At 37.6% G+C, this 144,179-nt stretch overlaps 2 protein-coding genes and 1 long non-coding RNA gene across 4 annotated transcripts in view; all 3 read left to right on the top strand.

Annotated features, from left to right (window-relative positions):
* Positions 1–2,905, top strand: part of slc25a33 (solute carrier family 25 member 33) — a 19,368-nt gene extending 16,463 nt beyond the window's left edge. Inside the window, exon 7 of the mRNA XM_039755518.1 lies at positions 1,801–2,905. Within this exon, the coding sequence (XP_039611452.1) occupies positions 1,801–2,006 (206 nt within the window). The 3' untranslated portion in view covers positions 2,007–2,905. The remainder of the gene's footprint in view (positions 1–1,800) is intronic.
* Positions 2,906–27,282: 24,377 nt separating this feature from the next.
* Positions 27,283–116,793, top strand: tmem201 (transmembrane protein 201). 2 transcript variants are annotated; one of them, XM_039755515.1, is made up of 11 exons: positions 27,285–27,564; positions 37,002–37,122; positions 44,289–44,483; positions 48,739–48,918; positions 52,441–52,808; positions 56,179–56,382; positions 70,238–70,464; positions 92,062–92,130; positions 93,750–94,022; positions 106,110–106,247; positions 115,811–116,793. In XM_039755515.1, exons 1-11 carry the CDS (start codon positions 27,455–27,457, stop codon positions 115,906–115,908), a joined length of 1,983 nt encoding a protein of 660 aa, XP_039611449.1. In that variant the 5' UTR covers positions 27,285–27,454; the 3' UTR covers positions 115,909–116,793. The 2 variants fall into 2 exon arrangements, with proteins under 2 accessions (XP_039611450.1, XP_039611449.1); XM_039755516.1 differs by lacking the exon at positions 56,179–56,382 and having other exon boundaries at positions 27,283–27,564.
* An 11,821-nt stretch (positions 116,794–128,614) lies between these two features.
* LOC120530842 lies at positions 128,615–138,306 on the top strand. The gene is made up of 3 exons (XR_005634018.1): positions 128,615–130,075; positions 137,751–137,875; positions 138,221–138,306. It is a non-coding gene; the product is annotated as an uncharacterized LOC120530842 (long non-coding RNA).
* Positions 138,307–144,179: the final 5,873 nt, after the last annotated feature.

Below are 144,179 nucleotides of genomic sequence, written 5' to 3'. Positions count from 1 at the left end.
TTCATGTGTGTGTATGTCTCTTTCGGGAGCCTGGAGTGCCTGTGTGTGTGTGTGTGCCGCTGTCTCGTGCGCCTGTGTGTGCCTCACTCTCGTGCGCCTCTGTGTGAGTGTCTTTCGCATGCGCGCGCCTGTGTGTGTGTGTGTGTGTGTCACGCTCTCGCTCGCTCGCTGGCTGCACAGGAAAGGCACAAGGGAGAGACTGAACACGTACAAACCTAAAAGGAAACTGGCTCGTTTGTATACCGAGTGTGTGGTCGTGAACCGAGGCACAAGTTCGGCAAACTTTTTAGTCGTAAACCGAGTTGTACGTGTACCGAGATGTTCGTGAACTGAGGTTCCACTGTATCTGTGTGTCCGTGGGGTTGCCATGTCTTTCTCATTTCAACAGATGGGGCGTCACAAACATTAACACTGCTTTTACAAATCCCATAACAAATGGCATATAACAGACATATAAATTGCATTTGTCATTCCAACAGATGGAACATTGCAATCATTTGTAGTGATGCATTTTATTACATGTGCCATCTTTTGGAGTGACAATTGCAATGCGTTTTATTCGTACATGTCTGACAAAATACATTCCAATAGATGTTGCACTTTAATCATTTATACTGAGGTCTATGTTTATTACCTGGAGATAGATAGATATAGAGTGTGGAGTGTGCTATTGATGAAACCAATTGTCTAAAATTTTTTTTTTTTTTTTTACTACCGCATATTTTTATTACTATTGTATGTGTTTGTGATTTCCTTCTATTTGTCTGTCTGTCATCTAGACACATCCTTAGTTAATAGTGAATGTCTAGATGTTCAAGTTATCCTTCAGTGATTCATTCTTACCTAGTCAACATGTACCTGAACCAGCCCCCTTCATAAGCCACAGTCAAGGGATGGGGCCGCACAATTCTGTCATGGCAGGGCGTCTCTCGGAGGCAGGCCCGATCTTGGGTTATCGTTGACATCATTGGGAGAATGAAATGAAGAATCAATTAGCAATGGTATGTGAGATAGGAATCGCTATCATTTTACTTGTAGCCATTGAACTCTTTCTTCATTGAATATGGGCATATTGGGTGCACAGAACGTTGACTCTGGAAATGACGTGTCAATGAATTGAGTTCTCCACAGGGAGAACCTGGAGCTAATGATTTTGGACTGGTTGAAATTTTATCATAACTTTGGATAAAACTTGTATATGTCACTATGACCAGGAGCCTCCAAAAAAAACTATGAAACGAATAAAATTTGAAGTCCAGGTCAGTGCTGGAAAGATCAAGTGCACACTCTTTTTGATGTTGAGGGTGTCATGTATATTGAGTTAGTGCTTTAGAAATCTTGCATAGCAAGTCGGTTACAGTAATTTGCTGTCCTGTTTTTGGTGACCCATCATGCAAAACTGGCAAGAAAGGCTTTTGCTTATCCCCCTTCTGCATCATGACCATGCCCCCTCTCACACTTCATCAGTGGCAAAGGCTTCTGTGTAAAAGTGTAAATTCAAGACGACTCTCTGTTCTCCAGACCTGGCCTCCTCATCCTGAAGGGCTTGCCTGCCACCATGGAGACACAGTGTCCGTGATGAAGATGTCAAGTGAAGGACCGTAGAGGGTTTGCACACTTGGGACTGTACTTTTCATTAGGGTGACATTAGTATGTATGTGTTGGTGTCCACGAGGATTTTGTTGATTAATGAAACTTGTTTGGTTTTACACGAGTCTTCCTTAAGTTTTCTTTTTTTTTTATATATAACCACTTATCTCTATGTAATGTAAGTTTTCTCTTTTTATTTCTTTCCATCAGAGGTAATCCGGACCCGTCTTCGTGAAGAAGGAAGCAAGTACAAATATTTCTTCCAGACAGCTCGACTTGTGGCAGTGGAAGAAGGCTATTCGGCATTTTACAGAGGACTTTTGGCTCAACTAATTCGACAAATCCCAAACACGGCTATTGTGTTGTCCACATATGAGCTTATAGTATATCTTCTGGGAAGTAAATTCCAGAAATAAGGAAAAAGACTTGGAGCACTGAATTTTTTTTTTTTTTTTAATTATTTTTATTTAATTTTATTTTATTTTATAACTTAGCATCGCTGTAATTCATGTTTTACTTTAACAACATCAGGTTGTGGAGCAGTTGAGTTGGAAGAGGGTGCATATATATTTAATATATATGTAAATATTTATAAAACTGTAAAGTTCAACTAAACAATGTTAGATACATTTATTTCCTCTTAACTTTTTTCCCAAGGAGAAAAGGGAAGTATCAGCACTGTCTTGCTAAAACGAAATCCAAGTTAATTGACCTAACTAGACCTTGTACTGTAATTTACCTAAAATGTGTTTTAACATTGTTAGAGCATCAATGACACTCGCGCTCGCTCCGTCTCTGCTGTAACTTGCTGCTAGCAAGCAGTCTGGCTGTTAAGGTTTAGGCTCCCTTGCACGTTTGTGTTAGGAGGATGCGGAATTTGCTCAAAACACGCCTTGTGGATTTTTGTTTGAGTAACTGCATTGCGTATTGTCGGTTAATGTTTTAGATTTTGAGTTTTAGTGAATACGGCACTGTAGTATTCACCGGAATTGAAGAGGCATGTTGCATTGATTTGTCTGGAGAGATCTAACTGATGCATGATACATTAAAAAGAAGAAAAAATATTTAGGATAAAGGCATTTTTTTTGCTTGTTTCATAAACTAAGCGTTGAGCGCAACCAGAGTGTTCTGAAAATTGAGAACACCCCTGTTGATGAATGTCTGTATAAAACTTGTGGAAGGCCAAAGAAATTCAAGTTGAGTAATAATACTAGTCTGGCTGCTATCTAGGAAGTTCACCTTTTTTTCTTTCTTTTTTTTTTTAATCTTTTCAGTTTGGATAGTGGCTGAATAAACTCAAATTATTATTTCTTAATATCTGTCTGAGCTCATATTTTCTGTTATGGTGCATGTTGGGCAGTTTATGGTTTTTAGATTGTATGGCTCCTTCTCCAACCATCTTAATTTTTTTTTTTATTTATTTATTATGTAACCAACAGGTGAGTGATTTATAACAACACAATTTTAACACCTAAGAGTACAGATAAACTGCAACAGAATTATACTTCGATTAGAGGAAAGGTAAAAACTCAAAGCTAAAGCACCATCCACACTACAACATTTTTCTTTAAAAACACAGAAGTCGGTCTCCATTTCCGCCCTTTGTCTCCACTACTCTGGCGTCTTCAAGCAAACGTTTGAGAACTCTTCTCCCCTCAGCGTTGTGGTGTGGATGGGTGAAAATACAGACACTAACTGTGCTCTGATTAGTCTGTGCTGATTTATCTGGCGCTCCCCCAGTTGGACCCTGATCATCACAATGTCGGATCCTTTTTTTTTTTTTTTTTCTTGTTTGGATGAGTGTTTGGGAAAGTGGCTGTTAAAATGAAAAAGATCTTGCTTTTGTTCTGGGATAACATTGCTGTAGCTCTTCGTCTTCAGTTCATGTTATCTCATGTTGTTGTAAGAAGGGAGATGGCTATAAAACGGGGTTTTTTACCTGATTTATTTAATGGTGATTTGGCAATTTTAAAAATCATACATTCGATTTGCCTTTAATGGCTTCTGAACACTGTCTGGCAGTAGATAGTGTTGAGTCCACTATGACTCCTATATCCTTCTTATAAGGGGTACTTTCAATTTTCAGACCTCCCATTGTGTATTTAAACTTCGCATTTTTACTTCCTATGCGTAATACTTTACATTTTAATGACATTAAATTTCATCTGCAACAAATCTGCCCAAGCCTGTATGCTTTCCAAGTCCCTATGTAATGACTCCACTTATTCCAGATTATCTGCCATCTCACCTGTCTTGGAATCATCTGCAAATGTAACCATATAATTAATATATTATATGGATGGATAGATTATATAGATTATATCTCTATAGAATTTTTTTTTTATTTTCTCACTTAAGTCTCTGAGTCAATTCTGCACCCACCTACAAACATCACCATGAACTCCCACTTCTTTTAGTTTGATGCCCAACCTCTCACGTGACACCTTATCAAATGCTTTCTGAAAGACCAGATAAATAATATCAAACCCTGCTTTGATCATACAGTATTGTTTTGTTGCTTCCTCATAGAATTCCCACATGTTAGTAAAACATCTCCTCCCTCTTCTGAACCCATGCTGACGGACTGACTTACTGTTTTTCACCCGTGTTGCTCAATCATTTCCTGAATAATTCCTTCCATTAATTTAACTGTGAAAGCTAATGAGCTTTATAAGTGAAATTTCCTTTGATTTGGATGTGCTGCATAGAGCTAAATGGCCATTCTTTCTATGGGACTTTGTAAAGGAACCCAAGGACTCCAACTGGAATCCTCAATCCAAAAACTAACTAAATAAGAATATATTTTCAAGTAAGCTCATAAAATACAAAATAATTCAATAAAAAAAAATACGCAGAGTAGAAATAGAAGATAATTTAATACTTTACCCTGCACGGGGTTTATTTCCTGCGTTGCGCCCTGTGTTGGCTGGAATTGGCTCCAGCAGACCCCCGTGACCCTGTAGTTAGGATATAATAGCAGATTGGATAATGGATGAATGGTGGCGCTGCATTTAAGTATCTTTCCACAAGAGGGCAATGTTGACACAGCATTCTTGGTAATCCAGGAGTTAATCAGTTCTTTTAAATAGAACTTTATTGGTCCCAGGAGGAAATTTAGCTTTACCAAAGCAAACGAAATATATAATTGTTATAATAAATAACAATGTCCCCCCAAATATTACAAAAAGAAGAAAAATAAGAATGAGATGTTTGATACAGAAACTTTACTAAATCGGTTTGATGAAGCTCACTGCTTCGAAGCACTGAAGAATAACAACATTTCAATATGCATCTTTCTTAAAAGTGCACATTTGTAAGTAATTAAAAATATATAGAACTGGAATATATTAAAACACTAAAAAACACGATAAAATTGTAGTGAATTAAATTGTATTGCAACTCAAAGGCAACAAGTACTGCACCGCAAGATTCCCAACAGTTTGGAAATGACATCACACCTGAGTAGCCCGCGTTCCAGTAAACCAAACCAATACAGACGCGTCTGTGAAAGCCTTTGGTGCGCATGCTCCATGAGTATAAATTGCAGTTGATATCCGCATATCACACGGTATTTCACGTATCCATACACTATAGCAGGATGGCCACAGATAGATGTTGGGCAGTACTGAGTATACGACTGATTTAATGAGAGATGTTGGGAAGTACTGGGTGTACGGCTGATTTAATGAGACATCACAAATAGACTGAAGTGGTAATGTCATAATTGGTACAATATGATCTCTCATTAAAGTTTGCGATGTACGTCGCCATTATAGATTGACGTCATGATCTAAAGTCGGACAAACTCGGACTTGACAGACCAGCCCCGAGTTTCCGAGATGGAAATTATTAAGGGGACGTTCCAGTTGAAATGTCTCACTCGGTTGTGCAGCTAGTGTCTCCTCGGCACGTGGAGAAAATGTGTTCTTAAACCGTGGATTCCATTGTGCTATAGCGCCACCCAGAGGGCAGGAGGGTAAGTAAATGATAACCTGCGTGAGTTGGATCATACCTGGGTCTCGGGTGTAGACGGTGCGTACACACAAAAAATGAGTTGGGGTGGGGCCGCAGGCACCTGTACGAGCATTACTTTTCACACTGACCGGGATTTATGGAGCGGAAGAACCTGGAAGCTGGCGTACTTATGCATATGGATTTTGTTCATATGCCATGTTTTAGTGTGAATTCTACGCACGGCGCTATGCATGAGGCCCCTGATGTTCAAACAGCGCATGGATGTGATCTAGTGCATATTTTCCAGGGTGGGGAGCTGGGTACCAGTGGGTTTCTGGGCTGCTTTAATAATTCTCGACAGTGGCTTTGTGTCTTTTGCACATATGATGGTGCTGTAGGTGGTGACTGGCTAAATCCTCAGTGTTTCTTATGGCTTGTGCTTTTCATTGTATCAGCAATCGCGTCATTACTTCTGCCAGGTGATAGCGCCTTACCCGTTAAGATGTGGGCATTACAATATATGTCTTTCGCGGACCTCCAGCGTGCAGAAGAGAGGCACTGTAATTCCACACATGATCTCGCGCGCACAGTTATGAAACGCAGCCGGATGCTCTTGAACGCAGGTGGCGGGGTCTCCACGCGTCAGGTGAGCGTCTGCTCAATCAGCCAATTGTGAAATGTGGCGAAACAATAAAAACGCAATGACTTGCGAGTATAAATAATTTAATTTCTAATTTAATGGTTTTATTTAATTGCCATTGTCACCTGTCAAAGTTGAGAGTACGGCCTCTTTCGAATGTTGTGTTTTGATTTGCGAATCATCAATAAAGAGAACACAAGTCTTTGGCCGGCAGAGGTCACATTTACAGTGGACACTTCTGACGCAGACTCATGTTGATGAATTAGGAACTTCTCGAATTTAAGTAGCCGCTTTCTGCAGCAATTATGGGCAACCTTCATTTTGCACTTATTTGGCATGCATGTGCACATTTATAACGACGTTGGCGCGTCACCAAAGATTCACCAATCAAAACACAGTACAGTCACGTGCTGACCTGGGTTGCGCATAGACAAAGAATAACTAGACGCCTCATGACCAGCAGCATCGTACGTCAACGTCGCCGCCATATTGCGAGTGTCACGGCTGTGGAGTGAAGTCATGGATAAAGATGCATCACACATGCTCTGCTTGGGATTTTACAAACGGCTGTACGCTCCAAACCAGAACCCGAGGGATTACATTTCATAGGTAAGGCTGAGCAGTTGTTTTTGGTTATATTTAGCCATTTGAAAATCCCGTTTTATAATCTTCACTTTAGCTACGCCAGGCTAAGCTAGCAAAGCTATACATTCATGTGCTCAAGTGAGTCTCCAAACAACGTTTTGGCTAAACGTATTCAGTCACTAACATGTAGATTGTTGTTAGCTGTTAACATTTCTCAAACTTGATGATGTTTTTTCTCAAGGAACACATTGAGGAAACAGTTTGAAATTGACAACCATCATTTTATGCTCATGTCTTTAGTTGTGTCTGTCTTCCACAAACTAAGGCTGCACCATATTGCCAGATTGAATACTCTCAAATTAGAGGATCTGAGTGAGCGAGAGGGAGTGTAAGTCTGTAGGAGATCAGCGAGGTAGGTGGTGGAGAGCTTTAAACGTTCAGAGCGGTATTTAGTATTGTATTCTGTAGTCAACAGGGAGCCAGTGAAGTTGAGAGAGAATCGGTGTGATATGTTCAGTGGATTTAGAACAGCAGGTTATTATCCTGGCAGCAGAATTTTGTAGAAGTTGTAAGCGATGGATACGTTTTTGTGGGATGCCAGATAGAATAGCATTACAGTAATCGATAGGTGAGGTGACTCGGGCATTAACCGATACTTTAGTACTGTGTTGTGTAAGAACAGGACGAAGTCTTGAAATGTTTCGGAGATGGAAGAAGGCAGCCCGAGAAATGTTACTTATATGGGAGGAATTATTTAATAATAATAATTATTATAGTTATTATTTAATAAATGCCATTACTGTATTAGTGTATACATGGACATAAATAATTGCATTTAAACGATTCGCCAAAATCTGTTCTATGTAAGCGATACTGTTTTAAACGTTATTGTTTTTTCATCAGAAAACCCGGTTTCCACGTCTACCTGTATTAGTTTAAATGGCACTTTTACTGCTTGCATTAAGGCGGACGCGCTGACGTATCGTGTCGACTGGGCAACACACTGAATGCGGAGTCTATCTGTATATGTCTATGGAGTTGAGGCCATTCGTTCTTACTTCCGTGAGCCATAGGAAAAAATTCTAGAAATTGCCCAAACCTTCCGCAGTAATATAGCTTTAGTTTTCATTATTATTTCTGTGGGTGGTAAATAAGCGCCAAGTTTTAAGCGTATGGCATGAAAACAAAGGTGTGCGTAAACAACTCGTGCATAAATCGTGCATAACCAGCTGAGCTTGTGCGTTATAAATATGAAGATTCCAGCAGTGCATTTCAGGTAAGGATATATAACAAGATCAAAATGGTGTGAAGTGCATTCGGCAGCCAGTGGAATATTAGGACAACTGTGACCTGCGTCTGCATGTTGGGAGTTCTTAGAAGTTCCAGCTTCTAGCATAATATACCCAAACCCCCCTTGATTTTTCTTACAGCACCTTTCATAAATTACTATTAGTGAAGTCCCGTTTCTCTCCAAACACTCCTGCCTCTGGCAATTTTCACCATAAGTATTGTTACGAACGCCGAGATGGAAAGATCTAGACACACACTAAATGGAAGTTAAGTCCAATAACGGGCGCGTTTATTCCACAACAAATCATTTACAGCAGGTCTCTGGCTGAATCAAACTCGAAAACGCCCTGTAAAAATAACAGTCACTTCATTAGGCAGGTTATTCCACCCTCGCAGTGTCCCCAATCGTCGTCCAGCATCTCGTGTCGTGTCATTTTCCATGTTATTATCTGCAAGTGTGTAATTTTAACACCATGGGAGTCCCCACCTGCCTTCTCGGACTTCAAAGGTGTAACGAGAAAGTTTTAGGGGCTCTGCACACCTGTGAATACCCTTCTGTCAATCAGCTGGCTAGAGCCCACCCAATTCTACAGTGTCAATGCTGGCAATTACAGTATTATAAAATTACTAATTTACTAGCACTGTGGTTATCATAGCTGCCCTTGGGGTTCAAGTCCAGATCCCAGTTTTGCACATTTTCTGTACTTTTCGAGTACTCTGCTTTTCTTCTCACATCCCAGATCTACGTTAAAGTCACCATTATAAGACTGACTGTGAGTGACTAAGCTTTGAGATGAACTGGTGTCCAGCCTAGGGTTAGATCTTGCTGTGACTTTGCCCACAGTCCTGTTCTGAACCCACCAGTTTTGTTAAATGAATGAATGACTTACTGTATTGATGCACACATGTAATTTGTTGCTATAATGTTCAACATGGTGGTTTCTAATTCTACTCGTGGGGTTACCGTGGCTTCTGTTTCTTGAGCCCTTAATCGGAGCCTAATCCTGCCTTCTAGCTGAAATTCTTTTTTAATGAGGTGTCTTGATTCCCATTTTCCAAACTCCGTGGGTTTTGAATAGGATGTCTTTACACTTTTCATTTATTTTTCATGGTGCTCTTGCCTCATTTAAATAATCCTTAGTTTCCAAAACACCGGCAGTGCTGCACAGGTGATTATCTGCAGTTATATATGACGTAACGGGCCCATTATGAATTTCCTAACATTCCCAAAGAATTTAAGCCTCTTATAGGGAGTTATTTCTCATCACAGGATGCAGTTCTATCACAGACAGGCTTTGGGGCAGCAACTCCATTTATACAAATTAAAGTTCAGTTAGCAGAGCAATAGGAGATTTATCTATCATCTGCCTGGACACTGATGCATTAATGTGTGTGATCTTTATACCGTCGTTCAAGTGACTTCACAAACAAGCACCTTGCAAAGAATTCTGGGAATGGTTTTCAAGTCAACAAGTGTAACAACATATGTCGAAATGGCTGTGTGTCAAAAATGTAAACAAATTTAACTCTTGAAAGAAGCAAGATACATTAAAATAAAAAAAAAAAAACTTCAAATTCAGAATCCTTGGTATTCAAAACCCCAAGCTTGATATATGTTGATAATGTAATAATTATAGGTACAGGAAACTGATAGAAAATATAACACTGACCGTGCAGGGCAGAAGCCGTTCTTTAGAAAATTGGAATCAGAAGGTAGTGTGGTGGAGATTAAATCTCTCTAACGTAATAAAAAAACCTTGGGAGACCAGACTTTTTATCCCGCAACGAGACGTAATCTTTCTCAGAGAGACACTTTCACGTCCCGTGAGATGAGACTTTGTGCCAAGAGATTTAACTACGCCGGGGCCGGAAATAAAAGACAAAGAGTAGATGACAAAGTAGAACGTCATAACGAATTTAAAAACGTTGGCACGATACACATGCAGAACAGGTTAGAGATAATGGAAGTATGAAAATTCTCAAAAAAAATGATAGTGAAGATCTCATTAGTGCAAACAAACGGAAATTATTACTCTGTGAAATAACAGAATAGTGAATAGAGATTGAATATATTGCTCAGATGTAAACTTTAAGTTGGAGACTTGTAGATTGTCTTAATTCGTGTTGCCATCAGGGAAAAATAGTGTTTCTTCCGAATGAATAGGCATATCCGCGAGAATTAAAAGATTTGTTGTTTGGTGAAAGTGAAATCCACATATGCTGTCGCACTTGGGTCACACAGTTGCACAGATACTCGGGAGATTTTAGAGACAGAAACGTTATTCAAACACTTCAAACAAACATAAGTCTCTTTCAGGAGTGAATCGAGCCCTGTGTGTGGTCGGAGGGGACAGTTCCGTCTCTCAATTAAAAGAATAGAAAATCTTCCTCTTCATAGGGGCGTGCCTCAGGAGCGGGACCCCCAACAGGAGCAGAGGATATCTGGGGGAGAAGAGAGACAAGCAGTGAGACAAAAGGACAGCTGCTGTTCAGGTTTTTAAATGTTTCAAGTGCCACACGTGATGTAGATGACGCAGCATGGCAGCGGCTGCAGCAGCAGCAGCTGATCGAGCAAATAGGAGGTTAAAAAAAAAAAAACTATTTGTTTCCCATGGTAACCCCGTTTAAGGGGGGGTTTCGGAGGAGCGACCGCGTCTACTTGGGGTGCGTTCAGCCCCCCTCTTCACAATGCGAGCGGCAGAGATGCGAAGTGGCTGGCACGTAGAGTTGGGGAGCAAAGCAAGCAGGGAGCGAAGGCCCTTAGCTGGAAATATAATAAAGAATCTTTTCCTCAAACTAGTACCTATTTAACTCAGAAACCAGGCAGGAAGAAGATTGTTCAATGCGTCTTTTATTAAGAGGGAGCACCCTGTAAAAGTATCTACTAAGGGACCGTGCCCTGGTCAGAGGTAGGCAGCAAGTGCTCAAAGAATAAGAGCAGAGGTCTATTATTTATAAACAACTGAATTTACATAACAGTGCCGAGTTAATTGTGACATTTACTCTGATTGGTTCATGCTCAAGTAACTTATCCGAATAAAAGTCTCATTCTACTACACTCTTATTCTTCTCATGTCTCACAGGTTCGGCTCTTACCCTTAAAACTTCAGTAACATCTGACGTATATTCTGATTGGTTTGTCAGCTTAAATGCCCATCTGATTGGTTAAAAGACATGAGATGTTTTGGATAGAGAGCAGAGTTGGCTTAAATACCTCAGAATAAGTCTTGTTACTCTACATTCTTGTTTTACTAATACAGTATCTCTCAGGTTCACACACAATAACTATAATACCCCAAAGTCTCATTTTTCTTTGACGGTAGAGCAAAGTAGGAAAAAGTAAGTTCACATTTGTACTACTGTTAAATTTGTGAGACTTACCAGGTATGCTTACTAGGTTCATCTATTCCAGTGTCCCCCAACCTCGGTCCTGGGGACCCCCTGTGGCTGTGGGTTTTTGTTCCAACCAGATTCCTAATCAGTGACAACACCTGATAGCATTGATCTCATTTAATTAGCTAGTATATTTTTTATTCTACATTCAGAAAAGCACAGCAGAATGATTTTTACATTTATAAGACATTTAGAAATATTTCTGCTTTTGTTGTCGATTTAAATGCTTAACTCTCTTTTGTCGATTTCATTTTATTTTGCCCTTTCTCTGTGCAGTTTTCCCCTTCATTGTATCTTAATAATGACAATTACAAACGAGCAGAGCAGACACCTAGGCAAACAACAATGAATAATCAAAGGCCGCAAGTACTTTAGCGTTAGACCCAGTAATTAGTAAATAATGGATTAATTAAACAATTAGAACACCTAGAAAAGTAGAATGAAAATCAAGATGAAAATATTGTTAAAAAGAAAAAAATACATTATTCCCATATAACTGCTTGGTACATTAATATATATATATATATATATATATATATATATATATATATATATATATATATATATATATATATATATACTGCTCAAAAGAATTAAAGGAACCATTTTAATCAGAGTATAGCATAAAGTCAATGAAACTTATGGGATATTAATCTGGTCAGTTAAGTAGCAGAGGGGGATTGTTAATCAGTTTCAGCTGCTGTGGTGTTAATGAAATTAACAACAGATGCACTAGAGGGGCAACAATGAGATGACCCCAAAACAGGAATGGTTTAACAGGTGTAGGCCACTGACATTTTCCCTCCTCATCTTTTCTGACTGTTTCTTCACTAGTTTTGCATTTGGCTACAGTCAGTGTCACTACTGGTAGCATGAGGCGATACCTGGACCCTACAGAGGTTGCACAGGTAGTCCAACTTCTCCAGGATGGCACATCAATACGTGTCATTGCCAGAAGGTTTGCTGTGTCTCCTGCACGGTCTCAAGGGCATGGAGGAGATTCTAGGAGACAAGCAGTTACTCTAGGAGAGCTGGAGAGGGCCATAGAAGGACCATAACCCATCAGCAGGACCAGTATCTGCTCCTTTGGGCAAGGAGGAACAGGATGAGCACTGCCAGAGCCCTACAAAATGACCTCCAGCAGGCCACTGGTGTGAATGTCTCTGACCAAACAACCAGAAAGACTTCATGAGGGTGACCCAAGGGCCCCATGTCCTCTAATGGGCCCTGAGCTCACTGCCCAGCAGCATGCAGCTCGATTGGCATTTGCCATAGAATACCAGAATTGGCAGATGCACCACTGGTGCCCTGTGCTTTTTACAGATGAGAGCAGGTTCACCCTGAGCACGTGACAGAAGTGAAAGGGTCTGGAGAAGCCATGGAGAACATTATGCTGCCTGTAACATCATTCAGCATGAGCAGTTTGGTGGTGGGTTAATGATTGTCTGGGGAGGCATATCCATGGAGGGTCACACAGACCGCTACAGGCTTGACAAAGGCACCTTGGCTGCCATTAGGTATCAGGATGAAATCCTTGGACCCACTGTCAGACTCTATGCTGGTCCAGTGGCTCCTGGTGCACGACAATTCCTGGCCTCATGTGGTGAGAGTATGCAGGCAGTTCCTGGAGGATGAAGGAAGTGATACCATTGACTGGCCACCACACTTTCCTGACCTAAATCCAATAGAACACCTCTGGGACATTATGTTTTGGTCCATCCAATGCCACCAGGTTGCACCTCAGACTGTCCAGGAGCTCAGTGATGCCCTGGTCCAGATCTGGGAGGAGATCCCCCACAACACCATCTGTCATCTCATTAGAAGCATGCACCGATGTTGTCAGGCATGTATACAAGAACACAGGGGCCATACAAAGTGCTGCGTACAATTTTGAGTTGCTGCAATTAAATTTTGGCAAAATGGACTAGCCTGCCACATAATTTATTCACTCTGATTTTTGGGGCGTCTTTGAATTCAGGGCTCTGTAGGCTGATCATTTTCATTTCCATTAAACGATGTGGCATCCTTTCGTTCCTAACACATTACACATATATAATCTCCATCCATCATCCAACCCGCTATATCCGAACTACAGGGTCACGGGTGTCTGCTGGAGCCAATCCCAGCCAACACAGGGCGCAAGGCAGGGAAACAAACCCTGGGCAGAATGCCAGCCCACCACAGGGCGCGCGCGCACACACACACACCAAGCACACACTAGGGACAATTTAGAATGCACCAAACCTACATGTCTTTGGACTGTGGGAGGAAACCCATGCAGACACAGGGAGAACATGCAAACTCCACGCAAGGAGAACCCGGGAAGCGAACCCGGGTCTCCTAACTGTGAGGCAGCAGCGCTACCCACTGTGCCATATATATATTTTATTTTTATATTTTTTTTACAAAACTTAGTTTTCTAAGTTTTATATTGTTCTCAAAACACAGAACTTGGGAAATAACACATCACTTAATTAGTCTTGATGCAAACCTTAAATTACTTGATAACCAAAAAATAAGGTGTATAATTAGACCAAGGGATAAAACCAGACCCTCCACCAGGGGCACCTGTAATAGAAATTTACTTCAAATTAAAACAAAAAATATATCAGCAGTTCAGAAAGAACCATGCAGTTTTAAATGCTGTTTATTGAACATTCACTCTCTTGGCACTAAAGCTGTTTTGGTAAATGATATTATATTAAGTACAAAATCTGATCTGTGTCTTCTCACTGAAACCTGGCTTAGTAAATGTGACACTGTTTCCACCAGATGGATACTCGTTCCTTCGTAAGTCTAGAGATTCTGGTCAAGGAGGAGGCCTTGGAATAATTCATTGTAACAAAATGCAAATCACTTCTAAAAATTTAGACAACTTTACATCCTTTGAGGCATTCATTTTAAATATTAAAACAGATTCCAACACAATTATAGTGCTAGTCTACAGACCACCAGGGCCATATTCATTGTTCATGACTGAATTTAGCAACCTTCTGTCTGATTTGGCTATAAATTATGATCACGTAGTTCTGATGGGGATTTTAATGTACACATTGATGTGGAAACTGACACTTTTAGCAAATGTTTTACTTATTTGTTAAATTCAGTAGGATTTTGTCAGATTGTCAAAGGTCCAACTCATAATCATAACCACACATTAGATTTAATTATAACTTACAAAGTTGAAATTCAAAATTTAAATATTACTCCATTAAATGTAGTTATTTCCATCACTTCTTAATTACATTTGATTTAGTTCTGCCCTTGCCAACGCACTCACAGATTAAAACAAAGACAGTGCGACATCTAGATTGTAATTCTGCTTCAAAATTTATAGATACCTTGAGTAAGTCGAGTGTAATTGTGGAAAACCATTTAGATCAGTTAACATCAAATGTAAACGTGGAAAACAATTTAGATCAGCTAACATCACATTATAATGTGACCTTGAGAGATGCTCTGGACACAGTGCTCCCCTTAAAACAAAAGTGATCAAAGCACATAGAAACTCTCCCTGGTTTAATGAAAACACTCGAGCTCTTAAATTAGAGTGTCGAAAACTGGGCAGATGGAGAACAACAAAGCTACATGTCTTTCAAATTTCATGGACAGAGAGTGTTAAAAAATATAATACTATTCTACAATAATAGACAGCAATAATAAAAATCCTCGGGTACTGTTTAGAACAGTGGCTAAATTAACAAATGGAATTCAGATCAACAGTGCAAAATACCAACAGATATTAGCAGTACAGACTTTATGAACTTCTTCAATGAGAAAATTAAAAATATAAGATCCCAGATCTCAGCATCACAGTACAAACCAAATACTAGCTTAGCAGACCCTGTCTCACATTGCATTCAGCACTTTAGTAATTTTAATCCTGTAACTGAGCAGGAAGTCTTAACTTTAATTACTAAAATGAAGCCCACTACTTGTTCCCTAGATCCAGTGCCAACAAAACTAGTAAAAGTGCAATGGATGTTCTTGCAGAGCCTATTCTAAACATTATCAATAGTTCATTATTGCATGGCACAGTACCTGATGCACTAAAAGTGTCAGTCATTAAACCATTACTTAAAAAGTCAGACCTAGACCCACACATACTAAATAATTATAGGCCTATTTCAAATTTACCATTTCTCTCTAAAATACTAGAAAAAGTAGTCGCCAGTCAGCTTCAGTCACACCTTACGCATTACAATTTATTTGAGAAATTCCAGTCTGGCTTTCGCACTGGTCATAGTACAGAAACTGCACTAACACGGGTTGTAAATGACATTCTGATATCCTCTGATGAAGGAAACTCCACTGTAATTATGTTGTTGGACTTAAGTGCAGCATTTGACACCATTGACCATTCTATTTTACTGCACAGGCTAGAAAATGATGTTGGGCTTACAGGTCCCGTGCTCGCTTGGTTTAGTTCTTATTTATCAAATCAATTCACAGTACTCCATCATTATACACAGAACTGAAATATGGTGTCCTACAGGGCTCAGTACTGGGACCTTTACTGTTTTCACTTTACATGCTTCCACTGGGATCTCTCATTAGGAAACATAATGTTAATTTTCACTTGTATGCAGATGACACCCAGTTATACCTTTCATTTAAATCAAATGAAGTTTCTCCGATGTTGTCTTTAATTAGTTGTGTTAGTGAATTAAAGGAATGGATGAATGAGAACTACTTGTCTTTAAATACAGATAAAACAGAGATGTTAATTGTTGGAGGGAATGACGCTGATCACAGCAATATTTTGTCATCATTTAACTCAGTTGGAATCCCATTAATTTTACTGAATCAGCCCGCAATCTAGGAGTTATCTTTGACTCTAGCATGTCATTTAAAGCATATTACAAAGTTGTCCAAAACATGTTTTTCCATCTTAAAAATGTTAGGAAATTAAGGCGCTTTCTAAATAAACAGGATTTGGAGAAATTAATTCATGCATTTATCTCTAGTAGGATTGACTACTGCAATGCGGTGTTCACTGGCTGTTCAAACTGTTCTTTATACAGCCTCCAGTTAATCCAAAATGCGGCTGCAAGAATTATTACAAGAACAAGAAAATATGAACACATAACTCCAGTTCTTAAATCTTACACTGGCTCCCAGTTAAGTTTAGGGCAGATTTCAAAATGGCCAAGGTCCAGCTTACTTGTCTGAACTTATCATGACTTACAAACCTGAGCGCACATTAAGATCTCAAGATGCCGGTCTGCTTAGGATTCCAAGGATTAATAAAATAACAGTGGGAGGTCGAGCTTTTAGTTACAGGGCCCCTAAACTGTGGAATGGTCTTCCTGCTTCTATAAGAGATGCCCCTTCGGTCTCAGCCTTTAAATCCCGGCTGAAGACTCACTACTTCAGTTTAGCATATCCTGACTAGAGCTGCTGATTAACTGTACAGACTGCATCTCTGTTGTTAGTCATTAGCACTAAAACATAAGTAACATGATAGTTATAATTTGAATACTAACCCTCACCTATTCTGTTTCTCTTCTCGGTACTCAAATATGGCACTTGGTGCCACAGCCCACCTGCCAAGTTGTTTGCCTGCCTATGGTAAAGTCATCCCTGATGGAGGATCACAGGAATCATGGGAAAGAGGGGTCCTTTCATCGGATTGGCTGACTCAGCGTGGAATGGCCAAATGGGGAAGGCAGCTTGATGGATGAGATCTCCAGGAATCTAAAAAATCCAAATCATATTATGTGATATCATCTACTGTTAAATTCTGCTCGTACTTCTAAAATTTTTATTTTATACTGTATTGAGGATTTGTTCTGTTCTGTGTATTGTGTTATATTGACCCTCTTCTTTTGACACCCACTGCACGCCCAACCTACCTGGAAAGGGGTCTCTCTTTGAACTGCCTTTCCCAAGGTTTCTTCCATTTTTCCCTACAAGGTTTTTTGGGAGTTTTTCCTTGTCTTCTTAGAGAGTCAAGGCTGGGGGGTTGTCAAGAGGTAGGGCCAGTTAAAGTCCATTGCACACTTCTTGTGTGAATTTGGGCTATACAAAAATAAATTGTATTGTATTGTATTAATTAGCCCAGGAGTCCAATTAAAAACAGATGTTGGTTGGAACAAAAACCTGCAGCCACAGAGTGCCCCCAGGACCAAGGTTGGGAAACACTGTAGGCAAGGAAGTGGCAATCTTCCCACACCTAGATAAAAAGACAAAGTATAGAAAGGTAAAAGCAACGTGGTATTTACTAAAGCATAAGAAATAACAAATAGAAAAAGATATAATAGAAAATTAAATGGATGGCAGAGTCTGGATGTATATAGTCTTAGAAAAGTTTACTGAAGATCAGCATTACCAAGGGTGGATGTTGTCCTGGGTAGCGTTTTGATTTACCAATCTGCATTATGCATGTGTTGCATTCTCAGATGCTCAAATCAGATGATTTTATGTTTCAGTCTCTGAGATCGCTTCTTATGATGGTCCGCTTTCGTTGCTATCTCTGGTCCCTTGGACAAGCCATGTCTATGTTAAAGTTTCATGTGGAGCTTTGGGACATGTGACATTGCATACATTTGATTGTCTGGCTATCCTTACACTGGATGGCTCTACTCAAAGTCTTTCCACTTTCTCAGGCTATAAACTAATTGAAGCAGCTTCTGATCCTGTGGCATCTGTACCTATTTTCCTTTTCCAGGTTATAAACTAATTAAAACCACTGCATTATGGTTATAAATTACAGGTGCAATACAGGAAGAGTCAATGGCCCCTCTAGTTAAACTGAGTTCATACTTGCAATGTGAATCGCAATTTGTTTGTATTAGCAAAAATTAAAACTTAATACAGGCAGTTTGCAGTTTAAAAAAATTGAAGATTTTATTCTCCAGGACAAGTCTGAAATTGGGAAGAAAGGAATCTAGTAAATAAAACCTAAAACATGAGACAGGATACATAATGATTGGATAGAATGATAAGATCAGTAACAAGAATAGTACAAGTAACTGGGTCAAAATGAAAGATGTAAATAGTAGTCGGGAACAATAGAGAACTAAAAGCCAAAGGCTCTTTAAGAATAGCCAAACAAATAGGATGGCAAGTTTGTTAGATTTTGTTTTGTCGTGGTTGGGTCCTAGGGTTACACCATTCCCCTTTATACTCTTTATTATGTAGACCATCAGAGAATGACTCAAATGTTATACTCCATGACAGCTTCTGTACTTCAGTAACCCCCTTTTTACACTTGTAACCCCAGGCAATTAGACAGGAGAGAAAGGTACACATTTATTCATTAATTACAGATACTAAGTAGCCACATTAGCTGTTAAAGGAAGGTAAATAGAAAAATTTAAAAATTGCTATCTCTTACCCTTACATGCATCTTCAGCACCTTTCCTCTGTATTCGCTTGTATGTGAATGTCTCTTCACCAGCACTCCCTGACCTATGCCTTTTATGTAGGACTCGTATGTATGAGGTTGATTAGCCTGCTCCATATATGGATGTTTCAAGGATAGCGTTCTACGCACCGTCACATGTGCTTATTTACAAAGTGATTGTGATTTATAAATAGGAAATTGTGTAGAAATGTGTTGTATGGACCAAGCAAAGGTAATTCCATGCCAGACCAGGGGGTGGCGGGGTGCACTAAACCTTCTCCTTTTATCTCTACAGACCAGCCGCAGGAAAACCTATCTGATTCAGTGCTGATGATGCCAGTTCTGGCGCCCAGAAGAACGTCACTTTCCGGCGCACAGGCTGACGTCAGAAGGACATCACTTCCAGTTCCCCTACATCACTTCTGGTCTGATCCCTTAAAGCCGCCATCTGTTCCAACCCTCATCAGTTCAGCTCTGTGCTATTTAAAAAAACCATTTGAAGCCAGGAATATTATACGGGTGGCTGCCCCAAACTTTTTTATTTGTGTCGAGTCTGTTCCTCTTACAGTCTGTACACCAGATTTTATAAATTTATTTTTTTTTGAGTGTATGCATTTTCCTTTTGTTTTTTTTTTTTTTTGCTGTACACATTTTCAAGGTCAAATTCACATATGGTTCTATAAATGAGTCCATAGGACATTCACATTGTTGTTTTTAAGCCATTCCTGTGTATCTTTGGATTTATTCTTGGGTTTTTTGTCTTGCTGGGGAAAAAAATCTTCTTCCAAGGAGCAGGGTTCTTGCAGGCTGCATCAGGATTTCCCCGTATTTTGTTGCATTCATTTTGCCCTCACACGTCTTCTAGGACCTGCTGCTGAGAAGCCTTTCTACAGCATGATGTCGCCTTACTTTTTGGTCTCATCAGACCAACTGACTTCAGAGTCTCCCGTGTGCCTTCTGCTAAGATGTCATGTGTGTTTTATTTAACAGTGGTCTTCTCTTTGCCATTCTCCCATAAAAGCTGCAACTGGTGAAGCAGGTAACAGTTGTGGTCTGCAGGGTCTCCCCAATCTCATCACCGGTAACTTGTAACTTATTTACAGTTCTCGCAGGTCTATTGGTGGCCTGCCTCACTTGTCACCTTCTTCTTGCCTGTTCACTCAGTTTTTGTGCACAGCTGGCTCTAGGGAGATTTCCAGCTGAGTCTACTCTTTCCATTTCTTGATTCAATGATTTATTAAATCAGACTGCAGGGTTTTTCAGGTACTTTATTTTCTTGTCCACATCCTCTGACTTGTGCTTGTCAATCCCCATTTCCTTTGAGCTGCTTGGAGTGTTCTTTTGTCTTCATTGTGCATTGATAATACAATCAGTTAAAACCCCAGACAGGTGATCTCCATTGGACTAATTCTAGGACATCTAAAACCAGTTGGCTCCAGACGTAATGATTTAGTGGTGTCATTTTAAAGACAGTGACTACTGTGTGGTCAATATCTTGCATTTTATATTTGTAGTTCTTTTAAATCCCTTTACAGAGATTTTCACATTTAAGAGTCAATTTTGTGTGGTCATTGTCAAAAAAGTCAAATTAATAAAATGTGAAAACTTCAAGGGAGTGAATACTTAAAGGCAGCGAGTCCATCAGTAGGATTACCTCAAATTGTTTTTGGACACTTCTCTCCCTGTGTATTTTAGTGTAATGCTGTCTTGGTTATTACATTAAGAGCATTAGCTGCTTTTAAGCTTAAGTCATTTATCTGCAGGGCATCATTTTGCCCTCCTGAACAGTCCAGTTCTTCTTGATCTATGGATGGCTTATTATTCAGTGAACTGTCAACTCCAGTTGATGTCAGATTTGGCTTTTTTTCTCTGTTTTTTTGTGTTGTTCCAATGCACATAAAGGAAATAAACATGTGTATACCAAACCATTTGTAATTACAACAATTTTCTGGGAGAAATGGGGCATTTTCTGGGAAAATTCCAGGGGTGCCAATAATTTCAGTCATGACCGTATGAGAACTTTGAAGGTGTTACAAGCTCCAGTGACGGAGACTGCTGACAAAAAAACTGTTGCCAGGTGCTCAGCCAGTAGCAGCTTTAAGGAGAAAGACACTGTTGGAGAAAGTGAATAGAGAATTTCCCAGAGGCTCATGGGAGATGCAGAAGTCAGTTCAAAGTTGGGCCTATGGTCTAATGAGACCAAAATTGACCTGTTTGGCTATTGGACTAAAATGCCATGTTTAAACACTGCATATTATCAAAAATACTCTGTCCCTGTCATTAAGCATGGTGGTGGCAACATCACACTGTGGGATGCTTCTCTGCAGTAGGTTCTGGAAGGACTATGAGGGCAGTGGGTAACATGAATGCAGCAGAGTACAGGGAAATCCTTGTGGAAAACCTGATCTAGTCTGCAAGAAACATACCCCTTAGGAGAAGATTTGATGTTCAGCAAGGCAATAACCTCAAGCATAAAGCCAAAGCTACACAGAAACCGCTTCAAAACAACAATGTGAAAGTCTTGGACCGGCTGAGTCAGAGTCCAGATCTCAATCCAATTGAGGATTTGGGGCCGGGCTAAAAAAAAAAGGCTGTTCACTTACAATCATCACGATACATGACAGAGCTTGAGCAGTTCTACAAAGAAGAATGGGGAGAAATGGAAATGTACAAAGCTGACAGGATGAGAGACCTGTAGGATCATGGCTGCCATCTACTAAATACTGACTTGAAGGGGGTGAGCACTTACAGTGGTGTGAAAAACTATTTGCTCCCTTCCTGATTTCTTATTCTTTTGCATGTTTGTCACACAAAATGTTTCTTATCATCAAACACATTTAACCATTAGTCAAATATAACACAAGTAAACACAAAATGCAGTTTTTAAATGATGGTTTTATTATTTAGGGAGAAAAAATCCAAACCTACATGGCCCTGTGTGAAAAAGTAATTGCCCCTTGTTAAAAATAACCTAACTGTGGTGTATCACACCTGAGTTCAATTTCCGTAGCCACCCCCAGGCCTGATTACTTCCACACCTGTTTCAATCAAGAAATCACTTCAATAGGAGCTGCCTGACACAGAGAAGTAGACCAAAAGCACCTCAAAAGCTAGACATCATGCCAAGATCCAAAGAAATTCAGGAACAAAAGAGAACAGAAGTAATTGAGATCTATCAGTCTGGTAAAGGTTATAAAGCCATTTCTAAAGCTTTGGGACTCCAGCGAACCACAGTGAGAGCCATTATCCACAAATGGCAAAAACATGGAACAGTGGTGAACCTTCCCAGGAGTGGCTGGCCGACCAAAATTACCCCAAGAGTGCAGAAACGACTCATCCGAGAGGTCACAAAAGACCCCAGGACAACGTCTAAAGAACTGCAGGCCTCACTTGCCTCAATTAAGGTCAGTGTTCACGACTCCACCATAAGAAAGAGACTGGGCAAAAACGGCCTGCATGGCAGATTTCCAAGACGCAAACCACTGTTAAGCAAAAAGAACATTAGGGCTCGTCTCAATTTTGCTAAGAAACACCTCAATGATTGCCAAGACTTTTGGGAAAATACCTTGTGGACTGATGAGACAAAAGTTGAACTTTTTGGAAGGCAAATGTCCCGTTACATCTGGCGTAAAAGGAACACAGCATTTCAGAAAAAGAACATCATACCAACAGTAAAATATGGTGGTGGTAGTGTGATGGTCTGGGGTTGTTTTGCTGCTTCAGGACCTGGAAGGCTTGCTGTGATAGATGGAACCATGAATTCTACTGTCTACCAAAATATCCAGAAGGAGAATGTCCGGCCATCTGTTCGTCAACTTAAGCTGAAGCGATCTTGGGTGCTGCAACAGGACAATGACCCAAAACACACCAGCAAATCCACCTCTGAATGGCTGAAGAAAAACAAAATGAAGACTTTGGAGTGGCCTAGTCAAAGTCCTGACCTGAATCCAATTGAGATGCTATGGCATGACCTTAAAAAGGCGGTTCATGCTAGAAAACCCTCAAATAAAGCTGAATTACAACAATTCTGCAAATGGGCCAAAATTCCTCCAGAGCGCTGTAAAAGACTCATTGCAAGTTATCGCAAACGCTTGATTGCAGTTATTGCTGCTAAGGGTGGCCCAACCAGTTATTAGGTTCAGGGGGCAATTACTTTTTCACACAGGGCCATGTAGGTTTGGATTTTTTCTCCCTAAATAATAAAAACCATCATTTAAAAACTGCATTTTGTGTTTACTTGTGTTATATTTGACTAATGGTTAAATGTGTTTGATGATCAGAAACATTTTGTGTGACAAACATGCAAAAGAATAAGAAATCAGGAAGGGGGCAAATAGTTTTTCACACCACTGTATGTGATTAATTATTTTGTGTTTTATATCTGTAATAAATTTAGACCACTTGGCAGAGTACAGCTTTCATTTTTTTTTTTTTTTTTTGCTGACCAGAGTCAACAAAATCCACTTTAAATACCCTGTAATTCAATGTTATATAAGACCAGAATGTGAAAACTTCCTAGGGGGCAGTGTATAGATTGGGCAGTATAGAGAAAAGTGACCAGGCCATGTAGTTAATGGTCAGTCATGAGTAACGTGACATATTTTGAATCTCTCGGATTATGGGTTTGAATGGAAACCTCATACAGTGTGCACATTAAACTGATTTAGCTTAATTCAGTTAGATTAGACGTCTGTGTCTGACTGATGAGCAGGGGGACAGAGTCACAGATCAGTACATCATTTCAAGTGTCTATTTTTTATGCCACATGACTTGCACTGGCCACATAATATTTACAAAAGTGGTTACTGTATTAAAAGTAATGCTATTAAAAATGTCATGGAGCAAAGCCAAGTCCGTCAACTCTTATGCTGCAGTCAACTGCTGCCTTTTGTCTTCTTCATGCCAAATGGGCTGACTATTAAGGACATGCGTCATTGACACTCAGAGTCCACAGTGTGTCTCTAAGGATCTGTGAATAATTAAGAATGTAGGTCAGGCTGCCCTACAGCATCTAAAGAAAGAGCAGCAGTTTCAAAAATGCAGTATGTATGGTGAATAGCTGAGGTGACCTGATTCTCTGACTTCCATTATCAACTGACTAAGACTGTCAAGTATCTGGCAGTACATTTTTTCTATATTGCTCTCTTGCTGTGATGCTTGTCTACATGGTTTTGGTTTCTAAATTGTAAAAGTGCATTCTTCCTTTTAATCAAACTTTATTCACTCATTTACTAGGGTCTTGGAGAGCTAGCAACATTAGGGGCACAGCTGGAACTAAACCAGTATAGAGTGCCAGCCTCTCACAGAGCTCCCTCACTCACATAATGGGTGAAAGTAGATTCACCGAACAACCCAACCAGCACATCTTTGGGAACTCCAAGAAAACCACTGTAGACAATGGAAGAACTTCCAAGTTGGGATTTGTACCCTGGGATGTGGAAATGCAAGTCCAGTGCACCTCTCACTTTGCATTCATTTTGTTTATTTTATTTCCATTTGCTGCAAGAACAAGTCATAGTTTAAAGTCCCACACAATGGTTAAACATGACAAATGAAACATGAATTTGTGAGAATCCTTGAAACAGCATTTTACCCAGGAGCCACTTAAGCTTCTGAGCGCCAGCACTCTAGTGAGAGGCAGTAAGATTAAGTAAGATGTTATTTCTTGCCTTCGGTCGATCCAGCATTGCCTTCCACGTAGCAGGAGATGGCCCCTCATAGAGTTCTCCACATATGAAATGATATCCAGGCCAAAACTTAAAACGGGTTAATTATTTTAGTGGTTAAACAGTGAAAGAACACAATGCACCTAAACAACAGCAGACAAACTAGAAGAACAAAACCTCGATGTCTCCCCAGGAATCCTACACACACCTTGAACCCCAAAAACACAAAGCTCTCTTGTTTTTTTAATCTCACGTCACTCTCTTTCTGTCTTGATAGCCTTGGTCTCTTCATCCCACCAGAGAGTCTTTGCTGAACTCTTCTTTCAACTCCAGGCTCAAATACTCTTCATCCCCAGATGGATGTCAACCCCTGTGAGGTTCACTTTTGGCCAAGCTTCACAATCACTTTAAGGTTCAGAAACAGTCCTTCTTAAGCTAAAGGAAAACCAGAGCAGATCCCCAGTCACCAATATCCCAGGACATTCTGGCTTCTTCTGGGCTGCCTGCCTTGAAAGAGCAACCACTTCTTACATTCAAGGTCCAGTCTTTATGTTAATGACTGGCTTAATGACATTGAGGGTGTAATCCATATTGATTATATGCCACAAAGGGCCACCTAACCAGTTAATACTGCACAGATTTGCATTTATGTTTGTGGCCATCAGTCAGGAAAAAGTGTCAAGGAAACGTTTCAACCACCCCCCTTCTGCTTCACAAAAGTCCCCACACACAGGTTGCAAAGCCTGCCATGCAGAACTGTGGATGTAAAGAAATGTCACAGCTACGCAGTTCCCCAGACATGGCTGTGCGTGACTACCACCTGTTCCCCAAACTGAATGGTTGCCTTTCTGGGATGTGCTATGCCAGTGGTAAAGATATCAAGTCCTCTATAGAAGAGGGGATGCACACGTGTAACAAAAATGTTTCCATTGTCCTAGAAAAGCTTTGTGAACATTCTAGCCAGTGTACAAGTGTTCAAAAGGATTAAGTAAGTCAAAAGGTAAAACTCATATGGTTTTACTAATATTTCCCTTAGTAGTTCAGATTCAAACACAGGCATACACTGAAAAAGTTTCATTATTTTCATGTGATGTTTATTAATTTTTGGGCACTGAATTTGAAAATGAAACATTTTTCTCCATCATGTAACTTTTTTTGAAAAGCTGTAAAATATAGTTTATTTTTTCACACAATAATGAATTAAAATATCAATATTTTAATGATAATTTGTTTGAGTTTAATATTTTCTAAGGCTAAAATCTATGTTTAAAGCAAAACAGAGACTTTTTGTAATAGTAAAGTCAGAATATATCTGGAATTGAACACATATGATTCATAGGAGCAGATAGCAGCATATGGAACCCGTGTTTTCTCTTAGTGGGACAGCAAACCCAAGAATTTACACTGGGAATTGAAGAAATGGTCAGCTAGAAAAAAGCTGCAGCTTGGTGCCAACAACAGCATCAGACCTGGCTTGATGGATGCAGAAAAACTGTTGCTACCACTGTTTCATATTAAGCTTGGTTTAATGAAACAGTATGTCAAAGCCCTATGAGAAGATGGAGTCTGTTTTATGCATTTGTGCTGAAAGTTTCGGGGTACGTCTGGGGCTAAATTGAAACAGGTTTCCAATAGAAGTTGCAAAAAAAAAAAAGTCCTCATTTCTGATGTAGACTTATTGTTGCAAAGAATGAAATGGAACAAGAGGCTTGGGTGCCATTCGAAGAAATAATTTCAAAGTTTCTATGTAACAATAAAGATCCAAATTATAAAGAAATTGAGAAAAACGTATTAAGTGTATGGAATTGGGTTGCAACAGGATTCTCAAATTTCACTTCTTGGGTTTGTATTTGGAATTCTTCCCTGAAAATCTTGGGGCTGTGAGTGAAGAGCAGGGTGAAAGATTACACCAGGACATCAAAGACATGAAAAGAAGGTACTGGGGACATTAGGATGTCCCTATGATGACAGACTAATGCTGGATGATAAATGGAGATGCCCAAGACAAAGTGTAGATAACGGGCCACTAACTTCAATTCTGGATTAAAACCACTAAGAAGTGACAATAACTAGTGAAATTATATGTAAATCAATGAGAAATTAGTTATTTTCTTTACATATATGTTTAAAAATATTACATTGACTAAATATTTTAATGTTAAATTGATTTACAACAGTATTGAATGCAAGAATACATCATGTGATTTGTTAAATTTTAATTACATTTCTTTTCAATTTTGTACTTCAATGTAAGATGATAGAAACATTGTAACTATTTTGCTTTGTTCATGAATGCAAATAAAAATGACATATTAGATGGTGAGCTGCAGGATCCTTTGTTATATGCATCTCATTGTAAATTGGTAGCTGGTTAAGAAAACGAGGCAATTAAAAGCAGTGAATGTCGAGGGACCTCTGGTCTCGTCTTTTTAATTAGAACGTGTGGGGTTAATTAGTGACTCTAAACAGACGAGCTATTAAGACAGCGCAGGTCTGTGTGTATGCTCTAGCGTGTCCTGTTATGGACTGAAGTTCAGTGTTCTCCGTTTTTGAAATACAACACGTGGCCTATGCGGGATCAGAATTGCCCAAAATATATCAAATTAACACTGTATGACCAGAATTTGAGCAATTAAATTAAACCCGATGTACTCACAGACCATCAGCTGTCACTACATGGCATTTGTCAGACCACCGCCTCCTTTCAGCAGCGGGCAAAAAAAGAGAAAGAAAAAAAACACACCGCCCACTTCGGGTAGTCATTGGTACAAGACGAGAGGGGTGGGATACTGCGGGAAGATTCGTCAAGTGGTTGGTTATTTGGCTCGCCGTCATACTAGTGGGCGGGGTCTATTGTAACTTGCGGAGGTGGTCCTGGGTTTGCCGCCGCTTATCATTGCTTTATGGTTTTCGTAAAAATCGGATTCGGTATTAACATTTAAATACGTTTTTATAAGCCATTCAAAACAGATAACGACCCTGGAAAGTATGGAAGAATTTAAAAAACTACTACAAGAAAACCAGCAGCTCAGTGTGGTCGGGGGAGCAGTAGCCGCGGTCTGTACCACCGGAGTCATCGTGTATAAAATCGCGACGAGGTAAGTGCTGTGACAAAGGGGCCTGCTAGCCTGAAAGATTACAAAGAGGGGCTTAACCGTCGTAGCCACTCGATCGTTGCTCTTTGTTGTGCAATTTCGTGGTTCTGTCCAAATAGTAGCATGCGTGGTTGGCCGTTTTTCCTCCGTAGTTGAAGTCAGCTGTTTGGCCGCATGTTCTGAGGTAGGCCCCGCCTTTTCTTGCAGTGGCTTGACCCCTCTGGTTCAGACTGCGGGTGCGTCACGTTCACAAGGATTGGCGGTCTCTCGCGGGACTGAAATTGCGTTGAGCTGCAGCTTTGGGCTGCCTTGACCTTTGTTAATCACACCTAACCTACATTGTTAGACAGGCCCAGTGAAAAGCAGGGATGCTTATATTCAGCCGTGGATATTGCACCAGAATAGCGGCGCAAAGCCGTACTGGTTCCACCACGCGCATTGCTTTGATTGATCTCGTGAAGTATTAAAACAAGCGGCAAACGAGTGACCGTCCAGTTGGTGGAGGCAAACGTTTTCAAGAAGAGGCGCTCCCGCCAACAGCTGAGCATGGTGTTGAGAAAACTCGCGTGACGCGCCTTAACTTAGCCTTCTGACGCACGACGCTCGTCAGTTGCGTACGAACAAAAACTCCCATAAAATTTTAGCTGTCATTTTTTTTTTCCAGATTTAGGATTATAGTATAGAAGTGTTATATCCAGATAATAATCTGTACGATTGTCATAACCGCGTAATCCGGATTTAGTGTTGCGGAGGCAGCGTCGGATGCGAAATGGGGAAACCCCTGGTGCATCGCGGGGCTCGCTCTGGTACACCCCTACGCTGTCACATCGCAAGTGTGTAAGGCCAGTTATTCGAACACGTACACTAGCTTTCAAAAGTTTAGAATCTGCTAGAAATTGTCATGTTTTGAATATCTTTTTATCAGGAAACCATGAAGTACATTTTTAAAAACAGAGATAAGATATGAGTAGTGTTGCAAGTTGCAATTAAATACCAATAACTGCAAAGCCTCCCTTTCAACAAACGCATTCTTTCGGTGTTCCAATGATAATTTCCTTAGCTTATTATTAATTAGAACATTTAAATGTTAAATAGTTATTATAGGAACTTTGCTAATTACATTAGCACAGTTTAAACCCATTATTCTCCAATAAACCCAGTAAACTGCCTTTCATTGGATTGCAAGATACTACCATACCTAAAGTTTCGTTTTGGCAGATGTTTAGCTCAGAATGTAAGTCTCTTTGCAAAGTGATGGTTATTCCATGTGACAGACTGTTAAGATATGGACAATTTCATACAAAGGTGTCTATTACTGCCTCGAAAGGAGGGGAAGTTGGATCTAAACAGGGCAGAAACAAATGAACAAACTGCATTAAGATGATAAGAATATTAGAGTGTATAGTGTGAGAAACAAGCTTCTTCCATAAATATATGCTAAATAGCAGTGTCATTTGTAAGCGAGAAATGTCAGCTTGGGGATGCTAGTCTTATAATGGCTGAGCTTCAAAGAAAAGCCAAATCTGAAAGTGGCAAATAAAAAGAAAAGAATAAAATCGGCAAAAGAAAACATACATTGTGTGGAAGATGACTGGCAAAGCAAATTGTGTGCACCATGATGGAGTTCTGTTTTCTGAAATGAAAGGGAAATTTATTGTTAAAACAAAAAATATCTATCCTTTAAAACTGATTATGGATAGCTTCGACATTGCCAACTTGTTTAGTTTTTGCACTAGTAATCAAAATAACATGCAAACATAATACTCTACCCATTCCCTCATTGAAACACTAAGCAATAGACCTTAATATAAAACTGAAACGTGAGTTTTATACAAAATAAAACACATTAGCTTAAATAAATACTATAAATTATAGTACATTATATGAATTCTATTAATGAAACAATAATTGAATTGCACCCTTGTGATTCCTGTTGCTCAGAGTGTGTCTGGGTATTGTCTGGCTCCCTGTAGCCTTCCACCAAGATGTATGACGTGGACCCTAGAGACTGCCTTCTTTATTGCCGTCTTTCTGCATTGCTTACTTACAGGTGCATCTCAATAAATTAGAATATCATCGAAAAGTTAATTTATTTCAGTAATTCAAAAAGTGAAAATCCTATATTAGATAGACGCAGTGATATATTTCAAGAGTTTATTTCTTTTCATTTTGCGGATTATGGCCTACATGTAATGAAAACTCAAAATTCAGTATCTCAGAAAATTAGAATATATTACATAAGACCAATTTAAAGAAAAAAAAAAAAAGATGTTTAATAAAGAAATGTTGGCCTACTGAAAAGTATGTCCATATATGTACTCAGTACTTGGTCGGGGCTCCTTTTGCATGAATTACCTCATCAATGCAGCATGGCATGGAGACGGTCAGCCTGTGGCACTGCTGAGGTGTTATGGCAGCCCAGGATGCTTTGATAGCGGCCTTCTGCTCGTCTGCGTTTTTGGGTCTGGTGTGTCTCATCTTCCTCTTGACAATACCACATTGATTCTCTATGGGGTTTAGGTCAGGCTTGTTTGCTGGCCAGTCAAGCACAGTGATACCATGGTCATTAAACCAGGTATTGGTACGTTTGGCAGTGTGGGCAGGTGCCACGTCCCGCTAGAATAAAATCTGCATCTCCATAAAGCTTGTCAGCAGAGGGAAGCATGAAGTGCTCTAAAATGTCCAGGTAGACGGCTGCACTAATGTTGGACTTGATTAAACAAAGTGGATCAACACCAGCAGATGACATGGCTCCCCAAAATCATCACTGACTGTGGAAACATGACACTAGACCTCAAGCAACTTGGACTCTGTGCCTCTCCACTCTTCCTCCAGATTCTAGAACCTTGATTTCCAAAGGAAATGCAAAATTTACTTTAATCTGAAAAGAGGACTTTGGACCACTGAGCAACAATCCATCCAAAATCATGACAATGTGACCATGTTACAAATTAGCTGCTTCATATGGATTATAGTCAATATAAAATCCCATTAAGTTATTTAGCAAGTTTAAAGCAATTCAATTTTTTTTTTCTTCACAGCAATGATTTGGCTGATGCCTTTGTCCAAGTTGACTTACAAGTTTAGAATATGTGCAACTACTTAGAGATATTTGGAGCACAGGGAAGTGAAGTGACTTGTTTAGGGTCACACAGAGAGTCGTAGCATCCTTGTAGTTCTAAGTACATTGGAATCTTAGAACAGTTTTGACAAGAGCTGGGCATTCAGCACAACAAAGCTCAACACTCCTATTCACCTGATCTCTCCAGTCCAGAATGACATGAGATTCTGTCTTGAAGGTCCCTAAATCTTTTAATGTCTACTATACTATGTGGTGCTTTTATTCCATGTGCCTATTCTGCTTTGTGTAGGGGGGGGAAATAAAAATCTGTCCAAAGATCAGTTTATACTTCCTGAATGTCTACGTGCAGACCAACCAAAACACATTTCTACTTGTTGTCGCCCATTTAAGTGGCACATTGACAACTCCTTCATTCAGTCAATATCGCCTAGCTAGCATTGTCACAGCAGAGGATGAGAGACTGCTAATGGAAGAGTTGCGCTTGCTAATTACTGACTTTAAGAGGAGGAAAAGGAGAAGGGTTAGTTTCAGACTCCTTGACCAAAAGTGGTGGAGGATGAGCAGAATATTCTCATGAGTACGGGACCTACATGGTGAGCACACACTTTTGTGTGTCTTCCCTGTGTTTTGTTGACCTGTTACGATATGTTCAGCCCTTCATAACCAGCCTCTCCTGCAGATTCGCCATTTTGGATACACCGTGGTGCATAGTTTCTATTTAATCAGATTGAGCCAGTTACAGTTTGCCATTTAGCTTTTGGGATGTCGGAGGGAAAAACAAAGTACCTGCAGAAAGATCCACACAGATATAGCAAAAACATACAAGCTCCACACGAAAAGTGATGAAGTGTAGTATTTAAATCCAATTTTCTGAAACTGCAATGCAGGAGTGGTGTCCATTATGAAAAGTTATTTCAGTAACGTTTAATTTGTTTTGAAATTGGATGCTACTGTTTATTTCCACAGGCTGTCATAAACTTAAAAAGTAAACTGGAATTCAGTCTCTGCCTTTGGAAAGCTTGTTACTCAGCTCCTAGCTGGGTATTTTGTAGTTTATCACGATGCAGGTTAATGTTAAATTAATTTCCTCCAATTAATAAACATAAATGCCTTTTTAGAGGGAACCCCACCAGGCCATTAGTAAAACTTGGGAGTCAACACATTGATGCTTATCAACCTGGACATCAACCATTGTTTCTAGAGTTGGTAGATGGCCTCTCTGACCCTTAGAAAAGTTTGTGTAAGGAGCATTTTCATTTTGTTTGTGTATGTGATGCATTTATCCAATGTAACTTAAAATCACACCCCAAATGTCCATATTTTTATAGATGGAGCACAAGAAAATTAAATGATTTGCCTGTGGTTTTGCATCATTGTGCCAGTTGGGTAAAACATTAACATTGTGTTTTATACTTGCAGCACTTTAACCAATAGGCCACATTCTTGCCTTAATGTTAAAATATTACTGTATGTTCTTAGGGGGTGAGTTGTTACAAATGAAACAGTCTCTTGGTATACAGTGCTGCTGTTTCTAAATTAGATAGTCCTAAGGAATATAATTAGTTTAAAACCCTGGCTATCGCACCACTCTGTTGTAAACACAGTCCTTGTGTGATGTCCTTTTTTTCTCTGTAAACTGGGACAGTGGCACTCACTTTTGTTAGTAGTCTAAAATGGCATTGAGGGTACTGTACATAAAAGCACATTCATTGTTAGAAGACATTTGTGACAGCTGACTGGACAAGTGGCTAAACAACTGTGTTAATCTGTTTCTGATGTCAAAAGGATATCTTGTTTTGAAACTGACTGTGCTGTTGGATCACAATGGGTTATTCATAAACCTGCAGGAGGCTGCAGTCTTGCATGCCAGTTTGACCTTCTTAAGGCCAATGCCGATTTATTGTACTTAAAAGGAAATACAGAGTTGGAATCTGCTATCTGCTGTCATTTTTATTTGGTTAGTATTGTTTTCTGTCTTTTTAGCTTGTGTTTTTTGAAGTGGCAATGAACTTGGTTTTTCCTGGCCATCAACATAAATTCTCAGGGACGGCTTGGCGGTGGCATTTTATAACTGTAGTTTAAGCACTAAATTGTTAAGTTCAAGGAAATCAAAGAAAAATGGAATTGCTTCTATAAGCCATTTCACACTTGAGATTTACTATATAGAGTTTTCCAGTGGTTTTGGTTTGACCTAAATTTTACTTTGCTTTTTGATGCAGGACCAGGGTTAGAGAATAATTGAGTGAGGGGGGGATGTTTGGGGAATAGTACCTAGCATTAAGCTGATAAGAATGTAATCAAAATCTACTCTCAAAGACAAAATAAACCACGGTCATTCAAAAAAAAAAAAAAAAGTTCACTGGATCCATCCATCTTTCCATTATCCAACCCCGCTATATCCTAACTACAGGGTCACGGGTTGGTCTGCCGGAGTCAATCCCCGTTTATCCTAATATGTTTGGAAGTCCTTGTAAAGGTTGAGTAAACCTTTTTTTTTGTCTCGTCTTTAAAAATGTCATTTGCTTGTCTTGCAGCAGTTACATGGTAGACATGACTCTTGACAATACTGGAACGCAGCGACTAGTCAATTTTTCAAGATTTGATCTCGGCACCTTCCGGCCTAACCCACTCCTCTCATTTGTTGGAAGGTTTCATTGTTGTTGGAGTTTGTTTGTTTGTTTGTTTGCTACACACTGAACATTCCGGTGGTACCACATTGGCCTCTGCAGCCCCAGAACTGCTTGTGGTATTCAGTGCTCTCTAATGTTTGGGACAAAGACACATTATTTACCCCTCAGGTCTGTAGTTTAAAATTACAATTCAAACACTTCAGATGTGATTAAAGCACACATTGTGGACTTTCATTTAAGGAATTTGCATACTTTTCTGTCGCACCAGGTAGAAATGACAGCACCTTTTCTGTCTGATTCCCACCTTTCAGAGCACTCATTTTTTGGGACTGTCAGCATCACAGGTGTTTATGATTCCTCAGGTGTGTTTCATTGCTTCATAAGATATCTCTGCTTGCTTCTACCCTTTGAAATCTGCAGTGGCTGTTGGTTCAACACGAGGAGAAAATATGCACCAATGAAAGTCAAGGAAGCCATTGTGTGTCTAAAAAAACGGGAATAACAGTCTTGCTCCATACCTCATGGAGGGTTGCTTGTGGCTGTTGCTGAAGCTGGGAGTTTATAATCCCTTGAATGGCTTTTCGCATTTTAGGCACATTTCAATGAAACTGATGCTTCACTTGGTGCCATGAAGATATCTTTTGGGGATAGAAACTGGGATAGCTTTGTGTACTTTATAAACCTTTAAAAGGACAAGGAAAGTTTATAAAAAAAATCAACACACAGGGCAAAATGATGAAGTTTTAAACCTTTAAAAAAATTAAGAGCATCATCTGCCACAGTAAGATCTATGCATGATGGAATCCACAAGATATATTTTCATCAAGTGTGAATATAATAATAATGATCAGTGCCTGTGACGTGAAAGCTGCCACATTTCACACATCTGTCTTCAGTGACACATGAATGTGTAAAAGCACATTGGTGTTATTGCTGAGAAAAGCTAAAAAGTCTGCATCAGTTAGTTAGGGAGTATAGAGAATATATATGACTGTTGTATACTGATTGAATGTACAAGTTATAATTTCACTCTAAAAAACAAATGTAAAGTCTAATCAGGGCTGTGGAGTCGGTAGATAAATGCTCCGACTCCTTAGTTTCTAAATCTTCCGATTCCGACCCCGACTCCTCTGTATGTATATACTATGCTAATGTATTTTCTACATCCATTGAAGGAAAGGAAGGCAACATACATGTCATTTCACCACAGAACTACTGGCTAGGAAGCCAACACTCTACCATAATGCCAGATTAAAGACAAACACAATTGATTGGCGGCCGCAGATTGCGGGTGTCCACATGGACGGGCAGATCCAGCTTGCGAAAATCTCGACCACCGCCCCCATCCAAAGTAATGTGATGCCTCTGTCTGCTGCAGTGGCTGTCTCCTCTGTCAGCCAGCCGGAAGTTTAGTGCATCGTGTCACTCACCGGCCAGCTGATCAGCAGAATGAGCCTCTGCTGGAGACAGGTAGGGAGATCTGTGTTCTCGGCTCCTTCGGCCCCTTCACTGCGCGCGAAGGGGAGCCGGCGGAGCTGAGAACACACCAGATGATTTTTCAGGCGTTTGACGCGTGATGACTCGTTGAACGGCCGAAAAATCGGCAGTGCATCTGTAAATGTATGGGGAGCTTTAGGCTAGGTTCACAGTTCCCTGTAACAGTGGAACACGACACAATGGAAAGCGGTGCCGCACCTTACTTGTGCATTACATCCCATATAGTGACGCATACAGTCAATGAAAAGCATGCTTCATGGTTACTTGACATGTTCGTTTTGTGGTAACATTATGCACTGCATGCATTGGGCTTTATTCTTACAGCAGAGAAGTAGTTCATTATGACTGTTTGTGAATTGGGACATTTCAACTTACTTTTTAATTCCCATTTAAATTTAGTAGGAGTCGGAGTCGGTTAACTTTTTGCCGACTCTGACTCCAGGTACCCAAAATTGACTCCGACTCCGACTCCACAGCCCTGAGTCTAATGTCCACTTAGTAGAAATGTTGCATATTATTACATATTATTGCATATATATGTTGCATGTTAGCAAGACCAAGGAGCTGGTGGTGGATTTTAGGAGGCCCAGGCCCCTCATGGACCCTGTGATCATCAGAGGTGACTGTGTGCAGAGGGTGCAGACCTTTAAATATCTGGGAGTGCAGCTGGATGACAAATTGGACTGGACTGCCAATACTGATGCTCTATGTAAGAAAGCTCAGAGCAGAATATACTTTCTGAGAAGGTTGGCATCCTTCAACATCTGCAGTAAGATGCTGCAGATGTTCTACCAGACAGTTGTGGCGAGTGCCCTCTTCTACGCGGTGGTGTGCTGGGGTGGCAGCATAAAGATGAAAGACGCCTCACGCCTGGACAAACTTGTTAAGAAGGCAGGCTCCATTGTAGGATTAAAGTTGGACAGTTTAACATCTGTGGCAGAGCGACGGGCACTAAGCAAACTCCTGTCAATCATGAAGAATCCACTGCATCCACTTAACAGTGTCATCTCCAGACAGAGGAGTAGCTTCAGTGACAGACTTTTGTCACTGTCCTGCTCCACTGACAGACTAAAGAGATCGTTCCTCCCCCACACTATGCGACTCTTCAATTCCACCGGGAGTAAATCACGAACATTAATTTTATTTTAATTCTTTTCATTTTTATTACTATTTAATTTAATATTGTTTCTTTGTATCAGTATACTGCTGCTGGATTATGTGAATTTCCCCTTGGGATTAATAAAGTATCTATCTATCTATCTATCTATCTATCTATCTATCTATCATATGAGGCAGAGCCACCGTAGAGAAGGACCAAATATAGAATGCTTTTCCTATGTTAGCTCTTATTAAGTACTTTAGGAATGGGTAGACTTGTAAGGCAGCTTTGTAACATCTCAGTCATGAAATGGTTTTCTCCATATATTCCATATTCTAGGTGATTTGATTTGGCAATTAATGCTGACTTCAGGGTTGCTCCAAAATATTGCAACCTTCTACAGACATTAGCTGTACATTAAAATGTAGTAGAAACGCCATGTAGCATTGCTTCATAGGGGTGCTCTTCTAGATAATTTGGCATGGAATTTTCAGTCAGATTTTCCAGAACACAAAAAATCGTCCTCCCTTAATAAAATATGAAATGTCTAACTCGACTTAAAATTGTATATTGCATGCATCTTATTCAATTTAAAAGCAATTAATTTACACTTTCACTATGGCTTATGTATAATTTCTGTGAATGTGGTGATGCATTGCCTTTTAATTCTATTACTTTATTAGCGTTTCTCAGCGTAAGGTTTCGTGAAGTAAGAAAGATGGATGACTCTTTACATAGGGATTTGTTAGTCTCTTAAGTGTACGTATAAAGCTACATTGACATTTCTAAAAGTGAATGGTGTGTGTGAACGATATAAAGAACCAACTTTGACGTTACTCAAGGGTGGAGTTGTATGTGTGAATCAGGTGTTACACATTTAGCAGTATTTTCCATTTCTTGATTTTTTACAATGAATGTACCTTTTTTGGAAATGCTTGTCTTAACTATTCACTCTTTTTCCCCCCAGTAAAAAAGAAATCCCGCTACTTAATTTAAAATGTAAATCTTGCTAGCAGATGCATTTCTGTCTATTGGCAGAAGGACAAATGTAATGGTGTAGATGTGAGCTGAAAATGGTAAACTAATCTGTTGGGAAATCTCTAAAATCTTCTTTTTCTTATTTTTCCCACAGAAAGAAGCCCACTCATGTATCAGTAAACTGTTGGTTTTGCAACCAGGATACAGTGGTGCCCTATGGAAACAGAAACTGCTGGGACTGTCCCACCTGTGAACAGTATAATGGTTTCCAAGAGGTAATTCAATGCACAAAATTCAGAACCCTTGATATTCTACTTGGTGACCACTGAAATTTAAGTTACAGTATGTGGCAGAAAGTGGGTAGTGTAAGGTCACTTAAAATTTAATGTTTACTTATTTTTATTTGAAGGCAGTGTCTATCTTAATTCAGTGCATTTACTCGTCAGGCTTAATGCCAGATTGCTACAGCTGCTTGAATTTAAAAAATGTGGCAGCAGTTCATCATACAGTTGGCAATTATTACAAATCTAATTCCTTGTCATTCTTTCTATTTTTAACTTGCAGCATTTATTCACAAAGTTCTCTCACATTATTGACTTCCTTGTGGTTACCCGCTTTCATACTTGCAGTTGTTTAATCCTGCTAGTAGCTGCGAACACATTAAGTTGTTAATGACATGGATGATTCAATGTGTCTCTGCCTCCCTGGCTAAATTGACTTTAAGATATGTTTAAAGTCTTTTGGGCCTTTTGTATTCAGCCTAATAATTACTTTTAGTTTTGCAATGTGGACCCATGAACATAACACACAGGAAAATTGGTAAACCTGAATTTTCAATTAAAGCAAGAGAACCATGTCCAGTCATGTTTAAAGGACAGCATTTGACATATCACTGGTGCCTGCTGCATCAAAACATATGGATATTTTTGCTTTTGGATTATTTGGTGTACAAGACCTTTTATCGTGTACACTGTCTCAGATTTTGGTCATCCATACAATACGACTTTGCAACTTACAGTCTATGCATTGAGGCAGCTCATAGAATTAGAATTAGAAAGCCTTTATTGCCTTTGTACCAGTACAATGAAATTGCTAAATGAAGAAAAAAAAAATGGAAAACAAATGTCAAGAAAAACAATGGTTTGCATATGATATTTATTGATTTTAAAGAAGGCTTATGATAGAGGATCACATCAAGTGGTCTGGACGTGTATGAAAAAGGAGTACCGGAGAAATATGAGGGAATGAGGACTCGGGGTTAAAAGCAGTGTTGGGGTAACAGAAAAGATCCCAGTTAGTGTTGGTTTGCATCTGGGATCTTCTTGAAGTCCTTATCTCTTTGATCTGGTGTTGGATGTCTTGAGTCATGGGATAAAAGACCAGTCCCCCTGGTGCAGGCTTTTTGCTGACGACATTATGTTTTGTAGCACCAGAAAAGAAGTGGAGAGGAAGCTGGAAGCATGGAGAAAGGGATTTGGAAAATGGAAGATTGAAGATAAATAGGAAGAACATAGAATATATGAGGTTTATTGATCAGGATTCAAGCGTTAGCCTGCAGGGAGAGGTATTGTAAAAAATAGAATGTATGTAAATATCCTGAATCGGTGGTAGAGAGAGATGAAAAACTAGATTGAGAGATAACACAGAGTGTTGTGTGGATGGAGAAATTGGAAGAAGGCATCAGGAGTTTTCAAGGAATTAAGCCAAAGGTTAAAGGTCAGGTTTTTAAGACTGTGGCAAGACCAGTAATGATGTATGGAGCTGAGACATGGGCAGTAAAGGGAGCACAAGCAGAAGAAGTTAGATGTTGCAGAAATTAGAAAATACAGGAAAGTAAGTTGAAGTGGTATAGACCTGTGAGGAGGTGAGACAATGAAATTGTTAGAAGTACCGGGGAAGAGAATGCAAGGGAGGCCAAGGCAGAGGTGGATGGCTAAAGTAAAAAAAAGATGTGAAGGATAAGGGCTTGACTGGCAAGGAAATGTGGGACTGAGCTGTTTGGCGAAGGTTGACCAAGCACCTTAATCCCACATAAAAGTAGGAAAAGATGTCAAGGAGGAAGAAGAAGAAGAAGAATCCATACAGTGCAACTGTTTTAATATTTTGCAGCAATTGTTCCACATGTTTGTATCTTTTACTCAGTTGTTTTAATGTAGAGGCACACAGAGACTATGAATAGCCAAAAAAGGGATTCAGATTTCTTAGTAATACAGTTTGTCTTTAAAGTTGTGTTTTTTTCTTAACCCGGCTAATTGTTCTCAGTTAATGTAAGCTTATAGTTAGGCCAGGATTTTAGTTGTTGAACCAGGATATGGTGGAGTCAGAAAGTATAAAGATTTAAGTGGTTTCTTTTGAGATTAGCAGGTCAAGGTGCAATTGTGAGTAGAATGTTCATTAATGGGAATTAAACAGCAGTAATGTATTTGTATACAGCACATACATTCTTGATTGGGAAAAGAGTAAGGTGTACTGAGCAACAAGAAAATACAAAATCTTTAAAACAATAATTTAGTTAACACAAATTTCAGAAATCCCGTAAATATTCATACCAAACATTTAAACATTTTGAGCTTGAAATGGAAAAGTTTTATCATTGTGTCAGTTCTGGAGGAAAAAGGTATTGCACCAAGTTGACATTTTCCTTTTTTACTTTGGCACTGCAAAACAGAATTTAATTTCAGGCGAGGGTTTTCAGCTGACAGCTGTACTTAACAGCTGCCCAACAGCCAACATGAATTCCTTAAGAAACATAAGTCTGTCTGTAAAGGGCTGGTACTTTGGCTTTTGTTATATGAAGAACTGGCACATAGGCTGCTATGATAACACTTTCTGATTCAGGTGTCCAATTGACGATGCTTCCTTCCTGAATTTAAAGCAAGATGGGGGTAGATTTAAACAATTCACTTATCACCCTAAAGGGCCAAGGAAGTGGGCACTTAGTCTGTGCCTTCCTTTATAACTGATCTGCCCACTTTTTTGCTTAGGTTGCAGACCTCAACTGAAGTGTTAGCCAATCCACTTACTCTGGAAGGGAATCAAGCTAAACATATCACCTATCCGTTAGCAAACTGTTTTATTCTAACAAGTTTTTTCTAGAGGTATTCTTCAAATAAGAATTAAAGTTAAACAGACCTCTGTAAAATTAAGACATCTTTACAGAACTTTAAAAGATAGAGAACGATTTACTCCTTAATGTTTTGTGTTTTCATTATCTTTAAATATATTGCGTATCATTGTTATGCTTGTGCCATCAGATATACATATATTTTTTTTTTCCATAAAACTAGAATTTTGAAGAATATTCTTTTAGAGTGGAAAAAAATAAAATCTTCTACAAGTGTAGAACTTTAGGTACCTAAAGACCTGGCTTTAACAAAATCATTATTAGCTGTTAATGGGTTGGTATCTTAAGAACCTATGCCCTAGCCCTCTATTGTCATTCAAGACAGGCCTCATTTACATTTTTTTAAGACTAATATTATGTCTGTGGTCACACTTCATTTTCATTTAAAAAAGCAGACACTAGTCTCTGTTTTTTGCCTTTAGTCCACTGTACCACAGCGTTTTTAAACCCTGAAAGCTGCTAGCTTGGTGTTGAAGTGTGGGTGGGTGAAAATGTAGACTTTTGATTACTCAGACTTTAATCCCACTCTGTTCATGCTTATTACATAGCCCTTCCCTGAATAGATCCTGCTCTTTACAATGTCTCATTCCTTGACTGGTCACTTTACACAGAAGAAAACCGTATTCCAACATAGCAGACATTCTGTGACTATTTTTGTGTTGCTTACCTGTATTTATCTAAGTTGTGTTTTGTACAGTTTGAATGTTGAATATATGTGCAAATGGCAAATAATTTGCCTGTTGCTACAATTTTGCAATAAATCCTGTGGTCAGTGGCAGTACCACCCCTTCTAGGAATTCTCCACTTATGCGTGCATACCCAATGTAGACAACTGTCAGTGTCATAGTTGTTTTTGTTTATTTTAGTGTGGACAGAGCTCATTTGCTTTGTTTTAAAAGTACTGTTTTTAAATGAAAACATGGCAGTTTGTACATAGCCCCAGTAGATGTATTACTGCAAACACTGAAAAGCATCAGTATCTGCAAAATTTCATTGTGAAATAATTGTATAATTTCTGATGTAAGACTAAACTACTTTTAGAAAAAAATTGGACTCTTTGATGTGTGCTTGTTGTGCTATAAGTCTGAATTGTTAAAGTTCCCAAACCTGATAGAATATTTAATTATGTATTCAAGAGGTTGTCACTTACTGTATATGCCCTGTGCAAGAGGGAACAGAGCAGACTTTACTTCCTTAGAAGGCTGGCGTCCTTCAACATCTGCAGTAAGATGCTGCAGATGTTCTATCAGACTGTTGTGGCGAGTGCCCTCTTCTACGCGGTGGTGTGCTGGGGAGGCAGCATAAAGTAGAGAGACGCCTCACGCCTGGACAAACAGATAAGGAAGGCAGGCTCTATTGTAGGCATGACGCTGGACAGTTTGACATCTGTGGCGGAGCGACGGATGGTGAGCAGGCTCCTGTCAATCATGGAGAATCCACTGCATCCACTGAACAGGATCACCTCCAGACAGAGGAGCAGCTTCAGCAACAGACTGCTGTCACCGTTCTGCTCCACTGACAGACTGAGGAGATCATTCCTCCCCGACACTATGCGACTGTCACACATGCCTCACACTCACCACCTTGCATTTTTTTTAATTTGCACTGCATTTTTATCACTCTTTAATTAATATTGTTTTTATCAGTATGCGGCTGCTAGAGCATGTGAATTTCCCCCTGGGAATTAATAAAGTATCTCTCTCTCTATCTATCTGTCTGTCTGTCTTATTTTTTAAGACTTCATTTTGACAAAAAGTTACATGGTTAGATGAACGAATGTCTGTACTAAACATGTTAGTGTCTTTATTCCCAAAAGTCCTGATAATTTTTGGATAGTTTGCTAATCCTTTATGTTTGTGACAGGGCTGTGGAGTCGGTAGATAAATGCTCCGACTCCGACTCCTCAGTTTCTAAATCTTCCGACTCCTCTGTATGTATATACTATGCTAATGTATTTTCTACATCCATTGAAGGAAAGGAAGGCAACATACATGTCAACATTCCAACTTACTTTTTTAATTCCCATTTAAATTTAGTAGGAGTCGGAGTCGGTTAACTTTTTGCCGACTCCGACTCCAGGTACCCAAAATTGTCTCCGACTCCGAAGCCCTGGTTTGTGATGCATTGTTTCACATATGTTCTGAGGGTGTGTGTGTATTTGTTTATTCCACCCTTACTGTATTTTGCCCTCTCTCTCTCTCTCTCTCTCTCTTTCTCTCTCAACACTCGATTGTATACCTGTGGGTGAACTGCTGAAGTGGTGTCGATTCAGTGTAAATAATACGCCTAAGGTTAAGAATGTTATAATTAAAATCATGTTTAATTATGGTGCTAACATTGGGAGTCTTTATCAATAATTATTGATAAATTAATGAGGATTTATAAGAAGCTGTCTTTGTGTACAGTGGTGTGAAAAACTATTTGCCCCCTTCCTGATTTCTTATTCTTTTGCATGTTTGGCACACAAAATGTTTCTGATCATCAAACACATTTAACCATTAGTCAAATATAACACAAGTAAACACAAAATGCAGTTTTTAAATGATGGTTTTTATTATTTAGGGAGAAAAAAAAATTAAACCTACATGGCCCTGTGTGAAAAAGTAATTGCCCCCTTGTTAAAAATAACCTAACTGTGGTGTATCACACCTGAGTTCAATTTCCGTAGCCACCCCCAGGCCTGATTACTGCCACACCTGTTTCAATCAAGAAATCACTTAAATAGGAGCTGCCTGACACAGAGAAGTAGACCAAAAGCACCTCAAAAGCTAGACATCATGCCAAGATCCAAAGAAATTCAGGAACAAATGAGAACAGAAGTAATTGAGATCTATCAGTCTGGTAAAGGTTATAAAGCCATTTCTAAAGCTTTGGGACTCCAGCGAACCACAGTGAGAGCCATTATCCACAAATGGCAAAAACATGGAACAGTGGTGACCCTTCCCAGGAGTGGCCAGCCGACCAAAGTTACCCCAAGAGCACAGAGACGACTCATCAGAGAGGTCACAAAAGACCCCAGGACAACGTCTAAAGAACTGCAGGCCTCACTTGCCTCAATTAAGGTCAGTGTTCACGACTCCACCATAAGAAAGAGACTGGGCAAAAACGGCCTGCATGGCAGATTTCCAAGACGCAAACCACTGTTAAGCAAAAAGAACATTAGTGCTCGTCTCAATTTTGCTAAGAAACATCTCAATGATTGCCAAGACTTTTGGGAAAATACCTTGTGGACTGATGAGACAAAAGTTGAACTTTTTGGAAGGCAAATATGGTGGTGGTAGTGTGATGGTCTGGGGTTGTTTTGCTGCTTCAGGACCTGGAAGGCTTGCTGTGATAGATGGAACCATGAATTCTACTGTCTACCAAAAAATCCTGAAGGAGAATGTCCGGCCATCTGTTCGTCAACTCAAGCTGAAGCGATCTTGGGTGCTGCAACAGGACAATGACCCAAAACACACCAGCAAATCCACCTCTGAATGGCTGAAGAAAAACAAAATGAAGACTTTGGAGTGGCCTAGTCAAAGTCCTGACCTGAATCCAATTGAGATGCTATGGCATAACCTTAAAAAGGCGGTTCATGCTAGAAAACCCTCAAATAAAGCTGAATTACAACAATTCTGCAAAGATGAGTGGGCCAAAATTCCTCCAGAGCGCTGTAAAAGACTCCTTGCAAGTTATCGCAAACGCTTGATTGCAGTTATTGCTGCTAAGGGTGGCCCAACCAGTAATTAGGTTCAGGGGGCAATTACTTTTTCACACAGGGCCATGTAGGTTTGGATTTTTTTTTCTCCCTAAATAATAAAAACCATCACATCATTTAAAAACCGCATTTTGTGTTTACTTGTGTTATATATGACTAATGGTTAAATGTGTTTGATGATCAGAAACATTTTGTGTGCCAAACATGCAAAAGAATAAGAAATCAGGAAGGGGGCAAATAGTTTTTCACACCACTGTATATTGCATTTATACATTGAATTAGTAATATGCGCTGCATACACTTCTAAAAATGTTTACACTGTATTAGAGCTCTTTAACTAACTAGCACTACCTGACTTGGGAAATTGAACCTTGTGTTTCCTACTTTGGGGGTTTTTGCAGTATTTCTTTTTAAGTTGTTTTGATGAATAGTATGGCTAAAAGAGTGGATTATACTTAACATCTCAAATACTAGTTTAATTTGTACATGGGTAGTTTCTGGCAGTATGTATAATATTGTATTCTCTATAACTGTTCTCTCTTGTGTACATGATTTTTTTCTATTCTTTATTTCATTACATAATTTGTATTTCCTGAAATTTATATTTTCTCTTGCAGAATGGTGACTACAACAAGCCAATCCCTGCTCAGTTTATGGAGCATCTAAATCATGGGGTGTCTGGTGGGATTGTTATGCCTAGCACAGCTAAATCGCTGCAGTGGGTCAACTGTCAGATGCTTCTGTGCAAAAAGTGCAACAACAATCAGACATTAAAGATCAGACAGTTGGCCTCATTTGTTCCCCGTGAGGAGGTATGCATATAAGAATTGTAAATTTTAATACCAAGTGTGGTCTGTTGAATTTTTTGCTTGCATTGGGACAATTGAAGAAATATATTTTGCTGTTCTCTTTTGAGCACATAGAAAGTCATGAGAGATATTTCAGACTGAAATAGAATAAACTACAGAACATGCAAAATGAAGCACAAACCTAAAACAGAGTCTGAATTATTATTACCTGTAGGCCCCAAACTCAAAATGCCAAAATGAGTCCTTGCTCCTGAATTCAGCTTCTAGCTCTGCTAAAGCCTAGTACTCTAGATGTGTCTTTTCCCAAACCATAAGACAAAGCAATCCTTAATAATCTTCCACGAAATATTCAGAAAGGAGGGAACCCCTGGTTTGAAAAGTAAGTTTGAATATGTGTGTGTATGTACATACTAGGAGAGCCTGCTCGCTTCGCTTGCTAATTCCTACGCACTAGTCATTTCCCAGATCTGTCGATTACAACGAATCGTGCTGTGCTTTTGGATAAACACGAATATTATCTCTGTCTTTGCTATCTCCATCTCTCGAAACTATTATTGCTGACAATTTGTCACGTGTTGGTTTATATGCGAGCATGATCGTTTGGATTCATATAGAAATCCAAGAAAACATATTTGTCTGTATTTTTTTCAGATAAATTTTGTGTAAAGTAATATACTTTTAGATGTATGGATTTGTATCCATTTTTGGCTGTAGAATTTCTAATTTGTCCAATCGTTTAACTCTTTCGATCCTATGTTGCATCGCTGCTCTGTGATCATAAATATAAACCTGAACGAATTGTGGTTTCTTTGAAATTAAACTTGTAGTAGATCCATATCCCATCTCTTTTCGCTGTTCCATTATTTCGCCGAGTAATAATTTGTTTGTTAGTGCTAATGCAATCTTTGCTATCAGTTTTTTGCGACTTTTGAATTTTAGTACTTTCATAATCTCTAACCTGCTCTGCATGTGTATCGTGCCAACATTTTTGAACCTCTTTATGAGGTTCTACTTAGTCTTCTACTCTTTGTCTTCTACTGCTTGTCTTTTATTTTCACCCCTGCTTGGACCTGTTAGGTTTTCAATCCATCTCTTGGCACAAAGTCTCGTCTCACAGGATGTGAAATTATCTCTTTGAAAATGTCATCTCGTCTCTCTGAAAAAGTGTCATTTTTTTATGATATAATATATATATAATATATAATATAATATAATATATATATATATATATATATATATATATATATATATATATATATATATATATATAATGTGTGTGTGTCTGTATACCAAATTTGTGATTCATTAAGCTTGAGTTAAATGATGAAACAGAAAAATCCACTATTGACCAAAATGACAAAATACCAAACACATTTTGAAGAATATATTGACAAGACAGTGGTTCTCCAGCTGTTACATTATGGTGGTCCATCACTCACCCACCACACAGTCACCTCCACTACAGTATGCTGCCTGCAGCGTCGACCCACCGAGAACGAACACGGTGCAGCCAAAGGCGGGTAGTGAATCGCCCCCATTCAACAGGCAGCCATCTGAGGCGCACTACAATGCTACCCCGTGCCGCCCCATTCACCCTCAATGGCCTCTGTTCAGCCACAACCGGGTCACCGCTTGCAGCATTACCAGCGGCCCACTGAGAACGAACGGGGCAGCCATGTGTGCTGGGTGGGCTGTGAAACGCCCCCCTCCACTCCATCCAGCCTGCAACCAGTCAGGAGTAGTAGGTGTGGCGGTGTAGTGGGCGGGCAGTGTACCATCGTCCTGCACACGAGCGATAGCTGTGGCCCCAGTGACTATGGACCACGGGTCACCGCTTGCCGCAGGGAGCCACCCTAGGGTCGCTACACTGCGCGAGCAGCCCCCCTCCAGCCTCCGCTTGCAGCGTCCCCAGGCCAAAGATGACGGAGCGGCAGTTACTGAAGCACATGCGTTGCAGCTGCGGCCCCGTTCATAATTCGTATGTTGGATGTCCGTAACCTGGGGACTACCTATATATGAGGGGATACCCAAATTCCCGTAATCTGCCAATAGCACAGAAGCAGGGTGTAGTTATTTAAATATGCTGGTAGGTATCATGTGTCTACAAGTCTGGTTAACCAAGTGTGCATTTGAGGCATTTTCAAAAAGACACTGGTTTTTTTGACATTAACAGACAGACTTGTTCATAAAACGTTTCTTCCCCTTGGAACAGACCGTTTTCTCCATGACATTACATTGAATTACTGAGGCGTTTACAAGTAAGCATCAAGAAAAACATTCAGAGAAGTGTTGTATTGAAAACTGCATTTTGCCCCATAACAAAGCATTAAAGAGTTTTTGACCAGAAACAATATTGTTGTTGCTTCACACCACTCTTATTTATCAGATCAGATGCTTCCTGTGTCTTTTTGAAATAACAGAAATGAAAGAAGTGCTGGGTTAAGTGTATTGCATCTCAAGGAGAGTATTTTGTTGGTGACTAAAGAGTTTTTTATAAACAATTCTGGGAATTTTTGGGGTAATTCCTCAAGCACAATAAAATTTAATGAACAATAAAAATATCAAATTGAAAGAAAATATCCTTGAGCCAGAAATAAAACCCTAGCTAAGCCATAACACTCTCAGGCTAAAGAACAAATCTTCATTTCAGTAGTTTTTAATTGTTTTAAAGATGGGCTACCCCATTCTATATAAATCATCTCTCCAGTTGTGTGTGTGTGTGTGTGTGTGTGGCTTGATTTAAAAATCTAACCAAGTGGTCATGAATTAATGCTATTTGTTGTATTATTCTTCAGATTAGTAGGCAAGGATATAACCAAAAACAATGAAGTTTTCTGCTCATATCTCCAAAGATGTACACTACCATTCATCAATTTGAAATTGATGAAAAAAATTCATGTTTTGGATAGAAAAGGATTCCTTTTTGTTAGCACATTCCATTAAATTAAACAATACAACCAAGATATTTTTAGTGTTGCTAATGGCTATTACTGCTTGAAGTGACTTTTTTTAAATTTATTATTCACAGATGACTGCATAGTCCCATACTGTAGACTCACTAAAGTGATCTTGTACTGTGTTTTCGTTTGGGTCTATATTACGATGATTGCTGTGGACTATTATACCATTATTTTCTTTAGTAAAAATACAATATAGTATAAGCAGGCAAAGCAATTACATTTAATGTGCACTTTCTGTATTTTACTGGAAAGCAAATCCTGAGAGTGACGGATGGGTTTTGTTGTCTGTTTGCTCCCTCTTGTGGTTAACTCAAACAATGTTCATTATGCAATCCCCCAACCCCCAAGCCAAGCCCCCTCCCCCCCACTTGCCCTTGAGTTCTACAAATTAAGAAATGTTAGAACAATGGTTTGAGCCATGAAGTGGGTTCCCTTGTGTTAAGAACAGCCTGCTGTGAAATGAAAATGCTGAATACCCCACAGGTGTGTTGTGTGTGCTTTTTCTTTTCCGTAAATACTTCATTAATTATCATGTCCTTTTTTCGCAAAGACATAGGATAATGCATGTCAGTTATACTGTCAATTGTCTTCCAATTTAATTTGCAAGACTTTAATTGACTTCTGACTGAGAAAAAGTAAATATGTGCTTAAAAATCAACACCCTTTGTAGAATTAATGCCCTTCTACACACAATAAGGACCAATAAAAGTTACTATGCTTTTTTAATGTCTCTGAAATTAAACACACACTATTGCTGATTTTTTTTTTTTAACTGTAGATTGTGAACAGGGAAATGAATTTAAAAAGACAGTGACTTCTGGTATCGAAGGTGGTTTGAAAGAAAGACTGCTACCACTGAACTACGTTTGCCTTACCTGGTGTTCAGCATTTGATGCTGCTTTGAAATTTTGGGTGACCAGAGAACTACTGCTGAAGTATTCAAGAAATGATGTGCAGATTTTGAAGCATGCATAGTTTTGCTGTGATGATCTAGTACTCTGACTCGGAAAGAAAAGCTATTGTTTTGTTGGCTAAGCTGCTTGTAAACATCCCTTCCTTTGCTATTTCTAAAATCTTTGTCTTTCTTCACTCTCCATGCAACCTGTCGCAAATTCATAATGTGTGTGTATGTGTGTGTTTTTGTTAATTTTTTTTTCTCCTTTGTTACTTCTATTGGCCACATTCAGTACCAATGATTGACTAGTAACTAGCAATAAATCTATTAATCACTTGTCTTCTGATGCTGGTCTGGAGAATAAAGTTGCTATTTGTTTGACAATGCTTTATTTGATTTTCAGGACAAGTATGATGAAGAAATTGAAGTATACAAGCATCATCTTGAGCAGACCTACAAACTTTGCCGTCCTTGCCAAACAGCTGTGGAGTATTACATAAAGCACCAGAATCGTCAACTTCGAGCTGTACTCTTCAATTACCAATTGAAACGCAGCAGAGAATCAGATAAGGCCTACATGCAGGTGAGGCCACAGGCAGGATTCAGAAAACACCCAGTTTGAGGTTAGGTTTGATACCAGGGTTGTAGGGTTCATGTGTGATTATGATGTTTTTTGTATTAGTTGTCTTCACCCTCTTCAGATTGTGCACAATACATGTATAGGTAGTCTGTTCCAGAGGTTTTTGTCAAAAAAAACTAAGTGCTCTTTTCACATTTACAGGTTTATTCCTTGCATTCATCTTTAGACTCTGAATGCTGTTTAAATTATGATGTATCATTAAAGTAATTCTTAATTTTGGTTTAAAGGGTGCAGCACAGACTTACATAGAGCAGAAGATTTTACAGTGTGATAAAATATCAGGCAGCAGACTGAAAAAGGTTTGGGGATGGCCATCCCGTATACTGAAGATCATCAGAGCAAAAAAAAAAAACTGTTTACAAAGCAGAGTTCACAATTAAACTGGCTAACAAAGTGAGACTGATCTATAAATATGGTGGGTAGTAGGAAGAGGTGGAGTCATGACAACTAGAACTGGTGTGGCAGAAAAAGGAATTCTGGGTAGTAGAAATAGTGTCATCAGGGTTGGCCGGAAGTGATGTCATCACCGGGTCAATGCTGATGTCACTATGAATCTGGGACCTCGGTTGAGCTGCAGGGGAATAAGAGGAGAGAGGTTCACGTGAGTGTGCCAACCCCTGGTCTGGTTGACAGATATTTGAGCCTGTCAACTGTTCACCATGTGCATGTGTGTGACAACAGGAACATGTTTTGATGAAAACTAAACTTCCCTGAAATGATATTGCTTCTTTCTGAATTTCAGAGCTTTATGTACTTTCAAGTTTGTTTTTAAGTGTAGTAACAGTCAATCACTGTCTAAGTTGCTTTGTCCTGAACAGAGTCGTGGGGGCTTTCTGGAGTCTGTCCCAGCTAGCATAGGGGTGCAAGGCAGGGAAAAAACCCTGGACAGGGTGCCAGTCCAACACAGGGTGTACACACACTCACACACCAAGCATCCACTAGGGCAGGGGTGGCGAACTCCAGGCCTTGAGTACCGCAGTGGCTGCAGATTTTCATTCTTACCATCTTCTTAATTAGTGACCAGTTTTTGCTATTGATTACTTCTTTTAATTAACCTGACTCAGGCCCCATAGTTGTTTTGTTTTTCTTTAATTATCAGCCAATCAATAATGAGACACAAAACAAGCCACCACATGAACAGCTCCCCTGTGCCCATTACACAATATCTGAAATTAAAGAGAGGTGATGGTCTTGGTAAGGTTGATCTCTCAGGTCACCAAAACATTTTGACGGTGCTTTTAGAAAGAACAGAAAAACAACAGTTTTCGAAATGTGTACTGTGGCAGAATGAGCGCAGCAACAAGCCATGGAATTAAATAACGGATTTAATTAACAGCAAGAACTGGCTTCTCATTAAGAAAATGATTGGAGTGAAATTGGTTGGAGTTTGAAGCCCCAATTTAGTTGGTCATCTGTTGGCTCATTTCACATCTCATTTCTGCTTGGCTGTCATTTAATGAAGAAAAGAATTAATTCAGTTGGCTGAAATCTTCTAACAGGGCTATTAAAGTAATGGGGTAAAAAGTTAATTAGCAGTGAAAACTGGTCACTGATTAGCAAAAGGGTTAGAATGAAAACCTGTAGCCACTGTGGCACTCCAAGCCAGGAGTTTGCCACCCCTGCACTAGGGCCAATTTAGGATCGCCAATTCACCTAACCTGCCTCTCATATTACACTGGAAGAATGTTCTAAGATGGAGTAAGTTATTGCATCATTATTTAAGGTATAATTGAATGCAATAAAACGGGTTCATTTTTATAGTAAAACATTATTACACTTTTGACGAGAAAAGTCCATTCAACCCAATAATCTTTTAATGTATTTATTTAAAGACCTTTTATCTAAGACCTTTTAATCATGTCACCTCTTCATCACTTCAAGCCTAAACAGAAAAGGTTCAACTCCTTCCATCTTTCCTCATTGTTCAGAATTGGCTATGTGATTTTCTCTGGGCTTTCTTTAGGGTTGTTGTCTGTTTTAGTAATATGGAGACCAAAACTACACACAGTACTTCAGATGAGGCCCCATTAGTACAGTATATGACAAAAATGACCCTGTTAACCTATAGGTTAGGCATAATTTGCCCATAACCTGATTCTATACATCATGCTATATAACCTAATATCCTATTAGCCTTCTTAGACACTGTCTGGATATCCTTGGTCCTTCTCATAAGTTGTATTTTTAAGTTTCAGACTAAATTGTGTATTTGGGTGTAACATTTTAATTTCTATGCATAATACCATAAATGTACTTGCACAAAATTTCATCTACCACAAAATTGTCTGCTTCTTTCATAGATTTCTAGCATATTTGTAAAACTTGATCTCCCCTTTTTTTGTTTACCAGTATAACTGTCCTGGACATGTGATGGTCAATCTGTTTCTTAATTGCTTCCTTCAATTTACTCATCGTGTAGGTTGCATTTAGTAATCTATAGGTATTTAATTTAGCCCAATAACCCCCCCTTTTTTTTATATATAAAGAAAATGGGATAATGTTTGCCAGCTTCCAGCCGATAGGAGTTTCCCTGAGTAGGTGGTAATTGTTGAAAAATAAGTTTCAATGATTTACATGCACTTACTAATTTTCTTCACTACTCTCTGATACGTAATATCTATTCCTGGTAATTTGTTTTGACTTTTTTTTTTTTGACTCGTTTAATCAATGTAGCACTTATCTCGCTACAATTTCCAAATCCCTTAATACTGTACTTCTCTATTGCTGCTAGGAAGCAATTGACTTCTTCACATGTACAAATTGAACAAAATGAAAGGTCAGAGCATTTAGTATTTCACTGTATGTATATTTTAATTATTCCTTACTGTTTTGAAATATTTACATAATCCTTGAATGTTCTTTTACCATTAAAATACTGAAAGAATCTCTGGCTCATCCTTCACCTTTTTCACAATATTTCCCTAAATGTCTTTTAGCTACTTTGTAATCATTGCCGCCATGCTCTCATTAACCCCAAGGTTAGTGCTAGAATGGAAGGACTTTGTCACATCTGAGTAACTTTAACGGAAGAAATTTTGAAGTTTTTAATTTCTGAGTATGTGCTCTGTCAAAACACTGTTAAATGTATTCTTTTATTACTAGATTCTAATGCTTCAATTACATCACATATTTAGAAAATACTAAATCTAGACAGGCTTCCCCGCTCTTCATTCTCTGATAATCAGTGACTGTTTAACAGATTATGTTTATAAACTCCTCTTCTTGTGCTCTGTTATCTGTAAACTGTAAGACTGCCTAGAAAATATTTGGGTAATAGATGTCCCCCATGACTACAATACCTAAACATTTTTAAAATTAAAAAGATCTGCATTGACATTGTGTTAGTGAATTCAAGTCTGAGATACTGAATACGTTGGGTTGATGCTACAGTGTAACTGGGTAATTACTCTCTTTTTAACGTCTTTTCCTCGTTCTCTCTCTCCCTCTCCATCTCTTCCCACTTAGAATGTCCATTCCGCTGCCTTTTCCACTCCTGCTCGAGTGATATTCTTCCGATTCTGTGCTTTCTTGAGCTGTGCATTTCTGTTGGCATTGGCAATTTATGGCTCTGGGGATCCTTTTCCTGACGTCCACACACTTCATGCAGGCTCTAGTGCAACTGCAGTTAACAACATTACTACACCTGATTGGTCCGTTAGAAATGCCAGCAGTGAGACACTTGCCCTGTGGCCGGAGCTAATTGGTATTCTCCCTGAGGAGGCAGTGGAAAATATGAGAGTCTTGTGGAGCTATGGAAAAAACCATCAGATGGCTGTGGTTTCTCTTGGATTGTTCACTTGCCTGTTTGCTATTTTTCTGGCTGGCCGCATTAGGTGAGTGCCCTCTTTTTTTTTTAAGATTTCATTTTTATATATATATATATATATGTTTTTCTTTTTTTTCTGATTAGTTTGCTAATTTGAAGTTGTAGAAAAGTAATATTTTTAAAACTGTTTTATTACCTAATAAATTGTCATTATTTAAATAACAGGATGTGAGAGACAGCTAAACCAATAGGCTAGATAGACTGAGTGAGTGGTCTCATTTGTCAGATTTCTTATGTGAGGAGGAACTTGCACAGTAAAAGAAAAACCCTTTTACAATCAGATTTTTTTCAGAGTTGTCAATAAATGTGTATTTTCCTAATGAGTACAATGTAAACAGTGCTCGGGTCTGGTGAATTTTCTTCTATGTTGGGGTCATCTTTGACTTTCTGTAATGTTGGGTCTTTTGGTTGGCAATTTTGTTATGTTTAGTTGCAAACGGTAGTCTAGCACCACTAAACAAGTATGGGTGAATCTTTGTGCTATGAAACTTAGTTTTACATATTTTTTTATATATGTATAATATATATAAATGCAAAGTTGATCAAGTTGCTCATTAGCAAATTCTATTCCCCATGTAGTTGAAATGCTGAAATTTGGCAAGATGGTTTCTTGGTCAGTGGATGCACCATAAAATAGAAAAAATCCACAAAATTTCAAAAACGCTTTGACGGTTTTGATTAAAATTTAGCGAAGTTATTTAAAACAAATTATCCAATCTTTTTTTACTTGTTCATGTTTATTAATATTATGCAACTATACATGCACTGTGATGAGAACATACTTTATGCAAATGAAGGACGGCGCAGAAGTGATTGATGGGCCAAACAGCAGAACTTTCAAATGGGGTGGTTGGTGTCCTGGACAGAAAAAAAGAGACATGATAATGTTTGGCTTGTAAAGTATGGTTTGAAAGCAAAATAGAAAGCTTAACTAAGCTCAGGTAAGATGTTACGGTCAGTGGGTTTCGGTGTCTTCTGATCCAAGACTAGTTAGGAGCAATAGCGGGATCAATCTGCAGTAGCGGCTTCAGAGACTTAAGCCCCTAATATTATTTTTCTCTGTTATCTACATGACAATAGTGGTAAGCCCCTGATCCATTTACCCATCATTTACAATATAGCTCGACCTCCAGAATTGTTTACAATTACATGCTTATCTGTTTACTTTGAATGGCGATGCCACACTCCTCTGCTCTCCAAAATTCTTTGCATCAGTGTTTGAAATAGCCAGTACTTCTAAATTTTTTGCTTTTGATTATCTGGATTTCTTATATGCATGCTGGCTCTCATCATGGTTATCCATTCTGTCTACCTCCAGCCCCCCCACATAGTGGTAGTAACCCCGAAGGGGACTCTCCCTTACCCAAGGGCTCTTCAAGTGGAACGGTTAAATCACTCAATACCCAAACACCTTTCTTATGTCTTGGTGCTTAAATTTGAAATGAGGGAAGTAATCAGAAATGTGTTGCAGTGCTTAAAGCAGGGACCAAATACAACTGACTTAAAAACATGAAAAGTAATACTGTACTTGAGTAATTGATTTTTTGTTTTTCCAGTTGGAGTACAGGCAGGTGACATGACCTCCTCATGGTCACACAGTGTGAGTAGCAAGATTTGAACCCACGGCCCCAGGGTTTTGAATTCTAGGCCCAAAGCCATAACCACTATGTCATACTGCTGTCAATAATAATAGTTGTAAACAAATCTGCTAATATTGTGTACAGAAAAAATCTGGGTTATGTAATATTCGTGATACACTCAATTAACTGACAGCAGTATAACTGAGGCTCATCATCTTATGAAATTTCCTGGGTGTAACTGGGTAACACAGCTAATTTATGATAAATGCCATTCATGTTGGTAAGAAAAGGCTGTTAAAAATTATCCTCAAAAATTATCAACAGAAAAAATTACTGTGAATCTGCACACCAATGAAAAAACTAAGTACTGCTGCCCAATTTAGAAAAAAAAGAAAAGCTGTTTAAATGGAAATGTTTGGAGAATTTATAAATGTCTGGAACACTAGCATTTTGAAACCATGCACATCATTCTTTAAACATTTAGTCCATACTTTGCCTATTTTTGCTCACTGGAATATACTATTTGATTGGCATGTGTGTTTTTTGGGATGAATGTCTTTAGGGAGTATGCCCTTCATTTGACTGATGTTCCATGTGTTTTTTGGTTCCTGCCTCCTAAACGAAAGGTTCAGCTCCATGCATGCCTGTATCAGAGAGAACATTTGAGGCTCCTTACCATATTGGAAAGTGTGTTCAGTTATTCAAAAACCCACCAAAAATTGACTGCAAATTGTAATGTAAATTATTATTTGCATTTCAGTTTACATTTGAATAAACATGTAGAAACGCACTGCATTTTTGAAAGTGCACCCACCTTAAAGAGGTGAGAATTTCACTAGTAGTGGAGAGTATAATATGGATGGTAAATTTTGTATGCTATACACAAACTATTTTTTAAATGTGACAGCAGCTGCACACTAACTACCTTTTATAGTGCGCCATTTGTTGGCGGGGTTGGGCATGGGGTTGTGTGTGACTGGAAAAGGTATACCATCAGAAGGTTATTTGAAGATCCCAGTCTAGGCAATGTCCTAGACAAGTGACTCTGGCAAGAACCCACTACATTCCACATTCTAGTTCTCATTCTTATTTATGGGAGGAAGTGAATATTAAAGGGCACCTATGGCTGTCTTGGAGATGGATTGGGCAAGGTTCATTCACTGGCATGGTGATAATGCAGCTAGACTGTTTTGAGAGGATAAATGGAAGCCGAGTGGAGATATTTCTAGTAACTGAACTAGGCTCATTGGGCCGGGTATTTTATTGAATTGCAAATTTACATGAATTTTGTACCACACACTGTTTAACATTGCCTGTTGTTTATTCAACAAAATCTGTATTTTTTTTACATTTTTTTCCTTTTGAGTACATGGATTTGTGTTGATGTGACGTACAGTGCATTAATAGCTTGCCAGATAAATGTACTCAGGTCAGGACAGTTTCAATTAAATACATTTCTGCAATACATTTTCAAATCACAGTAATTCACAAAGGATCCTATGATCTTTTGCTGGATCCATTGTAAGTGGTGGATTTATATTTGTTTCACATCCTGGGAGCAATGAATTCTTCAAGTGTAATGTCATCTTTAATATCTGACTTTTTGTTTAATATCCTTAATATTACCATGATTCACTGAAACTGTGATAATGAAATTTTGAAAATAAATCTGTTTAAAGAAACAAAGTTAATCTCTTTGACAGAAAAATATTGGTGAAACAAATTTAATACTAGGCATGCAAGTTTTGAAATACAGCATTGATTATATCCATTTATCTTGTACTTGTTATCTTGCAGGCTTCGCAGGGTGGATGCAGTAGCCTGTATATTGTGGCTCCTGATACTGGGTTTTCATGTCATGGAAAGCTACCTAAATGCAGATGTTCCCAGCTGGATGGACACCGTGAAATTCAGCACTACATCCCTGTGTTGCCTAGTTGGCTTTATGGCAGCTGTGGCTACAAGAAAACCATCCAGCCATCGAAGATATCGAACGCGAAGGTCAGAATCTGAAAACTGAGCAAATAAAGAGCAAAACTGAACTCTGGTATGAGTGAGAGACCCTCTGGAAGTGCAATTTTTTTCCTTTCTTTCTCGCCCTTTCTCAACATTTCCCTCTCATTTTTGTATTTGTTGACTCCAACAGTAGAGTTTGTTGTTTTTTTTTGTTTTTTTCCTTCAGACTTGTTGAGACCATTCCCTTTATTTGAATGCTATTCAGTAAATATTGCAAATGAATTATTCGTACTTCATTATTTTCATTAATCACTTACTTTGCAAGCAGATATTGTAAATGATTTTAACTTGAAGAGCACACACCAAATATGTACAGATTAGGTTAATTGGAAGCGCTGTGTTGTATTTTAGTCTGTGTATGAATGTGATTGCCCTATGATAGACTGACATCCTTTCCAGGATTTCTTACCTTATGCCAAATGCAAATGGAATATATTATGGCTCTCATTAATAACATTCCTTGAAAGGTTGGCTTCTAAAACCACTCTAGGACACTAATTCTTACAGTGCATGTTCCAAATTTGTTTGGAATTCATAATTAATACAGAAAATATTGACAACGGAGGAGGTTAGGAGCACATTGAAAAAAGGTATGATTTTTTTAAAAAAAGAGAAAAAAAACTCATAATCCTTTATTGGAACAAGTAAAAGGAAAAAGCTTGTTTTTATATATTTTTCTTTTATTATAACACTTTTTAAAATTTTTTATTCATTTATTTTTAAATAACAGAATTTTTTTCTCTTTGCCTTTCCTTATACAGTTAGTTGGAATGTTTTGTAGTGTGCATTTTAATATACAACAAAGGTAGTCTTTGGCCAGGAATATTAAGGATTTTGTACATCTGCCCCCATTGATTTTGGAAGAAGGAACGATTGTTCCATTTTTGGGCCTTTTGTGGATAATATCCATTCATTCTGCTTGTTCCAAAGAGAATAGTGGGTGGGTGGGACTTAACTCACTGGTATTGGTCACTGAGAAGGAACCAACTCTGAGTGAAGCATCAATCCATCACAGGGCACACTCACTCGTGCACCTACAGTTGCTCATACATGTTCCATCTACTGTAAATAGCTTGACTGAGGGAGAAGATTGGATTACTGGTAAATATTCAGTGTTTTAAAAATCATGCCTATTTAAAAATCTCGCATGGTTTAACTTAATAAAGCGGAAAAATCCTGCTGCTCTTATTATATTTTTTTTTATCTGATTATGGAGATGCTTCAGAGATAAATTAATTACAGGTAGTCATTGACTTACGACCATGTTTGGTACAAACGTACCGGTTGTAAGTAGATCTGGACGCAAGATGAACTGGTATATCTAGTCAAACTTATAGTAAGTCCCTTAAGTTATATTGTTTTATATCCTTTTTATTATAATTTTTAGCATATTGTGTAGATTTTCTATCTTTTTTTTCTATAAAGTATTTTTTAATTTTGTTTCATTGTTTTTGTTGCTTGCATGGGTGCTGAACCTTTAACAGCTTCACAAATTCTTCCTTTGTGTTATGTTATCAGTGTTTGCCTCTCTCAGTGTTCATTGTGATTTAACTGTGAGAGTAGGAATTACTGTGGTAGAGTTTAAACGCTCATGTTTTCTGTTTTAAGATTTAAGCCTGTTAATAACAAACATTAAGTTGAGTGTGGTTTCATTACCCGGTTTCGTACGAAGCAGCACATTGTGAGTCGCAATGCAGAAGCTTTGGAGGTTAAACGGATTTAAAGCCAGAACACAGCATTACAGCACATGCGGCAAACACAGGTTACAATGGGATAACTTAAAGTCACATGCGATCGTTTTCTTTCCTTCTTTCTACTGCTTGATCGCCTTCATTTTTGTGTTGAAATCCGTTGCCATTTTTTTCTATAATTGTTAAACAATTGTAATTGAACATAGTGGAAACCACTGCATTTATTAAACTGAGAATGAGATGAGTGAATCACAGCATATGGAGCTGGCATGGTGAAAACTGTCATTTGTCCATGAGATGAGATAGCTGTCAATTAGCTGTGACTTGCAATCATTTAGTATCATGCATTTGAATGATGATGTTAAAAGTATTAATGTTGTGTGTTTTTTTTTGTTTTTGTTTTTTTTTTTTCCCCTAAGCAGCACTATATATAACACAAATAAAAAAGCAAACGGTTCTCATTTATCTTCTAAATGTACTTTACTTTTCATGGATTCAGTTGTCTGTCCAACCATCCATCCATTTTATACTCCATTTATCCTTACCTGTGCATATTCTAAAACAGTGACAGAGTAAGCAGCTCCATATATTCATTCCAAAATAAAATTTATGTAGTATTGCAAAACATTCACATTCATGTGATAGGCATGTGATTTGGCTCAAAATGATTTGAAGTATGAGGCAAACCTCCAATTATGTAATCTATAATGCATTAGCGAATACTATAATTAGAGATACATCGTAAAAGTGGTTCCAAAAACTGCATATTTTATTTCAGAAAACAAGTCTGCAAACACTTAAGTTGTGGTGTTTGTCGGGTTTTTTGAAGACAACATAATGTTATTTGTATAAATACCAAACTCATGATGAACATTGTGAAAGCACATCTGACATGCATTTGAATGGTAGATGTGCGAATGGTGTGTCATCCCTAGTTAGGAGTAATTATTACAGATAAGGTCAATCTAGTTAAGCGGCTAAGTTTTGAGCAGTAACCAAGTCTGATCACATGGTGATGAATCTTGAAAATAACAGGACAAAAGGCAGGAATTTAATAAATTTAGCCTTATGTGATAAGTTTTGATTTTATAAAGGTAGCTTCAATGTTAGGGTAAATGTGTGGTTAAAAAAAGAAAAGGGAGAGTTGGAAAATGTAATGCATGAGGAGATTGTGTTGTTGGAATTACCTTGACTTGTCCTTTTAAATTTACACTTTGGTAAATTTATATTATCCACCTAATGTCTCGTACACATAATAATACAAACATTAATCTCATAACAACATCATATGTCAAAAACCTGATAAAGTGACTTTTCTGACAAACTTAATTTGAAAAATGTGTTGTTGATAACACATCTTTAAAGTGTTTATGTAAATGAAAATAATTTTGGTATCCACAAATGCATATGGCACTAATAATCTTTTGAATTTTTATTTTTGATTTTAGGGAGTATTTAGTTTCAGTTCCTTGAGCAAAATAATGTCAATGAATAAATTGTAGAAGTGATCATTCTCCTCCCGCCCGCATTTTTCATTTATTTATTAATTTATTTTATTTATGTTATATTCTCAAACCTGTACACAAACATGTGCAGATTGTGCTAACCATTCTGCAACTGTCACCATTCTTTATGCCACAGCAGACATTCAGTTTAATTTTGGCTTCACATAGTTCCCCAGTTGTTTTCCCAGTTGTTGTCATTGTTTTACCAGCTTAGCCACCAGTTGTTTTTCTGGGACTTGTCCCTGCTTTTTATTTTTACTATATTTTTGCAGTATTCTTGGACCTTTTGCCTACGCGTGTGGAAAGACATCCTGCTGCCTTTCTCATAACCACTCATTTCCTATAGTTTAATAATCTTAATTTTTTTTTTTTAAATTTAAGTCTGTCTTCCGTGGCTGTTTTTATTTGCTCTCTTTCTTTTTTTGTACCGCAACATTTCTTCTAGGTTGATCTGAATTTTGACTATGCTAGTGCAGTGGAAGAAATTCTTCTCATTTTAATCTTTTCTGATTTATTGATTATTACTTTTTTTTTTTTATAACAAGTGTATTTACCTGTAATTGTCGGAACAGTACTCTGACATTCAGGCAGTTTACTAATTGTGTATTCAATTTCACAAAGAAAAAGTGTTACACTTCTTATTGTTACAGTAAGTTTAGCACACTATACAAAAAGGTATTAAATTGCATTTTTTTAGATCATTGTCAAGCAGGAGGACTTTTTTTTTTTTTTCTTCACTTCACTATAGCTCATGGATGGGGGTCTGATATCCTCTAGAAATATTTTGGGTGCGATTCTACAAGAGTTTCCATTCTGTTAGCAAATTGTCAGAAATTGAATCCCAAACCGTGACGCTCCCATCTCTGCACTGGATAGGTCAATAAGGTTATTTTGTTTCTGGCAAGTTTGGCATTTTGTTTGTTTGTTATGGCCTTTATAGATCATTTTACATTCCTCTATCAAGGGAACAATTCAAAACTATGTCATTCAGATTGTGCATTACAAACTTAAACAGTAGTTGTGTTTTCTGAAAGCAAATCAGTTTTCCCAGATTCCCACCCATTATTTCCAATGCCATTGAGCCTGTATTGCTTATCACTATAACAAAGAGGGGCTGAAAATCCTTTTAACATTTTTTCTTAACAATGCATAGAATCTAGTAAATATAAATCCTTTCCTTTAGAAAAGTACGGACTAGGTTTACTTAAATTGGAATTTTATTGCAAATATGTAACATTTCAGGAATTCTTTATGGAGGTTCACAAGCTTTCAAACAATTATTATAGATTTAACAAATCTAGTAATGGGAAACAGAGTGTGGTGAATATTCCTATCATTATAAATCTCTCTTTTATAATAAAAAAAAATCCTGGGACGAGACATGACTTTTTAAGAGAGATACTTTCACATCCTGTGAGACGAGACTTTGTGCCAATTTTAGAGATTAGAGATTTAACTACACCCGGGACTGGAAACAGTAGATGATAAAGTAGAATGTCATAAAGAATTAAAAAATGTTGGCGCGATACACATGCACAGCAGGTTAGAGATAATGAAAGTACTAAAATTTGAAAGTCTCAAAAAAATGATAGTAAAGATTGCATTATTGCAAACAAATTATTACTCTGTGAAATAACGGAACAGCAAAAAGATTGAATATATTGTTCCAATTTAAACTTCAAGTCAGAGACTTGTACATCGTCTAATTCGTGTTGCCATCAAGGAAAATGAGTGTTTCTTCCCAATGAAGAGGCGTATCTTAAAGAATTAAAAGATTTGTTGTTTGGTGAAAGTGAAAACCGCATATGCGAGCGGCAGAGATGCGAATTGGCTGGCGCTTAGCACAGGCCATTGTTGGCTAGCAAAGCCAGCAGGGGGCAAAGCCCCCTAGTAAATTTATATGAAAATTCTATAACTTTTTCACTATTATTCACCTTCGACTTACACAACCAAATCACAGAAAATGTGGCACACTATAGTTGGTGTGAACTTTAACGTGTTTATTTCTTTGTTGCCTAATAGTTTTAAGACCTCACACATTAATGTCCGCCTTCTAGGATTTAAGGAATTGATCTAAAGGTTAGAGCTGACTGAATGATAAACAGATGACTGCTCTTATTTAAGTGAATTAAAATGCATATAAGAAAACTTAAGAACAAAATGTAAATAAAGGCAATAAAGAGTGGTGTATTGCAGCCGTGGCCAGTTCCACTAATCTCCTAATTACTGTAATTCCATGGTCCTGAATGGGACTGGGGTTTCTGTTCGTATGTATTATTTGTTTTCAACTTGCTGGACAGATGCTTGTTTAAGCAAATCCTTTCACAGTCCAAATAACCAGCATAGCTCATGTTAGTCATTCATTCTGGCTAGAGAGTAGAAATTTCAGTGCTGTAGTGATTTCTTTATTATTAATAGCTTTGGGGAATGGTTTTATTTTAAAATAAGATCTTAAAATTAGATTACCAGCTGTGCATCAAGTTTCTCTTAGTAGCAAATTCTCTTTTTTTTTTTCTTTCTTTTAACTGTTTAAAGCCTAGTAAATTTTTCTGAAGGTAGCATGGATATTTCATTATTTCATGTCACCTTGACAGTCAAACAGTTTTGCTGCCAGAATGGAGTGGGTCAAAAACCCACTTCAGTTCTTGTTCAAGTGGGGGCATGTTTTAATACTACCGAATTGCCCACAAGGAAAGAAACTAATCTTGATGGGGTGCCAGTTCATTGCAGAACACACTTGCATACACGCCCATGCTGTATGAATTTTAGAGTTTCCAAATGATTTAAGTGTTCCGCAGTAATCTTCCTGCCATTTTATTTTATGTTGTGCAAATTATGGCATACAGCAACTGTTGTACTTTAAACATGATTGTATTCTGGTATTTTACTTCATAGACTATGTGAACAAGATGATGAAGGTAATGATTTTTGTTGATTTATTATTAATAGTATTCTACTGATAGTGTTTGTTCCATGGATATTCTCCACTAGTACTTGTGCAGCGGAGTTTAATCAGCACCTTCTTTTTGAGTTTTATAATTCTTTAAAAATGTTTTTACACAAGTTAAATTATTTGCAGGGTGACCTTTCCCTTTATCAATGTCTATTTCATTTCATGCTTTTATATGTTAATGTATGTGAAGACACAGCAATACAATGAATCTTAATCCTGAAACATCACTGGCTTTCGAAGGAGGCCCAGAAATGGTTTGAATCAGTACCTTTGCATTTCAGGAGTATTTGTTCAGAAGCTGATGTTGACCCCTTAAAATTGACATTGCTTGTCCAACTTAAGGGGTGGTTGGAGTTTTTTTTACACTATGCAGAGAAAGGAAAAATACCGTAATTAAGTCTAGCCGTTTTTTTTTTTTTTTTTTTCAAATGTGAAAAATCTGAAGTATTTTTGATACATCTAAGCTAACACCAGGAGGTAAATGGAAGCTAACAATCTGGATCATGTTGTTTTTTAGAAGCATGCATTGCTTGTATATTGAATACATAAGTGGTGCCTTTTTTTTCTGCTTAGTACACGCTGTCTCCCATTGTTTACTGTGAACTGCCAACATCTTTGATATTTGCTTATCCAAAGTATTTTGGTGTGAACTGAAGTTGGCAAGTCTTTTGGAACACTATTAGTATGTGCATACACTTTGTTCACAGTCTGGTACACTTGTTTGCATAAAAGTGAATTTTGTACAAACAGAAACCAATCCACACAGCTAAAACATGTGTTTAGAGATAGTAGGTGGTGAAATTAAGCATCAGTTACAAGCTTGTTATTGGCAGAATGAAACAAGTTTAGTCAATTAGTGACTTAACCTCATTGAAGCCGAGGTGGGGTAACAGTCACAGTTACCAGGTTGGCAAAGCATCCACCCAAGGAGGAGGAACAGCTAGTGCAAGGATATTTCATATGTGGCTCTAGGGACCTTTAAAATAACAATGAAACAGAACTTTGAATACAAATGATCAGGTGTCATGAGAGCAGATACAGAAATGCTTTGAGTGATTGTAGAAACACTAAATAGTATTTTATAGTGAAATGTTATATTATCATTTACACATATGTAGTACTTTGGCATTGTTTTATACTATTTAGATATTTTTCCTTAACCTTTTTACATTAATTTTGATTTTTAATATTTATATTCTTGTTTTTCGGCCACTCCCATTAGGGGTTGCTACAGTGGATCATCTTTTTCCATAATTTTTAATATTTCAACAAATTAATGCATCCGTCCACATTATATGCAATGTATTTTTTATACAAGTATATATGGCAGTGAATGACTTATACATGTGTTTTTGTTGCAGAAATGTATTTGTGTAGATTGTGCATAATGCTGCATACTTTCCAGTACTCCTTAAATAGTGCACTCTGTGACTTATAATTATAGTTATAATTTTGCCAGCTACCAATACATGATATTGTGTATTGAAGTGTGTGTGTGTGTGTGTGTGTGTGTGTATTTGATTTATTTTAATTAAAGTTTAACTAATCTGGTACTTAGTTTATTACTATACTGTACTGTGTTGAAAAAAATAAGTGTGTACTTGAATAAACATAACTGCTACTAAGATGTAAAATGTATACCACTTTCTAGCATTATTTTAGGATTCTCATGTACCAAATTCTAGTAGTCATGGTACATTATTTAGTATTTTTATATATAAAAATGACATTAGATTTTAATCAGACATTGTAGTAAGCCCCATATTATATATTTCAATCCAGAAGTACACCCTTTCTGAAAATCTAACTAGAATTTGTATAACTTCTGCTCTGTAGTGAATGCCCAGTACTGCTGAAGAAAGCAGTTAGTTCATAATAATAGAACTTAACTGGTATTTAAAGCTGTTTTATCATTTTAAATAATAACTCTTAAGTGCATAAGGATTTTTAACAATTAAAAAATGATATATAAACACAAAATGTGAAAGAAATATTTTCCATGTCTCCTGTTTTGTCCATCCAACCTTCTATAATATTTGTATCCTTCTTGCTCTGTTTTTACCTGTAAGCATTTCTTGTGTGTAGATGCAATAAATCACTATTGACACCAAATGAGTATGCAAATGATTTCCAAGAAACTGTATACTAGATTTATAATTTTAAACGTTAATGAATACGTGTTTTTTCCTGTTTAGCTTGTCCAGGTGATTATTCACATCCGTCTTCTAAGGTATACGGTTTTTGTATTTATGCTTTTAATTTGAATATTGGTACAGAGTAAGAGAACCCCAATAAATCAGTTATTTCTACTTTGTATTGGACAGGGACATCTGCAAGTTTGAAATGTGTTGTGTGCTTTCTGGAAGAGATTGGGAACTCCTTAATGAAAAGCTTTTTAAACCTGCCTATTTGATATTAAATCTGCTTGAAAGAGCAGGACAATATTAGACATTCTGCATTCTATAATGGTAACTGGGTACACTGTATTGTATTTAATTGCAGTACCTTTGTGCTCAGATTCAACACATTATCGTTGCTTGCAGGTTCCCTCTTTCCAAGCCTTTCAAGAAATTTGTTTGAAGTAATCTGAGATGGACATGTGGGAATGAATATATGCAGATGTTTAAACATAATGCATCAGCTTCAAAAATAAGTTTGAGTGCTATCTCCTGGAAAAATTACACTACAGTATGTTTCTTTAATGAAACATGCTATTAAATTGCACATTTTACTAGTAGTTCAAGCATTAATTTATGCATTTGAAAAATCCATCTTAAAATCAGTGAGGAAAACCTTTAATTTCTCATTTGAACCACTGCACATAAAACATTCATTCCCACAGTAAATAACATTTAATGTTTTAACTTTGGGCTGAAGCTGAAGACGATGCATCTTTTGATAAATTTGCAGAATGGTGTATCTCTATTCTAACAGTACTTTGCTGTATGATGTTCTTTTTAAAATAAAATATTTCAATGTTACTCTTGGGGTTTTTTTTTTTTTTGTCTTTATTACTTTAATTCACTGAAAGAGAAAGAAGGCGTTTTAAGGGATTTTCTGCCCTTGGGATAGTAGTTGAATTAAATATATCAACATGCTCTATATGGGCCTGTCATCATTATGAAACTTCTCACTAAAAGCTGTATAATTAATTGCTGTTTTCAATGCCATCTTAATTTTTTGTAAAAAAAAAACAAAACAACAAATGTTTGTACTGCCTGTGAAGGAATCTTTATTTGTTATAATTGTTAATTATAGAGCATGCTGGCAAATCAAACTGGTACATTTAGAAGCCTCTGCCTTCCAAGAGAGCCTTTATTCGAATGCCATTTAATGTGCCTGTTTTTTGCCCTCAACTAATTATTATTTAGTTGTTCCCTGTTGAAATGATAACGTATTAAAATGAAATTTCTTTTGCAGCTGAGATTCTAAAATATTGCAGTTGGCTTGTATCAGCTAGGCAGATGGAAACATGTACTAGCATGAATGATGTGTGTATGGTGTTACTAAAAAGCATTTGACTGCACATCACCCCTTGGTGTCGATCTCGAGCTAAAGGCTGTAGGGGGGGAAACCAAAACAAGAGACTAGTTGTTCAGTGAAATTGATTTGGGACACCTTGGATCAAGAAATTGAAACCTCAATCCCCAAAACCTAACCTGATTTATCATACAAGCAGCATGTAAGGTTTACAATGAATGTTAGTTTAATTGGAACCTAACGAGCTAATCTCCACGTGGCCAAGAAAGAGAAGTCTTACTAGACAGAGAGTAAAATAAGCAATATGATGTCTGCTTTCATAGGTAATTTTGCATAAAGATGAAATCCATGTTAGGCAAATCAGAAAAAAAAGAAAAAATATATGCCAGTATTGTATCTGGCATAAGTATAAGTATCTGACTTCTCATTTACACTACAGAGAAGTCTGTTTTAAGTTTTAAATTCAAACTTCTTTTATCCACTAGGTGGCAGGAGATGTTGGCAGCTTATCTCTTTCATTGCATTTAACTTCTGGTTTTTTTTTTTTTGATTTTTTTAAATAATGAGTGTGTTTGCAAGCTGTGTTGAATCTTTTTACTTGGGTGACTGGCTTTGGGTAACGGGATGCTTTCTATAGTTTACTGAAATCTGTTGAAATTAAGACTCCCTGGTGCAATTAGTGTATTTATGAATTCTCAGTTTAAATATATATCTGTATAGTTTAATGAAAATATGTGTAATTTAAAGCGAATCCTTTTGATTTTTAAAAAATATTTACAGTCTGAACTGTTTCTTTAAAATCCCAGTGTTAACAGTATGACACTGCTGTAAAGTTACAGAAGACTTTTATTTGCATTAAAGTAAAGCACACAATGCAACTCAAGTAATAACTTTATCTGAACAGCTTTATTATTTTTAAACAACATTTGATGTAATCTCACAATTGTTAATCCATATTTTGTAACACGCAAACAATTCAACTATTTAAATGTATGATTTTTATCTTGATTTATAAGTGTATTTAATGTTTATATTTAAATGTATAAAACCTGGCACATTTATTCTGGTTGTGAGCATGCATTGTACTGTTTATAGGGTTTCTGAAGTAATAATTAGTCTCTGCATTTTAAAATTTTATTCTTAGAATTTTATTCTGAAATTGCTGTTTTTGTAAATTATACATTATCATGGAAATTATCCTGCTAGATCTATCAGATTACAATAGCAAATTTAAATTTTAAGACAACATGGATAACTTTCTTGTGTGTTCGGTGTTTTTTTTTTTTTAAAAACAGTTCTGTTTTTTGTCTTTCTTGGATTTCCCCTTTTTTAAATGGCTTTTTTATTTTTTTTTGCCATATGCTGTACCTCTTACTGGCTACAACAGTTAATTAGGTTCCAGTTTTGCTAAAGGTGTAGAATTCTTGCCACACACCATGACGAAACAAGTAAACCGAGTTAAACAGGTCAGTGTAGGCAGTCTTTCTTTAAAACTAAAAAATGAACCAAGTTTATGGAGCAGTATTACATATGTGTACACTTATTTACATACCATTTTTATTTTTTTATAACTTTGGTGGCAAAGTTGGTTTCATTTTTAGGCAGGGTTCATTCTGATTGAAGTTTTCATGCTTTTCAATATTATGATGAGGTACTTCCACCATCCAAAGGTAACACTGTAGTTTGTTTACGACAGCTAAATTAATGTAAGTGTTGCAGTGTGCACAAGCCCGCATAGTGATAAAATATGCATAGACTCACTATCTCCAAAGCCCTGACTGGTTATCGTGCACTGTATCATTTTTCACTGTTTTTTCCACTCCAGTTTTAGTTGAAAACAATTTGGCACACGTAACTACATTCAAACATGTGAGTCTATGCTATGAATGTCATTAATCTACCTTTCTATTTCTCATTATAACAGGAAAATAATTACATTTCTTAATATGTTTTAATGTATATTGTCTCATTTTAATTTTTTTAAATTGCCAACAAGACTAGGGCAACCTGTAGCATTCAGCATTTAAGAGTACTAGCTGCTGGCCCTTTTCTATTATGAAACCTAGCATCGTGATGTGACATGAGATTTGAGAAAACAGTTTTTTTTTATTGAAAAGCCAGATAGGGAAGTGACAAATGAAATCATCTTAATTCAGATAGTTGCTGTACCTTTCCTGCCCTGAAGTATTGTTAGAAAACAACTTGAGCCTCATTCACATTGACGAGTAGTAATGTTTTTTTGTTTCCTTAAATTGTAATTGTAAGATGCACTTTTGTTGTATGTGGAAGTATTTAAATTAATACCTTTTTAATTAATGAATGCATACTTTGTGGTTATATCTTGTTTCAAAGAAAAAATGATTAATTTTAACTGCTCTATTAGCATCCTGCAAATTGGATGCCAATTTCGCAGATGTTGTACATAGTTTGGGATTTCCTAAATATACTTTTAAAGTTAAGCATAAATTTACGCTGGACATTTTCCTGAATATTTCACTACTTTTTTTTTTTTTTTAATCTTAGTTCCACTACCAATTTTAGCTTAGTATGTTTTTGTACGGTTTTGGTAATAATTGTTTTCTCCCAAGTCAAAATAAATCCACCATCTCCATTCCCTTGTAAATATGGCAGTTTCTCTCCAAGAAGAGAGGCATATGTTGAAGTATTTAAATAAAAATATTATTGGAAATTCTAACTTTTAATGACATTTCATTGATTTATATATATATATATATATATATATTTTCCATCTTGACTACTTTGACTTTGCACCGAGTAGCAGTTTAAAAATACATTTTTCCATTCAGTGTCTTATTTTGACAGTCTGTTTGGTATAAAACTGTATATGTTTTATTGAAAAACAAGTTATTATTAAATATGTGATGCCCTTGAATATTTTGCTGCTATTACTGCTGTGTGTACTATTTTAACTAAGTCAGCAATTTACAATAGGCTCTGGAACACAAATAGAAAAACACAAAGAATTTATCTACGCCAACAACAAAAAGCAGCTTTCCAGTAAACAATCTGTGATGCATTTCGTGTCTCTTTATTGTTAATGTAGTATTCAAATGCATATGTGAGTACAAAGAAATATACAATATATTCAGATACACTTAGTCCATTTCTGTGAAGCAAAATTTAAGTTGATTGTATGACAAAAAGTAAAGTTGTGAAGTCAACTGAAGTGGCCAAAGGTCACCTTCTTTAACATAAACCCTTTCTGAATTTTCTTGTCCGCATAATTATAGTTTTTAATGTCTCTTGTCACTTGAAAAGGGAATAAAGTCAGGTTTCTAATAGGAATACAAAAATTGCATTACTTTGAAATACCATAATAATTACCAAAATAGGTGGTATGCAGCAGTGATGTCATGTCTTAGACTAGTTTGGGACATATTATAGGAAGGAAATATGTACAAAAGTTTATCTTTGCATAAACAATTGGTAACAGTTTTAGAATTTTTTTTTGTGTGTTTTTATTAAAGTGTGTGGTTATTGGCAAACAATGTACCAGTTTTAATCCGACAAGGTTTGTCATTAGTTCAGCTCCTATCCCAGTAAACGTCCTAATTTGGGGGTAACATACAGCACTAGGTTCCACTATGCCTGACTTTTTTTGTATTGAAGTTAGTCAGTCGTTGCTTCAATGTGTGGTTAAGGAAGGAAAAGATTAAAGATTTTTCACACACTGAAAGGAAAAGTACAAAAATTACAGAGATGACATTTTGTCTGTGTACCCTTCATTGGGTTTGTTCCTTATGAAGTGTACATGGCTGAAACTTTGATAATTACAAACTTTTTTTTTTCTTCATGTGGGAATAACCTTTAGTGTGTGTGTGTGCACGTTTTTAAAATCTTTTTATCTGTGTTTATTTGCAGCTTTTCATAGTCATACATAAAAGATGCCTAGATACCATGAAACAATAATTATAATCTCATTCAGTTTATTCAAGCTGTGTTTATTTTTTTCAAATTTAGATTTATACAATGCCAAAAATGAAGCTTTTTTTGTATGGACAGAAGAAAACTCCACCAAAGACAGGTTTATATCCATTGTAAATTTTAAGCATGTGTAACTAAGTCCTGAGTAAAATGGGAACCATCATTTCTAGTGCATTGTCATTATATTGTGCAGTTTCATTGCATGGAACAATGCCAGTATTGCAAGTGCAATTATCAAGCAGAAGTTTCTTTTTGTCTTTCTTCAGGTACTTGTCTGGAGACAACGTGGCATCCTTTTACAACAGTGGGTCCAGTGTCCTTTCTCCAACGTTAGCCAGCTCAACAGAGTTTCTTCCTTCTCCTTCCCCCAATCTGTCCTTTTTGGTGAGCCACCAGTTCTGTCAGAGGGTCCGCAAAGCCTCCCCATCATCCTTACCTGGTCGTCTAAATCGAGCTCTCTCACTGGGAACGATTCCTAAACTTACTAGAACAGGTAAGCATCTACTTGCAAACATTTTGAATCAAACTGCCTCCTCTAGGCAAGTATTTACGGTGGTGGTTGAAAGACACACAAAATGATGTCTTGGCTTTTATTATATAGCTTTTATACGTGTATACAAACAATGTAAGAATGTGGAAGAACATGAACAGGATGTAGGCATCTGAGGCATGCTTGCGTTTTGTGTGTTTTTTATTGATTTTAATTAGATAACTTTCCATACAATTAAGACATGCATGCTTTTTTTTAGTGCACGGTGCACTCTGGGATTTCCATTGTATGCTCCGGCACATCTTTTTTGCCCATCTTTGAAACCCTTATGCCACTCAAACACACTCGACTTTTTCATAGCATCTTCACCATATGCCATTTGCAACAATTGTAATGTTTCATAGCGCATTTGCCGATATTTCACACAATTTAATATTAAATATGTTGCTCTAAATTTCAATCACCCATTTTTACACCAAAGTATACACGCAGATATCTATTACCTTCCCAATAGCTAACTAACAACTGGTTCTATCAGCTTGCAATTTTTGCATGTATTAGTTCAAACATGAATACTCCTGTGATTTCGATACAATTATATTGCAGGTAATACTACGCGGCCATTCCGGCAATTTAAATTGACACATCTCGTAAATAAACACAAAATTTTAACTACAGATTTCATCTATGGTTGTCTAAATCAACACGAAACAAATGTAATTGATATTTGACATGATTTTGCTTATTTTACACATAATGAGCTGCCTATTCAGATCGTGCAGAGTAGTATGAAAGTTCTTCTGGAGAAAGATTTCCTTTATTTTTTACCTCGCGTGATCCATGCTTGTTGTGAATTAGCTGAAGTAACTTGATGCATTTTTCAGAAACTTGTCATTATTTGACTTTTGAGTGCACTAGGCCATTAAACCTATTTGACCCAAAGGGACCCACTCACTAGGATATCTGCCTCAAGCGTTGAATAATAAGGTGTGCTCTGCAGTGCAGTTTGTGGGATTGGGGAAACAGCCAAAAGTAGAATTATGTAACCAAAAAATGAATGCCACATGCTCTACCACCTGCCAATAGGAACAAAGCAGTTTAAGATCATTTTTAGGTCATTACTTGCTGTATCACATCAGGTATCAACATCTCGCATTTATTGGGTGGAGTGGATGAACACCCACATTAGTAAATGCAATCCTTTCTCGTTATGCTTTGCTTCTAAAATTCCCCCAACTTCTTTATTTCACTATTCTTATCACTTTCCTTCTGTTAATAGAGATCAGTAAATTTTACTAAAACTCTCCTACCCGAGTCTATAATGTGTTTGTTTTTTATCATTTCTGTTAAAATTGCCAAAGCATGTAGTTAAGGCAGCGGCTGTGACAATTTTTAGATTAGGTATTAGGACATTTGGCTACCCAAATGAGCTGGAGGACTGAATGGTGTCCTAATTTGCATAACTTCAGGTACTTTTTCCAAAATAATTAAAATCAAATTTAAAGGTTCCTAAATAAATTGTGTAAACCATTGTACTACATAACATATTCTAAATATGTCCTCAGAAAAAATACTCCCCGAATTAGCTTCCAAAAGTTGTTCTGGGCTGGTAAAAACCCTATTTCAAAAAGCGGTGTCAAGTAATCTTACCTTCTTTTCTGATTAGGGTTTTGGTAGTAAAATACATAAGGACATGTCACATTACATGTCCCATCTTTTCCAGTGATTCTTTTTTCTTACCTGTCACAGACATCATTTACATAATTTACGAGAGTGGAGGCAGTTGCTAGATACTTCCGTGATCTTAAGTCTTGTAAGTTGACATGTCTAGTGACTCAGTCCAACCAGTCTGAGCTTCACTCTTAAAAAAAATCAAACTTGTATGATTTAGTCTTGAGTCACACTGGGAAGCTTTTGTGTGTATTAGGGCTGACAACTAGTATGAACTCTCCTGGAAGTACAGTGCATATAATGCATTTACCAGGAATAAGGCACTGCTTTTATGAATCCAATGCCAAATGACATGTAACAGAGACATATGCATTGCTTGGTGCAATGCATATTGCACTCCAAACGTTAACATTGAGGGCTATGTTGATTACTTACATTTCTACCCATCTTAGTTCGATAGCACAGCCAGCCTTCGAATAACATTCTAGAGGCAGTCACATGACAGTGTATTTTTGGAAAATCCCTGTTTAATTGTCATGCATAGTCTTCTGTGTATTGTTTCCTGTGGCTTTTTGGTTGTCATCTTTGCTCTTTGTTTAGGCAGATTTTATCATTAGACTTGGATTAGAGTTTGAGAGAATGGACGTCAGGAGGCTGTCATTCAGAATCAATTAAAAAGATTATAGATTGCAGTAAATGGAAGATTATTATTTTTAAGGTGCAAAGATTTCATGCAAATTTGTCGAGATTGATCTCCCAGGTAGGGTGTTATGATAGATTGAAGTAATTTTGCGGTCTCGTTCTAGTTCATGCAAGTCATACCTGACAGCTGTGCTCAGTCTATAAAATAAATGTGTTTGGAGTTTCTTTTGTTTTCATTTCTTGTGCAATCAAGAGTCACTCGTTTTCTGAGAGGCTAGTGAAAACATTCGTTTTTAACGACACTGCCACCCAATTGTGGTACAAAATATATCTATATTATGTATTATAAATTAACACATTCCTGAAAAAACTGCAATGTGTATTTTTTTCAATATTTCAAAGTACAATATTACAGAAAGTTTGCGTTACGTTTTAAACAAATTGTTTGACTCTGCTATAGCTTTGGCTTTATTGGCCCTTGCACTTTTTGTCTCTTTTACTGGCTCTTAAAAGAGTGCCAAAATTCTAAGTGGTAATGGAGTTTTATATATGAATTATATGTCCCCAAATATGTTTGATGTAATTATTGTAACTGAAACCTGAAATTTAAGTTCTTTTGACAGGTTACATAATTTTAACAACATATTCTAAACTCGCAAGGTTCCTCTAATAGAAGTGACTGGTGGTTGGTCCAGCCCAAAGCTGGCACCTTTTTCTCACAGGTTAATTTTTTAAACATTTATAATTTGTAGACTTCCCCACTACTTCAACTGGTAATTTTAAGTTAATAAAGCATCTTTACATTAGTTTCTTATGCATGATTGCCTTGCTGTTTTTGAAAAACAATTTGGCAGACTTTAGGTAGTAGTCCTTTCCTTTCATAAGTTAGTCAGGCATGAGGGTGTGTGTCATAAAGCGTACATGCATGGGGTGAAGTCTGGTGGATGTGTTTCGTCAGTATATACAAATGCTGATAACTATAACTGGTTATGCTTAGTTTTCACCATGTTTTGTTCATCGCTCAGACAGCAGTAATTCCCACTGTTTAGGAAGTTTAGGATTTGTGTACCTTTCAGTAAATGGCAGTCGGTTTTACTACTTGGGAAAGGTGGTCAATGTTTTGTTTGTTATGATGAAGAGTTTAAATTTAGTAGAAACATCATGCATAGTACAGTATATCTAAGGACTGGTCAACCACAGAATGAAAATTTCCCTCTCATCCTCCAATTTCTTTTCTCTTATGGGTATGCTTTATGCATCTAGGGTATAATGTTTACATCCATTAGTATTTTGCTGTATTTAATGCAACTTTTTTATACTTTAAAGATTAGAGCCCACACGTTGCTATGTGTTTATATAAAGTGAACTAAGTGTTGCTGTACAGTACCATGAACCAAGAAGAATTCCATAAGTAAATTATTTCAAATCTTCTCGATTACAGTATGTCTTGTATGCATTCTGATCTTAAAATACGCGCATCTAAAAAAATATTTGTAGATGGTGCTAATAATAAGGACATTATCAAAGACAGCCTTTAATACACTCTGTACACTCTAAAATCAGCTAGCTTGTTTGTTTTTTATTTTCTGTTAATAGAAAGTTCCAGAGGAGTTCTAATAAACAGAATTTAAATTATCCATTCAGGCTTTTTTTTATTTACAGTCATGCTTGAAAATGTGTCAAATCGCTGCATATTTTTTAATATAAGACTTTAGCTTTTCCTAATTCAATTAAAATACAATTATTCATCAAGTTGAGTATTTTGAAATGTCCATGCAGCCAAATAACACACACAGTATACTAAAATTGTGCACATACCGAAAGCTTAATTCTGTGACTTGGATCAAGGTTAACTGTATTAGTGACAAATTGTGTTAACCAATTAATAAATGAAATTGAAGGTCTGAAATAGTGCATCAAGGAGGAGTAAACATAACTGTAAGAAAGCAGGTTACTGTTATTGTGTCTAGAATTGTACCTGAATTAAAACTGAGGTAAAAAGTGTCAGATGCTAATAAATCTGGACAGGTTTATAAAGCCATATCAAAGTGTTTCAGACTTAAAATGTAAATCTGCTGTTAGGTAAATGGTATATAAGTAGATATCATTTAAAACAATAGCTATCCTGTCAAGAAGTAGGCAACCAGCAAACATTTTCCTCAGGGGCCACAAGGATAATAGTAAGAACTAAAAATGAAATCCTGAAATAATGTGCAGAGGTCTTCAAGCCTACATTGTCAGCCTCTTGTGTCATGATACACGTATCTGCAGTAAGAATGCTTAACAGAGATCCTAGCTGAGGAAGGATTACCAGGGATGGGGGTAGGGAAATAAAGCTGCCCATCTAAAGCTTGTCAGAGACCACCAGAACAAAATGAATGGTTTTGAAAGCCTGTACTGTCGGTTCAAAATTGGACTATTTAGGCACAAGAAGATGCTTTGTGAAGACCTAGCATGGTCTACCACCAACAAAACCATGTCACTAATTTTAAGCTGGTGGTAAGAATGTCTTTTATATATATCTGGTTTTTTTTTTTTATTCTGGCCCTGCTCAAATTGACATCAAGGATGGAATCTTGAATTCTGAAAAATATTAAGGAATTGTGAAGAAGATATCAGACCATCAATTTGAATACCCAAGTTCAACATGAAATGGATGTTTCAATAAGACAACAACCCTAAACATTCAAGTAGTATTGAGCAGTATACCTTGTAAAAGTGGACAAGACAAAGAGTTGGTGTCACTGCAATCCCATATATTATCAAGGGAAATACTTTAAAGCGTCTTGGCAAAAGAATGTCCCTAATGACACTTGTCTAAGTTTATACTGACTAAGATGGCGACACTTCCTGTTAAGTACAGGTCAGGCAGGAAGAAGTGGGTCCAGGGGTATGGACAGCAGAGGTGATATCAGAGGTGATTGGGTTGTTAATTGTACAGTCTGTAAAGGGAGATGTAAAGAGCCTTTGTATTGAAATAGTATTGAAAAGGCAAATTCTTATTTTGGTACCATAACAGCGTTCTGTTAATTTCAATACCTGAGGTACATTTTTGCATAAAGACACATTCTGTAGTATATGAGCATGACTGGAGACCAATGGGGAGTTCACATTTAGAGAAATGTATTATTTAAACACTATATAACAGGACACACCTGTTACACACATGTTCCTATACTTTTGCTCACCTAACAAACTGAGTGGTCTTCTGCAAAAGATTCTATCGTCTACATTGTTTAACACACCTAGATGTCGATACTAGGAAATTAAAGTTGAAATTCGGAACTGTTGTGTCCTATTTATCTTTTGTCTTCAGTGTATAGCAAAAATAAATGAATTGGCCTTGCTGCTCCAGGATTTTCAGAGGGGTCTGTATGTAGCCTTCCTTTTACTTCTGTGAAACTAAACTCCCTTCTTTTATGTGCTTTTGAAAATCTGGTATCACATAGCAGATGTTTTGGAGATAGCTACTCTCTGGCATACTTAGTTCCCAGTTTTCCAAAGAAAAGCTCTCCAGATTTTTTAGTTTTCTAGTTGTGTTGATAAAGAAGTGGTAACCAATTGATTGTGATACTTTTTAAGGCATTGGGGTTTTGAATATTCCAGCATTTGAAAGCTAGTTTCTCTCTCTTTCTTCTTCTCTTTTGCCTCCAGATTAGGTCAGTTCTTAGGGCTTGTGAAGGGGATTTATCATCCCTTCTTCCCATTTGCTCTCTTAGTGCCCCCCCTTTCTTTCTTAATTTAAATCTTGCCCTATAAAAATAGTCTCTTCACTTTATGCTGGGCTATGCAAAACCTATTTTAGACCCATTCCTTTAAATTCAGTATGACAGTGAACCGTTCTACCCAACATCACTTCCTCTTAGAACGCCATTTTTGAAAATGTAATACACCAGGTATAAAATTGTGCATCGATTTTACTTCACTCCATGCGTTTTACTGTGGGATTTATAGGCAACCTGTCTAAATATTTCCAGTTCTATAATATTATAAATACCTAGGATGAAATTGTGGAATGTTCATAGGTAGTACTTTCCGTACAGGTTTTGAAGAGTGGTGAAGTGTCACTCCTGCAGCTCCTCCAAGCTGTCTGTGAAAATGTCTGAACCCATGATAATATCTTTGTAAATGAAATGCTGTATACAGGTTGGATTGCTCTCTCCCTCTCTCTCTCTCTCTCTGTTCCTTTTTTTCAAAAAATCCCCTCTGTTTGCACTCATTGAAGCTCAAATGCCCTAGTATAGTTTGGTCAGATAGTTTAAACCTGCATGAGAGCATGGCAAAAATACTGTTTTGGCACTTGCTTCAGAATGCAGATCATGATAGTTTCTAGTTGTCCATGCAAAACACAGCTTGCAAGACTTTTTCAGGAAATAAAGGTTTGTCAGTATTTGCTAGTAGGCAAAGTAGGTAACTGAAAAATGAAACAATTAGAATTTGCTGTATGGCGTCTTGGGTCAATTAATAATTTATTTTTACCATATGAAAAGAAAAATCTCCTTTTCCTTAGTTTGTTTCGGGATGACATTTTTAGTTTCCTGTCCCCACCTGGGATCACTCAAGTGTTCAGGAAGTCTTTTGCAATCTGTCGACAGTGCCATTGACGGTACACATTTTCGTTAATTTTGACTAAGGTTCACCTTTAACCCCCAAATGCAGGTGGGCATTTAAATAGTTGTTTTAAAGTAGGGTGGGGAGAAGGGCAAAGATCCGGCTTCAGCATTCCTAATGAGCTGGTATTTGTGAAAACAGTATGCCTCTGAAGGGAGAAATTTCTCATGAAGAAGAAACCTGAGAATATTACCTCCCCCCACCACCCTCTAGTCTCTGCAATATGTGATGATGTACAAATGGAGCTTTTCGCACTAGCATGTCCCAACAGCGAGCAGTTATTGTGAGCTCTTCATTTGCATGTTCACCTTTCTTGATTCTGAGGCTGAATCTACAGTAACTGAACAAAATACATTTGTTTTTCTTTCCATTTGAACAGATGGGGTGAGTTGTGAAATTAATTGACCTGTCCTACATGATCTTATCGTTCAGCACTAACTTCAAACATTCTGTCTATAGTTAAATTCCTCCTTTATTTTCAGTGGGCTCCGAGCCAGAATCAATTGGAATATGGGGATTGATTATCTTATTATCTCGAACCTGCAGGTGGAGCATTCTAGTAGAGCATTGCTATAGGGGTACTGAGTTTTCTTTAGGTAAAATATAAAACGTGTGCACGCCCTTGGAGAATCTGAGATGGAGTTTTATAATGATGGATTAATAAAACAGTTAAAAATACGGTGATGATGCTAAAAAGGATAGAGGATGAGAATGGAGAATTTGAGCCTAAACCTTTTGTTTTCTAAGAAATGTACATTTTTTTTGGTTAGTAAGAATTTACGTTTTTGCCATGCTATTTCTTATTGACCTTTGTCTTTAGTTTCCAAGAGTCATTATTTTCATTGGATGAATAATTGTTGACAGAATAATTGTGAGGATGTAAGTAGGAACTTAGAGAAAAGGAAACCATCTTGAACACTTTACAGTTTTATATTTTTGAAAGCTACTGTTTTTTTTTGGTTTTTTTTAGTAATACTGGGGAAATGGATTGAATAAATGTTGACCCATTAAAGAATATACTTTTTCAAAGTATTAATTTTCTGGGATTCTGCCATAATGCTGGTGACTATATTTTCTGCTGAGGTTTCAAAATATTTCTTGTTGGTATGGAATTGTGGATTGAAATTGAAATTACACCAGTTGTAGGTTTCTGATATTGTCTGTATTTATATCATAGGTCAGCGGTAAGAGATTTATTCAGTAGAGACCTGTTTAAAAAGTCAAAGGAAATGAGTATCTTGGAAAGATCATTTCTGGGGTAGAAAATGAGAGAATGGAATCTGAGAAATTAAATAATAGTTTTAGAGTAATCACAAGTGATATCATTGCAGAAGAATGTGTCTGCTTTGGTGTGACAAATATCTGACGATAACTTAAAAAAAAAAAAGTTTCTTTTATTTAACTGTCGTTAAGCGTGAAATTCCAATGTTGAGACAGCCTCTGTAGATACGTGCAGAATCACTGTCCTATAAAATTGTCAACGGCTACTAACGTATTTAAGCTTTCTCTGTGGTATGTGAGGACTATAAGAGAAAGCTTCACACCATCGCCTATTTTTTCATTTTTCAGTTAAGACTGTGAGAACATGCTGACTTTGGACATTCGTACTGCAGGAGTAATTCCTGATGATCATTTCCCATTAACAAATCATGGTGTGGCCAAAGGGAGCTGTTTCAGCTCTGCAGAACTGTTTTGATCACATGGACTAGGCCATATTTAAAGCAGTTGCCACCTGTGGCCATCGGATCAATTTAGAGGAGTATGCATCACCGGTCACTGGCTACATCTGTCTCAAAGACCGTCAGAACACATGCAAATCGGAAACCGTGAGTGACACTGGAGGTTCATGCATTGTTAAAAGTCCATAATGCTGCCTTTAGATCAGGTGACAAGGCATCCCTCAGGACAGCAAGAGCAAACCTATCTTGAGGCTAACATAAGATACAAGAGACACACTGCATACGTGGCAGAAAATCCAAGAATCCTTCATTGCTGTCTCCTCACTTCAAGAAGTTCTAAATAACTTCTGTGCATGGTTTGATGTCTTGAACATCCCACATTAGGAGGACCAGGAGCTGTATTTGTCCACTTGAGAAGAACTTTTATTTAATTTAAATCCTTGCAAGGCTGGTGAATCAAAAATCATAGCTGGCTGAGTGCTCAGGGAATCTTCAGCATTTCTCTAAGGCAGACAGTTGTCTGCAAGTGCTTCAAAACCACCACCATCATACCAGTGCCGAATAAATCCTCTGTCTCTTGCCTTAATGACTATCTCTCTATAGCAGTCACACCTGTCATTATTGAAGCACTTTGAGAGGCTTGTTTTGGGACTCTTAAAAAACGGACTTCCCATATCACATGACCCTCTCCAGTTTGCCTATCATCTGAACCATTCCACTGAAGATGCCATATCATGTGCTCTTCATCTGTACAAACAAGACACTTAGGCTAGAATGCTTTTCATTGACTTCAGTTTAGCTTTCAACACTATCATCCCTCAGTACCTCATAGGCAAGTTGATTGTGCTAGGCTACAGCTCTTCACTATGCAAATGAATCCTTGAATCCTGGAATTCCTGACAGGGATCCCAGAGGCTCTATGTCGGAACACCATCTCCAGTATCATCACACTGACAACTGGTGCACCCTAGCACTGTGTATTCAGCCCACTTCTGTTAATTCTGCTGACTCAAAAATTGTATGGCTGCATATATCTCTAACAACAACATTAAGTTTGTGGATGACACAACGGTGGTGAGTCTCAAGAGCAATGGAGATCACTGTGCGTACAGAATGTAAATGCAACTATTTGCGTTATGCTGCAAGTGCTGCAATCTGTCTTTTAATTTTGACAAGAAAAAAGAGATGATTGTTGACTTCAGGAAGGCCCATGCTGTCCACACCCCACTGCACATTGAGGACTCTGTGCTAAAACTGGTTAAGAGCACCTAATTCCTTGGTGTGCACCTGGCATCTGACCATACTTGGTAAGTTAACACCACCTCCATAGCCAAGAAGGTGCAGTAGAGTCTCCACCACTTTGGCAACTTAAGAAGGCAATTCTTCCTCCCTGCATTCTCACCATACTCAACAGGGATACAATTGAGAGCGTTCTGACCAGCTGCATCACTGTCTGGTCTGGGAACTGCAGCGTCTCTGACCGTAAGGACCTGTAACGGATATTGCACTCAGCAGAAATGATCATTGCAGGATCTCTGCCCTTCTTTTTGAATTTTTCTATCCACAGAGCCTATAGCATTCTAAAGTTGTCCAGAAAACTTTATTTCGTGCCACTGTGTGCTGCAACACTTATAGGGTTGGTTTGACAATAAAGCCATTTGCCTTGACTTGACTTGATAATATATGCAACCTTTGTGGTATAGGAAGAGGTCCATATTAATGTTCAATGACATAAGTGGCCACTCTTTTTTGTAAATGCATGCAGTAAAACAAAGTTAATACTTAAGTTTGCCTTGCATCCTTCTAGAAGTGAGTGGTTTATTTTCTTCTCCCTTCATCTTAAATGAACACTTCATAACCACTCTTTTCCAATGGTTTGGATCCTTCCGAAGTTCTTTTGCACATGTATATCACTTTAACATGGTTGGTAACTATTTTCTGGCCCAGGTAATAAAACAGACTGTAAATAAATAGCCCAGGTCATATCCAGATAGATATTTAATTTCACACTGCATTTTATAAAAACAAGCTTATTAACATATACACCATGGTATCGCATGGAAGATGCATCAAGTATGAGGCTCTATGCTATGGCTTTTGCCATTTAGATTCCTTTAAACGAAGTATGAGTTTGTTTTATATACTTGACATTTTCAAAGTTTGAGGAGTATTCAGTCCCCATGGCCTCACTAGACTGTGATCTAGGCCATCCACCAGAGAGGTCCACAGCTCAGCATAATGCAGTTAGGATGAGATTCAGTATCTCTGAGTTAATGGACCTTTCCCAGAAAAAAATGCCTTGTTCTCTGCAAAGGGTAAGCAGCTGTATCAAGTGAACAAGTTCAAGTACATCAGGGTGTCTGCAAGATGAGGTTACAGGTGATTGGGAAACAAGTCAGTGCACAGAGGCAGCTTTGAAGATGCTGTACCAGGCTATAGTCTTGAAGTGACAGCTAAATCCTTGTTTGAAGCTTGTGATTAATGAGATCAGGACAAGGGACTGAAAGGAGATTCCCATGCATGTCTGCAGGGCTCCTGTCAATGGACAGAACGAGTTAACTTAGCGGTACTGAAGAATTTCAGTGTTGAACCTCTCGTCTTCCAGAGCTTTCCCTCTTGAGTGTCTCCCTCAAGTAAAATACCACAATAGAGTAGGAAGTTTAATACTGAAATAGAAAAATCATCCTAAACTGTTGATGTAGTACATCCCATATGCAGTTTTCCCATGTGCAGTACTTGAATTAACATTGTGCAGCTGAGTGGATATGTCACTGCTTTTTTAATGGCTTCTTATTGGAAAACACTTGGGGATTAACAACTGCTGAACTTTAAAAGCGTCTGCTGCATTCGATTTGCAGCCTAACACAGCTGAGAGATTTTCTTCTCTGTTTGCTAATGGCCACTTCAAGTCTTTGCCTCTTTAATGTGGCAGCTGTTTGCTAAAAGTGGCTGTGAAAACTCTAGTACTGCTGGCCTCTCTTATTTAAATACTATGCATCCATTTTTCAGTCTTGGGCTACCTTATTACAAGCCTTGTAAATGTGTTTTTTTCTGTGTTTGCCTCTGTGTGTCAATTAAAATGTACACGTGAAGTTTATATGTTCCACCTAGAAAAAGGTATACATTTTATAAATTCCTATACAGTATAAGTGTCTTTTAATTAACTCTGATTTAGAAGTCTGTTGACCAGTGTTTTTTACATTAGCTGCAGCATTGGTTAAACAATTTGTAATATCCTAGCTTTCCTGAACTTTTGTAACTAGTTTTTTTTTTTTTTAAGCATTTATACTGTTGTATATACAAAAGTGTTTTGATTTTAAATTATACTCAGGTTCATTTGTATAAAGTTTTTGGCACAAAGCAAACAGTATTAATGTTTACTTTATTAAAAAAAAAAATTCTTGTGGTCCATAAATTCATTTTTTCTACTAAGGGTTTTGCTGAAGAAAATCCTAATCCCACAGGAAATAATTCACATGATCAGGATTCTACTGCTTTTGAAATATTAATACCATTCTTGTATTTGTGAATTTATAGTTGGCCCCTTGATTATGTCACAACAGTTATCATGAAGCTTGGAAATGCAAAGTGCCAGTGTTCATGTCTGTTCTTTTAAGTTGGGAAAATGTCAAAAAAAAAAATCAAGGTACTACTGCAGTTTGATTTACATGCAGTGATTAAAGTTTTCTGACATTAAAGCAGTGATTTGTAACAACCATATAAAATGCTATAATCATTTGACCTTTTTTTTTTTTTTCTTTTTCTTTTTAAATACTGTGCTACCTTTTATGGAATAAATACATTTAAATTATATTGATCAGATAATTGGAATTTTATTCAAGGTCTGTGTTTGTATTTGGCATTTCTTTCCATTGCCGAAGATACTGGTATGGCCCAAAATCAGTATTTTTTGGGGTTAGCAGGTTCATCAAATTAATAAATGTAAAATATAAATGACTAACAGATTGCATACTTTCACTGACCTGCTTGCTTTTATAGGAGATTGTTTATCATGAGAGTTTTCCAAACAAACTGTGGGATGTATGTCTTTTTCAGCTTTTCCTACTATGTCTTTGTACATGTCTTTTTACTTTAAGCCACACACTTTTTTTTTTTTTTTATAAAGAGAAAGCTTTTTAGTAGGGTCTGTCATCATTTGGTATGTAGCTGAAAGTGGAATGCTGGGTGGTTCAGGGTGGGAGGTGAGATCACAGGTGGTTCTAATTTTCACAACTGAATGTTACTGTATGTATATTTGTAGTTTTCTAAAGTCATTGTAAACATTTACATGGCTGTGAATGTTTAAGTAAAACTTTTTTTTTGTTTTGTTATTTAATGTTAAGGTAGGCTTCCAAAACTTTCCAATGCTGTATTGATTTACAGAATTTTGTTTGGGGCATTTAATGCGTAAGATGTTCCAAAGTATGCTATGATAGATTAGTAAAGAAAAATACTTGAAATTTGTATGCATACTTGCATTATATTTTTGAGTATGCTTGGCTGTGTTAAGTAATGTATGCCTTTTTATTAGTGAGCCTGTATATATTGTATTTGTATGTATTTTAATATACTGTATTTACAGTATGAATTATACTCCAAAGTGGCCGGGAACAGACTCATAGGCATAGGCAAGCAAGAAAAAAGAAATGCCTCTGATTAGCCTTGCTTTGCAGAGTACTGTTTTGTAGCTTGGGATTCTGATTCTGTATCCTCCTCCCTCGTTGGTCATCATCTGGTGGAAGGGGTGGCATGTTCTTGGATGTGCGTGGAGGTAGGGGCTGTCTTTCGGTGGCCCTTCGATGCTACTGGCAAAAAAGTTGATACTGTTGGTCACAGTGCCCACTCTCATCACGGTGTGGAACTGCTTACCTAGCCAGAGTCTGGAGGGTAGTCCCCAGGCGCACATGTGTGACAATACCTACCTTATATTATTGAATTACTATCTTCAGTTTGTTTATCATAGGGATTCCTGTGATTTAATGCATTGGTATTTATTAGTTAAGGATTCTGGTGTTTAAGTAGTCTGCTTACTATGTCCGTTTTATTTGTTTAGGATTCTGGATCTTAGTTACCTGGTTAAACAAAACAAAAATATGATAACTTTGTATCTGCTAACATTTTAGCATTTACCACTTGTGTGTGCTCTTACTTAGGCAGCTATTTTGTCTCCCTTTTAAGTGTTGTATTTAAAAGTTTTAGCACTAGAGTTCACAAACTGCTCCATTGCTTTTTCTGTGAAAATTAAAAATACAAAAAGCAATTAAAAAATGTCCAGTGTTACAGATTAGTAGGAGAAACATTCTTTCAACATTAAGACTTGTTTTCAACATAATCTTTCACACACTAAGTTATGGCCCTTCAGGAACCCAGCTTAAGATCCCTGGGTTTTGTGCAGTTTATGCAACTGGAGGTTTTGAAACTTTAAGCATTTTACAGGTTTAAATCAAATTGACCGATTATATCTACGTTTGTTGGAGCACTTTTTTGTTTTTAAAGCAGAACTAAGAAGGTGGTTATTTTGGATTATAATTATAGTTGTATCCTGAAACAACAAACAAATGAAAATCAATTTATCACCTACATATTAACAGCAGTAGGTCATGTTACAATGTATTTCAATTAGTCCTATTCTCTTACAAGGCGTCTTTTCTCTAAATAGAAGTCCTCCAGGTCTTTTACCTCCCAAGTGTTGTATGTGTCAGACTTCCTTGGGATCATATTAAAGACCATGCTTTTCAGTGATAAGTGAACTCCTGTTTACAGTAAGTTTAAATAATTTTTATTTTATTTAATTTTTTTGGCTTGTCAAAGTATATTTCAAAATGTTCTAAACTGTAAGCATTCAGTTGAAAATACCTTGCTGGTTGTCTCTTCTCACTATTCTCACTAGGCTTTTTAATTCTGATGAAGATGAATGGCCAGAAAGTGTGCCCCCAAAAATAATTGAACATTTTTAACATTAAAGTTAAAAGGTAATGGCACTGTGGCTGATTTTATCTCTTTATTACAAAGAAAAAATATAATTGCTATTAAAAAGCCTTCTGTAATTAACTAATCCAGCTGTGTAATGTCAAATAACTGTAAGATACCAAGTTTATTAAAGGGCATATGTCAATGTAAGATATAGACATAATGTAACAGTGTAGAATATGTATACATATGCAATATAGCCAAAAGATACATATTTCATTAGCCATGCACACCAAAGCCTGCATATTTTTTTTTCTCTTCTCCAACATGCAACAGCACTGAATTCTGGAATGATTTTCTTTTTAAATCTTTTTATCTGTGTGTGCTTTTGCTTTATTCGTTGAAGGTAGATGTTTTAGTAAACATGCCTTTCAGGTTTTATCTCCCCATTTTTTTGGATACAGAGTTAATAGTATACATAATTAAGGTGACAGGAATGTCTTTAGATTTTTTTGGTGACATTTTTCAATTACCGGTTTAGAATCGGTCACAAAAAGCTGCATAGGGGTTTGCTTTAGTATTTTTTGAATTGAATCAAATTTCTTGTAGCAGCTGTATGGGAAACAAAGCCACAGTGAAGAATTCTAGTGTTCATTATTAATATTAAAGTACACGCCCGACACCCAGATGATTCAGCCATCTGTGACATTATCAGCACTTGTGATTCTTTGTGTTTTCCTCTAAAATGCACACAATATATCAAAGCAAAGATGGTTTTAAATTATGCAAACAGAATTTTGGAGCCTGACACTTTTTGTGTTGGGAGTGTATGTTGAAACACAATCAGGTGGGCCAGTGGCTGAGGTTTCAACACCTTACGTGTATGTGGGATTTTGCCGAAAGGCAGCCACCTCCATTCATGAAGATATATGGGTTGTTGGAGAGAATAAACCCTGTTTTAACATGCGACACCTGAATCAAACAGGAAGCTTTACTGTAACTGCCCTTATTGGTTATACAAAAAGCAATGATAAATTAACAAAATGTCAGAGGACATAATTTTGCCCATAATAGGCTGCTTACTGGTGAGTGCACTATCTTGTCTAGGCCTGTTCTAGGGTCACTATACTGCCACGTCAGCAAGATACTCTTTTGTATGCCCCCAGCAGCTAAACAAGCACCCATATCATCAGTAAAAAGAGCACCCACATGAAATAGGTGAGAAAGGGAGGGAGCTTTAGTATTTTGGCTGTAGTAGTTTAAGCTGATCATGCAGCTGTGTGTGTGTGTGCGTTAAGGAAGAATGTGAGGTATTTGACTCCAGACAGCTCAAGTGAAGCAGCTTGCTATTGCTTTGGGTATCCTTTCTTGTGCCCTTTCTTTTAGGTTGTCAGTCGGCCTTGAAAAAGGTTTGCAGCATTTCCCTTTACTGTGTTGATGGAGCTTTATGTTCTGTTGTTTTCATGGTTTTTCAGCTACTGCTTGTTTTAAAGTGATTTGAAACACACATCTATTTTACAATAATGTATTGACAATATAATTTTATACTGCATGGATAAGGACTCCATGTACCACGAGTTTGTCTGTTTTGTAGGTAGGTTGAGTAAACTTTATCTAGACACTAAAAAGCCACAAGAGCTGTGCTATTTTGGCCTAATTTAAAGCAGTGAAGCAAAAATGTTATCATAATATGTCACTGAGGTATGAAATCTTTAAGTCACACAACTCAGCCTTCAAACACTTCATTGCATTTGAAACCTTTTCTGCTATATCCCAGTGTTTTGTGGTTTGTAGGTTACCTCTATTATGCATTTTATTGTGGGAATATAGTAACTGCATCAAATTCTGTCTATTTACTTCCATTTAGACCTTGTTACTGTAGGGACAGACAAGAATAGTTTTGGTAATTCAGCCATGCTAACTATATCATTTGACAATTGGGAATATTGAACTGGTGTTGAGGTTACAACATACATTGGTTACAGCTTACTTGACTGTGACTGGATGTATCCATTTTGAATAGTGCTTATAGTTTATTTTGCATATAAGAACAGATTTTTGTAAGTAAGAGAACACTATATAGTGGATCTGGCTCTTTTGGTTAGTTAAATATTTTATTAAGATATCTCCTAATCTGTCATTTGTTTTAAGGATTACAGGTTATCTGGCCATTATAATATACTACACTCAGTTACCTATAGTTGAGGTTTTCGGAGCACAATGACTAAAAGCACAAAATCATTTGCTGTATTTGACTTAAACACTGGAGAGTTCACACAGGCTAAACTGTCCTGTTAAAAGATGAGCCTGTACTGCACTATGTTATAATGGTGAACATTCTGTCTGAAAAATCAAGTTACAGAATAGGTTACAAATTTGAGTATAACTATGTTCTTGCTTATAGTTCCAGTGGGCTATTGTGACCTACTGGTTTCTAAACTCTGTCTCCATTAAAGCTCTGAAGAATAAAGCAAGCTGCTTTTCCTTGTTTTTCCCAGCAAACATATTATTTTACCGGTAATGCTCTGGTGTTTTGGTTTTTTTTTTTAAGAAATCCTTCACAGACCCTTTTTTTCCCCCCCAAAGTGTTGCAAGTATTGTGCCTTCAGGCCCTTTTTGCTTAGGTTGGCAGAAAGTTGCCTTTTTAGAAGTTGTTGGGGGAAGGAGAGCCAGTTTTACTAGAAGAGTTCAGTGCTCCATTTCCACATGGCCAAATAAAATCGATATTTCACATTGGTTTCAAATGCATGCAATTTCTGACCTCTGACTTGCAGATGTTTCAGTCTCATTGTTGGCATGTCCCACACTGTTGACCTGAGAGAAACTTTCTTTTTCTTTATACAAAATCCAGTACTGTAAAAGGTTTATCTTTTTATTTTGTTAAAATTATTCATTTGGAGATGTTTCAGCATTTTCGCAGAGAGGGATACCTTGCCACCAAGATTCATAATTTTCATCATAACATTGTCTCCTTCTATTGTATGAAGGTAGAAAATTTTGAGCAAGTTTTTCTTTTTCCTGGACATACAGGAGGTTTGCAAGGCTTCAGATTTAGAGAACAGTAACACATTCTCTGTCAGAAGCAGATAGTTTAGAGCCTGTTGTTTATCTGTGGTGTTTATGAAAATGTTGTAATTTGGCACTGTAGTTAACATGTAAACTTTATGTAAAACCTTATTTTGTAGACATTTTACTGTAGTGGGTCTTTGTAATTGATCACTGAGAGCTACGTAAGCAAAAATAATCAGGCATGGTCAGATTTATTAACATCCGTGAAAGTTATAAATATCAATTGTTTTCTCATTCTAATTTTTGTTTTTGTCTTTCTTTTTTTCCATAAATTTACAATGAACGGAACACAAATCAATCAAAGGTGCAATTAGTGCTAAATCCCACACATTTGTATTTTATATTAATTTTACACACTGTTCCAAACCAGTTATAAAGTAGTCCCTCATATATAGTGAAACACTGAGCAAGTTTACATGTGCCCAGTGTTATAGTGAAATTACTAAACAGGTATATAGTGTTCCAGATTCTTTATTTATAAAACATCTTTGATTCATTCCTCATAGAGAAAGTGTGATTTCCTTTCACCCATTTAAGTAAAATGAGACATCTATTTCCTACTAAGTTGTTGAAGTGGGTAAAGAATCACCCAAATGATCAAGATAAGACAGCAAGTAAACAATGTGTAAAATATTGCAATACATTTTATGACAGGTGTTTGTTCTATCTCATGTTACATTGGATAATGCAATTAGAGGATTTTGGGTAACTGACAAATAAGTACAGTTTTATCTTTTTTTTTGCACCCTAATATGATCAGAGTATAGAACATTCTAAAAACAAATGAACTGGTAAAAACGAGCAGTATATAACAAGTTTTTGAGTTCATTTACCTAGTTAGCAAAAAATCTAGGTCTTAAGTATGTTTAAAGGTTTATAATATTAAAAAATGAAACCGGTGCAATTCCTCATCCTCTGACTTATGTTTTTACCTCCAGAATAGGGAATATTAGCTAGCTGTGATATCAATAATATAGGTATTTTTCCAACCAAGTGAGGAGTTGGAATATAACAAAATAGTAAGATATGTTAACTGTTCAGGATTACTAATGACCAGTTATCATAAACTTTCACTGACATCAAATATGGTTAACAACATAAAAGTGGACAGTTGAATTTGGACTTGTATGCTTAATTGGACCATATTCTGGTATGAAAAGATTTAGAGTGTGTTAAAGTTCTTCTCAGTGTCCACAGGTGAACTACACACAAGTGTACCATCCAACCACATCCTTCAGTTTTACTGAATTTATTAATCCTAAACAGCTGACTGCAGCATACAAACACTGCTTAATGTCATTAAATGCCAGTCAAAACACAAAAAATATAGATCTCTAAGATAATTTCTGTGTTTTCTTTCACAGCTAACACATTTTCCTTTTTTTCTGTAGCTTGTCTAACAATGAGTCCCCTTGGAGAACATGTACCAGGCAGACAATGCACTCCTTCAAAATCTAGGTTTTCCTAAGTGGAGTCTTTTAAACCTTTAGTGAAGTGGTCTGCCATGAATTTTGTAGGATCTCTGACCTCCACCCCTCTGGATGTCAAAAAGTACTCTCTGTTAATTTATGCCACAGAGTTTTACATTGGTTTTTGAACCATTGATATTTTTGTACATCATAGTTGCCATCAGCTATTTAATGGTAATATCTATTTCAGATCATTGAGCTTGCACACCTGTCACGTTCATTTTACTCTAAAGTTTGGCTCTGGATCTTTTTAATCACAAGTTTTCATTTCCTCCTTTTATCATTTGTAGATGTCAAATATTCAAATGCTTGATGAATATTCTTTATATTTAATAACAAAGTTAAATGTGTCTTTAAAGTTGAATGAAAAATTATTTACATGGACTTCAGTTCTCAATTGCATAAAGAATATTATATATCAGTGTTCAGCTTTGCAAAATCATGATATGATTCGTAACTTCGTGTTTCACTTAAACCTTGAAATATTGTTTAAGCTATAGTTTATATTTAAGAAATTTAAGTTTGTATAGTGTAGTTATAACTTTTTTTCTTGAATGTAGATTGTTCCAGTTTATAATTCTCCAACCCAACCCCAATGTTTGGGACACAGACATTTTCCCTTATAACAGTAGGTATACTTAGGCAGTTTTATTTAGTATGTGCCCCAGTCATAATACCCGCCAAGCACAATGTTTAACAGAGGAGATGGTACACTTTGGATGTTGAGGCAGCTCCTTTACACCTCCACATCTTGTTTTTGCTATCGCTCTGATACAGATTAATCTTTGTGTCATCTGTCCACAAGACCTATTCCCAGAACTCTACAGGCTATAAGTACTTTTGTGCACACTGTAATCTGGCCATCTTGTTTTTGTGGATAACTAGTGGTTTGCATCTTGCAGTGTGGCCTCTGTATTTCAGGCCATGAAGTCTCCAGCGACTATTAGTCTCTGACACCTACATATCTGTCTCCTGAAGACTGTTTCTGATCTGTTGGACACTAGTTTGGGGCCTTTTCTTTGCCATAGTGAGGATTCTCCTGTCATCAGCAGTGGAGGTCTTCCTTGGCCTACCAGTCTCTTTGCAATTTTCTGAGATCAATTTTTTTAATGATATTGAACACAGTTGATTTAGGTAATCCTAAGGTTTTACTGATGTCTCTAATGATTTATTCATGTTTATCAGCCTCATCATGGCTTCTTTGACATTCATTGGCACAGTTCCTTTTCTCATGTTGAACAATGGCAACAACAGGCTCTAAAGGTTGTCTAAAGGAAGAAGCAAGCCTATGTATCTTTTGCCTGCACTAATGAAGCAATGAAACACACATGAATAATCAAACACTTGTGTTGCCAATTGTCCCAAACAATAGGGTGCCTTCAAATGGGAGGGTACTTTTGTATAAAAAGTGTTGTCATTTCTACATGCTTTGACCGAAATGTATGCAAATACCCTTAAGTTAAAGTCTGCAATGTGCACTTTAATCAAATCTGAATGGTTTGATTTGTAATTTTAGAGTTTGATGCAAAGGGGTAAATTGAGGAGAAATGTGTCTTTGTCCCAGATATTTTGGAGGGTGCTATATGCTTCTAGTATGAGATTTCCGTGTCCTAATGTGCTGAGCCTGATACTGTCTTTTTGGTCATGTTGTACTGCTACTAGTTTTCCTTCCATTAATTGAGTAATCATTTCTCATTCTTTTTCTTTCTTTGAATTTTCAAGTGTTTTCTTGATTAAATGAAATTCTCATTTTAATTTTTTCCACACTTTTTTTTTTTTTTTAAATGCCCAACAGGTTTTATTAAAACAGGTACAGACAGACATCATTCTTTCAAGAAGCTGTAGTTCTAATAAACTGCTTTCCTAACTCTGTGTAGTGAGTCTTGACTAAATCTAGATTAGTTAAAAATCAGTTATCAAGGCCTGAGTAAAACACCGTTATAGAGTCTAAGCTAAAACTTTTGCTTGTGCCAAAATTAAGATAGCAAGTTGAGTCAAAGCTGTAGTCCTTCATCCATGTGATAGTGCTGAAAACAGTGCATTGTGTCAGTTGCTGATAACCTTTCACCCATTGAACAGGTTTGTTGCTATAGAGTTTTTAAATGATCTAAAGGACTGCTTTTCAAAAAAAAATTACCCCAACAATTTGAGAACATTTTAACATATTTAGTTTACTGAGCTAACTTTTAACAAATATAACTCTTTAAAAATGAATAATGAACTTCAGTCTACATTGAAGGACAATTATTGACATTATTTTTTCTAAACTTTAATGAATGCTGGTGTAGTTCAATTGCAGTGATTGCTTCATTGCTTTTCTGAAGAATAAAATAATGTGTAATTTTAAGGATCATCATACTGGGAAAAAGATACATCGATCAGTGTAGAATGCAAAAAAATAACTTACAATAAGAAACTGATTGAAATATATTAAAAATATAAATGCCAAATTTTTAAAGAAATAAGTGGATCTTCAAAAGTGGCTGCATAGTGCATGAGAAATAGTATTTGACTTATCTTAGCTATTTTTTTTTTTTCTTTTTTGGCAGATTCTGGCTATTTGTTCAGTGGAAGCCGGCCACCCTCACACATTTCTCCCTACAAAGACACTGCATCAGGTGAGAGGCTTCTGTTCATTTATTTACTATGATTTGTTTGCCTACCTATATATACAGATTTCTGCAAATCTTCCTTTTGTCTTACTAGAAATTTGTTTTGCCGTAAAGTTGTGCAGTAATTAGAGGCCGTCCAGTTTATGAAGGCTCGTTTTCCTTTGTCTCCATATGCTTCTCTGTTCTAGCTATATCAACGGTCGGTCTCTCTTATCACTTCTATTTTAATTTAACCACGGCCAACAAATTCTGATATAACCTTAACTTAGAGTTGTATAATCTTTAATCTTTATAGATGGTTGTCTTCATGTTTTGCTTTCTGTATTGTAAAAGATAGATAGATAGATACTTTATTAATCCCAAGGGGAAATTCACATAATCCAGCAGCAGTATACTGATACAAAGGGACTCTCCATACAATAAAACTGTCAAAATGAACCTGTATGAATATTGCTTCTTTATTATGGATCATATACAAGCAGTTGTTTGGTTTGCTAGTAAAATACATTTTAGAAATCTGTTTTGTCGTAATGTTGTGTTTTTGGATATTTTTATTTCCTCATTTGGTGTTGTGCATGAGGCACTAATGCAAACTCCCAAAAAATACTCCAAATCTTCAAAATGCAAACTTTTTATTTTGTGGTTCTTGTTTCTTTGAATGTTACCTTGAAAGAAGAGTTCAAAAGATTTGTTTACTAGTAAAGACTATTATTATCTTTATCTTTTGTGAATAGTTTAAAATTTAGATATGGGAAATAGTATTGATTTGCCATGTTTTGTCCTTGAAAGGAAAAATGTTAAATGTATTGTAAATGTTCAATATTTGCATGTTCACACTTGACCAAAGTTGAATAACCTGACACCCATTTGAGAACAAATGACAGAAACATATTGAACATATTATGAAATATAGAAGGTGTGTGTGTGTTTTTTTTTTTGTTTTTTTTATGTTCCAGGTTCCTGCATCCTCTGTCTGCTGGTTTTACATTTTATTTTCAGTTTTTTTTCTTTAAGAGGAAGCAAACAATTGCTGTCTTCCAGCAATTAATTTGTCAAATTTTGTTCTGCAACACTAACATAAAATACTTCTAATACAAATTTTTATCCAGTTGGACCCATCAGCATCCACTTCACAGGATTACTGCGCCTCACTATCTCATGTGGACACTCTGCCTAATATTTTGATATCTTCCATTTGCAGATCTCTTGCTTTTGGTGCATTATTTAATTTCTACATTGTTCCAAGGTTTCACACATTTCAAGTGTACTGAAGTAGTCTCCGGAAATAGCAGTTATACTTTCATAGTATATCTGTTGGGAATGGCACAATTTTGGATTTAGTGTAGTGATAAAATCTCTTTAAAAATATTGTTTTAATACAGAAGATGCCAATGTCTAAAGCTGTGATTATATGAGGTCCTTAGACTGGAGTACACGCTCTGGGGAAGAAAGAGAAAAATAAAGTATGATTTATTATTTTAGGATATTAATATCTACTGTATATGGTTAAATAGAACAATTTGTTGATTTTCTGATCTTAAAAACTGTTAGGAAGAGATTACTTTGAAAAAATATCTTAACTCATGGGATTTCTTTCTGATACTCTTTTTATCTTATCAAAACAGATTATTTCTCCTTAAATGCTGGAAGCCGTCCATCTTCTCCTGGACCCTCACCTGCACCTTCTGTTGCTGGATCAATTACTTCAACAAGCAGCTCGGCTATCTATCGTCGGCCCCTCATCAGTCCAGCCCGTTTCAATTTAAAGGGACAGAGGTTACAGCTGTTCACAACACCTGGAGATGTGCATCCATCTTTAGCTGTTTCACCCTCACATAAGTCAACTGCTGCTGCTGTCGGCCATGTGTCCTCATCAGACTTCATGGCTTGTCCTTATGGTATGTTGATAAAGATATATCATCAATAACCTTTTTGCAAGGGTAGACTTTCATTTTTAAATACGCTTTGTATTTGATTGGAGAGGGGAGTCTGAGAGGTGATTTAGTTTTCTCCTCTCTTTAATTTTAGAAATATTTTGTTTTCCATGTTCCAACATATTTAGAAGTGCTTTGTCAAACAGAGAAATGTAAGGACTTTTGGCATTTAATCAAATCAGTTCTACTTTGACTGCCTGTCATTCCTAAACACCAACTGTGAGGCTTCTTTCACGCTATTTGCAAGGAAGATATTTTAACAAAAGGTTTTACACTGTAAAACTTTTCCTGGGAGTTAATTTATCTCCCATAAAGTACATTGAAAATATTGATAGCTGAACAGTACAACAATTGCAGCATAAAAAAAGTCACTTGCAAACTTTGTTTACATAATTTTAGCAGCATACTTTAGTGAATGGCAGTAGTCTAACACAACGAGCAACTCAGTCAAACTGGTGTGTAACTTGCCCTGACAAAATCATAGGGGTAGGCTCAGTGTATATTGGAGTTTAGAACCGAAGTACACTTAGCCGAAAGTACATTGCATAGGATTCAGATATGAGAAATAAAGAATATGGATTTTTTTGGAACAATCAAACAGAAGAGAAGCTTGTGTGCCCAATGTCTTGTGTTTTATGTACCAGTAAAATAGAATTAGAAAGAGAAAAAAATGGCTAATATTGTTTCTGAACTTGCAATACCTGGAAAGCTTTGGTACAGCAGCGGCACCGTCAGAAAAAGGGGCAATCTCGTGGTACTTTAGAAATGTGAACCTATGCTGAAATATTGTCCTAGGGTCGCCAGATATATCATTTTCTTGCAATTTCTGGAAGGGGTGTAAGTGTCAACTGGCTTAACCTAAGCCCAGATCAGTACTTCCAACTCACCCTGTTGTTTCACTTTCCTAATTCAGACTCAAAATTTGACAGAAATGATTGTATCATTTAACCCTTGATATTGCTTCCGTTGATCTTAAGGCCAGTTCTCTCTTGATTGAGAAGCACACCTATGCTTATATTGCAACAGGTATCATTTTAATTGCTTAAACAAGCTGGTGTGTGTGGCACATAATGAGGTTTCTGTTCTAAGGAAAGTCTTTTATACTTTCTTTTATAAAGTTGTTTATCTCGTTAAGTACACATTTTGGAGAAAGGTATAATTAAATATGTGTGATCAGTGTATTTTCCTTTCTTTGATTTAAGCAATTTTCTGCTGTACTTTTTAGATTTTGTTAAAAAAAATATTATACGTAAGAGGAATCGGTAACATTCTTGGTGTTTTTCTTTTTCTGTTATCAGTTCAATTTGTGGCTTTAAGGAAGCACTGCTCTTCTGAGCATTTCTGTAATTTGTGAATAATTGAGTTGTGTTTGAAGGGAAAGATTACTATTGGATTTGTATTTGAGTTATGCCTTAATAATTTGTCGTCCTTTTAGCTTTTCTTTTATGCACATTTTTATTTCCCCATGTTATAATAACATTCATATAGCATGTTTGAGAATCGTTAAATAAGCGTGCTACAGTGAAACCTGACCTGTTGACTAAAACCTTAAACATCTAATTTTGGAAAAAATGATTTTCTTTTCTTGTTTTATTGAGTTTTTCATGTTAGTTGAATAAGCTTTTTTTCTTTTCTTTTTTTTTTAACATTTTCATTAGGTATTTTTCTGTCTTGGAATACCCTCCCTTTGTGCAGTTGTTTTGGGAATTTGTGTCCTCTTTACATAAAATTGACAAAATAAATTTTTAAAAAACATCTAGAATATATATATATATATATATATATTCACATGGACCTCTTAAGCATCATCTGATCTTCTTCTGGTTAATTGTGGTCATGTCTGTGACTGCCAAGATTTTCTTGCCTACTTTTTTTTTTTTTAAAACCTTTCGTACTTGTATAAACAACAACTGAATTGGCTTACAATTTTGTTCCCCTCTGATTTGCTGCTTTCTTACAGGCATTTTGTTCCCGTCTTGCAGCAGAGTACAACTTTCTCTATTTTAAACGTCAACAGTAACAGTATCTTGAGAAATGTATATAATCATCCTGGAAGATTAAGTGTTGATGGTCAGTACAGTCTAGCTTTAGTGCAACAGCTTTGTCTTTTCCACTCATGTTTTATATTGTTTTGTTTCCCCCTAACTACCTATTAAATCCATAGGAATGTTTTTAATTTCACTTAATTATGCAGAATTATGTTTAGGTTTGTTTAATTGTGCTTCAAAGCTTATATTAGTTCTATGCATTCTTGAGTCTGTGGCTGTTTTTAAACACTTAATTATTTCATTTTACTGAGAGTTTTATTTTATTGTTTGAGTTGCATATAAAAGTGTGAATATTGCAAGAGGTGTCTGTCTGATAAAACCTGCTATCTTTACCAGGATGGGAGTGGGGCCGGTAGAGGGCTTTTAGTAGCATGGAAAACAGAATACAGACTGCAGCCTGTAATCTTGGTCTTCTGTACTTCTGCACTGTTCCTACAGATGAATGCATCTTCCTTTTAATTCCATTCTGCTGAGTTGTAATCTTGGGTAGTGCAGACAATAGAATAAGAGGGTTGGGTTTGTTACAGCAGAGATTGTTTTGTATATGGCATACAACGTATATTTTATTTATGAGAAAATCATTAACACTTTTGCTGTCAAGACAGATTTAATTCAGACTAGCCGAAAATCCTGGCAGTGATTAGGCATTTTTATTTTTATGCAATGGTTTATCAGAAGAAAGTAAATATTTGTAATCTTTTTTTTTCTTTTCTTTTCTTTTAATGTTGATCCTTTTGTTATTGCTGTCTGAACTGCAAATGTCCCATCTATCATCTACAGCAAGCATGTCAAACTCACTACCATTGGTGGGCCGCTTCGACTGCCATATGTGCATCAGCGGGCCACACTGTAACAAATACTATTATACTGTTAGTCAAAGTTACTGTAGCTTTCTTTTCAATACTGAAAACTTTAAAAAATGTAACACTTAAAGTTTAAAGAAAATTAATTTATTTCCATATAATCTCTGTACAACAGCGTACAATTAGAGTCTTAGCCTCTTAGCTAGGTCCTTTATATAGGAGTCTTACAGTGTGAGATTTATTTCTTTTGTCCCGACACTTGGCATCTCTTGTTAGTAACCAGTTTGTCAATATCAGGCATGAAATTTTGTATAACTGCAACTTTTATGAGGGATGAAAGGTGCTCAACAGTAAGTCTTGAGCGATGTGGGGTTTTGGTAGCTTGCATTCACGAAAACAATTGCTCACAAAGGTAAGTGCTACCGAACATAGACAGTACTCTCAATGCCAACTTACATACTGCACATACGAGGGTGGCAGGTAAGCATACAAGCCTGGCACACCAACGTCATTGTATTTTACTTTAAGAATAGAATCTGACTGCAGTTCAGTCAATTCCATTTGGATATTCTCAGGCGCATTCTCAACGTTGTAAGAGTATGGTGACGTAAACAGGGCAAAGTACTGTTTGTGTGAACTGAAATCATGAAAACGCCCACTGAATTCATTGCTCAGTAATTGGCAAACAAATCCTCCAAAAATCAAATTTTACTTTACTAAGTTTACTTCAAAGTTTATATTGTAAAATAAGCCGATATGCAAAAAGCCCCCTGACCTACACTAATTTCAACAACTGAAAATCACAAAAATTTGTTAATAAATAAAACTTCTCGCGTCCACTTCAGATCTTCAGCTGTAGTCTGCACTAACTGTTTGTTACAATACTAGCACAAAATTACATAAAACTAGAGCAAAAAAAAAATATCCATCCATCCTCTTCCGCTTATCCAAGATAGGGTCGCGGGGGCAGCAGCTTGAGCAGAGATGCTCCGACTTCCCTCTCCCGGGCCACTTCTACTAGCTCTTCCGGGGGAATCCTGAGGCGTTCCCAGCCCAGCCGAGAGACATAGTCCCTCCAGCGTGTCCTGGGTCTTCCCCGGGGCCTCCTCCCGGTTAGACTTGCCTGGAACACCTCACCAGGGAGGCCTCCAGGAGGCATCCTGATCAGATGCCCGAGCCACCTCATCTGTCTCCTCTCGATGCGGAGGAGCAGCGACTCTACTCTGAGTTTCTCCCATATGACTGAGCTTCTCATCCTATCTTTAAGGGAAAGTCCAGGAACCCTGCGAAGGAAACTCATTTCAACCGCTCGTATTTGCAGTCTCGTTCTTTCGGCCATGACCATAGGTGAGGGTAGGAACGCAAATCAACTGGTATATTGAGAGCTTTACCTTACGGCTCAGCTCCTTTTTCACCATGACAGACTGATGCAGAGCCCGCATCACTGCGGACACCACACAGATCCACCTGTCGATCTCCCGCTCCAAAAACTGAAAATTTGCAAGCTATTACTAGCAGATGACGTTTCTTGTACCGTAATGCCATGGGAAAATGTGCTTTTGTCAGAAGGCGGATGTAAGAAAAGTCTAAGTAACGCAGAAGATGCAGAATGATTCAATCACAAATGATAGTAATGATTTTGTACAAATTTAGTGCTAACTAGGATCAGTCATGCGGGCTGCAGGCCGCGTGTTTGACATGCCTGATCTACAGTAGCTCACTAATGAAATAGCAGTATTTCTACTCTCTCATTTAATTATTCTTGTAACCAGTCTTAGCATACCAATTTTCATCACGGTCATCATTATATGTTTTTATTCTGATATAACTTCCACATATTCTTATATCCCTGTAATCATGCTTCCTCATTACAAGACTCTTGTAGAACAGTTATGGTGGTATGTAGAGTATTGTCCTCCTAATAATGGGATATTTAGAATCATACTGAGGCTTCCTTAAACATATTTTTGGATTGTTTTTTTTTTATTTGGTGTCCAATTACCGTAGGTCCCGTTATATAAGCCGAGAATTTCGTCCTCGATTTTTGGCTTGGAGTTTGGGGGTCGGTTTATACAACGAGTATCGTTTCAGATTCAAGATTTCCAGTGCAATGCCGGTTTTGCCGATGAATACGGAAGTAAATAATGACAAACCCACAGAGCCATCTTTCAGATGAAGAAGTAACTTTGCATGCCGGTACTTTAAATTAAATAAAGAATTTATTCGAAAAAGTGTTTTAGTTGTTGATTTTATTAATAAAATTTAGAATAAATTATCGGGAAGTTTAAAATAAAATTTTTTGTTTTGATTTATGATCAATATCTTGCGTGACGACCCGGATGTGGTCACGTGTATCCACTTGCACGATTGTAAACAAACAACTGCTCACAAAAATTAAAGGAACACTTTAAAGAAACACATTAGGTACATCAGATCTCAATATGAAGTTGGATATCTATACAAATAACGACAGGGCAATGTCTTAGGAACAAAAGGATGCCAAGTCTTTTAATGGAAATAAAAGTTTTCTGCCTACAGAGGGCTCAATTGTGTAGACACCCTAAAATCAGAGTGAAATGAAGATGTGGCAGGCTAGTCCATTTTTTCAAAAACTTAATTTCTGCTACTCAAAATGCTTTTCAGTATCTTGTGTGGCACCCACGAGCTTGTATTCATGCTTGACAATGTTGGGGCATGCTCCTAATGAGACGACGGATGGTGTCTTGTGGCATTTCCTCCCAGATCTGTATGAGGGCATCCCTGAGCTGTTGTACAGTCTGAGGAGCAACCTGGCGCCTAATGGACCGAAACATAATGTCCCACAGATGTTCTATTGGGTTTAAGTCAGGGGATCGTGAAGGCCATTCAATTGTTTCAATTCCTTCATCCTCCAGGTACTGCCTGCATACTCTTGCCACATGAGGTCGGGCATTGTCGTGCATTAGGAGGAAACCAGGACCTACTGCACCAGCGTAGGGTCTGACAATGGGTTCAAGGATTTCATCTCGATACCTTATGGCAGTCAGAGCACCATTTCCTACGCAGTAGATGTCTGTGCGTCCCTCCATGGATATGCCTCCCCAGACCATCACTGACCCACCACCAAACCTGTCGTGTTGAACGACGTTGCAGGCAGCATATCGTTCTCCTTGTCTTCTCCAGACTCTTTCACGTCTATCACAGCTGCTCAGGGTGAACCTGCTCGCCTGTAAAAGCACAGGGTGCCAGTGGCGGACTTGCCAATTCTGGTGTTCTTGAGCAAATGCCAGTCGAGCTCCACGGTGCTGGGCAGTGAGCACAGGGCCCACTATAGGACGTCGGGCCCTCAGGCCATCTTCATGAAGTCTGTTCCTGATTGTTTGGGTAGAGACATTCACACCATTGGCCCTCTGGAGGTCATTCTGTAGGGCACGAGCAGTGCTCAGCCTGTTCCGCCTTGCACAAAGGAGCAGATATCGGTCCTGCTGATGGGTTGAGGACCTTCTACGGCCCTGTCCAGCTCTCCGAGAATAACAGCCAGTCTCCTGAAATCTCCTCCATGTTCTGGAGATTGTGCTAGGAGACAAATTAAACCTTCTTGCTGCAGCACGTGTGGATGTGCCATCCTGGAGAAGTTGGACAACCTGTGCAACTTCTGTAGGGTTAAGGAATCGCCTCATACTGCCAGTAGAGATGATTACTCAAGCCAAAACTAGCACGAGTGGAAAACCAGCCAAAAAAGATCAAGAGGGAGAAACTTGAAATGACCTCCACATGTAAAACCCGTCCTGTTTTGAGAGTTTTCTAATTGTTGCCACTTTAGTGCACCTGTCGTTAAGTCCATGAAGAAACCAATACAGCTGAAAGTGATTAACAATGACCTCAGCTGCTTAACCAACCAGAAAATTATCAGACAGGTTTAATTGATTTCATGCCAGGCCCAATAAAAAAAGTGTTCCTTTAATTTTTGTGAGCAGTGCGTGTGTATATATGTGTGTATGTGTGTGTGTGTGTGTGTATATCTATCTATACTAATAAAAGGCAAAGCCCTCACTCACTCACTGACTCATCACTAATTCTCCAACTTCCCGTGTGGGTGGAAGGCTGAAATTTGGCAGGTTCATTCCTTACAGCTTCCTTACAAAAGTTGGGCAGGTTTTATATCGAAATTCTACGCGTAATGGTCATAACTGGAAGCAGTTTTTCTCCATTTACTGTAATGGAGATGAACTTCAACGCCGTGGGGGCGGAGTTTCGTGTGACATCATCACGCCTCCCACGTAATCACGCAGTACATAGAAAACCAGGAAGACCTCAAAAAGCGCTGAAGAAAACATTATATAATTGAGAAGGCAGCGAAACAATAAGAAGCGAAGCGAAAGTGACATATACAACCATATTGATGAGTTCTGCTACTGAAACAAAGCACGATGTAAACCTACACTTTAAATTAAGTTCATAGACAGGCTGCGCTGGCGCTTGTAATTTAGTGCCTGCCCATATAAGGCCGTCCGTCAGCGGCAATCCAATAGCAAACTCCCACTAAATATTCACGGGTTAAGGACTGTGCTTATGGAGAGGAAGATGAGATGGTCAGGGTGGTGTTTGGCACAAACTCAGCGAAACTGCGAGAGAAAGTTTTAAGTGCCAGGACTAAGGTAACATTAAATAAAGCCATGGACATAGCACGAGATGGCACCAGCACAGCTGGGAACCTTCATGCATGTACACCGAGTGGCTCACGTGAACTGACGAGTGCACAGATAAAAGCAACAGTTCCAAAGAGCGCTGAACAAAACCGAATTACACAATTGAAAAGGCAGCAAAAATATGAAGCGCCTGATAAGCATATTCATAAATGCAGCTACTGTGGAAACAAAGCACACGGTGGAAAAAGTCAATGTCCCGCTAAAGGAAGACAGTGTAAAAAACCCGTGCATGCAGTGTGTCAGGTCTCAGATAAAGAAGAAGACGAGCTGTTTATTGATGCAGTAAGAAACGAATCGATGAATGAAACCTGTCATCTTTACAACGATTGACAAACACGGAATGTAACTTGAACACAACACATCCTACAAATACGAACCTGATTGAAAGAAATAATGATAATCAAATCCTTGATGACAGCAACACTCAGTAACACTCACAAAACAAATACTGTATATTGACAGTCATGTTACGCTATTTTTAAAATGTTCCCTTTTCTTTTCTAGCTTTTTAACACACTACTTCTCGCATGATACGCTGGTATATATATATGTATATATATATAAATCCCGATCTACATACTCGAATAATGGATACTTTATTCGCCATCAATGATTGTTTTGGTAAAGCCATACTCAGTGTATTCATTAGATGAACGGTAAAAAAGTAAGAGCGAGGGGAGGATGACTTATTGAGGCATGCAGGCTGTAGTGCGCGTCAACTCTATCTGAATTGCGCGATCACATTTGAAAAATATATCTTTTCAAGTTCTATTTAGTCCATATGTGTCAAACTCAAGGGTCGCGGCCACATCCGCCCGGCGTAATTATATCCGCCCGAGATCATTTTATATACTGTATTATTGTTATTAAAGCCCGGTATATGAAGCGCTGGTAACACAATAAACTACAGATCCCATAATGCAGCTTCAGCCGCCTTGCCGAACAAGTTATTGCGAAGCTAGCTCACACGATGCTGAAGAGAAAAGTTGATTCTGAAAATAGAGCCTTTAAAAACCGATGGGAGGCTGAGTATATGTTTACTGAACCCGTGTGTCTCATTTGTGGAGCTAATGTGGCTGTAATTACAGAATTTAATCTAAGACGGCACTATGAGATAAAACATCAGGGTAACCTGAATGCAATGCAGAAGATACAGAAAGCAGCATAATTAAATAAGAATCTGACACTTCAGCGGACGCTTTAACCGTGCACAATCACAAAGTGATTTCAAGTGAAGCTGCTTTTATGGGAGACACAAATGCACCAAGGGCACCTTGCCCCACTTTCCCTGTTGCCAAGTAATGTTAAACCAAGTCTTCACTACGGTGTTCCCAAATACGCACTTTGCTGATAAACTGAGCGCACTGAGTTTGCACGGCGCTTTGGTGACTTTGAAGAACAAAAAAAGTCCGTCTACATGCGGCTCGAACCTTGTGCATGTTTGGTAGCACATATCTGTGTGAGAAGCTCTTCTCAGTGATAAAGACTAACAAAACAGCACACAGGAGTCGCCTCACTGATGAGCACCTGCAATCCATCCTGAGAATCTCCACAACACAGAACCTCACACCAAACAGAAACGAACCTGTGGCCAAAAAAAGATGCCAGGCGTCCAGCTCTAAAATGACATATGAGCAAAGACAACTGAATGATTTGATTTGTTATTGCTGAAAGGAACACATTTTATTTATATTTCCAGGTTTTGTTATGCAGCATGTTCATATTTGAATTTGTATAATTTTGACAGGATATATTTTTATGGAGAGCAAAATCTTTTGGGATATTTAAAATCTAAGTTTATTTTTATATAAAATTACATAAGAGTAAAGAAATTTGAATGTTTGTTCTTTTAACGTTTACTTTATTTCTAACTTGTATAATTTAGACAGGATATATTTTTATGGAGAGCAAAATATTATAAGTTGTTTAAGGTTTGAGTTGATTTATTCACGAATAATATTCCTGTCTGTTTTTACCATTCCTACCAAAGATATTTCTGTCGACTAAATAAAAATTCCTTCTATTTAAAATTTAAATAGAACTTGAACAAATACGATAGTTCATAATATCCACGCAGACTTGCACGTAAGAGCGGGAGTCATCCGTTTTAACAAATGCAGCGTATTGCACTGATACGAAATAGCTGTGTGTGTATACAGTATATGTAGATATGTATGTATATGTATATATGTTTATATATGTGTGTGTGTATATGTATGTGTATATATGTAGATATATACTGTATGTATGTATATATGTGTATATGTATAGATATATATATGTTTATGTGTGTGTGTATGTTATATATATATATGACAACACTCATCACTCACAACAGTGACAAAACAATTACATTGACAATCATGTTACGTTATTTTCAAAATGTTTCCTTTTCTTTTTCATTGCTTCTTTAACACACTACTTCTCCGCTGCGAAGCGCGGGTATTTTGCTAGTGTAATATAATATAATATAATATAATATAAAATTCATTAAGACCATGCAAGCAAGACACATAATTGCTAAGGAAGGAAGAGAAGGTAAAGAAAGCGATCACAATCAAAACGAAGATGGACATTATGTGGAAATATGAGAGTGCTGTTCGTGTGATTGATCTCGCTAATATGTACAGCATGTCAAAATCCACCATCTTGACAATTTTACAAAGAAAAGATTTGCATAAGGAGGCTCCTACTAAACAATAACCACCTTCCGTTTCATATTCCTCCTCCTCCCTTCCTGCAGCCCAAAGATGTCAAATTAAATGGTGAATACAGTATGAAATTGTTTCTAGAATAGAATGCCTTTTATTGTCACTATACACATCTACAATGAGATTAAAAGCAGCTCCTTCAGTGCAGAAAAAAGTTCTGTATAGGGCTTGTATGGCTGTTTTTTTAGCCTTGGCATAATGCCCGATCTGCGGCTCCGCTTCTACTTTCTTTCCCTCCTCCGTCTGTCCCGCTGGTCTCGCTATGTTGTCTGGGATGTTGTGCGTGTGATGAAAAACACTCGAAACAGATGTTTGGCTCAGGACACCGATGTCTATAAGGTTCTGACGGGTGTAGCGGATGTTCGCTGAACTGATCGTGCCCAAGCAAGGACAAAAAAAAAGTACAAAAACAACAAAAAAGTGCACTGAAAAGGAGAGCCATGAGCCGCTGCAACCATGCGCGCCGCCATGCTCCTAGCTTAATCTAGCCTACTTCTGGTAGGCTAGGCACTTTTTATAACTTTTTGGTTAGTACATTAGAAAAATTATTGGCGTTTTGGTAAATTATGCACATTATATAACCCTTTTTTATTATGAAAAGGTTAAGTAAGTGTTGCAGTGGGAGGTTCAGAACGCATTATGGGTTAGCCTTTGCGAAGGAATTAAGTTCATAAGTCAAGGGTCCACTGTATTGCTTATTTAAGTTAATCAAATTTATAACGAGTCTCCAGAAATCCACCCACCGATGTACCGTATTTACGTATATAGTTTCAACACAAAGATTTAATTTTACCAAACTTCTCCGCAATCACTTCCTGGTTTCCATCAAAAATGCCGGCAATCTCAAATTCTCGCCAATAAACATTATAAATATACCCAAAGAGACACTTTTAAGGAAATTTAGAAAATTTTGCTTGGAGAAGGGGGTTGGCTTAAATACCGGTCATCGGCAAATACATGTAATTTAGTAGGTAGAGAAGGGGGTCGGCTAATATACCGAGTTGGCTTATATTCCGGGATCAACGGTAAACAGATTTTTACTGCTGCTGACCCGACAGCATGCCAGACACAGTTACCCATGTGAGAAACTGCTTCTTGTCAAATTTCTCATTACCATTGGCTGAACTATTTAGGCATGATAATGCAGTTTTGTATTTGTGCAAATCACACAACCCTGTTTCTCAAAATTTTAGAAGACCTTAAAGTCTGGATTGTAAGTTGTACTAAATGGTAATATGAATACAAAATTTCAGCTGCTCTTGAGTGATGCATTTTGAGCCTCCCCCACCCCCAACCATTGTCACAACGCTTTTGAAATGCAATGTTGTTGAAATTGGTTCAGCTTTACTAAGCCATTTTGTAATAATACACAGAGTTTATGTTGCTTATTCCCCCTTGAAGTATACTTTCTGTATTTGAAGTTGGATCAGTCACATGCAAAATTTCATGAATATCAGTTTGGCTGTTTTTATCTGAACGACAAACAATCAATCAGACAAACAGGCAAGATGCGATCTGAAGGTTGAATTGATGTCCTTAGTGTTGTTAAATGGATAAATAACATCAAACAAAGCTGAAAAATTAAATAGACATAGAGTATTACTGTTTTATTTATGTAAATTTAGACTTTAGTGCAACAGTGTCATTCCAAAAATTTCCACAAATTTCTTCTTTTGTAAAAATAGCCTTTGCATCGTCATGCATATGGCTTTAGGAGTATCTGCATTGATGGAATCTTTTTACTAAAGGCTCTCTGTTACTTCTGTGTTAACTGAAGCCCGTTTTTTACATTCTTTGGCAGATGCCAAGTCTGTTGTAGAAAGTAGAAGTGCTTATGAAGAACCAGAGAAGAGGAAGCAGGGAAGTTCATCTCGCTCCTCCACTTGTCTTGTTGACACAACAACTGGAAACAGTCTGGACCACTCAGCAGGATGTAACGGTCAGTGCATTTAAAATACTATATTAAAATGCTTGCTTGTGCTTAATTTTTATATTGTGTGTAGATTGCCTTCTTCTAGTAACCCGATTATGGAAACAGTGACATAGTGTATAGCCATTTGCACTTTACAGCAAGCATTCTAACCACTGTCATGTTTAACAAAATGTATTTTTACCCTGAACTGTCGCCCTGTGTATTCACAACATGCTGTGGTCTGACCTCCTACCTAGAAATGAATTTTGCCTTATCCTCATCACTCCTGTGTTAAACTATGGCTTAGTTTGGCCCTCACAGACAGAAACTAGATAACAGAAAATGTAGGAGCAGTTAAGTTTGTTATTCATTAGCAGGGCTGTGGAGTCGGAAGCAATTATTGTGTAGTTGGAGTCTGTAAAAATATATCGAGTCAGACTACTTGACTAAATGTAACTTGTGATATATGTTATTATTTACAATTTCACATTAACTGAATTGATTAAACTATTTTTTCTGCTAGACTTTTGATTGAAATATAGCCAATTTTTTAATTTTGTAATTATTCTTATGCTTATTGTTACTCAGTGTTTGTAAACCACAACAACATTGCTTTCAGATTCTAAACCCGACATTTAACTGGTTAGAGTGCTAAAGTGCCTTGCATCTTGTATGTTGTGTGCTTTCAATCAACATTTTACATATAGTAGTCTGTCTAATTACAAATAGAGGAGTCAGAGTCAGTGGTGCCATATATTGAGGAGATGGAGTCAAAGGTTTTGTTTACCAAATCCACAGCCTTGCTCACAGTAAGTCAATTAAATCTTAATAAGCAAATACTATTTTCAAGATGTCACATTCTTTAACCCTTATATAATTGGTCATTTTGCATTGGGCTGAGAGTTTGTGTGTATTGTTTTTCCACACATTTTCCTTAGAAGGGTTTGAGTGACAGTGGCATGTTCAGAGAATAATTGGTATAAACATACAGACCCTTAGCTAATAGGAATTATATTTGACATTTCTCTTAATTCTGCTAACCACTATTGATATAGATACACGGGAGATAATCCAGTCACAGATCATTGCCAATTGGTATGCGACTCTTGACCTTTCTAAAATGTGCTGCTTGGATTATACTACACCTGTCTGAAAGAAACATGTATTGCTTATCAGTTTAGTTTTTTAAATGGATTAGTGGCTGCTTGTTTTTTTCTTTTTCATTTTTGTGTGTGAGGTCAGTTATTACTGCGGCTACTGCTTTTGAAGAGAGGTTTGAGCTAAGAGAAAGGCTGTAGTAGTTTTATTTTGGTATTTCATACTTGTATTGCATTAGGTGCATACATATCAGTGTATGAAATAACTTTACTTACGGATGAACTACACACAAACTTGCCTTTTTTATACATTTGCCAGCATATATTCATTTAGGGTCTTTGTTTTTTCTTTTGAAATTAAATTTTGCTATTCAATCGACTTCTTTTTGTACCTTTTAATACTTAAATTTTCTTCATTTTTTTTTAAACATCAATGCTTAGCCACAGTAAAGAATGCCTAATTTATGTTGTGGCAGCCACAGTGCATGATGCCTAACTATGGCACAAATCTGTTAAGAGACTTTGTGTTATCAGATCACACAATGGCTCACTGAGAAGCTATGCAATTTGGATTTAAGTAGCTGATTTGCCCTTCTTTTACTGTCTTCTGTGTTTCATTCATTTGGGGCACAACTTTTACAGTTGTGCTTGAAAGTTTGTGAACCCTTTAGAATTTTCTATATTTCTGCATAAATATGACCTAAAACATCATCAGATTTTCATTCAAGTCCTAAAAGTAGATAAAGAGAAATCAGTTAAACAAATGAGACAAAAATATTATACTTGGTCATTTATTTGTGGAGTAAAATGATCGAATATTACATATTTGTGAGTGGCAAAAGTATGTGAACCTCTAGAATTAGCAGTTAGTTTGAAGGTGAAATTCGAGTCAGGTGTTTTCAATCAATGGGATGACCATCAGGTGTGAGTGGGCACCCTGTGCTATTTCAAGAACAGGATCTATCAAAGTTGTTGATGCACATCAGGCTGGAAAAGGTTACAAAACCATCTCTAAAGAGTTTGGACTCCACCAATCCACAGTCAGACAGATTGTGTACAAATGGAGGAAATTCAAGACCATTGTTACCCTCCCCAGGAATGGTCGACCAACAAAGATCACTCCAAGAACAAGGCATGTAATAGTCGACGAGGTCACAAAGGACCCCAGGGTAACTTCTGAGCAACTGAAGGCCTCTCTCACATTGGCTAATGTTCATGTTCATGAGTCCACCATCAGTAGAACACTGAACAACAATGGTGTGCATGGCAGGGTTGCAAGGAGAAAGCTACTGCTCTCCACAAAAAACATTGCTGCTTATCTGCAGTTTGCTGTTGATCGCGCGGACAAACCAGAGGGCTATTGGAAGAATGTTTTGTGGACAGATGAGACCAAAATAGAACTTTTTGGTTTAAATGAAAAGCGTTATGTTTGGAGAAAGGAAAACACTGCATTCCAGCATAAGATCCTTATCCCATCTGTGAAACATGGTGGTGGTAGTATCATGGTTTGGGCCTGTTTTGCTGCATCTGGGCCAGGACGGCTTGCCTTCATTGATGGAACAATGAGTTCTGAATTATATCAGAGGAAAATGTCAGGACATCTGTCCATGAACTGAATCGCAAGAGAAGGTGGGTCATGCAGCAAGACAACGACCCTAAGCACACAAGTCGTTCTACCAAAGAATGGTTAAAGAAGAATAAAGTTAATGTTTTGGAATGGCCAAGTCAAAGACCTCCATCCAATCGAAATGTTGTGGAAGGACCTGAGGCGAGCAGTTAATGTGAGGAAACCCACCAACATAGAGTATAATATTTTTGTCTCATTTGTTTAACTTTATCTACTTTTAGGACTTGAGTGAAAATATGATGATGTTTTAGGTTTTATTTATGCAGAAATATAGAAAATTCTAAAGGGTTCACAAACTTTCAAGCACCACTGTATATGGGGATGTATAGAATTTTCTTATTCTTATTTTTCTTATTTTAAACAGAATTAGCTTGTGATATAGTACAACCTCAACTTTGAAAAAGTTGGGATTGTATGGAAAATGCAAGCAAAAATAGAAAGATGTGATTAGTAAATGTTTGAACAGAAAACAATATAACAGCCAATTATTTAAGTTTACAACTAATGATTTTTTTTTTTCAAAAATTAACACTTGTATTGATTGTTATAATTACAACATATTCCAAAACAAGTTTGGACAGTAAAGAATTTACCACTTTGTAAATTGGACATTCCTTTGCACAGCACTTAATAAATATTTAGGTTTTGAAGGCAAAAAATTATTTTGTTTTTAGGTGCAATTTTTTTGCATTCTTCTTGCAAACAACTCTTTAGGTGTAGAATAGTATGGGGTGTTTCTGAAATGCAAAATGCAACAATAAAGTGCCATACATTCTCAATCTTTTTTCCAACAAGAGTTGCTTATGCTAAAATATTGAGTTTTCAGCCTTAATTGAAATGTTGATTCAAAAGAGTCATTACTAATATTGATAGACCATTTTAGAGTTTGAGGAGTCCACGGCTAAAGGCTTGGCTTCCTGCTTTAGTTGTGTTTATCCTGGAAACAGGTCTGGTCTATAAGACAACAAAGATAGCTGCAAATGTATCAAAAGTGGGTTGATTATTTAAGTAATTAATAATAATTAGGAGGTGTACTTCCTACCATTTCCACATCACTTTAGGCTAACATCGCTAACAGTGTTTAGCAGGTGATGAAAAACTGCGTCTCCACAACATGTCTTTATACTTTATTACTGCAGTGGTAAAGCTCAAAATTATTTTCCACCTCTCCACATTTCATCAGCTCCTTTCAAAAGTGTTGCTCCAATAGCAACAGACTCAAACTGAGTAGCATGACAAGTGTTGATGGCCAAGAATACGGTACCATAGCCAGCCGTTCAAGTGTTTAAAAATGTTACAGCTACCTGAGTTTGCATAGCTTGAGTATGATGCAGAGAAGCAAACAGCGAGGTAAGGATATTGCTAGGGAAAATGAATGTATAAGTTGTTGACATTATTTCAAGAAAGAAGCAGTGAGAAAGCGTTATGCCTGTCATGCACATTAGCTTGGTCCATGTTTTGTTCTAGGAAAAAAAAATTCTGAAAAAATAAGTTCAGTATGGCTTATGAGATTGTTCACAAATAAATTGATGTTCTATATTTTAGGTTTTGAATTGTACTGCTGAAAAAGGATGGCATGGATATTTTTTGTATACATTGCAAATTAAATTAAAGAAAATTTCCTGAAAGAGTCACGCACAAAAAAAATATATAGAAGTAATGAAATACAATATCAGATGAGACGTAAAACCATCATCCTGAGTCTCTGTGGTCTTAAAAGATCCCTCAGCAGCTTTCAAAAAGAGTAGGGTGTTTCCTGATGCCCTGGCTAAATTGCCCACCTTGGCTTTGCCCATTCTGGCACCTAACCATCCCTGGTTTCTAATTGGCTAAATAGCTATTAATGCAAAAAAGGTATGAAAGAGCGAGAATGTGTGGTGAGCGTACTGGCGCAAGAATGGCTGCTGTCTCATAATCCAGTTCGATGCTATACATACTGAAGGTGTTTGAAGTGGCACCCCGTTATCTATGTAAAGCACTTTGAAATGGTTAGAAAAGTGCTATAGAAATGTAATTAGTATGATAATTAATTATAGAACAGACTTGTTGAAAAAGGTACAATGATTGCATATAGAGGGAACCTCTTTCTAGGTTTAGTTATAAATCCCCCTATAGACTTGGCTGAGTAACACTGTTGAAATGCATAGACACTATGGAATAAAAAGCCGAGCTGACCAGGCTAATCTGAACTAATGGCAGGCGAAAATACAGTACTTTAGGAGCAGATAGTGCTGTGGTGAGCGTACATGTGGATGTGTTTAAGAAGTGAAATTGGAGATCGTCTATCCATTAAGTCTATTCTTTAGTCCACTGGTTTCCAAGCCCAGTCCTGAATTGTTTCTGTGTATGCAGATATTTATTCCAACCAGTTTCTCAATCACTCAGTCATTTTTACCTCTAAATACTCTTATTCTTTATTTTTTTTTTCTTCTCTTAATAATTCATTTAAAAGAGAGGAGCAGTGTGAGAATTACATTAATAAGGATTTTAGAAATACTCATTTTCCCATAGTTTTATTAACCCCATTGTTCTTTTCCTGTTACTTTATCTTTTTTCCTATGGCGTATACTCTATTAATTGTATCCTAATAATGATTTTTAACAACACATGGCATATACATGGGGCAAATGGATGCTGAAAGACTGTGGTTACTTCAGTATCATACCCACTGTCATGTCTGCTAGTAAGTATTGGTATAAATAACTGGAAAGATGAAATTGGTAATGATAAATCTTTAAAAAAAAATGTATAAAATATTTATATGCTTTTTTAAATATATTTCATTAAAATTAGCCAGGCCAGTTTTAAAGTTTCTAGTGTAAATGCTTGTGTCATTCTGTGTTGTGTGCTCTGTCTATTTAATTCATTGTTAATTGCCATTTTTAGGATACAATTAAAAGAGCAGACTTCATTGAAAAGGGAGAATTAAAAAAGTAACAAAAGAGACTTAAGAAATTTAAAACTGTGGCAAAAATAGGAGTATTTCCAAATTTCGTATGAATTGTTGAAATAACACACAAACAGAAAAAGGTTTTTATAAAATAAATGTCTTTATAGGTTGGAGTCCAATACAGAACTGAGTAACACTGGTACAAATGGTGGTTATATACAGTAGGTGAACTGGAGGAAGTGTTGTCAGAGGAACCGGAAGTGATGTCAGAATAACCAGAATCATAAATAATGTTCTTATCGTCAGGCGGGATCTCATTCAGTTGGTCTGCAGAGGAAAGCGAGAATGGGTTAGTGAACACTGCCATGCCCTGGTCTGGCATGTATTTGTAATCATTTGAGCCCTTTAACTGCCTCTCATTCGCATGTGTGTGACAGATGTCAGTCAAATGAATAAGAGAAGAAAAAACAACAAGATCAGTTAGAGGCAAATGACTCACTGATCAGCAGAGTGGTTAGAGCAAAACCTTGTACCCACAGGGGTCCCTTTGACTTGGGGCTGGAAACCACTGCTATATGTTGTTTATCTAATTCTGTTTCGTAAGGGAGCCATGCCTAACTGGCAGCAGTCGGGACACGGTAGAAACAACCTTTGGTGGAGCTTCAGTCCTTTACAGGATACACTTGTGTACACTTTCACTTATAATGCGTTTATTTACAGATACCACTTGGCCATACACTTCATTTTCATTGTTTAGTTAACTAAATCCCCCACAGAGATGTCGGCCTTCTACAGCTGGAACAGAAAATGCAATAGGTTTCCCTAGCTGCCCTAGCTCTTGTTTACATTTGTGGGATTTGGGTTGGTTAGAATGACATTCATCAACAGTGAAGGCTCAGCTTTGGATGTTCACATTTATTGGTTGGTGGTTTCAACAGGATTAGCAGTATGTACCTGTACATCCACATTATATAGCACCATTCAGCCACTTGCAGAAAATACAGATATTAAAGGCAGGGTAATGAAACCTGTCTTTTTTTGGTTTCTGTTGTTTTTTTTTTTGTTTTTTTTTTGCATTCTTTTTTTAGAGGTTTCACTGCTTACTTTTGATCTACACAATAATGTGTTAATTCACCCTGAAGCAATCATAGTATTTGAGGGCTGTGTTATTGGACAGTTAAAGTTTAGAAAAAAGATATTTGAAAGATGGCAAGCTAAAGGAATTTCTACTACATTCTGGCCTCTATACCCAGAGCCAGGGAGAGGAATAACATTTAACTGAAGACCTAATGCAGGAGGGCGTGAAACAGCTGCACAGACGTATTTCAAAACATTCAACTTAAAGGCCCACAGAGTTAACAGCACATTGAGAAATGACCCGCATGGTGAAATTGGAAAAGCCGTTGAAGTTACACAGAAAAAAAAAAACAAACTAGGAAACAGATTTGAAATTTTGATGATGGGTACTGCGGAATAGGAATATTTGAATGAGGCTCCCTTAATTCAGTGTGGTTCGGTTGCATTCCATGATGAACTGCCACAAGATAAAGCCAACTCTAATAAAAATGAAACTGACACATTGGTGATATTGTAGCATACAAGGATACTCTGTCTGTTACTCAAGTGTCATTTCCTAGACATTTTTTACAGTGTGTTTTTTTTTTGGGTGGTCATTTTAACAAAAGAACCCAGTAACTAATATTGTATAAATATTCTAAATTTAGTTGAAGTCAAGCTAGTGCTACCAAATATCTACTGTCAAAATTTAAACGTGGATTTCATGCTCAGTGCATTTAAAGTACATAATTCATTGATGATAGCAATGTTAACAGATTAATTAGGAATCAGTACTAGATACCTGGATTTTTCTCAAGCAAACCGAATGATAGACCAAACTGGTGACTTTGACTTTGACTCTGTTGAGTAAATATTAAAGAATAAAACACTGTGCGCAGTTAACTTGGTCCACCTTGTTAAGAAGATTGCGAATGATAAAACAGTAAATTTAAGTTGCAACTAGTGCATGAAAGACAGAAATATATTGGAAGGGCAAAGAAATTGCCTATGAAAAAATTGAGATATGAGCAAAGTAACCATTGCAGTTACTTTAAAATTATCCAAGCCTAAAATGAAGGTATTATATCAATTTAGCAACTGGAGTTATATGGTCCTACATTCTAGAACTTGTTACAGTACTTGATTCCAAATTTTAAAGAGCTCAAGCCAGCTTTATTGTAGGAATGAAGCTGGACAGTTTAACATCTGTGGCAGAGCGACGGGCTATAAGCAAGTTCCTGTCAATCATGGAGAATCCTCTGCATCCACTGAACAGTGTCATCTCCAGGCAGAGGAGTAGCTTCAGTGACAGACTTTTGTCACCGTCCTGCTCCACTGACAGACTGAGGAGATTGTTTCTCCCCCACACTATGCGACTCTTCAATTCCACCCGAGGGGGTAAACACTAACATTATTCAAAGTTATTGTCTGTTTTTACATACTGTTTTTGTATCAGTATACTGCTGCTGGATTATATGAATTTCCCCTTGGGATTAATTATCTATCTAATCTATCCATGACTAGACATGTTTTTTAGTTGGAAAGCATATGACTGGGCAGTTGTTAAATTGTATGGCTTCTGAGGATGTCAAAATGTATAGCTTGGTGTATTGCAGGTGGTGACTGATTGCTCAAGTGTCTCAGACTTCCATACATCCATTATCCAACCCGCTATATCCTAACTACAGGGTCACGGGGGTCTGCTGGAGCCATTCCCAGCCAACACAGGGTGCAAGGCAGGAAACAAACCCCGGGCAGGGCACCAGACCACCACAGAGCGGCGCGCACACACCCATACACACACACACACCCACACACCAAGCACACACTAGGGACAATTTAGAATCACCAATGCACCTAACCTGCATGTCTTTGGACTGTTGGAGGAAACCCACGCAGACACAGGGAGAACATGCAAACTCAACGCAGGGCGCTACCCACTGTACCACCGTGCCGCCCTGTCTCAGACTTTTCATTACAATTACATTGCAAAAGCATGACAAGATTATCTTATTTTAGCAGCTTGTCAATATGAACTTCCAAATTTAGCCTAATGGCTAAACAAACCCCTACTGGCTGTGTTGAGTATAGCCTTGTTTTCATTTTTTTCAAACAAACAGACATATGCTGTCTCCAAATTGTTATGAGCATTTTTCTCCATCTTCACAGTCCTAAACACTTGCTTTCTTCCTTCACCGTTTGTGGTCATTTCACTTTATGCATTTTACTTCTGTTTATGCACTCATTGACTGTCAACCCCAGCATTCTCAGGATTTCACCACTACAACTGGTGACTGCTAGAGATAGAATAAAGCCATTTGATTTTGTTGAAATGAGTTGCAGAATACTTCAACTGAGCCACATGCGGTGTAATGTTTCACTATTGAAAACAACGGTGTGACTGTGAATTGCTGTGGTTTTCCTAAGATTTTGTAAACAAAGGTTACAACTGATTGCTGGAAAACATGAAGTGTGATGGTGGCATTAGTATAATAAAAAAATTTGTATAGCCGAACAATAAAACATGACAATAACTGTTTAAATATCATTATTATATTTTTTACGTAATGTTTGTTAATAATAAATAAACCCATAAAAGTAAAGCTAATAGGATTAAAAGGAAAGTTTTTAAACCAAAAATTGGTCACACTATACTCTGTCAGTTAAGAAAACATTACTCAAAATTTAGTGAATTTAGTGAAGGTAATTTGTTTGAGCTGAGTTGTGGTTTTCTGAATCAGCGTCTTGGTCTCCGAGTATGTTGTCACATGTAAGAATATAGGGAGCAAAAATTGAATGTGTCATAGTGCTGTGTTCAAAGGGCCATATGTTTTGAAATGTGAGTAATACAATGTTTGTTACTGCAATTATTTGATCAGTGTTGTCTTTATTTAATTTCTCTTTCTGTTCAAACCTAAAGGTCTACTAGGAAAGATCATCTTACGAGGCATCCTGTGTATCAGCCTGACCATGAATATCATCTTCATTTCTGTGTATCTGTACCAAGGCATTCAGTGACAATTTTGTTCTCTTTTTACACAAGTTCACCTAGAAGGTGGTCTTCTCGTCAGTATACCAAGTCCTGTGTCTGCTTTCTGCCTGTCCTGGCAGTGTAATTTCTGTCCTGTACAGAAGTTAAGGCACTATATGAGTGCCTTTTGCTGACTGCTGGGTGAAAAGGAATGTTCAGCAGCTCCTGGTTTAGTGCTGTGGTTTTTAACTTGTTTCGTAAACTGTTTTGTAAAGCACCTGACATTGTGTTCCTGCAGATGAGGCCAAATATGTCTCAAAAACTAGCAGCACATGGTATTCTTTGCAGTGAGGGGGACTTTTTTCTTTTTTTTTTTTTTAAAGACTTAATGTTATCATGTCCGAGTCATTCAACTCTCGGTAATGAGGAGGCTTAAATTACTTGTGGACACTTAACAAATATTTATAGTCTGGGTCACTGAATCCAAGTGGACAAGTGAGCAATGATTTATTTTTTGCATATTAGCCAATGTTAAAGTTTATTTATCTGAAAAAATTGTGAAAATCCTGAAATTTAATCAAATATTTTACCAATTTGGCCTCGTTTTTTGAAAATGGTGCTAGTTTTTTTTCTTTTTTGTACTGTATGTACACACAAACTGTAAAAATGTGAACAATGATTGTGTTACTTAACAAGTCCTTGACCCATGCTGGGCTAAGCTGCTAAAAAAAAATGTAATTCTGTTTTCACTTGAAATGCCTCAGTTGTTTTGTTGTAATTTAAGAATTTTGTCCTATTGTGATTGCTCATATAGAGCCAAACAAAGAACAAATGAACTCTTTCTCAGGTGTAAACAGAAGCATGAAAGTGTGATGTCATTACCACAAACTCCCCATCTCCTTGAAAATAAACATTTTCACTTTGTTGATTTATTTCTGAATTGTTTGCTTTCAGCTTGTATTAGATGAAAACTGTATTTTTGTTGTTTTGTGTACCTGCTGGATCTGTTTTTGTGTCCGTTTTATTTTTGTTTGTATGCACTTTTTACTGTTTTTTTTTTTTAACCAAAGATTGTTCTGATTGTTTTGTACTTGAACTGTATATTTTGCCTTATTTTATATTTTATTATCATCTTATTAGAAGAACAAAGCAACATGCCATGCAACAGCAGACATTGTAGATTTTTTCCTGCTTCTTAATTTATCTGTTTTCTTTCATTTATTTTGTAGAATCTGAAGCTGATCTGGTTGTATAGTTAGTGCAGCATCCCAGCCTCTGATACTGAATTTATATTTTAAATAAGTTAAACCATGAAGTTTACCGAAGAGAGTTTGAAGGCCTGGTTGTTTTATATATTGCATGTACTGTATATATACTTTTGTTCTCGTTAAATTAAGCAAAGTCTACTTTTATATCAGTCAGTATATAGCAGTCTGGTGCTAGGTGAAGTGTACACAACATGGAATTTTCTTTTTTTCACCATTAGAGAAACGTTTGGGATAGGATACATATTTTATAATGACTGAACATAATTTTATTTGAGGGAGTGTCCCCAACCAATATACAATCCTCACACTTGGTTTGGAGCAAATGTTCAGTTCAAGAGTAGCTGAATGGGGAAGCGCATACCTACTATAAACCAATTATTTGTCCATTAAGGTATGAAAGTTTTATTGTCTTCTTTGTTTTTGAATTTGACAAATAATACAATCCCCTAAAAATTCCTGTCTGTTTATAGAATGCCTATTGACTCTTTATTTTCAGCAATTATTTTCTTTCGAGGTAATTGACCTGTTGATTGATAAATACTAGGATATATCTTAAAATTTGTGTGAATAAATTTGTATTTACTGTTGATCAACATGTCACATCTCAGAAGACATTTTTAACATTGTTTGGCTTGTATTTTATGATGAATTCTTTGGCTAGCTAAAATATTCTAAGCTGTCTAAGTGAAGTGTGCACAGCAAAGCAGGATTTGTGTGTCTGTACTAGATACTCATGGACACTTTAATGGATACCATGTTCAACACCTGTCAGTAGCAAATTGGTAAGTCAGAGTTCTTTAATTCAAGCATCTCCCTTGGCCTTCTCCACCCTCATTTCTTAAAGAGGAAGTCAATTGTTTGTTGGTGTTTCTGTGAATGTGCCTCACTGCTTTGCCCATGCACATATTTATTGTTCTGTACATAATACATTTTTGTTCTAACCGTAGCATGGTTAACGGGAAGCGTTTCTGACACAGTTTTGATGGGCTTTAAGCTCAAACAAACACATATGAGCAGATCAGAATTTGTTTAGGCTGTACACTGTAATGTTTGGGTTCTCTACCTGCACTACAAAAAAGTTCAGAATGGGGATAGTAATGTGGTGGAATAACTGACCACTCAGGAATTTTGTCATCATTCACACTTTTCTTTTGATCACCTTCAAAATGAAAGATTTTTATCCTTTAAGTCTTCTGCTGTGGGTCTACATAGACCTCTTGGCAGGAATGTGAAATATTTTACCTCTTCAAAGGTGATGTGACATGAATGCTTACTGGTAGTTATCAGCGTTATCTGTTTTCTAATGCATGGCGCTGCTCTTTACAATACCTTCGTGCCAGATTTCATCATTTCTTTACACAAAAACACAACAAAAAATCTGAAATCCCATTTAAAACATGTTAAACAATATAAGACTTTTTTTTTTTTTTTGCATTTTTCTTTTTTTTTAAATGTATGTAAATTCAGCCTTTTTTGCCATTGGACATAAAAAGGTATGTCTCAAAAGAGAGCCAAGTTTTGTAAATTCTTCTTAATTAAGTAAAATAGTGAGACGATGGCAGATTCCATAATGTATTTTTCTTGAGCTTCTGCGAAGTCTTCATTTTCCTGCGAGAGCAAATAAATTATTGTCTCAGTATCTATCTGCATATTTAATAGTTGATGGATCCCATAATAGTTTTTTTGTTTGCTGTGGCACATGTGAAAAGTCACACTATGTTCAGGGAAGGTGTTCATTTTGGGCCCATATTAAGTACAGCTACAATATACTGTATGTAACATTTGCCAAATTTGGTTAGAATAGCTTGTGACAAAATTTACTTCATGAAGATTCAGGTTTCAGATTATATAAAAATCATTATTTTGGGAAGACAGGATGAAAATTTCCAAAGTATTGAAAATGCCACAAAATTTAGTAAAATTAGTAACAAAATTATAAACGTAGCCTGCCTTTGCATCAGTGTCAAACGTGGCATCCTCCAAAACTGGTACCAATTTAAGGTAAAAGTGAACAAAGGGTTACACTATTGGAATCTGATTGTTTTTACAGTTGTGCAGTACAACTCTTTAATATTCCAGAACCATCTCTGGCGTGACGCTTAAAGCATTATTTTGTAGAGATGCTACTCTTTATTAGTGCCTGACAAAACAAAATGGATGCATGTGTGCATATATACATTGACTGAGCTGGTAGAATAACACACTGTAATTACTCCATCAACGCCTGCGTGTTGATCAGCTTAAAAATATATATGGCAGGATTTGAAGTTCATTACACCAACACTAGCGCTTCAGCATGAGAGACTGTAGGTAAAAACTGGTCAAGATTTTTACTAAAAAGACCCTTGGATGCAGTTTCTGATAATGACTGCAACACCAAATTTTGACTAAGCATAGAGGTGGACCTGTTTTATTTTTAATCATCAGAATATCCTGGTGAAAGTCATTGTGTGAGCAGGTTGAACAGGATATATCAAAGGTCCCAAACTTCAGCTACTGTCTCGTGAGATTATGATCCGATCACAGACAAGACCCCCTCTAGAGCACTCCAGAAATCCTCCAACTGAGATGGTTTTTCTCCATCCATACTGTAAACCCTGTGCTTTAAACTAAATCATCTGCTCAACATTGTGACCTACTATTGTGCTGATTTCATCCTCGCAAACAAATGAGAAGTGGCTGAACGTTTTTGTGTTCTGTGGTGTGAAAGTTAAGTAAAAAATACATTTTGCTCCTATAAACTTTGTTTTAGTTGCTGCTAAGGAGTCGTGTGGGAATTTGTAAAGCTTTTTTTTCCCTTTAGAAGGTTTTTTTGGAAAAGTTACTTGTGCCTCATGTATAACGCCATGTGTAGAATTCACACGTACAAACAAAAAAGAAAATCCAGATCCATAAAGCTATGTGCACCAAGTTCCACTCTCTTCCCCTTTATAAATTCCAGTGATCATGAAATTTAACACGTGTGCAGCTCCACCCTGACTCCTCCCACAATTCTGCATATTTGAATATGCAAATCAATATAAATAGCCTGTTCCGTTCATGGTTTTGTTAAAAGACAATAGCAAAAGTACAAGGGGGTGGGGGATCCAGTGAATGTGAAATGGAGGCATGAAAAACGTGCTATTTCTTGTCTTAAGCAGTGGTAATAAGCAACAAAAGTAAATTTATGGAATGATCTGGCATGGCAGAGACGCTGAAAAGTTCAAGTTCAGAAAGTCGCACAGTGCCCAAAATAAATCCACGTCAAAAGGCAAGTTGCAGCTCAATGTCTGTTTCAGACAATATTACAAAAGCAGGCTCCCATGCCAATGACACAACTCCAGGGGGTGATGGTGTTGCTGCTTTGCCCAGCACATCCTCAGTAGCTGGCTGCACACAAACCTCTGCCTCGGAACCCGATGGGTGACCATGTGGCTGTGTGCTGATGGACGCTGTTCTGGAGCCTCAAAATGAAGTAGTGGATGCTGTAAGAGACGTGGCCAATAAACTAAGGATAATGACCACAAATTAAATAAATTGGTTAAAAAAAAATGCTGCATATGATTACATGTTTTTACATTCTGCTAAATACATTCAAATGAAGTTATAATGCTGTCCAATTTGGCTGATCACATGGTGGATCAGGATCAGGTTCATCACACCACAACTCTTCAGGTACAGGCAAGCCACACTATACAGCAAGCTACATACAGTACATGCTTGTACAGTGCGACACACTTTCTGTGGATTATATAGCAGCACATTAATAGAGTGGAAATGCTTTCTATTTTCATAAGCAAATGCATTCTCTAAAGGCGCCTTCATAGTGTAGAGTCAGTACCAAGTGCCAGAACGGATAGATTCTCTGCTCTTTGAGGAGACTCGGTATACTATATTTAAAAGGGTTACTTGCCTTTTGCCACACTAGTTGGAAAACGCATCTACGACTGCAGAGTTGCCATTTTTATAGGCTCTCCTGCTATAGATGATGTAATGCCAGCTGATTCTTTTGGGGATTCAACCCTGGTTGATGTAACTTGTTCAGTGCTGTTACAATAGCAGTGTGTGTGTGCAGTTGACCACTCCAATTACATCTGGAAACCTGGATGTTGCTGCGAATTTCACTTTGATGCATCCCAGTTCAACCACAATGTAAAGAAATTGTATATACTGTATCTGGATGACAAGCAGATAATGCTGTTCCATACAGCTGGCATGGTGTGACTCGGTGATGATTGTGAAATACCCAGTCAGTCAGCAAGTTCACGCTGAAAAGCCCCTGTGACTAAAGAACACTGAATGAACAGAATTCCTGAAAGTCTGCCTTTGTAAAGCAGGCACCAATTCAGCACACATCTGCAAAAGGATAGCTCTTGTAAATTGAAATTGATTTAGAAGCCAGTCATCATTGTATATATATTCGCACTGTCTTCTGATTGTATTATATTGTTACACAATCAATCAAATGAATTAAATTTGTAAACGATACGCAATTAATTTTGTTGTATTTGATAAATCCTGCATCGTTCATGAGAATGTAAAAAATGAAAAGAACACCACACAGAAACGGTAGCACTGCTTTGAAGTTGGGTGCCGCATGTTTGCAAAACTGAGCAGAAAAGTGTGTACGTGTGGTGTGAAGCTGCCATGTAAATGTGTATGGCTTTATGCCAAGTTTAATTTTTGTACATCTCGAAGTGGGCATGGAAATGGGTTTTCTCAACTTTTTTGTGCATATGCATCATTTATACGTGAGGCCCATTGTTTCCTTTTACTTGTACTTGTTCTTGTTATTTGCATTCAGACTAGTGTCGGAGAGGCAAGACAGTAAGCAGCAGTAATTGACACCGGTATCTCTGTAATAAATAACCAGTGTTGTATTAAGTAACAAAAACAAGTCTTTAGTGGGGATAAAAAAAAGGCAGCAGCTGATTTCAAAGCAGTAAAGAAAAGGACTCGGCAGCATGTAGGCAAGTGGCTAGCATTAAGGCGCCAATGGAGCACAAGCAGCTGTAGTAGCAGACAAGATAGTAAGAAATTAACTAGCAGTACTACAGTATGCAAGTTTTTCTAGATTGAACAGTTCTTAGCCGTCTATAAAGTAGAGCAGTTAAGAGGGTGACAGCATAATATGAAAGAATACAAACTGTGCAAGATGAAAGCTATTAAGTAAGGGATAAGAGGAGCAAAAAGTTAGAACAAACAAAGAAAAGTAAAGTTAACCTCATAAAAGGACAAATAGCAGGCAGTCAAGGGGGAGAATATTACAGGAGCTTAAGGGGCCAGAAGGTCTAAAATAAATAGCTGTTCTTTCATTTTTATTTATTTTTTTGCTTAGTTTTTTTAGTTTTACCATTTAAGTTAAATTGTTTAATTTTAATTAAAAAAAAAAAACAAAACAGTTTTTTAAATCCAGAATCAAATTTTAATAATGAGGCCAGTGCAATGCAACTCCCGTTGGTTGCTGGACATTTTAGAGGATGGCTTGGAGGATCCAGTCTTCTGTGAAGGCTACATCTGCTGGAGATGGCAGCTGATCTGGCACCTCAAGCTCTGGGTTGGCTAAACTGGTAGAGGAGTTTGCTGGCCTGTATTGTAGCAGAGAATTGGCAGACCCAGCCCAGGTGTCCTTTTGAGAGATAGTGTGCACCCCTAAGGTGGCATGGGAGGAGATTCCCCACCAGACAGGTAGAGATAGATGGGTCATGGTCACAAGGCACAAGGTAAAGGGTGCTCATTGTCCAGGGGCATCAACCCCAAAATTGGATGTCAAATGTCAAAACGTTTCCAGGTCCTTGCGGAGCTGGGCTGTATCTCTGAAGATTCTGAGGTGGTAGACAGGCATGAGGAGTCCTAACCGGCAACCTGAAAAACAATTCATAGAAATAGACCAACAGTGATAGTCGGGGACTCAGTCATTAGGGGGATTGAAGTGCATGTTTGCTCCATAGACAGAGAGTCTTATACGATGTATTGCCTTCCAGGTACATAGGGGAGACCATCCTGGAAGGGTTGAAAGGCTCTTGGCCAGAGCAGGGGTCCATGTTAGAACAAATGACATGACTAAGGGTATGTTTCACTATGATGGGTTACATCTGAACCAGAGGGGCACCAATGTTTTCAGGAGGTATTTGAGTAGGTTTGTTTAAACTAGAGAATGGGAGGTTGCAGGGAGTTTAGCACAGGACAGGTTTAGAACTGTACTTGGAGGGAGGAACAAACAAAAGTGTAAAAAAAAAAGTATAGTAATGTAAATTCTGACCAAACATTTAAAAGTAAAATGAGTAACACGTTAAAAATAGCAGTATCAAAAAATAAAACAAATGAGTTGGAGTCGCATGTAGCACAGCATAATTATGATATTGTAGCAATAATGCATACCTGGTTAAATAACAAAGATTGGGAAGGATATACCATAGAGGGATACACATTTTTAGGAAGGACAGAACAGAAAAGGATGTAGGGTTGCTGTTTATATCAAACAGAATATCAACGCAAGTCCTCTTCAGTTGGACGATGAGCCCCATCTTAGTGAGGACAAGTGGCTTCGTCTGGAAAGCATTAGGGAATGAGGTCTTATTTTAGGAGTGTATTATAGACTGCCCAATGCAGACAGTAATTTCAATACAGATGTTTTTAATAGTATTAAAAAGGCAAAGTTACAGGGGGATATTATAGTCATGGAGGCTTTAACTACCCAAATATTAACTGGGATAACAGGAACACAGGAACAGGAGTATTTACATGTAATCAGTGACTGTTTTTTAACTTAGTATGTTAAAGCACCAATGCGGGATGAAGCCTGTCTAGATTCAGTATTTGGTAATAATCAGGATAGAATTGAGGGTGAAGAGGTGATTGTATCATCAGGGTCACCTAATATAGTTCTCAGTGTTTTGGAAGAGTGCAGATGCAAAGAGTCAAACTGAGTTTAACTTTGGTATGGCAAATTTTGAGCAGATGTGGCAATGTCTAAGGAGGATAGACTAGGATAAGCTTTTAAATGGAGACAGTTCAGGAGCAATGGAACAGGTTTAAAACATTTTACATGTAATACAGAACAGGTACACACCTAAATTTGAAATTAATAGGAAATTAAAAAAAAAAAAAAAGTCAGCAGTGGTTTAATACAGAGTTGAAAATATACTACAAAGGAAAAGACAGATGCATAGAAGACGAATAACTCCAATGTGAATTGTAGGGTGTATGAGAACATGAGGATATTAGGGAGGCTAAAAGACAGTTGGAGAGGAATATAGCAGGTAAGGAGAAACACAATCCAAAGCGAGTCTTTCACTATTTAAGTAGTAAAAGAACACTCAGGGAGGTGAAGTGCATCAAGAATAGTAAAGGGAAATGTTAAAAAAACAAATTTTTCTGAGGTCTTCACATGTAGATAACCTCCCAGCAAGAAAAGGGACTACTAAGGAAGTACTGAGTGATTTAGAAATTTTAGAGGAAGAAGTACTTCATCTTTCGGCTGCTCCCATTAGGGGTCGCCACAGCAGAACATCTTCTTCCATATCTTCCTGTCCTCGTCATCTTGCTCTGTCACACCCCTCACCTGCATGTCCTCTCTCACCACATCCATAAACCTTCTCTTAGGCCTTCCTCTTGCCTGGCAGCTGTATCCTTAACATCCTTCTCCCGATATACTCGGCATCTCTCCTCTACACATGTCCAAACCAGCACAATCTTGCCTGTCTGACTTTGTCTGCTTAGATTAAATAGGCTGAAACCAAGAAATCGCCAGGACCAGATAATATTTATGCTTGAGTTTTAAGGAGGTTACTGGGTACATACAGTATATAAACCTTTGATGCATATTTTAGGAAGTCAATTTGCAGTAGTGAAATTCCGAAGGACTGGAAAATGGCAAATATTATCCCATTATATAAAAAGGGTGATTGGGTAGAACCAAGCACCTATAAACCAGTAAGCTTAAGATGCATCACATGAAAATTAATGGAAAGAATTATTAAGGATAAGATTGAGCAACACATTGCAATAATGGTAGTTTTCTGAACAGTCAGCATGGGTTCATTTGAGGGAGGATATGTTATGCCAATATGCTGGAATTCTATGAGGAAGCAACAAAAGGAAACAATCAGAGTAGATAGAGTATGTATCATTTATCTGGACTTTCAGAAAGCATTTTTAATATATGTAGATGAATTGGATAGGAATATAAATAACAAGCTGGTTAAGTTAGATGATCTCAAATCCATTGAATCAATACAGAGAGACTTGGACAGATTATTTGCAGATTAAATTTAATGTAAGCAAATGTAAAGTATTACATGTAGAAAGTAAAAATGTTAGGTCTGAATACACAGTGGGAGGTCTGAAAATCAAACGTACACCTTATGAGAAGAATTTAGGAGTTATAGTGAATTCTGCACTCTCAAAATCCAGACAGTGTTCATAAATAATTGAGAAGGCTAACAGAATGTCAGGTTACATAGCATCCTGATGTGTAGAGTACAAGTCCATGGCTTTTCTGTTGGTTCTGCTGAAGCTTTATAACGCACTGGTGAGACCTCATCTGGAGTACTGTGCGCAGTTTTGGTCTCTAGGCTACAAAAATGGACATAGCAGCATTAGAAAAAGCCAAGAGAAGAGTGGCTAGGCTGATTTCAGGGATACAGGTGATGAAATTATGAGGAAAGATTAAAAAAGCAGAGCCTTTTTAGTTTAAGTAAAAGCAGATTAAAAGGAGACATGATTGAAGTGTTCAAAATTATGAAGGGAATCGGTCATCGAGACTATTATTTTAAGATGAGTTCATCCAGAAAAAAGAGACCTGGAAGGAATTTTGTAAAGGGTTTATTTTACCCAAATTTTAGGAAGTTTTTTTTTTGTTTGTTTTTTTACACAGTAAGCCATGTTCTCATGGAATAAGCTATCAAGTCGTGTAGTTGACAGTATATGACTTTCAAAACTAGACTTAATGTTACTTTGCATGGATTAAGTGGATAGGATTGGTGAGCTTTGTTGGGCTGAAATGCTTGTTCTCATCTGCTCAAATGTTCTAAAAGCCCAAACCATATCAACATCCCAGTAGCAGCAATGGCTTTGCTCGGAGGTTCTCTCAAATCGTCAAATTCTACAGTTTATAATGGAGTAGGATGACTGCCTGATATATAATGATATATCTGTTATCTGGAGTTTTGTTACCTAAGGGGAGAGGCTATGGATGAATATGTCTGCGCATCTTGATAATACATTAATTTGTCTGTCTATTAGTTCTAATTGTGCTGTTTTTTGTTACAAAATAGGATGGTTCTTTATGACCTTGCATTGATTATCGGGAGCTTAATAAAGTAACAATTAAAGATAATTATCCCAGATCATTTTATTTTGACAAACATACAGGTCTTTTCACTCAGTTTCATCTACGCAGTGCTTATAACCTTGCTTATATCTAGGAGGATGATAAATGTAAGATACATTTCAGCACTCTCTCCATCCACTAAGAATATTTGTTCCTCCCATATGGGTGGGCTAATATGCACCAGACACATTTCAGTCCTTTGTGAGTGATATTTTTCAATACCTTTTGGGACATTCAGTTTTGTTACGTTGACTGTATTTTTTCTTTTCTTTTTCTTTTTTTTTTTTGAGACATTGAAATCAAGGTTCATATCGGCTCCTTTTCTTCACCCTTCCAGGTGGCGGTTGATGCTTTGAGCATTGGGGTGTGGGCTGTGCAGTCTCAGCATTTTCTTGATATGGATATGGTTCATCTCTGTTCTTTTTTTCTCCCCAAGAAAATTGCCAGAATAAAATTATGATGTCCGAAATGCGGCCATATTGCTCAGCAAAGTCACACTGCAGGGGGCAAAGTAATTTCAAAAATAAATACTAATAACAAATAAGTTAGAAATTAAAATGCAAGTAGAAAACAAATGTGAAACAGAAGTCTGCGTGTTTCAAAACCTCAGTTAAAAAATTATCAGGTTCAAAAGTAAAGTGCTGAAAAAATGTATACAGGGAGTCCTCGGGTTACAATGTCTCGACATACAACGTTTCGAGTTTACAACACTCACTCCCATAAAAAAAAATGGAGACATTAGTGTTTCGGCTTACGCCATTAGCGTTGTACTTACAGACTACGTGGGTGAACTAGTTTGGTTGCGCGCAGCGAAAGAATACGCAGTAGCGCAGCGTATGAGTGAGGGAGTTGGCGAACTAGTTTGGTTGCGCGCGGAGGAAGTGTTCCGTTTGTGTGGCTTTGTTTGGTGACTTTGTGGCCCTTATCATGGCTCCTAAATAAAAGTCAGAGTCTTCAGATGGTAGTGCTTCAAAGAAGAGGAAAGCCATCACGATGGATGTGAAATTAGATACTGTAAAGAGATCAGAAGGAATAAAGGTAAGGAATTTTTTTTACACTCATTTTTTCTGTTACTACAGTACAGTGTACAGTACAGTATATTTATGTCCTTTTTCTGGGGCTTAATTGTGTTTTTATGTTTTAGATTATGATTTTGCAAATGTATTAGGATAGGTAAGTGACTTAGGCTAGAGTGTGTTTTGACTTACACCAAAATTTGGGTTACATCACTGTTGTAGGAACGGAACTGTGTCGTAACCTGAGGACCCCCTGTAACTTACAAGCATCATAACAGAACAGGGCCCATTTTAACCTCATATTTCTTGAGTCTTTCTTTAGTATTGGGAAAAAGTTTTACAAAGTGAGAGTTAAACATGCCCCAAAGTGAGATATCTGCTAGGCATTTGCGGGGCACCCTTACTACCTATTTGGGTATCCAGATGACACTCTATATATATAGATATATATAGATATATATATATAGATAGATATAGATATAGATATATATATATATATATAGATATATATAGATATATATATATATATAGATATATATATATATATATATATAGATATATATATATATATATATATAGATATATATATATATATATATAGATATATATATATATAGCATTCGAAGTCTGAATCACAATCTTATTGTATGGGTGGTTACCTACCAGGTAACGCTTGTGGTTGGTCTGCAAGTCGGCAAACATCTGCCACGGGTGCCCTCTCAGTTGCGAGAAGCAGATCATAGAATGTTACGTAGTTAACTGTCAAATAATGCAAAGAGTACGCTACACGTGTTTCACCCTATTTTGGGCTCATCGGGCGTACACACACCACTGCACCCCTCATCTGGGATCGAACCTTGGACATCAGACAAAAGCACTTCGATTGTGACATTGTGAGAAAAAAAAATCCTCTTCCAGTTCCACATTCAGCCCATACCCTCCTCAAACATTTTTTTAAATCCCTTCTTTAGTCGATATAAATTAGAAGACTAACTAGGTCACATCCAGAGTTTTGCAATAGCTCATGCGTTTGATTGTGCGTGCAGGATGACCAGTGTGTTAGAAGAAAAGAGATGTCAGACTGGCCGCCCTGTATGTCAATCAAGTGGCAAATGCCATAGGGAGGATATATGATAGACTAATGTTTAAAAAAATTTTTTTTGTGAATGCAATGAGATCTACCGGTCGATCGCATTCGACGCATTGGGCACCCCTGGGCTAGATCATCTAAATCTGACATGTTGACTTTGTATCTTAGTCCTCACCGTCTTTTGGAGTTTGGAGTATCACCCTCAAAAATTCTTTAGCTTGCGGTTTTGGATTTATGTACTCCACTCAAGATATGAGACCTGAAGTGTACATTTGTACATCACTGGATAAGGTTGCAGTGAGATAACGGTGAGAACTATCGTGGAAGCCAACTTTGTGTAATTGACCAAATTCTTTATATCATAATAGGACAGAGGACTGTTTTTATTGTTTAAAATTCCATAAGGTTGGCTTCATAGTTTATTTTTTATTAACTAACGATTTAAAAAGTTCCAAATTAAATATTTTAAGATTCCATATTGTTGCTAGCTTAATCTAAGGCAGGGGCTCAGGTGCTGCAGCTGGACAGGGCACACGCTTTTATACTGGAAACTTGGAATCGGCAATCAATCCAACCTACACATCTTTGAGGGACTGACGAGGGGAAAGGCTGATGCAGACCTCACAGTGACAACGTAATGGCACAGGATTCAAACCAAGAAAGTAGGGCCATTAAGTGTCAGTGCTAACCACCGTGCTACCATGCTACCCTGATTCCATATTATAATAATTAAAACGTTCAGATGTCCAGAAAAGTGGATGCTTTTCATACTTTCTCTGTTCCAGTATAAAAAGTGTCTGTGTGAGTGTTTTAAATTTCAATTACAGGTTTTCTGTCTTAATGAATCAGTTGTCCCTAAAAAAGAAAGAAAACATTTGCCGAACACTGCTGTAATTATGGAGCGATTTTTTTTTTTTTTAAATTGAGACAATCCTGGCACCCAAAAAAGGCAGCAAGCACCTTTGTAGTCTGCTGTAGGTAAATGGTATGGCCTCCAGGGCTATAAACCTTGATGCAAGTCTGCCTGAAAAGAAGAAAAAAAGATAAAACCTAACGGAGTCTAGTCATAAGGCTGCGGCTTTTCTGTTGGTGTTTTCCCCTCACCTTAGACATTAGGTGTGTTGATTTAGATGTTGTGTATTTTATTTAAAAAAAAACACCCAAGAAAAGTACTACTATGCTAATTTCCTTTGAACAGTTTTCATAAACCTCTCCTCTTCATCCATGAATATCTTTCTTGCAGTACTTGGCTGATTTTCCCCTTTTTAAAAATAAAGTTTTTAGCTTGCTGTTATCCAATAAGTTGAGTTTTTTGCCTCTGGATAACAAGTATTGGGGAGTCTGGGCCCAAATTCTGATCTATTTTTTCTTTGTTTTTATTCCTATCAGAATCGGAAGGTGTCCTTCCACTTAAAGTCAACTTCCTAGTACTGCTCCGCATCCTTTGATGGCAGTGTCTTCAAACAATAGTGCACTCTGTCACCCTGAAACTGCTACGTCTGCCACATGCCATGTCACTCCAAATGAGTGAGTATATGCATTTATGTTGTGAATAGAGCTCAAACCGGCTGTGTGTCTGAGGGACAAGAAAGTAACAAATCAATGAAAATGCCCCTGTTGCCCAGTCTTGACTGTTTTCTATGAGGAAAGGAAGCTTGTGTGTCTGGCAGCTCTGATCTCTTAAGAAGCTGGTCCAGAAATGAATGGCAAATTCCAGGAAGCACAAGGTTTATATATTGTCGGATCATGGAAGAGGCGGGGCTTGCAGTGTCAGTGATGTCATGCTTTTTTCAGGAATCCCTTTGCTGTCAGAAGGGATCTTACTCTGTTGGGCCCTTGAGTAAGACCCTTAACCTGAACATTTCTCCAGGGGTGCTGTACAATAGCCGCCGACGGTCATGCACGTAGACAATTTCCCCTTGGTGATTAAAATAGGCCAATGACCGTGTAACACCTTTAGTCTTCTTGTTTCCTTTCACCAGTGCCCATGCTTGCAAGTTTGACAGGATAAAACAAAAAATGTTTAATACTGAAGAAAAAAAATTAACAGGATGCTAAGTCAAACAGACACGTTTTCAAAATAAATAACTTTTAAAAATATAATTTTTTTTGCATTTTGTTATGTTGCAGCCTTGTGCTAATTCCCTCATTAAACACTCTGTACACCAGAACAGTCAGTCAGTCAGTTGTTGTCCAACCCGCTATATCCTAACACAGGGTCATGGGGGGTCCAATCCCAGCCAGCACAGGGCGCAAGGCAGTCACAGATCCCTAGCCTGTCATTTAAATGAATATGTTTTACTGTTTTGAATTCATAGTGCATTTTGAATTTAATTATTACTAAAGGCCACATAAATATTAATGCATGATACATTAGAACGGGCCCATTACAGTTTTACATTAACATTGTTTTCTCTTCATAAGTGAGGTTTCTACTTTTCCACCTGCTCCCTCTTACCAGTTTTTAGAAAATTTTACTTTCCATTTTTTCCCCCAAATGTTCTGTAGTTTGTCAAGTCTCTAAATTCTCTGATGTGTAGAATCTTTAAATTTACTGCCAATGCTTTCTTGTTTGTGGCATTTCTTCCGGACATTCATGTGGATTATGCTTCTCTTTTTTACATTTTTACATCTTTCTCTCTCTGCAAACCTCTACAGTCCACGTCCTACATACTGTAACCTACTGACTCTCAGGCTACATCCACACTTCCCCAGTGTTTATAACACACGAAAAATCTAAATTATGCTTTGTACAGTTTGAATGCTGCATTCATACACAAAAGGCAAATTCACTGATCCTAACAGTTTTGTGATAAGTCCCGTGGACGATGATGTAACTGTTACTTCAAGGAGGACATTACCTCTACCTCTTCGGGTTTCTGCCAATGTGGTACATGCCAGCAAATGCCTGCCTCATATGTGCTTTTGGTCATTGTAATGTAGGCAGTGATGCTTTAAGAAACAATGTGACAACGCTAGTATGGACATGGATTGCTTTCATTTTACAGTGCATCCGGAAAGTATTCACAGCGCATCACTTTTTCCACATTTTGTTATGTTACAGCCTTATTCCAAAATTTTTTTCCTCAGAATTCTACACACAACACCCCATAATGACAACATGAAAAAAGTTTACTTAAGATTTTTGCAAATTTATTTTAAATAAAAAAACTGAGAAAGCACATGTACATAAGTATTCACAGCCTTTGTCATGAAGCTCAGAATTGAGCTCAGGTGCATCCTGTTTCCCCTGATCATCCTTGAGATGTTTCTGCAGCTTAATTGGAGTCCACCTGTGGTAAATTCAGTTGACTGGACATGATTTGGAAAGGCACACACCTGTCTAGATAAGGTCCCACAGTTGACAGTTCATGTCAGAGCACAAACCAAGTATGAAGTCAAAGGAATTGTCTGTAGACCTCCGAGACAGGATTGTCTCGAGGCACAAATCTGGGGAAGGTTACAGAAAAAATTCTGCTGCTTTGAAGGTCCCAATGAGCACAGTGGCCTCCATCACCTGTAAGTGGAAGAAGTTTGAAACCACCAGGACTCTTCCTAGAGCTGTCCGGCCATCTAAACTGAGCAATCTGGGGAGAAGGGCCTTAGTCAGGGACGTGACCAAGAACCCGATGGTCACTCTGTCAGAGCTCCAGAGGTCCTCTGTGGAGAGAGGAGAACCTTCCAAAAGGACAACCATCTCTGCAGCAATCCACCAATCAGGCCTGTATGGTAGAGTGACCAGACAGAAGCCACTCCTTAGTAAAAGGCACATGGCAACCCACCAGGAGTTTGCCAAAAGGCACTTGAAGGACTCTCAGACCATGAGAAACAAAATTCTCTGGTCTGATGAAACAAAGATTGAACTTTTTGGTGTGAATGCCAGGCATCACGTTTGGGGGAAACCAGGCACCGCTCATCACCAGGCCAATACCATCCCTACAGTGAAGCCTGGTGGTGGCAGCATCATGCTGTGGGGATGTTTTTCAGCGGCAGGAACTGGGAGACTAGTCAGGATAAAGGGGAAGATGACTGCAGCAATGTACAGAGACATCCTGGATGAAAACCTGCTCCAGAGCGCTCTTGACCTCAGACTGGGGCAACAGTTCATCTTTCAGAAGGACAACGACCCTAAGCACACAGCCAAGATATCAAAGGAGTGGCTTCAGGACAACTCTGTGAATGTCCTTGAGTAGCCCAGCCAGAGCCCAGACTTGAATCCGATTGAACATCTCTGGAGAGATCTTAAAATGGCTGTGCACCGACACTTCCCGTCTAGCCTGATGGAGCTTGAGAGGTGCTGCAAAGAGGAATGGGCGAAACTGGCCAAGGATAGGTGTACCAAGCTTGTGGCATCATATTCAAAAAGACTTGAGGCTGGAATTGCTGCCAAAGGTGCATCGACAAAGTATTGAGCAAAGGCTGTGAATACTTATGTACATGTGATTTCTCAGTTTTTTTATTTTTAATAAATTTGCTAAAACCTCAAGTAAACTTTTTTCACGTTGTCATTATGGGGTGTTGAGTGTAGAATTCTGAGGCAAAAAATGAATTTAATCCATTTTGGAATAAGGGTGTAACATAACAGAATGTGGAAAAAGTGATTCGCTGTGAATACTTTCTGGATGCACTGTAATTAAATGAGAAGTCAAGCAAAATGACACCTTTTAGCGGCCAACTGAACAGATTACAATATGCAAGCTTTCAAGGCAACTCGGGCCCCTTCTTCAGGAAGTTTGTAATCAATGTGGACTTGCATACTGGGATTTTTGCCAGAGCTGGAGGTGGCAGAGTTAAAGATGCTAAGATTTGCATTGGGCGTGCTGAGGATGGACAGGATTAGAAATGAGGACATTAGAGGGTCAGCTCAAGTTGGATGGCTGGAAGACAAAGTCAGCGAGGCGAGATTGCGCTGATGTGGACATGTGCAGAGGAGAGATGCTGGGTATATTGAGAGAAGGATGTTAATGATAGAGCTGCTAGGCAAGAGGAGGAGAGAAAGGCCTAAGAGAAGGTTTATGGATGTGGTGAGAGAGGACATGCAGGTGATGGGGGTGATAGAGCAAGATGGAGAGGACAAAAAGATATGGAAAAGATGATCTGCTGTGGTGACCCCTAACGGGAGCAGCCGAAAGAAAAAGAAGATTTACATTTTTTCAGTTCATTAAATAAATCATAACTGTATATTAACATTTTCATAGAAATGCCACTGCTTTAGTTTAACAGCAAAGTTGTATTTACTGACAGCTGCTCAGGGGTGTCCAGACTTCAACATGGAACTGTAGATGAGAGATAAGGCGACGTGTAACAAGTTAGCTGGTAGTCTTGTTTTTTGTCTCATTATTGTCTGGCTGATGATTAAGAAAGAAAGAAATTAGCACACACAAAGCCAGGATAAGGTGCGTCACCAAGTTAAGGCAGAAACCTGGTTTGTTAAAGTCACCGTTTACATGCACAAGTCCCCTAATAAAGTTCTTCTTTGGCAAAACAATACGATGCCGTTAAAATGTGCAAAAAAAAAAAAAAAGACTAAACATCATCAAAGAAGAACAGAGCCTGTGTCTCCTGAGCATTGTGGAGAATGTTCCTTTTAAACGTAACTTACTTAGAGTACTCATTACTTACAACAAAGTAACGAAATACATTATATAGTTATTTTAAAATGCAATGTGTTTCAAACAATGTGTTAGTTTTGAGTTACTTTGTTTTGTTCTTTAGTATGAAAAGCTGCACATTTCACTGGCCAGCATTTGTTATTAAATGCTCGGCCCAGATATGAACCTTCATGAAACTTGACCATTTTCTTGTGTTTTATAAATATGTTTAGTCATTCAGGTAGTGGGAAGTCAATAACATCCATCCCCAAACTGAACCCCGAATGATTTGCAGCATGAACACACAATCACAATGTTTCAGAATATCTAAAGCTAGTAGCTGGATGAAAACTAAACTGACACTTTATACTGTTCTCTCTTACCGGATTGCATGCAGCACACACTTTTCTGTAAGCCTGTGTGATTGAGCCCTGCAAAGGAGCGTTATACCGGTACGTGTTGTGACAGATAGGGGGCACTGTCGTCCCCTTGAACCCTCAGATCAGACGCCAGACACCAGATAAAAGTCCAGTTGTTATTTATTTTATAATAATAATGTGCACCAAGCACCCTCCACTCCACAATACTCATATAATAATCAATACACAATCACCAATAAACAATCCTCCACTCCCAGACGCGTTGTCCCTCTGCCACCTGATTTGGCTCGTCTGTCTGGGATTTCCCATAGTCCTTTACAGTCCATGACCTGGAAGTGCTTCTGATCCCTCAGTCCATGTGACTTCTTAGCACTTCCAGGTCAGATCAAAACTCTTCTTTTTTCATCCCAGAAGTACGTCATTTCCTCTGTCCCTGTGACCATGACGTACTTCCGGGTTACAGGGCAAATAAGTCTCTGAGCCTCCCTGCAGCAACCCCTTGTGGCCCCCATGGTATCCAGCAGGGCTGTGAAGGAAAACTCCAATGTCCATGATGCCCTGCTGAAATTTGGGTCAACACCATGCTGCCGGAAGGGCTCCATCTAGTGGCGAGGGGGTATTGGCCGGGATGAACGGCCGGCCATATCTCACAGTGTGCATCTTGCCTTACAGCCGGTGCTGCTGGTATAATAGTAACGTTGGTAGTTTTACTTAAATACATGAAGTATTTAGTTAGGTTACTCATTACTTTAAAAAGCAATCAGACTGCATAACGCAAGTTACTTTTGAAATGTCTAGATTGTGATCATGAGCTTAGCACTGTACATTCTGCAAATTTAAATTTAGCAATTTCTGTTGAACTGAGACAGATTATGTATAAATGCCTGAGCATTTGCCTCAGAAAACATAACTTTGAGAGTGCTGGACGTGTGCGAAGCAAATCCTGGTAGCCCCGGACATTTGCAGACTACGAAATACTTAACTGTAACTGGTTAAGGGTTTACATGGCCACATAACTGGGTTATACATGAGAAATCTAACTGTTAACCTAGTGTCTCTAACCAGAATAAGATTTTACATGGCATTTTAAGAAACTGGGTTTCTGTAAATAACCGGGTTAATAAAGTTTATGTAAACGCACTGAATTATGGGTGTTAATGCTAGTGATGGGTCGTTCTTGAATGATTCGTTCATTTTGAGCAAATCTTTAATGTGACTCGGGAAGAACGAGTCGTCTCATGGGAGTGATTCATTCAGTTACGCATGCGCATTTGCGCAACTTCCTATAGTTTTCTGTATTGGAATTGATTCACTTGTTTCGAGTCTTCAGATTTTGCGAGTCGTTCGTTCATCACCTGATAACCCCATAAGCTTAACCCATGCAGTCTGAGCTGGAAACAGAATTGATTAGTTCATCTCTCGAGTCTTCGGGTTTGAGTCGTTCGTTCATCACGTGACAGCCCCATAAGCTTAACCTATGCAGTCTGAGCCGGAAACAGAATTGAACGAAATGACTCGAAAAATGATTTGTTCATTTTGCTGAACGAGACTCAAAGGTCCGAGTCGGTAAAATGATCCGAACTTCCCATCACTAGTTAATGCTTAAAAAGCAAGTCAGTTAAAATTAAGGAATAAAGTGTGTTAATCAACTGCTATAATCAGTTAATAATTAAGATGGCTGAAATATGAAAAACAGCCACTGTGGCGCACCAAGCTATGAGACTGCTATACAATCCTTTCAGAAAATGGATGGATGTTTGTTTTTCTTTTTAACCGGCAAGTGTGGATTCAGGCAAACGTAAATTGATTGGCTTGCATACAAGCTGACATTTGAAGCCTGTTTTAGGAAGGCCTCCCATCACCTTGTGTAGGTAACTTAGGGCTTCTCCTTCAGTCAAAACATTCTGTCGTGAATAATTAAGTGAAAGTAAATTAATAAGTTGCAGGTAGTTATTTTATGTCTCGGTCTGACAGATGTCCTGTTTGATTCAGATTGCTGTTTGCTTATTTGCTTTGTGCACCGATTACAGCTGCTTGCCTTTATGGGTCGTCCTTTCACTGTCAAAACAATATATTTTGAATAGCACGCCGGTGAGGTAGAGTAATGAGTGGCACATTAAAATTAAAAACGACGGGGTGCCGAGTATTGCCTACGTTCAGTTAAACTTGTTTTGTTTCTGACTTTATCTTACCCACCAAGTGCCATTATAATAAAGAGATGCAGTAGTGCAGCAATTTCTGCATTGATTTTGATTTACAGTAGACCAGAAAACTGTGAATCAGGCAACTCTTGTCAGTCCTGCTACTTGGAAGTGACCGCCAAGAGAATTTAGAGAGCACTATAGTGGTTATTGAAGACCACTGTCAAGGCAGATGTGACATGTCTGAGATCTCCCATTGGCTGAAAATAATTTAAAAAGCTGCCTTTTTTGAAATTCAACATGGCTAAACACAGCTTGTGATGAGAGACAAAAAAACGTATTCTTAGACAGAAGCTGTTATCCAGTGAGACGATAAAATTGTTATCCAGATTAGTTTAGAAGAAAACGTTATACCTGCAGTCTTAGATGAGATCCCGTTTTGGTCAATATAGAACTTTTAATGCACTGAAAACAGTAGCCTCCCATCTGCCACTGCACTCTGCTATTTCCTGATATGAACTGAAGTCCTCACACTGGTGCTGCTTTTTGGGTTGTCCCCATCCCATTAACCTCCCCCAAATGTGCCATACAGCCTGTATTTTAAAGGAACCCAATGGCAGCCATGGAGTTGGTGGCACGCGGTATGGTCCTCACTGAGTAAAGAGCTCAGCTGACGTCACCAGGAATGCTCCGTTTGCAGTGTCCGATAAGAAACTGCTTAAGACGGCCCTGCCCTCAGAACAGCATTATAGCCCCCCAGACAAAGCCTACCCCCCTACCTACACAACCACTCAGCAAGTCACAACACTCATAGATTAGCATGGGGCCGCCAGGCAACCGTGCCCAGCGTGCCCATGTGTTAAAAAGGCCCTGTCTGAGGGTCCTGGTAATCCAGACATCACAAGTCCATGCAGACCACCAGCAGTAGTTACTACAGTACACATCTGTGAACTGGTGAGAGTCCACGACAAGACAGGAACATACATGCAAAATTTCATTCAAATGAGTTCAGCCATTTTTGTGTGATTGCCAAACAAGCAAACAGCTCACTATCTGTGTCCTTTTTTTATTTTTGTTTCCCACATTACAGACTCGTGTGGCAAAAAGATGGCACAGCTTTGAACACAAAGCAGGACCCGACCCTGGATGAGATGCAGAGGAGATTCCAGGGATTCTGTTGGCCCTCCAATTCACCTTCTCCCACATCCCGACGCGGTAAGATTTATTACTATTGTTTTAGAGCAAAGTCTAAATTAATAAGATCAACAAAGAGAATTTAATAAACACAAATCCTTTTAATTTTGTGGAAAATAGATTCCATAATTAAAATGCTACGATAAAGCAATATTTACATAGGAAAACAAAATTAAGTAAATTTTAAAAACCTCAATAAGCAGAAAAAGTAAAAATAAAATGCAAATAAATGTAAGGTGCACATGGTAATAAAAATGAATATACATGGCACATCATAATATTTAAAAAATAAAGCAACAAATGTACATAGTAGAATTTTTTTTTAAATACCTCATAAACTGAAGCTTTCAAAATCGCTGTTTGCAGGATTTGGCCACAGCAAATGCAGCCACGATGTCTCCTGTTTCCGAAGATCTTTGAACGCTGCGCTCCATTGAAATTAGAGCTCGGGTTGAAGGCCTTTCTTGGCATGTGGTAGATCAAGTAAGATTTAATCAGCTTAAAAGTAGAAAAAAATTCTCTCATCAGAAACAACACTTACAGGAAGAGTCAGGAGTACCAAGGAACTAAATTGTGACGTTTTAGACCCCACCGTCTCACTGTTACCCACTCACCCTGTGGTTAAATTGCTGTTGCTGATTTTGGCCACAAACTGACTACAGTGGGGCCTGGAGAGATTGACTGAGGCTGAATCATAAATGGTGGATTCATCTTATTAAAAACACTGATTGCAGCTCTTTAAGATTGACATAAGCCATTAAGGTTGGGGGACCCTTAACAAGCGAGACCAATACAATGAAGAATCAAAATGTCACTTAAGCAATAAGTGCTTCTTCACCAATAACTGACTTCGCATTAAGAAAAACTGGTTTGGAACAAAAACCTGCAGCCACTGCGGCTCTCCAGGACAGACATTGCCCACCTCTGGTCTAAACGAACCGAGTCAATCTGGCTCTAATGCTCCCAGGCATATAAATCCTGTTTGTGACTTATGAAAATTGTGCTGATTACATTTAACATTACTTAAAGGTAATGTTAATCACAAGCACCCTCAAAGTGGAGATTGGGATGCCTCTTAGGAGGGGTTTGTGATTGTGTCCTTGTGGTGCATTGATGCCAAGTTTCAAGAACGGTTTCCAAAAAGTTGTTGTTCCAATGAGTACCTATGTAGACTGATGTTTTCGGGGTGGGGGTAGAGGGGCTAGACAATTGCCTGTCTTGCTTGTCCTGTCGTTACACCTCTGATGAGATGCCTGCCCATAACAAGGCATACACACCCAAACTTGAAGATGTCCATTATTGTGATGTAAACATCTAAGGCAGGCAGGAGAGAAGCCAGGGAAATGTGGACTAAGGAAGAGGGTGCAAACGTGCAGTAGGTCTGAGGACTTCAATCCAAATCTCTGAAGTTGAGAGGCAGCGGTGCCAACCACCATTGTGCCACTCTACTGCCAGAGGCTAATTCTGCCTTATTATTAAAAGATTTTCTTAATTGAGATTTTTTTTTTCTCTTTTCTATGATTAAATTAGAGGTGTCAAATTTATCTCCTTTAAAGTTGTTTCCCATCTTTAATTGAACTGCATTCTTAATATGCAAACTTGTTTCCCTCTTACCACATGGGTGTCCAAATACTCATTAGTTTTTCTTTTCTGTTCAATTTCAAACACATTTATTTCTATATCATGAATTGTCCCAAGAGGATGCCATACAGTATTCCATATCCTGTGACTCTGTGATTAGTGATTCACATACCCATCCATTTCCAATTTTTACCATCATATACTTCCAGAGAGCAGCACAAGGAAAAAAGAATCCCTGGGTGGGACAGCATTCCAATCGAAGGGCACACTCATGCACACTTAAACTAGACCAACTAATGAGTTGAGTCTTAGATTAGAAATGTGAAAGGAGGCCACATACAGTAGACACGGAGAGAGCATGCCAAATCAACATAGGCAGCTGTGCATTCTCTGTGCTACGACAGTCCACTCAAGCTGATGTTTCATTCTGTGACTCCTGGCCATCGGGTATATCAGAATTGCCGACTAAAGTTGTTGATCTTGACACTGAACCATATCAGTTTACTGAAAATCAATAGGGAATGTCCAATTTAGCGACCTGAGTGATGACTTCCCCCCAATAGAGTGCTTGAATTGAAGATCTGCCTCACCCCCTCATTCACTGGTGAAGAAACCTGTTTTTAATTCAAGCACAGAGCATTGTGGGAATGAGATCTTCCTTGTTTACATTCAATGCAGAATTTCAGGAAGTAACTGTTAATATTTTAGCAAAAAATGCACACTTTTGCATATTTTGACTATACAAATGGACATTGGACATGTGAATTATGCAACACGAGTTACATGAGAATTTTTTTTATTGGCTTTTTTCATGTCGTTTAGTGTTGATCACCTTTTGACTCTGTTGACTTGGAATACTCAATATTTAATTTCTCCTGAAAATCGTGAAATTAAATATTCTTGTCAGCCATCTCTATAACAACAACAACAACATTTATTTATGTAGCACATTTTCATACAAACAGTAGCTCAAAGTGCTTTACATAATGAAGAATAGAAAAATAAGACATAGTAAGAAAAGAAAATAAGTCAACATTAATTAACATAGAATAAGAGTGAGGTCCGATGGCCAGGGTGGACAGAAAAAACAAACAAAAAAAAAAAACTCCAGACGACTGGAGAAAAAAAAAAAAAAATCTGCAGGAATTCCAGACCATGAGACCGCTCAGTCCCCTCTGGGTATTCTACCTAACATAAATGAAACAGTCCTCTCTGTATTTAGGGTTCTCACGGAAGGACTTGATGATGATGATGGTCACGTAGACTTCTGGCTTTTAGTCCATCAATATATATGCTATAAGCTACATGGGGTAAGTAACATTTAAAGGAGTATCATTTTTGGGCAGAATATTCCTTTAGACAGAATCACTGGCATATTGCACTGTGTTATTGTTTAATAGTCTGGTGGTTTACGAGACAAAACTTTTTTATAATCTGGAAGTTCTGCACCATATACTTCAGTGCCACTTGGCAGAGGGGTTCCTGTAGGGGATGAAGACATGTCCCAGTGATTTCTTCAACTGCTCCCACCACTCTCTGTAGGGCAATCCAATCTGAGGCAGTACAGTCCCCATACCAGACCAAGATGCAGGTGGTCAGTACACTCGCTATGTTATCTGTGTACACAAATATTAAGGTGGGAGTGGGAAATATGTTCTTCTCAGCGCTACAGTGAGTGCAGTCGCTTCCTTCCTCTCTAGACTAAGGAGGTGTTGGGTGCAGGAGAGATCATTTGTTGTCTTCACTTTGTTCTCCTGAGTGACTCCACAGTGGAGCTGTTGATAGAGATGGCGAGATGTGTGGCATGGTTCTTCCTGAAGTTGACAGTGATCTTTTTTGTTTGATCAGTATTCAGATTTAGATTATTGTTCTCACACCAGTCCATGAGTTGTTTGACCTCCTCTCTGTAAACCACCTCGTCATCACCATTGATGGTGCCTATCGCTGTCGAGTCGTCTGCAGATTTAATGATGTGGTTTGTACTGTACCTGACATAACAGTCATGGGTCATCAGGGTGAAGTGTAAGACACAGCCTTGGCAGACACCAGTGATCAGGTAGATAAATACATTTCTATATATTAGCATTCACCCTTTTCAATTCAACATGAAATGAAGGAGGATCATTTTGTGAAAATGAAATGCAATTTATGATGTATATAATGTTTAAATTTGACTGAGCTATTTCAGGTAAGTAAGACCGACTTTTCAAGTAGACAGAAATTGTTTCAGTTTAAGGCAGTGGTATTCTCTAATTATGATGCTAGAGAGCAGTGGTGTATTGTGCATTCATTACCTTTACATTTACATTTATTTGCTTGGAAAATGCACTCATCCAGAGTGACTTACAAAAGAGGTAAACATAATCGAGTAACATTAGAAGATTAAGAGGTGACATGATTGAAGTGTTTAAAATTATGAAGGGAATTAGTACAGTGGATCGAGACTCTTATTTTAAAATGAGTTCATCAAGAACACGGGGACACAGTTGAAAACTTGTTAAGGGTAAATTTCGCACAAACATTGGGAAGTTTTTCTTTACACAAAAAACAGTAGACACTTGGAATAAGATACCAAGTAGTGTGGTAGACTGTAAGACTTTAGGGACTTTCAAAACTCGACTTGATGATTTTTTGGAAGAAATAAGTGGACAGGACTGGTGAGCTTTGTTGGGCTGAATGGCCTGTTCTCGTCTAGAGTGTTCTAATTAGGCTAGGGCCTGTTTGTTCAGGAAGTGTAATAGAACAGGTAATAAAAGTTGATTGCCACAAATGAAGAGATGTATTAACAAATAAATTTACAATCATAGATTACAGTCAGTACAGCAATAAAACTCAATAAATGAACTGACAATATAAAATATTTTTTTATAATTAGTACATATAAGTAAGATTTTTCCTGCACTCTCTTCACATGACAATAATTACCACATGAATCTATTAAATACGAATTTCATTTACTTAAAAAATAATCACAAATTGGGTGTGATTGGGTGTAGGATTGGGTTTAAGATTCCAAATTGTCACATTTACTGAGATTTTCCTATTTTTACGGTGTGGGTCACAAATCCAAATCATAAATGAATTTTACTATCAAGGTCATAAATTTCTTTACAAATAAAATTGCAGTAAGATAAACAGGAATACAAATTTCATGTTAGGTTATTTTGACGGAGGGTTGCCAAGTTTTTCAATCTCGGTTAATATAAAAAATATGATTTAAGACCGATGATTTATTTGATTTGTTTTATTTTTTTTAATCTGACTTGATAATTATCCACTGCATGCATTCTGTAATTTCTCTCGCGCCGTGGTGGTCCAATTATCTGTGTAGCCTTGTAATTTGTGTACTCATTTGGCAGTAATGCTCTTGTTTGTTAAACAAGGTGTGGTTCCTGGTATCTTTGCCAGAATCTTGCTTGTGCTTGTCATGCATTCCCTTTTATTGTTTTATTTTTCACTTCTTTTAATTCTTGTTTTCATTCAATACTGTAAATATTCCAGAGAGAGGTTTTAAAAACGGAAAAAACGAAGGCTTAATGCCTTGTAAGTTTATACTCTTAAACCCCTCGGTACACCTTGTCTTGTACACCACAGCTTAGTTCCTTATGAAGTTGTTTTAGTTGGTTTAAATGCCTATAATTTGTTAACGGAGTTGGATAAATTTGCAGGGCTCTTTCTTAGGTGTCTTGGTTATCTTTGTGGCTTTTCAAATGACTCAGTGGTCCATTATTGATGTTTTAGTTAGTTTTTTTTTTTGTTTGTTTTTTTAAATCCAGGCTTGTGATTGCTGATGCAGGCCGAATTCCCTTTTAGCTTCTGCATTCAGCCATTAACGTTTTGGGAGTTTGGTATTCTAATCGGATCGAAGAGCTTAAGCTTGCAGCACGACCCTCCCTTGTCAGGTTCTGATTGCCGTGATTCAGGGATGCTCCCTCTCAAGCCACTTTCAGTCTCCACAAGACTCCCTTTGTCTGTGGTTCACTCTGCAAACAAAATGTTTTTAGTATTAATGTGAAATTTGCCGTTAACAAATTTACAACCTTGTCCCCATGTTCCTGTTAAAGAACTCATTTGAAATTATCAATTGGAATCCACTGTATGAATTCCCTTCATGTCCCCTCTTAATATCCATTTACTTTAACTGAGAAGGTTCAACTCCTTCGGTGCCTCCTCTCAGACCTGGAATCAGCCTAGTTACTTTCCTCCGGACTTTCTCTAGTGCTGCTTTGTCTTTTTTTCAAATATGGAGACCAAAGCTGCCCTCAGTACTTCAGGCGAGGCCTCACTAACGAGTTATTCAACCTAAGCATAACTTCCCTTGACTTGTAGTCCACACATCTTGTATTACCCAACTCCCCTTCTTGTTCACATATGTCCGCTTGTGTGGATGTTGACAGCAATGAGTCCACTAGGACTCCCAGGTCCTTCTCATAAGGGGTACTTTCAGGTTTCACACCCCCATTTTATATTTAAATCCATCATTTCTACTTCATATGTGAAATATTTTACATTTACTTACATTAAATTTCATTTGCCACCAAATGGGCTATACCCTAATACCCTCTTAATCATCTTGTGTACGCTGTATATTTGGGAGGTGGCAGGTGGTATAGGTGTTATTAAAAAGATAAACTGAAAAGGAGGGAACTAGACAATTTGTAATCAAAAGTGACAACCTCTTAGGCAAAGCTCTTAGACTACAGTGGGGGGAACCAAAGACCCCATCAGGAACCTCATTATTCAC

Source organism: Polypterus senegalus, chromosome 6 (genome assembly GCF_016835505.1).
Source record: "Polypterus senegalus isolate Bchr_013 chromosome 6, ASM1683550v1, whole genome shotgun sequence".
Lineage (NCBI taxonomy): Eukaryota > Metazoa > Chordata > Cladistia > Polypteriformes > Polypteridae > Polypterus > Polypterus senegalus.
The sequence above is the reverse complement of the archived record's forward strand: the minus strand, read 5'-3'. Positions and strand labels throughout refer to the sequence as shown.

What these genes read in the sequence shown, in the direction of transcription:
- tmem201 (XM_039755515.1), top strand. Translation starts at nt 27,455, where the DNA reads ATGGAAGAATTTAAAAAACTACTACAAGAAAACCAGCAGCTCAGTGTG. An exon ending in CATTTGTTCCCCGTGAGGAG is followed by an intron (nt 44,484 to 48,738) that starts GTATGCATATAA and finishes TTTGATTTTCAG; the next exon opens with GACAAGTATGATGAAGAAAT. An exon ending in CTACAAAGACACTGCATCAG is followed by an intron (nt 92,131 to 93,749) that starts GTGAGAGGCTTC and finishes TTATCAAAACAG; the next exon opens with ATTATTTCTCCTTAAATGCT.